Source organism: Triticum aestivum, chromosome 5D (genome assembly GCF_018294505.1).
Source record: "Triticum aestivum cultivar Chinese Spring chromosome 5D, IWGSC CS RefSeq v2.1, whole genome shotgun sequence".
NCBI lineage: Eukaryota > Viridiplantae > Streptophyta > Magnoliopsida > Poales > Poaceae > Triticum > Triticum aestivum.
Window position 1 is genome coordinate 427,714,043 of NC_057808.1, and position 144,179 is coordinate 427,858,221.

Consider the following 144,179-nt stretch of genomic DNA (forward strand, 5'->3'; position numbering starts at 1 on the left):
ACACAAGTATTTCTCAAATTCACAATTACTCAACTAGCACAACTTTAATATCACCACCTTCATATCACAAAACAATCATCAAGTAGCAAACTTCTCATAGTATTCAATGCACTCTATATGAAAGTTTTTATTATATCCATCTTGGATGCCTATCATATTAGGACTAATCTTATAGCCAAAGCAAATTACCATGCTGTTATAAAGGACTCTCAAAATAATATAAGTGAAGCATGAGAGATCAATAATTTCTATAAATTAAAACCACGACCCTTGTCGGGGATATACCCCGCAATGTAAACCGGCCGGAGGTATAACCCGGCCGGACTTGGCGGTTTACTTCAGACCCGGCTGAGACTTGATGATTCACTGGCGACCCATTTGGACCTAGCGGTTTACAATTCATTGGTCATCCGGCAGGCGGGTCAAAGGAGCGACAAAACCCGGTGGCCCAACGGGCGGTTCATGAAGACCGATTCATATTATGGTGGGTCGGTTTACAAGGAAAGGCGTGAGGAATATTTGTCTTACAAGGAGTTAAGACCTGGACTTGTATCCGGTTTGTATTAGAGATAGACTTGTCCTAATCCTAATAGAACTCCACATGTAACCCGCCCCTTCAACATATATAAGGAGGGCAGGGCTCCCCAAAGAGGGACATGCAACAATCAATAATCTCTAGGGCTAGACACAATTAGAGGAGAGCCGGTTTACGACGACTCCCTCATGAGCGTAATGAGATCTAGCCTCAAACAACATGTAGGGTTATTATCGGATGATGTTTCCCAGGGCCCGAAGCTGTCTAAATCCTCGTCTTGTGTTGCGTCTCTCAATTCCGCTCAACCCCTCTCAAGCTACTACATAGATGCACTGGCCTCGCGACTAAGTCCTCACCCTAGGACATCTGACGTGACAATTCCACGACAGTTGGCGCCCACCATGGGGCCTGCGCACGGTGGTGATGAGTTCTTGGAGGGATATCTCCCCAGGGATTGAGAAGTTTGCAATTTTCCAGATGAAGGGTTCACAATCCATGAGATTGAAGTCGAAGGAGAAATTTGGGGTTTCGCGATCAGTCCCCCGCACCCATTTTTGGTGATCCGTCGAATCCAACAGAGGGTCAGTTTTTGCTTTTGCATCGCCGCAAGTTGCCGAGCGATTTTCTTTGTTTGGGCGGTGAGCTGTACGCCGGTCCAAACGCAAGTTTTCGCCAAGAAACAAAATTTCTGCTGCGGCTGACGTGAGGATCGAGACAAACTGCTAGTACTATCAACACATCAAAGTCATGAGTTAATTCTGATGCGTATTACGTGCATCGGCGTCAACCACCACGTGAAGACATCAGAGGAAGATTCCAACGGGCCATGATTGAACAAGCCACCTCTGAGTCGCCCCGCCTCGTCGCGGTTGAAAAAAATTATGAAAAAGAAAAAAGGAAAAACACGGCAGGGGCGGATTATCCACGAGCCGAAAGAGCAAGTCAAACAGGTGCGTCTGGCTGGCTTCGACCTCGAGCCGGCCTCCGCCGTCTATACGGTCTCTGATCCGAGTTGCCGCCTATCCGAGGGCGCCTGGCCTCCTTTGCTGGTTCTGCCAAAGGAAAACCACCAGCGCGTGGCTCCACGGTCGAGCGTCGAGCCGCCCTCACGCTGCCCGTGAGCAACCTCAGCTGCCGCTGCGAGCCACCGGCCGGTGACCCGCTGCTCGAGCCGCCCGGGGCCCTTGCTTCTGCTTCAGTTATACCCGCCTAAACCCGCTTTGAGCTGGTCCTCATGCTTCGTCGCGCCAAGCTGAGCCGCTGCCACCTCGCCGCTTCACCTCCGCGGCGCTTCGTCACCAACACTACTAGGAAAAGGGCTATAGATAATATGGACATTAATGGCGCACCACACATGTGGTGCGCCACTACTATATACTAATGGCGCACCATGTGTTGGTGCGCCATTAGTGTCCAAATACTAATGGCGCACCACATCCACGGTGCGCCACTAGTAACAATTTTTTTTATTTTTTTCAAAACTTGTAATGGCGCACCAGTGGATAGTGCGCCATTACTAGTTAAACTAGTAATGGCGCACCACATCCACGGTGCGCCACTAGTAATTTTTTTTCAAATTTTTTTCAAATTTTTTTCAAAACTAGTAATGGCGCACCGTGTGTGTGGTGCGCCATTACTTTGAACTAGTAATGGCGCACCACTCCCATGGTGCGCCATTACTAACTTGGCCCAAAAATTCCACCAGATGCACCCCCCCTGTGGACCGCCTTTTCAGTTTTAAAAAAATAAAAGAAAATGATGGAAATGTCAAAAAAAAATAAAAGAAAATAAGTTTGCCATGTGATATGTGGTCTACTTGTTGGGAAAATTTACAAATATGAATTTCGACTTTATTTGCAAAATCTCTCTGGAATTTGTAAAATGGGCAATGCTTTTGCATACGAACTCGGATTAAAAAGTTTTTTATATGAAAAATCATTACTCGAAAAGTTACATCCGAATTTAACAGGGGGAAACCCGTTAAACATTTTCAAAATCCTCAAAAACCTAACAGAAAAAAAGTTACGGGGCTTTTAAGATCTAGAGGGGAAACAAATGGAAAAATTTCAAACTTACTAGTGGCGCACCATTTGCTAGGTGCGCCACTAGTAACAGAAAAAAATTGGTTTCGAATTTTTTTTTTGGAATTTTTTTTTAAAAATGATACGTAATATGACTGGGAAGTTTGAAATATTTTTCAAAATTTCATCATACTCATGAAGATGAACAAAGTCCTAGACATCAACAAGGTTTAATAGGATTGATATGATAGATATATCAACAAGTGCCTGTTAAGTGAGGTGGTGCTGGGGTTGGATAGAACTGCGAAGTTAAGCGTGCTCGGGCTGGAGTAGTGTGAGGATGGGTGACCTTCCCGGAAGTTTGGCCACTTAGTGCGATTTGACTTGAGATTAAGCATATTGACCCGAGATTAAGCCATAGTGACTCGAGATTAAGAAAAAAGAAAAAAATGAAAAACAAAATTGAAAAAAAATCTGAAAAAAATTTGTTAGTAATGGCGCACTTCTATGTGATGCCCCATTACCAAGTCAAATAGTAATGGTGCGCCGTGTGATATACTAATGGCGCACTCCCTGATGCGCCATTAGTATCTGGTATACTAATGGCGCACTAGGGGTGCACCATTAGTATTAAATTCTAATGACGTGATGCTAGTGGCGCACCTGTAGTGCGCCATTAGTAGCCAAAACAGGTGCGCCACTAGCAAGCCTTTTTCTAGTAGTGCAAGCTGCGCCTTTGCCGTGACCGGTCCCGGGCTGCCGAGTCACCAACCTCGCCTTGAACCGCGCCATCTCTGAGCCGCCGTGGCCGCCAGCGAGTCGCCGTTGCACCGTACCTGGCCAGCTTCACCTCCTCTACCGTGGCACGGCCTTGAGCCGCCTGCTAGCTTCTAGCACCACGGCGCACCGCTCCTGCAAGCATGTCCGGTCGTCGTTTATGGCAGGTGCACGGCTGGAAGGGTGTGTTAGTATTGCTATATACAAGGCAAGACAGCTCTTTGGTTGATACTGAGAAAAATCCATCTTTGAAGGAGGACAAAGCTCCGTCAGAATTGCCAAAAGTGCATCAGGGTTTTCTGAAGACAGATTTTAAGGCCTAGCTCCCGGTGGTGGAAGTTTTTAAAAAATAAAGAGAGAGAGAAATCGTGCCAGCATCATTTTGCGGTGGTATTCGTTCAGTAAAACGGGCCACCGAACAGGCACGCGGGCCAAAATTTCTACCATCCATGGTTTACATTGACCCGTCGAGTCACCCGACAGACGCTAAAAGGAAAATCAGTGGCAGCCTGCGTGGGATGCTAGGCACTACCATCTCCACTTTCTCACAAGAAGACGGAGGCAAAATCAACTAATACTTACAGTACAGCCGCTGATACGATCATCTGTCGTCCAAATGCATCAGGTGAAATCTATCCGGTCTATTTTTATTGATATATTTTCATTCCTGAGAACAATTACTCTGGTCTGTGGTGTTTTTTCGCAGGACCATTATTCATTATAACGGTGTTGCGAAAGGGGCGTGAGCAAATATTATTTTGCACTAGCGCTCATCCTGCGCAGGTTGCCACCCCCGCTACATCAACACACGTGATTGACTTATTGTCCGCCCCCGCGGCCGATTCTCCCACCCGCGCCGGTTTACAACGCCGCGGCCGACTCATCTGTCTGTGCCACCTCTGAAGCCGCGGTCGTCTTTGTCGTCCGTCTCTCACGGCCTGGTCTACATCAACACACCGGGCCGCACCTATCTGCATGAGCTGTTTATTGAATATAAAGCAAGTCACAGCTTGGGTAGCCCGGTTTTTCTTTCAACAAATTGGAGGCAAATTATCATATATTATCAACCGTCGTCTGCACTGGATGGCTCAATGGGAAGGTGCACAAGTCGCCGCCACTACAGTTTTGTTAACTTCAAATCGCCAGTTGGAAGGAGCCATTGGCCGAGCTGCTGGTACGGCTCATATAGGATCATTGATAACCCGCCGCAGTCACCTCAACCTTCTGTGGATTCACATCGTGCTATCAACACTACTGATATACAAGTTATGCTGGCTTATATCACGGTCAAATATGGAGAATCTCAAGCCAACTCTCGAGTCACCTTGAGACTTGGGGGCTATGATGACATGACTCAGCAAGTCTTGATAGTTTCAGCAAATTTAAAAACCCCAGGACGATGGAGGGAAAGGTAACCCGGTCCTAGAGGCTACTATTATATTGATGAAAATTTAAAAGCCGTCAAAAATTTCCGGTTTAGAAAGTATATGACAGTTACAAAATCCTGGCTCAATGAAGAAGTTCCGGATCAGCAGAAAGGACTCCGGTTTACAATCCGGTTCAAGAGAAGTTAGTCTCATAGAATATCTCAAACATCCGGTTTACAATCCGGTTCAAGGGAAAAATGTCTCCCACAAAGCTCCGAAGCTCTCAAATCCGGTTTAAAAATATCTGGTTCAAAAAGGAATTAACTTCTCGCAAGTTCGAGTTTAAAGGCCGTTAGAAAATTTCCGGCTGAAAATGAAGATTCCGGTTTAAAATTCGGTTCAAGAAAAAGATGTCTCCCACAAAGCTTTGCAGCTCTCGATATCCGGTTCAAGAAGAATTTATCTCTTGCAAAAAGTTAAAGGTTGCCGAAGAGGACCTGCTGCCATGATGCGCGGTTCAAACATGGGTATCCTACCATATTGGATTATCACATTATTGATCACTTGGGGGCTTGGTCGTATCCAAACCATAGCTACGCCTCTTGATCGGCGTAATGCCACAGCATCACTTGGGGGCTTGGTCGTATATGAACCATAGCTACACCTCTTGATCGGCGTAATGCCACAGCATCACTTGGGGGCTTGGTCGTATCCGAACCATAGCCACGCCTCTTGATCGGCGTAATGCCACAACATCACTTGGGAGCATGGTCGAACCCGAACCATGGCTACGCCTCTTGATCGGCGTAAAGCCACAACATCACTTGGGAGCATGGTCGAACCCGAACCATGGCTATGCCTCTTGATCGGCGTAAAGCCACGGCATCACTTGGGGGCTTGGTTGAACCCGAACCATAGCAATGCCTCTTGATCGGCGTAATACCACATCATCACTTGGGGGCTTGGTCGAACCTGAACCATAGCAACACCTCTTGATCAAATTTGGGGCCTGGCAGCCCATGAAAAGCCTTGACTACAACGGTTTTATTTGCCTTTTGCTAAGTTTCTCTTTCTTTTGATAAGATTTGTGATGTTTTTAAACCGGTGTTCATTAACCTGGCTTGACATTCAACTACAAGTTGTCAGTATATGATCAGTCATAATCCGGAGATTATCAACCCGGTCTGGTTTTGACTACAAGTCGCCAGTATTATATATGGTTAATCCGGTGTTTATCACAACCCGGCACGGTTTTATCATAAACCGGCACAATATGGAAGGAGTTATCAGTACTCAAGATTGGGGTTATCACCCTTACTACAAAAAGTTGGTAAACCAATGATGTGATTCAATGTCATAGGTATGATATATTTCATATTTGATTATTCTTAAGTGCAGCCTTGGTTATATACCCAGGTTATATGTTGGGCATTATGACCCGTCCGGCGATAAACCGCCAGGACACTTTAAATTTGTTGTATGCAGAAACAGGTTGAATAAAGCATGATTATAAATCACCGGCGTTTATTAACCGGCGTCACTTTCGACTATATGTCGCCAGTATGATGATAAATTATCCGGTGTTTATTAAACCAGCCTGGCTCTGGACTATAAGTCGCCAGTATATATTTGGATTGCGCCATTGGAATCATGCGCTTATAAATCATTGGGTTATATTATTCAAATAGCCAAACTTGGCTGAATTTTCATTATGATATTGAATGAATAAGGTTTTCATACCGGATTATATTATCTTGAATAGCCAACATGGCTGGATTTTATTATGGTTATTAATAACTGGTATTATTGAGGTTTTCAAAGTCGCTTTAGCACAATGGCTATTATTTTATCAAAGGATATGATTTATTCTACAATGGAAGGAATAGTCCCGAGTCGCTGCAGGCTTACGACCCGGCACTTGGGGGCTACATTATTCAAATTGAGATTACATGCAAGTCTCATGTCGCTGCAAGCATGCACCATGACACTTGGGGGCTAATGCAAAGTCATTTTTATTGGCCTTATTGAAGACCCGACTCATCATATTATAATGAGCCGGCCCTTGGGGGCTACCAATTGCTCCTGTCAACAATTCAAGGTACACAAGTCTTAAAACCATTATATTGAAAGGTCCATTGCTCAGTTGGTAAAGCACAAAGCTCTTAACCTTGTGGACGTGGGTTCAAGCCCCATGGTGGGGGTTACATTATATGATGTTCTTTTCAAAGAAGTATATATAAAGTACCAACTCAATATTATCTTACTGAGCCGGCCCTTGGGGCTACACGTTATTGTTCAAATCTACATGATCATATTTATAAAGTCCCTACTCATTATTGCATAATGACCCGGCATTTGGGGGCTACATATATGGAGTATTCAGTTTTAATAGTGGCTGAGATGAACAACATGGATTTCTTCAAAGTGGCAGTAATTATATGGAAACAAGTCTTAAGCCATCACTTTATTCTGCTCAAGACTTGGGGGCTACAGGTAATATGGATATAAGGGAGAAAAATCTTTAAATTCTCAGTTCTGAGCAAACCAGATTGACCCGGTGTCTGCAACAATTATGACCCAGCGTCGGTAACAATTATAACTCAGTGCCATCCATATTTACAAACCGGTAATTTTGGTAATATTAAACCGGCAAGTTTTACATCTTCAAACCGACTGAATATCAGATGAGTATTTCAAGACCCATATTTCTTAAACCGGCGCTTTGGAAGCCGACTCAAGTGGATTATTCTTCACAATATTTCTCTGTGAGAAACCAATGTCAGCAAATTGAGTATGAAGCTGGCTTATTGACCCGGATTTTCTAGAAGGATGAAATGACAAGGACTTAAGGATGATCAGATGCCGGTTTACAAGAATTCCTAACCCGGAGCATAATCTGTCAAATTTGTTCTTGTGTTTGTTTTACAGGATCAGTTTAACATGGATAAATCCAAATTAAACTGGGGGCTAATGTCGGGGATATACCCCGCAATGTAAACCGGCCGGAGGTATAACCCGGCCGGACTTGGCGGTTTACTTCAGACCCGGCTGAGACTTGACGATTCACTAGCGACTCGTTTGGACCTGGCGGTTTACGATTCATTGGTAATCCGGCAGGCGGGTCAAAGGAGCGACAAAACCCGGTGGCCCAACGGGTGGTTCATGATGGCCGATTCATATTATGGTGGGCCGGTTTACAAGGAAAGGCGAGAGGAATATTTGTCTTACAAGGAGTTAAGACCTGGACTTGTATCCGGTTTGTATTAGAGATAGACTGGTCCTAATCCTAATAGGACTCCACATGTAACCCGCCCCTTCAACATATATAAGGAGGGGCAGGGCTCCCCAAAGAGGGACATGCAACAATCAATAATCTCTAGGGCTAGACACAATTAGAGGAGAGCCGGTTTATGGCGACTCCCTCATGAGCGTAATGAGATCTAGCCTCAAACAACATGTAGGATTATTACCGGATGATGTTTCCCAGGGCCCGAAGCTGTCTAAATCCTCGTCTTGTGTTGCGTCTCTCGATTCCGCTCAACCCCTCTCAAGCTACTACATAGATGCGCTGGCCTCGCGACTAAGTCCTCACCCTAGGACATCTGACGTGACAATTCCACGAAAATCGTGCTCTAAAAAGATATAAGTGAAGCACTAGAGCAAAATTATCTATGTCACGACCGGTTTTTCGGGATATTAATTTCCCAGAAAATGGCCTTTGTGCTCACCAGCCCCAGGATTTACTGTTAGCTGATGAGGCACCAACTTGATACAAGAATTCCAAGCAAAGTACAAAATATGTAGTACAAGACCATTGTGGCCTATGAGTACAACACTTGGTTTCTAGTGGTTGATGGCGGAAGCGGTTTGTGGTACATCTGCGTCTATGGGACCCCATTTCCCACAAGAACAGCTGACCAGGATAACTCCTATCTTCGCGAGGCTGCTATCACCTTTACAAGGGTTCCGGGGGCTGTCGTCGTAATGCTCTTCTCCACGCAAGAAATCTGGCCAAGACAATAGCCAGGGACAAGCCAGTGAGTACGTTCGAATGTACTCGCAAACATCATGAACACGGGTATAATATAACAAGAGATAATCGTGCTCCGAAAAATTTCATGACCACAACGGCTGTCACGAAATAAACGAAAAACCATGATGCTCGCAAGCAGGTAAAATATGAATATACAATACGGGAATAGAAAATAGAATGCACTGATCGAGTGTCTGAAGCGACGCCTCGGAAGAAAAATAAAATAAATCATGCCTCAGTCGGGCGTCTGAGCGACACCACATAAAGGGCTTATGAATAAAAGAAAATAACAAGCATGCCACAGTCGGGCGTCTGAGCGACACCACATAAAGGGCTTATAAAGAATAATTAAACAACATGCATGCCGCAGTCGGGCGTCTGAGCGACACCACATAAAGGGCTTATAAAGAATAATTAAATAACAGGCATGCCGCAGTCGGGCGTCTGAGCGACGCCACATAAAGGGCTTATATAAGAATAATCACAATGAATATCCAGGAGGTAGAACCGTCCCAGGGATACTCAATAATACAAGTAATGTAAATGGTTAGTTCATAATAATAATAAACATGATCCTCATATGTCATAGGTCATAATCAAAGTTCTAGTCTAGCCGTTTCTCCATCTGAAGACCGTCACAAGATTCTAGTTTAGCCGTTTCTCCATCCGAATACCGTTAATATGATCCAGTCTAGCCGTGTCTCCATCCGAATACCGTCACTAGACTCATCTCAGACTGAAGTCCTTGCCCATGAACATGGCTATCCAGATGGATATATCCTCTGCAGAGGGTGTACTATTTACCCACGAGTAACGGATTTATTTAGCCCATCGGGACTAATTCCGCCTACGGCCTTTTAATTGAAAACACGCCTGACCTGCACACACCAGCTTAACTTACCGGTGCCTGGAATCACCCACGACACCCGTCAAGCAAAACTCTAAGTGGGGAGGCTACAACCTCGACGTAGCATGGGATCAAATTTATATCGCGCGCTCTAAGGGGTGCCCCCCTCTCGGTCCCAACCGGAAACACCCATGCCCCCGGACCAGGTGGCATGCCTACCGGAGGCCTCCGGTATCTTCCACCATGGCCTCTCTGTACGGTGTGTGCCTTGGTAAGGGGTTGACAACTTACTGAACCGCACCCTACCTGCGGCAGGGACAACTGGTAGTACAAAACAAGTAGGGGAAGTTGCTGAACAAGACTCGACCCACAACCGACTCAGGTGGTCCAAGCATTCTCCATAAGACAAAATATATTTCTACTAACAGATAAAGTCACCACCCATCAAACCTCACCATGCCATACCGGACACACTCGCCTCGACGAGAAACTAGGGACAACTCGTGTCTACCCAAGACAGCGACCTTCCCGGCTTCCTTCCGGTATGCATGAAAAGCTCACGAGGATGACTACTATCATCAGCATGACCATTACTACCAGCAAAGAATCTCCATTGTGCATTCACGCGAATGATTTTTATCGTCACATAAAAATAACGTATACTCCAAGTCAAGTGGTGTTGTAACCGTATCAAAACACCTCACAAAAATATTATGCCAGAGTTCAGAATGCTTGCCTTCAAGAGTATGCAAAGGGTGCACTTTTTGAAAGCTTTCTTCTCTCTCCCTTTCCTATTTTGAAAAATATTCAAATAACAAATATTTCAAACACAGTACAAAAAGTTGTCCCAAATATTTTTGAAATAAATCTTAAAATAAACTAGATGAAATTTGAGAGAGGTAGGAAAAAGAATCAACTCATTTGGAGGTTTATTTTAAAAGATATAGCCAGTCAAAGTTTGGTCAAATCTCTGTTTTTAAATAAAACCAGAAAAAGAAAACGTTTCGATACAGAATACGCTTTCGAAGCAGAGGAGACGTACTCGGGATTATGCGCTATCACTTAACCAGAGTGGATGGGCGCGCGGGTCACTGATAGTGGGTCCAGGGGGCCCACTGGTCAGGTTTGACTGGTCTTCCCTCCCTCCTCTCTCTCTGCCCGAACGGTGGCGGGATTCCGGCGATCGCCGCCGACGAACGGCAGCTCCCTACGGGGCCCCGAGGGCAGGGATGGATCCGCCAGACCGGGGCGGTCCTCCCGGTGGGGGCTAGGCAGGTGGGGACGGAGGAAGTCACCGGCGGCGAGCTCCGCGGCGGATGGTGGTTCGGGAGCAAAGTGGGCTTCGGGCTATGGTGGTCTTTGGTCGAGGCTGAGGCGCTAGGCAGCTCCGCAAGAACAAGGGGAAGCGATTGGTGGCGTTGGATGGGCGGGAGATAGCCTGGTTGCGACGAATGGCACCGGACGGCAGCGGCGGCCGAACCGGCCGGAGTTGGGGAAGATGGCCTCTTCCGGTCAATCCACTGCTTGGGGAGCTCTAGGGGGAAGGCTTGAGGTCGCCTCAGCGCTCGGAGGGGCTCGGGGTCTCCTTTTATAAGCGTTCGAGGCTGATCCCGCGGCGGCCGTGGATAAGAACGCCGGCGACAGCCGTGCTGTAGCTGCAGGGCGACGTGGCGGCGACGAGCGCGTGCCGACGGGCTCCAGGATAAGCTCGAGCTGTTCACAGGGGCAGCTGGCGCGCGCGGGTGGCTTGGGCGGCGCTGTCCATGGCAGGAGCTCGCTGCCGACGCCGGCGTGCCGCCAAAAGCTCTGACGGCGGCGCTGTAGGGCGCCAGAGGTGGCGTGGAGAGTGGGCGAGTGTAGTGCGCGGCTCTGTAGGCGAGACAGGGCCATGTGCGGGACGCGGCAGGGGCGGCAGTGCGATGCGGCGGCTCGGTGCGCGCGCGTGCAAAACGTGCGCTCTGGGCACGCCCAGAGCACGCACGGGACATGCTCGACGAAATGCCAGGGCAGCCTAGAGTGCGAGGGTGAGGCTGGCAATTAACAGGACTAGGATAGAGATAGCTAGGAGTTTAATGGACAAGGTTGTTGGGTCAGTGGAACAAGATCATAGTGCAAACTAGGAGACATGCCCAAAACTGACTGTGCACACCAAGTGTTCGACAGAATGCCAAGTGCATTTAGGCAACTCTTGGAGTGGCCAAAATCTCCAGATCAGGGTCTCTCTAGTTGTAGGAGATGATGGCAAGATCATTTGGGCAAAACCAGGAACTTGTTAGTGCAAGTTTTGCAAAACTACAGTTTTGGACAGAAAGAAAAAGGGCTCATTGCAAGCACTTAAAATCCTCCAATGGGTCCAATCTCCTGGACTTAAGGGTTTTGCAGGGAGGGCTAAAGGCAGGAAAAAGCTCAGGGGCACTAGAGCAAAATAAAATAGGGTTGCAGTACAAATCATCAAACTGGACCAGAATGAAAAACAGGTTGATTCACTTAAATGTTTCAAAGAACATCACTGGGTTTTTGCATGAAGTTGAATTGTATGCATCTACTGACATCTCCAAACACTTGGAAGAATTTTTAAAGGAATGTTTAAATAGGTTGTAGTGCAAAAATGCCTACTGGACCAGATTTGAAAAGTTGATGTAGAGCTTAAAATCTCCAATAACCAAAAGATATTTTTGCATAAAAATGATGTGGAAACATCACATGACATCCCCAAATTTTGGTGAAATTTTTAAAAGCATTTATCAAATGGTTGCAGTGCAACAGAGACTCCAACTTCATGAAAAATTATTTTAAAAGAATAAAGCTCAAGAAAAAGCAAACCTTGCAATTAAATCCACTGATAAAGAATTGTTTCATAGAGAGAGCATACAAGTCCAATAATACTTTTGGAGAGTTTCCACTTGAGGTAAAAATCCACAGTATCAAAAGGGGTAAATCTTGACAAATGGAAAAGTTTAATTTCCTAGCAAAAATTTTAATTAATAAAACAAGGTCAAAATTTTGGGGTGTCACAATCTAGCTCAAAAGATATAAGTGAAGCACATAGAGTATTCTAATAAATTCCGATTCATGTGTGTCTCTCCAAAAAGGTGTGTACAGCAAGGATGATTGTGGTAAACTAAAAAGCAAAGGCTCATAACACAGCAATCTGTTTATTTGATCCCATAAGAGTCTCCCTTTTTCAGACAAATGGTGACGCACAAAATGAGCATGCTCATCTAAAGATTTCCCATCAACTAGGGTAGTTGGGGTTTCAGCACAAGCACATAAGGATCGAAGATGATCCAAGTAGAACACTTTAAGTGGATCCATATCAATAGATTTTTCGCAAGGAAAGATGCAAGCAAATAGAAGGCACATGGTAACACAAGATCGAACAGAAGAAGGGCGAATAAAACGGCAAAGGTGAAGTGGGGGAGATGAAAACGAGAGGCAAATGGCAAATAATGTAATGCGAGGGATAAAAGTTTGTGATGGGTACTTGATATGTCTTGACTTGTGCGTAGATCTCCCCGGCAACGGCGCCAGAAATGGCTAGTTGCTGCGAGATCAAATCTTGACTTGACTTGGTGTAAGCCTCCCCGGCAACGGCGCTAGAAATCCTTCTTGCTACCTCTTGAGCATGCGTTGATTTTCCCTTGAAGAGGAAAGGGTGATGCAGCAAAGTAGCGTAAGTATTTCCCTTGGTTTTTGAGAACCAAGGTATCAATCCAGTAGGAGGATACACGCAAGTCGCCTTGTACGTACACAAACAAATAAGAACCTTGCAACCAACGCGATAAAGGGGTTGTCAATCCCTTCACAGCCACTTGCAAAAGTGAGATCTGATAGAGATAATAAGGTAAATATTTTTGGTATTTTTATGATATAGATTGGAAAGTAAAGATTGCAAAATAAAATAGATCGAAAACTTATAAGTGGAAAATAGACCCAGGGGCCATAGGTTTCACTAGTGACTTCTCTCTAGATAGCATAATCTACGGTGGGTGAACAAATTACTGTCGAGCAATTGATAGAAAAGCGCATAGATATGAGAATATCTAGGCATGATCATGTATATAGGCATCACGTCCGCGACAAGTAGACCGAAATGATTCTGCATCTACTACTATTACTCCACACATCGACCGCTATCCAGCAGGCATCTAGAGTATTAAGTTCATAAGAACAGAGTAACGCATTAGGCAAGATGACATGATGTAGAGGGATAAACTCAAGCAATATGATATAAACCCCATCTTTTTATCCTCGATTTCAACAATACAATACGTGCCTTGCTGCCCCTGCTGTCACTGGGAAAGGACACCGCAAGATTGAACCCAAAGCTAAGCACTTCTCCCATTGCAAGAATGATTAATCTAGTAGGCCAAACCAAACTGATAATTCGAAGAGACTTGTAAAGATAACAAATCATACATATAAGAATTCAGAAAAGAACCAAATATAGTTCCTAGATAATCTTGATCATAAACCCACAATTCATCGGATCTCGACAAACACACCACAAAAAGAATTACATCGAATAGATCTCCAAGAGAATTCAGGAGAACTTTGTATTGAGATCCAAAGAGAGAGAAGAAGCCATCTAGCTAATAACTATGGACCCGAAGGTCTCTGGTAAACTACTCACACATCATCGGAGAGGCTATGGTGTTGATGTAGAAGCCCTCTGTGATCGATTCCCCCTCCGGCGGAGCGCCGGAAAAGGCCCCAAGATGGGATCTCACGGGTACAGAAGGTTGAGGCGGTGGAAATAGGGTTTCGTGGTGCTCTCGGATGTTTTCGTGGTATATGAGTATATATAGGCAAAAGGAGTAGGTCGGTGGAGCCACGAGGGGACCACGAGGGTGGGGGCGCGCCTCCCTGCCTCGTGGCTGCCTCGTTGCTTCCTTGACGTCCACTCCAAGTCTCCTGGATTGCGTTTGTTCCAAAAATTACTCTCCTGAAGGTTTCATTCCATTTGGATTCCGTTTGATATTCCTTTTCTGCGCAACACTGAAATAGGCAAATAAACAGCAATTTGCACTCGGCCTTTGGTTAGTAGGTTAGTCCCAAAAATAATATAAAAGTGTATAATAAAGCCCATTAAACATCCAAGAACAGATAATATAATAGCTTGGAACAATCCAAAATTATAGATACGTTGGAGATGTATCACCCCTGAAGACATAAATCTCCCTCTCCACGGGCAGACTCTACCCGCCACCTTATTGCAGAGAGGTTCCCAATTTGAGATCAAGCACTTTTTCTCAGCGGTCGGGAGGCCGAGGTAAGTAAACGGTAGTTTCCCAAGCTTGCACTTGAGCAGGTTAGCTACACGTAAACTTTCGGCCGCGTCCATCCCTATGGACACCACTTCACACTTGTGGAAGTTTATTTTTAGCCCGGATATAAGCTCAAAACACAAGAGAATGGCCTTAACCATTGTGATACCGTGCAAGTCCGGCTCGAAAAGAAGGAGTGTGTCGTCCGCGTACTGCAGGTGCGACACACCGGGATCAAGTTACCGACCACTCCCCTGATGTGGCCAGCGGCACGGGCTTGATCTAACATGGCGCCCAGGGCATCAGCCACGAAATTAAAAAGTAGCGGGGAGGCCGGGTCCCCTTGACGAAGCCATGGCTTGTTGCGGAAGAAGTTCCCTACTTCTCCGTTCACCGCAATCGCCGTTTGGCCCCCCGAGACCAATTGCATCATGCGGTGAACCCACACTGACGAGAAACCCCTGTCCAGGAGGACTTGTCGGAGAAAATCCCAGTTCACTCGGTCATACACCTTCCCGAAATCCAGTTTCAGAAGAATGGCTGGCTGACGAGAGCGTTTAAGCGAGTGAACTATCTCTTGGGGGGCGAGCGGCCCATCCAGAATATAGCGACCGCGGATAAAAGCCGACTAACTCCTACTAATGATATGATGAGCTACCGGAGAGAGACGCGTGGAACAAGCCTTAGAGCAGATTTTGAACGGAACGTTAATGAGTGTTATGGGTCTAAATTGTCTAATACAGTCCGCACCCTGAATTTGGGGATCAGGGATAGAACCCGAAAGTTCAGGCGTGAGATATCTACGCAACCCCGCATGAACCCGTTACACACATCGAAAATTGGCCCCTTAAGCACAGGCCAAAAACGCTTAAACATCGCCACCGGCCAACCATCAGGGCCCGAGGCAGTGTCCGATTTCATCCCAAGGGCCGCCACATCAATCTCCTAAGGAAGGAAAGCCAGCCCCAGGCCCTCGTTTTCCTCGTCTGAGACCCGCAACGCGGGATCCCAGACATCTGCCCGTAGCCGAGCGCACGACTCCTCCCTGGAGCCCATCAGCTGGATGTAGAAATCGTAGATGTGGCGAACGATGTCCTGTTGTCGCAAAAGGAGCCCCTGCTCAGATTGCAACCTCAAGATGGCACACTTACGTCGCCGACCATTAGCATAGGCATGAAAGTACTTGGTATTCGCGTCACCCTTCAGCGTCCACTTGATGCCACCACGTCTACACCAATAGTCCTCTTCAGCCCTCAGGAGGGACTCGACTTGGGCTTCCAACGCGTAACGCTGAGCCCAATCCTGCTCCAAGAAGCCCTACGAACCAGCAATCACATCCATCCGAGCCAGTTCCGCGGTCATGCGTGCACAAAGCAGTTTATCCTCGCGGCCCTGGTTGGCCCCCCAATCTTTGAGAGCCGCGTGCATGCCCGCCCCTGTGGCAATCCAAAACTCCATAGGCCCTCGTGGTGACCCGAGCCAGGCCACGCATGTCACCCATTTTGAGAGGAAGATTTGCTCGAAACCCGGAGACTTGAGCCATGCGGTTTCAAAGAAAAACGAGGGCTGCGTTTCAGCCTGTCCTCCCCTGAGGAGAGGATTAGAGGGATATGATCCGATCCAATCCTGGTTTCGGCTTGTAGGGAGCACAGTGGGAATAGCACTTCCCACTCCGCAGACATGAAAACCCGGTCCAGCATCGACCAAACTGGCGTTACCTTCTTATTAGTCCTCGTATATCGAGCCCCTACGCGAGCCACTTCCCTAAGGGCCATTGCCGCAATCGCATTATTATACATGGACACCCTTGTCCAGTTAATGATCCCATTATTCTTGTCCGCTCCCGAGCGGATCAAGTTGAAATCGCCACCCACTAGCAGTGGCAAATTGCGCGCACCCAAGGCCGCAACCTTCACCTGGAGTTCCCCCAGGAACTCCTGTGAGCGAGAGTGGTCGGCCGGGCCATAAACCACAATGACCTCCCACTCACGCAGGGTCGCGCGGTGGCGAACGTGGGCGGAAATGAAAAACCTGCCAGCATCCCATGACAGCACCTCGCAACAAACTTGGTTGACACCAAGCAACAGACCCCCAGAGTGGCCCACCGCGGGCACCCAATGTCGCGCAAAATTCTCCAAAGGGTCGATAGCCAACAAATCCTGGTGGGGAAAATCCGCCTTGATGGTTTCCTGCAAACCCACTACATCGATCCCCTCTTCACGAATGTATTCCTTCAGCTGGGTCCGCCTCGCAGCGTGGCCGAAGCCACGGATGTTCCAAAAGATGAAACACATTAGATTATGCGATTGCGGAGACGGATACCCCTTGCAGTAACCGCTTTGGCCACACGCCGTGTCTTGGCAGGACAACGGTTTGAGGGGGACGGCGCAGCCCTTGCTGCAGTGTGCCCTTGGATGGGCCGCGCTACAATCTCCAGAGAATCCCCTGCTTCGTGTGTCGATGGCGCCACACGGGCAGCAGCTGCCTGTGCTAATGCTGCCTGCGCAATTTCCTTCGAGCGAAGGAGAAAAAGAAGCTCGCGTGCTTCGCCCTCATTCGACATGTCAACTCCACAGTCCTCTAAGATACCACCTAAACGCTCATCTGAATACTCGTCGAAAATCATAAAACGGGGTAGGGGATTACCTTCAATTTCCATGTTCTTCTGCACCAGAAGAAGCTGGGCGCGTTGCAGTGAGGGGAGGTTGCCCTTGGTGCCTTTTGAGCGCGAGCTGGCCCGCTCCAGAGAGATGGCGTCGTCACCACCGCCTTGGAACGCTTGGCAGTGGAGATGGGCGCCGTCTTGGACACCGCCGCCCGAAGCGCATCCGAGGAGGAGGGAGGGGCGGTCGCCGAAGTCCCAACTAGCCTGACCTTCAGGGGAAGCCAGCGCCATCACCACCGGCCGATGCGAGACAGGCGTGCCCGCACACACCGACGGGGGGCTTGCCGACGCCACCGGGGGAGTCTTGCGACCCGCCGTCTTCTTGGGGATCCGCTCCCCACAGCCGACGTTGCCCACCGTAGGCGGAGGTGGAGGAGAACGCGCCACAAGCACGCGCACCCCACCCGCGTCCGCAGCCACCGGGGAGATGAGCATCGAGCGTCCCCCCGAGTCGCATGAGGCCGAGACGCCCTTGTCGACGTCGAGGCCGAGCGACATGTTGGAGCCATACTGATTAAACACCGTCTCGTTGCTGCCCACTCCAACTTGTCGCTCCCCCTTGCCAGTCGCACCCCCCCTGTAGGAGCGACGGCCGCCGAATCCTTGTCCTTGAGACCCAGCTTGTCCCACAACACCGTATCAATCGAGTCATCACCCATGCTCATGTCATGATCCTTGTCCTTGCCATCCGGGCCCTTGTCCAAGCTAGCTGGGGGAGGGGGCGCAGCACCCTGCAGTCCGTCCAACTTGGCCTCCATCCTAATGGTGTATCCCTCACTGTTGAACCAGAGCTGGACGTAGCCACGCAGCTTGGCTGGAGAGCGCCATGCGAAACGCATCCGCACCGGCCCGAGCCCCGCCAGCGACGCCCTATCCACCTTCATGGGGCGGCCAATCATGACGGTCCCGGCCATGAGGCGACCCACACAGCGACGTTTGGGAGGGAAGCCCCACAGCTTGACCCACACGTCTGGCATAATCTCGGACTTGGGCTCCTCCGGGAGCGATTCCTTGATCTCAGCCATGATGTTGTTGAGGGAGAGGAAGAGCTTGCCGCTGCGAGTTGCCATCCGCGGCATGGCCTTGTTGGGGAAGACGACCGAGAACATGTTGTCGCCGATCGCCGTCACCTGCCAGTCCCACTCCCCTTCGAAGAGGTGGGGGAGTTCCGCCTCCAAGATGGGCATGATACGTCTCCAACGTATCTATATTTTTTGATTGTTCCATGCTATTATATTATCCACCCGGGATGTTTTATATGCATTTATATACTATTTTATATGATTTTTGGGACTAACCTATTAACCCAGAGCCCAGTGCCAGTTTCTGTTTTTTCCTTGTTTTTGAGTATCGCAGAAAAGGAAAACCAAACGGGGTCCAATTGACCTGAAATTTTACGAAGATTGTTTTTGAACCAGAAGAAGCCCACGGAGTATCGGAGATGGGACAGAAGAGTCCCGAGGCACCCACGAGGGTGGGGGCGCGCCCTACCCCCCTACCTCGTGGCCGCTTCGGAGACCCCCCTGACTTGTTCCCGACGCCAACACCTCTTATATATACCCAAACTTCCAGAACATAACCTAGATCGGGAGTTCCGCCGCCGCAAGCCTCTTTAGCCACCAAAAACCAATCGGGGCCCAGTTCCGGCACCCTGCCGGAGGGGGGATCCCTCACCGGTGGCCATCTTCATCATCCCGGCGCTCTCCATGACGAGGAGGGAGTAGTTCACCCTCGGGGCTGAGAGTATGTACCGGTAGCTATGTGTTTGATCTCTCTCTCGTGTTCTTGATTCGCCACGATCTTGATGTATCGCGAGCTTTGCTATTATAGTTGGATATTATGATGTTTCTCCCCCTCTACTCTCTGGTAACGGATTGAGTTTTCCTTTTGAAGTTATCTTATCGGATTGAGTCTTTAAGGATTCGATAACACTTGATGTATGTCTTGCATGTGCTTATCTGTGGTGACAATGGGATATTCACGTGATCTACTTGATGTATGTTTTGGTGATCAACTTGCGGGTTCAGTGACCTTGTGAACTTATGCATAGGGGTTGGCACACGTTTTCGTCTTGACTCTCCGGTAGAAACTTTGGGGCACTCTTTGAAGTTCATTGTGTTGGTTGAATAGATGAATCTGAGATTGTGTGATGCATATCGTATAATCATACCCACAGATACTTGAGGTGACATTGGAGTATCTAGGTGACATTAGGGTTTTGGTTGATTTGAATCTTAAGGTGTTATTCTAGTACGAACTCTATGATAGATCGAACGAAAAGAATAGCTTCATGTTATTTTACTACGGACTCTTGAATAGATCGATCAGAAAAGATAACTTTGAGGTGGCTTCGTACCCTACAATAATCTCTTTGTTTGTTCCCCGCTATTAGTGACTTTGAAGTGACTCTTTGTTGCATGTTGAGGGATAGTTATATGATCCAATTATGTTATTATTGTTGAGAGAACTTGCACTAGTGAAAGTATGAACCTTAGGCCTTGTTTCCTAGCATTACAATACCGTTTGTGCTCACTTTTATCAATAGTTACCTTGCTGTTTTTATATTTTCAGATTACAAAAACTATATCTACCATCAATATTGCACTTGTATCACTGTCTCTTCGTCGAACTAGTGCACCTATACAATTTACCATTGTATTGGGTGTGTTGGGGACACAAGAGACTCTTTGTTATTTGGTTGCATGGTTGTTAGAGAGAGACCATCTTCAACCTACGCCTCCCACGGATTGATAAACCTTAGGTCATCCACTTCAGGGAAATTTGCTACTGTCCTACAAACCTCTGCACTTGGAGGCCCAACAACGTCTACAAGAAGAAGGTTGTGTAGTAGACATCAAGCAATTTCTGGCGCCGTTTGCGGGGAGGTGAGTGCTTGAAGGTATATCTTTAGATCTTGAAATCGAATCTTTTACTTTATTTTTTTATCACTAGTTTAGTTTGTAAAAGATAACTAAAAAATGGAATTGAGGGTGCCTCATATGCTTCATCTTTTTAATATCTTCGATGAAAATAAGGATTCCGATAATGGTGCCAAAATGTTAGAAGAAGAATGCATTAAAATGTTTGTCACTAAATCTTTGAATGATGAGCATGATTGCAATGTTGTTAGTACAAACTCTTTGAATATCCATAGTACTAATGATGATTGCACTAGTCATGATGAAAAGGTCTCTTATAAGCATGTCAATTTTTTTGGAGTGCATAGAGTTTTCAAGTACACACCAAATAGGGAAGATAGATTTTGCAAGAGGCATACGTATTTAGAAACCAAATGGTTGCAAGAAAGGCTAGATGTTTGTGCTGAAAATTTAAATTTTCTTAATCATCCTTGTGAACTTTGCAATGAACGTGGTCATTTAAATTTCTATGCTTGTAGATCATGAAAAGAATGCTTTAGGTGCTGGTTATATTGTTGAATTCATTCATGATGCTACTGAAAATTATTATGAGGGAGGAATATATGCTTGTAGGAGTTGCAATGATATCAAGTTTCCTCTCTATGTGCTTAAAGTTTTAAAGTTATGCTTGTTTTGCCTTCCTATGCTAGTTGATTATTGTTCCCATAAGTTGTTTGCTCACAAAATCCCTATGCATAGGAAGTGGGTTAGACTTAAATGTTCTATTCATATTCTTCATGATGTTCTCTTTATGTTTCAATTCTTATCTTTTATGTGAGCATCATTGAAATCATCATGCCTAGCTAGGGGCGTTAAATGTTAGCGCTTGTTGAGAGGCAACCCAATTTTATTTTTGTTCTTTGCTTTTTGCTCCAGTTTAGTAAAAAATAATTCATCTAGCCTCTGTTTAGATATGGTTTTATGTTTTAGTTAGTGTTTGTGCCAAGTAGAACCTTTGGGAAGACTTGGGTGAAGTCTATGCGATCTTGCTGTAAAAAAACAGAAACTTTTGCGCTCACGAGATTAGCTGCCATTTTTTTTACTGGAGAGTGCTTTTAGGTTGATTCTTTTTGCATATGATTAATATACAAATTACTCAGGTACACCAATTTATTTCAGAATTTTTGGAGTTACATAAGTATTCGAATGATACAGATCACTACAGACTGTTCTGTTTTTGACAGATTCTGTTTTCATTGTGTTGTTCGCTTATTTTGATGAACCTATGAGTAGTATCAGAGGGTATGAACCATAGAGAAGTTGGAATAAAGTAGATATTACACCAATATGAATTTATAATTAGTTCACAACAGTACCTAAGTGGTGATTTATTTTCTTATACTAACGGAGCTTACGAGTTTTCTGTTAAGTTTTGTGTTGTGAAGCTTTCAATTTTTGGGTAAAGATTCGATGGACTATGGAATAAGGAGTGGAAAGAGCCTAAGCTTGGGGATGCCCAAGGCACCCCAAGGCAATATTTAAGGACAACCAAGAGCCTAAGCTTGGGGATGCCCCGGAAGGCATCCCCTCTTTCGTCTTCGTCTATCGGTAACTTTACTTGAGGCTATATTTTTATTCACCACATGATATGTGTTTTGTTTGGAGCGTCATTTTGTTTTATATTGTTTTGCTTGATGTTTGAATAAAATACCAAGATCTGAAATTCTTAAATGTTAGAGAGTCTTCACATAGTTGCATAATTATTCGACTACTCATTGATCTTCACTTATATCTTTCGGAGTAGTTTGTCATTTGCTCTAGTGCTTCACTTATATCTTTTTAGAGCACGACGGTGGTATTATTTTGAAGAAATAGATGAACTCTCATGCTTCACTTATATTATTTTGAGAGTCTTTAGAACAGCACGGTAATTTGCTTTGGTTATGAATTTAGTCCTAATATGATGGGCATCCAAGAGGGATATAATAAAAACAATCATATAAAGTGCATTGAATACTATGAGAAGTTTGATTCCTTATGATTGTTTTGAGATATGAAGATGGTGATATTAGAGTCATGCTAGTTGAGTAGTTGTGAATTTGATAAATACTTGTGTTAAAGTTTGTGATTCCCGTAGCATGCACGTATGGTGAACCGTTATGTGATGAAGTCGGAGCATGATTTATTTATTGATTGTCTTCCTTATGAGTGGCGGTCGGGGACGAGCGATGGTCTTTTCGTACCAATCTATCCCCCTAGGTGCATGCGTGTAGTACTTCGTTTCGATAACTAATAGATTTTTGCAATAAGTATGTGAATTCTTTATGACTAATGTTGAGTCCATGGATTATACGCACTCTCACCCTTCCACCATTGCTAGCCTCTCTAATATCGCGCACCTTTCGCCGGTATCATACACCCACCATATACCTTCCTCAAAACAGCCACCATACCTACCTATTATGACATTTCCATAGCCATTCCGAGATATATTGCCATGCAACTTTCCACCGTTCCGTTTATTATGACACGCTCCATCTTGTCATATTGCTTTGCATGATCATGTAGTTGACATCGTATTTGTGGCAAAGCCACTGTTCATGATTTTCATACATGTCACTCTTGATTCATAGCACATCCCGGTACTCCGCCGGAGGCATTCACATAGAGTCATATTTTGTTTCAAGTATTGAGTTGTAATTCTTGAGTTGTAAGTAAATAAAAGTGTGATGATCATCATTATTAGATCATTGTCCCAAGTGAGGAAAGGATGATGGAGACTATGATTCCCCCACAAGTCAGGATGAGACTCCGGACTAAATATAAAAAAAAGGAAAAAAAAGAGGCCATAAAAAAGAGAGAAAGGCCCTAACAAAAAAAAGAGGAGAGAGAAAAAGAGAGAAGGGACAATGTTACTATCCTTTTAGCACACTTGTGCTTCAAAGTAGCACCATGATCTTCATGATAGAGAGTCTCCTATGTTGTCACTTTCATATACTAGTGGGAATCTTTCATTATAGAACTTGGCTTGTATATTCCAATGATGGGCTTCCTCAAAATGCCCTAGGTCTTCATGAGCAAGCGAGTTGGATGCACACCCACTTAGTTACTTTTTGAGCTTTCATACACTTATAGCTCTAGTGCATCCGTTGCATGGCAATCCCTACTCACTCACATTGATATCTATTGATGGGCATCTCCATAGCCCGTCGATACGCCTAGTTGATGTGAGACTATCTTCTCCTTTTTGTCTTCTCCACAACCACCATTCTATTCCACCTATAGTGATATGTCCATGGCTCACGCTCATGTATTGTGTAAAGATTGAAAAAGTTTGAGAACATCAAAAGTATGAAACAATTGCTTGGCTTATCATCGGGGTTGTGCATGATTTAAATATTTTGTGTGATGAAGATAGATCATAGCCAGACTATATAATTTTGTAGGGATAACTTTCTTTGGCCATGTTATTTTGAGAAGACATGATTGCTTTGTTAGTATGCTTGAAGTATTACTATTTTATGTCAATATTAAACTTTTGTTTTGAATCTTATGGATCTGAATATTCTTGCCACAATAAAGAAGATTACATTGATAAATATGTTAGGTAGCATTCCACATCAAAAATTATGTTTTTATCATTTACCTACTCGAGGACGAGCAGGAATTAAGCTTGGGGTTGCTGATACGTCTCCAACGTATCTATAATTTTTGATTGTTCCATGCTATTATATTATCCATCTAGGATGTTTTATATGCATTTATAGCTATTTTATATGATTTTTGGGACTAACCTATTAACCCAGAGCCCAGTGCCAGTTTCTGTTTTTTCCTTGTTTTTGACTATCGCAGAAAAGGAAAACCAAACGGAGTCCAATTGACCTGACATTTCACGGAGATTGATTTTGAACCAGAAGAAGCCCACGGAGTATCGAAGATGGGCCAGAAGAGTCCCTAGGCACCCACGAGGGTGGGGGGCGCGCCCTGACTTGTTCCCGACGCCAACACCTCTTATATATACCAAAACTTCTAGAACATAACCTAGATCGTGAGTTCCGCCGCCGCAAGCCTCTGTAGCCACCAAAAACCAATCGAGACCCTGTTCCGGCACCCTGCCGGAGGGGGGATCCCTCACGGTGCCCATCTTCATCATCTCGGCGCTCTCCATGATGAGGAGGGAGTAGTTCACCCTCGGGGCTGAGAGTATGTACCATTAGCTATGTGTTTGATCTCTCTCTCTCTCTCTCTCGTGTTCTTGATTCGACACGATCTTGATGTATCGCGAGCTTTGCTATTATAGTTGGATCTTATGATGTTTCTCCCCCTCTACTCTCTTGTAACGGATTGAGTTTTCCCTTTGAAGTTATTTTATCGGATTGAGTCTTTAAGGATTTGAACACTTGATGCATGTCTTGCATGTGCTTATCTGTGGTGACAATGGGATATTCACGTGATCTACTTAATGTATGTTTTGGTGATCAACTTGCGGGTTCAGTGACCTTGTGAACTTATGAATAGGGGTTGGCACACATTTTCGTCTTGACTCTCCGGTAGAAACTTTGGGGCACTCTTTGAAGTTCTTTGTGTTGGTTGAATAGATGAATCTGAGATTGTGTGATGCATATCGTATAATCATACCCACGGATACTTGAGGTGACATTGGAGTATCTAGGTGACATTAGGGTTTTGGTTGATTTGAATCTTAAGGTGTTATTCTAGTACGAACTCTATGATAGATCGAACGGAAAGAATAGCTTCGTGTTATTTTACTACGGACTCTTGAATAGATCGATCAGAAAAGATAACTTTGAGGTGGTTTCGTACCCTACAATAATCTCTTTGTTTGTTCCCCGCTATTAGTGACTTTGAAGTGACTCTTTGTTGCATGTTGAGGGATATTTATATGATCCAATTATGTTATTATTGTTGAGAGAACTTGTACTAGTGAAAGTATGAACCTTAAGCCTTGTTTCCTAGCATTGCAATACCATTTGTGCTCACTTTTATCAATAGTTACCTTGATATTTTTAATATTTTCAGACTACAAAAACCTATATCCACCATCAATATTGCGCTTGTATCACCATCTCTTCGCCGAACTAGTGCACCTATACAATTTACCATTGTATTGGGTGTGTTGGGGACACAAGAGACTCTTTGTTATTTGGTTGCAGGGTTGTTAGAGAGAGACCATCTTCAACCTACGCCTCCCACGGATTGATAAACCTTAGGTCATCCACTTGAGGGAAATTTGCTACTGTTCTACAAACTTCTGCACTTGGAGGCCCAACAACGTCTACAAGAAGAAGGTTGTGTAGTAGACATCAGGGCACCGACAGCAGCCCGGGCGCCGAGGAGATGACAGCCGCATCCGCCACCAACTGAGCTCGCACCTCCTCGCCCCGCGTCTCCATGAAAGGAAGGCAGAAGAAGCCTTCGATGGGGATGGCGTTGCCCATGATCTGCAGCATCAGGGGCCGCCCCCGCGTAGGGCAGTGCGCCGAAGCATGGCCCTCCTCATGGCAAATGACACACAGCGGCTTGAAGAAACACATGTTCTGGTAGTGGCCCTCCCGGCCACATTTGAAGCATTCGGGCCCGTCCGTCTCCTCCACGGGGATGGGGGCCTCTGCCGAGCCCTTCGAAGCCAACGGCCCTGCCGTCAAACCCAGCGGCGCCCGCTTGGGCTCCGCCGAGCTCCCCCCTTCTGCTTCTGCTTCTTGGCCAAAGGATCCCCAATCCTTTCGCCGCAGAGAGGGTGTTGGGACTCCTTCCTCTTGAGCTCCTTCTTCTGCTCCAACCCCCGTCGCCTGTACTCCTCCTCCTTCTTCTTCTTGCGCTCGCGCTCCTCCTGCTTCTTCCGCTCTTGCTCGGCGAGCCACCAGGCAGGGGGCGGCCCCCAGCCCCCAGCCCCCATCCTCCGCCGGGCCCGCCAGCAACTTGGAAAGCGCCTGCGCCCGCAGATCTAGCTCGCGCCGACACTCGGCCGCCGGGGCCGGCGGCGACATGGGGGGCTTCTCCGCGCGACGGGATCCCACCCGCACCGCTGCCGCGAACGAGCACACGAGAGGGGGGAGGGGGCGGAGCGGACCAGGCGACGAGCAAGATGCCCGAAGCGCCGCACTTGCGAGGGGGATGCGGGAAACCCTAGAGTGAGATCTAGGGCACCCCTCGGCAGCCACATCCACTTATAAGGGGAAGGGGGCAGCCGCGCATCCGCCACCGCATTGGGCCTGGGCCTGGCCGCAGGAGCACTCAAGGCCTGCGGCCCAGGAAGGCACGGCCCAGCCTGAGGAGCGCACCCCTACACCCCAGCCAACAACGATTACTGATTAGTACAATCAAAGTATGCAGAATTACACTGTCAGAAAGCATGTTATAGTGATCTCTAGCTATTGTCACTCACACACTAATCTTGTACTGCTACTTAATTAACACCACTGGAATTGAACAAGTACGCCCGCATGAATTTGTTGCACCAACGGCAGTGGGCAGATGGGAAATTAAGAAACAGCACTCAAGAGCGTGCAACAACCGCAGCAAACAGCAGAAAACAAACACGGCAATAAGATGATGAAGTGATCGATGCTCAACTGCTGGGGTACGTTGTTGTTGGCTCCGAACTGCCCAACTACCCAAGAGGACATCTTTGCGTCACCATCCTCACACTTGCACGCAGGTAGGGCGCGGAATTATGGCCTTCATTCATCTGTGCAACCACCAAAGTGCAGTGCCCAAGGACGTGCATAATTAATGGACTCGTGAATCCGTCAAGAAACTAAGAAAAGAAAATTAAGAGTTTTTCATCTTGCCATGAAAGATGTCTTAACTTACTGTCATGGGTGGATCTAGAGCCCCTCCTGCCCAGGCAGCATTCCAGGTTCTCCAATGGCACGTGGTCTTATCTTGTGCGACGTTTTACATGGAAAATTTGTTTTTTTCGATAAAGGGCGATTTTATTAACTCAAAAATGTAGTATCAAGTGAATACAAAGCATTATGAGCAACACCCGGCCTCTGCATAACTAGGATGCACACAGCCGAACACCAAAAGTCTGACAATCAGAAGAAAACAAAAACCGACAAATCGGCAATAGTAGAGTCGTATAGACCGACACTGTGCCTATGTCGAAAGGTGAGATGGACCGATCCGGAGGTTATGCTGCCACCCATGTTGGGTAAAAACCTCCGTAGCCACCTGCTCCAACCGTGTACACACCGCCTTGAACAGCGGTTGGACCTCCGCTTGTTGTAGCATAGACCACATACGAAGCGAGTGCGTACAACGGAAAATAGCCTGCAAAGGAGAAGCATTTTTGTCATTAAAAACAAAATCATTTCTACATAGCCAAAGCGACCATAGTAAGGCATACACTCCCACCCTTAATAGCGTTTTGAACCTATTTGAAATACCGTCCAACCAATGACCAAAAATATTGGCAACACTTGTGGGCGGATATAAACTTGACGCTATTTGGATGACTGACCACGTAGAACGTGCAAAGTTGCATTGGAAAAAGAGGTGTCTGATGGTCTCATCATGAGTACAAAAACAACACTTCTTACTCCCTTGCCAATTGCGCCGTGCAAGGTTGTCTTTGGTTAGAACAACTCCCCTACGAAGATACCACATGAAGACTTTAACTTTTAGTGGTATCTTCGACCGCCAAATTTTCTTATTATTACTCACCGGTACCTCAGAATGCGTGAGCGCACAATACATAGAGTCTACGATGAAAGACCCTGATGTAGTAAGGTTCCAGCGAAACACATCCCGCCCTTCTGTCAGGCTAATCGCATCCAGACGGGACAAAAGATTATGTCATGACATAAGTCGGGGGCCAGTCAAATCCCGCCTGAACGAAATATTCGGGGGGGATGAACCGAGCACCTGCGCAATAGTATTATTCTTATCGCGAGCAATGTTGTACAAGGCTGGATATTGTTCTCGGAGAGTGGCACCGCCTAGCAAGATGTCTTCCCAAAAACGAATCTCCGACCCGTCCTTTATCGCGAAAGACCCAAAGCGAAAGAGATGTTTCTTTGCCGCCATTAGGCCAGCTCAAAAGTGCGAGTCGCCAGGTTTCCAATATGCCTGAGACACCGCCTTGTGGCCTAGATACTTGTTGCGCAATATTGTTTACCAAACACCATCCTCAGTAAGAAGTTTGAACAACCATTTACTAAGGAGAGCCTCATTCTTGACCTGCAGGTCATGAATTCCAAGGCTACCTTGGTCTTTCGGCCTACCAACCACACTCCACTTGGCTAGTCTGTATTTTTTCTTTTCCCCATCTCCTTGCCAAAAGAATCTGGATCTGAAATAGTCCAGTCTTTGCAGGACCCCTTTTGGGAGTTGGAAGAAAGAAAGCATATAGAGGATCATATTTGTGAGGACAGAGTTAATCAAAACCAGCCGTCCTCTAACAGAGATCAGCCTCATTCTTGACCTGCAGGTCATGAATTCCAAGGCTACCTTGGTCTTTCGGCCTACCAACCACACTCCACTTGGCTAGTCTGTATTTTTTCTTTTCCCCATCTCCTTGCCAAAAGAATCTGGATCTGAAATAGTCCAGTCTTTGCAGGACCCCTTTTGGGAGTTGGAAGAAAGAAAGCATATAGAGGATCATATTTGTGAGGACAGAGTTAATCAAAACCAGCCGTCCTCTAACAGAGAGCAGCTTGCCTTTCCAGCTGCTCAACCGTTTCTCTAAGACATGAAAAATTTGTTATCTGAAACACTTTTAATTGTTGTTCGTCAAGGCTTCAAATTTTTCTTTGGTCCGCCACTACTTATAGTTAGACACTTTGTTGTTCTTTAGTGAGACAAACGTTGAATTAATTATATTTACATAAAATAGTTGCATCTTCCACTCCCATTTTCATCGTGTTTGGTGAGCGTGAGACAGAGCACGTGACGAGGTGAAGGTAAGGCGCTTGTTGAGACAGAGTCGGTAATGTCACCAAGGTAATAATGTTGGGCAGAGGCAAGACTATACTAAGCTCATGGAGGGTTAGGATTATGTTAATGGTGCTCTGTCTCACTGAAGAGAGAGAGAGAGAGAGAGAGAGAGAGAGAGAGAGAGAGAGAGAGAGAGAGTTGGGAGATGGGTGCAATCCGTTGCCAAAATATAGCTCCGTGCGTCAAAGAAAGTTCTAAAAATAATAGTCATTCGAATGTTGATTTTTGTATATCAGTTATTGATCTAGTGTTTAAATATTCCATTGTGGAGTAGATTCAAAATACACCTAGCTACAATGTGAATGATTCAGGCCGCTGGATCACATATACTTTTTTTTGCGGGGGACATATACTTTTCTATAGCATAGTTAATTCCAGTTGATGACGATTGTGCGTCACTTATTTTTCTCCTGACGGCATGATACCACTCAACATGACTGCAAGTATCAGTATGAACATTTGATTAATCCAGAGGATCGTTGGTGACTCCGATGGCTAATTAAGTAGTACACTTGATTTAGCCATCGGAGTATATATGTGTATATCTGCACAAGCGACCATCTATACGCAAGTACGCAACATTTCCCTACAGATCAGCTTCAGGGGATACTGTGACGCGTATATACCGTATTTTAGCTCAATCAGCGGTCGCGGCACTGAAGATAACAAAGAAAATGTTGATTCGATCGAGATGGAATTGGCAAATTAAGGCAACAAGGGCTTAACTGGTTCATGATGCCACCTAACGAATACAGATATATTGGCAACGTGGAGTGAGTGATGTAACGGCAGGTCGGTAGGTCCGTAGGTAGCCACCAAAAAAGGACCCGAGCATACGTATGTCATGCATAGGTACATTTTATTTTTGTCCCGGTATATGATTCTGCCGCATATGTATACACATGTATAGGTATGTTCGTACAACACCTTGAGTTGCTAGGTAGTATATAAATTAGTGCAGTGTCAACGGCTGCCCAGACCGTTCTTTAGCAGCCGGTTCCTATTTACAATGTTGTGTCAACGCCTTCATGTTTTCTTTTTGTGTTATCTTGGAATGCATGTCTGCAATTATTTGCTGGTAGATAAGCTAGCAGTGTTCATGGAAGCAACGGCAGCCGCTAGCTAGGTACTATACAATGGCATGCCTTGGATAAAAGAAAGAAATGCTTTGCCAAAATAAAAGAAATTGCACTCGAAGAAATGGTACACATTTAAAAACATCTGAATTTATATGATATTGTAGGCCAAGATGGATATGCCAATAAGTGGTAGAGGCAGGAATGCCTAAAACTCTCATGTTGAGGGGGGCCGGTTGCGGGAACAGGATGAAAATGCCACTGTTTATATATAGTAGAAGAAAAATTAGGATGTTGAGGTGGGCCCGGGCCCCTGCTGACAGCCCCTGCCTCTGCCACTACCAATACTTAGAGTTTTTTAAGGGAAAAATCTAAACCTATAATCACAGGGCAAACGGTTCTTTTGTTGGTGACTTGATGCTTAGACTTGCAAAGCATCTCTGTATTTTCAGAATATAATGTTGCAGCTATGCAGTTACTTCTTTACATCTCTTCTCGCATCGTTCATATGGTACCTATGAACACATATGTATGACTTTGTCCTCAACTGTTCCGTGGTCATAGGATATATATAGATTGATGGAGGATAAATTTTCATCGCTGTTCCTCTTTCTTGCCTTTTTTTCTACCATATCTTTCCTTGACTAGAGATATACTCATCGCCCACAAAAAAAATAGATAATGAAAATATTATTCTTGATCTTCGTAAAAAAAATGGAGATGCATATTGCCATAATTTATTATGAAATCTTCAGAAAAAAATCGAGAAAGCTGGGAAATAAAAGACAAACCCAAAGATAAGATGGCAACTCATTTGTCATGCTATAACTATACAAACAGCCCACAAGCATAACATCCTGGCAGGCCTTCCGTGACTAGAAGGATGACGACACAGACAACGGCAGACGCAACGGTGCGGACATCGACAGAGGTGTCGGTTGTCTTAGAGGCCATTTCTATGAGGTCACCATCCGGTAACTCGTGATGTTTAGTTTAGTATTTTTTAGAAAAAATTAGTTTGAACTTGTTAAATTTCATCAGTTTGGTTGTTAATATATCAAAGTTTAACAATTTTCATCCGTTTAGCATGACTTCCTTCTGTGTTTGTGTTTGAATCATTTAAAATGGGCCAGACATCTGGTGCCGTTGGAGGGCTGGCGCTCTACCCGCTGTCTACGGACATTTGGTGGCGTCCATTTGGTGATCAGCATTGGAATTACCCTTAAAGCATCTACAACGGCACTTGCCTAACCTGGCACCTTATATGTCTGTGGACGCACCAGTGGACAGCATGGGCTTGCCCCTCATGTGTCCTTGTCTGCCATCGTCCCTCTCACTTCGCTCCCCTCAAATACATACAAATACATGCAACGCCGATCACATAGAATCAAATCTGCATAAAGCATTGATATAGTTTGGCATCCATTACCTCGGATAACCAAAAGTGACGACAGATCATCACATAGTTTTGTCGAACAAAAAAAGGGATGGCTAGTTCATCACCAAATTCTACTGCTAAAATACTATGAATTCAACTACAGAAGAGAGGACATGATTCACCGCTTAGTCTTGCCCTTCCCATTGTCATCTTCAAGGCGGAGGTAGTCAATGGAGAATACCGTGTAAGGGTCATCTTCTGGGGTGTCGGAGTCGAAGTAGCTACCGTTGGAGGAGGACAAGGAGCAGGTGAGCCCGTCAAGATGTCTAGTGGCGTAGGCCTGCTCCGCGGCAGGGTTTGGCAAGTACAGCCTCTCTCTCCTTCGTGGCCTACTCAGGCCAACTCCACTGCACGACCCCAAATGGTCCGTTCGCGTCCATTTAGGAATAAATGGACAAAGCAGGCCTTCCAATGCACGGCCGCAAATGGACCATCGTCCGTTTTCGGTTCGCTTTCAACCCATTCCCGACCCAACTTTGGGCTGAGTTTGCGGACGAACGAGAACACGCGGACGCGAGCGGCACATGCCCTTGTCCTGCCCTGGCCCGCCCATCGGGGAGATAAACCCTCCTTTTATCTTCGTCTACCTACCTCCGCGCCCCGACATTGCCGCCGCCACCACCCTTCCCGGCCGCGTCGTCTTCCACAAGGGCCGTCCCTCCCAACCAGCACCACGCCATGCGATAGCTGTCTCCGCACCGGCTTTCTAGAAAGCATTTGGCCGGCGTTCCCCTTGTTGCCGGTGGGAGAGAAACTATGGCCGCCGGCGTCGCCCGTCGTCCCCAACCTCTTTCGGTCGGTCGTTTGCCGCAAGGCGGCCTCCAGCACCACCGACCCCCAAAACCTTGCTTTGCTGCCTGCGAGGGGAGCAGGACGTGCACTATCCGGCGCGCCTCCAGCACGACCGCAAGGCGTTCGACGGATTGCTCACAACGTACAATGGATAGTGGTGATGAGTTTTTCTTTCACAACTTCATTTGCTCATCGGATGATGAAGAGCTTGTGGCTGCGTTGGTCGTACATGAACATATTAGTAGGAAGCGGCCTTGGTATAGGGGATCAATCCCCGGCCATGCTCCGGCCTTGAACTGCAATAGGGAGAAAGGCCACACCCTTCTCTATCTCGATTACTTTAAGGATGGTGCACTCTTCAGGCCACATCAATTTCGTCGCCGATTCTGAATGTTGAGCCTGAGCATGCACCTCCTCAACCTTTGAACAGTTTGTGGAGTTTCATCGGGAATTGCGTGATTTGCATACTCATGTCCATCTTCAGGATGACCTGGTTGAGCACATGTGGACTCACATTGGCAACCAGTAGATCTATCAGTTTAATTTCTTTTCATGCAAACAAATTTCGATTGGGTTGTAAGACTATTTGATATTGTTTTCTTTCAATTCAGTTGTAAGACTATTTTTGGACGTATGTTTGATTTGAACCATTTGATATGCATCATTTTAGTGTGCTCGTTGAACGAAAGAGATGCGGCCAAAATGCGACCGGGCGTTGGGCGGATACGGCCCCATTGCCACGCCCAAACAAACGAAAAGCGGACGAAACGGATGTCCGGTTGGGGGCGTGCATTGGAGCTTGCAATGCCTTTGCAATCTTGCGGAGACGGTGACGTGCGCTCGTCTCCATGGAGGTGAACGATCGGCGCAGAACCTCACGGAAAAGCTTGGTTGTTGTCGGAGTCAGGCAGGCACACGATTGGAGTGGCACCACATTAGCTAGATCCGGCCCTGTTCCAGGCCCACTGCCTGGCGTGCCATGCGGCTCACGCCTCGGACTCCGGGAGCCACCGCAGGCTCAAAGGATGTGGCATGAGCAGTTAGTGGTGTACAGAAGTGTGTGTGTGTGTGTGTGTGTGTGTGTGTCATCGGTGAAACTGGGATCTGTGTGAAGCTCGAAGAGCCACCCTTGTCCACCCGTGAGCGGTGGAGGGCGAGCTTCTCCCCCCTCGTCGGACAGTGCAGAGATCGAATCCTCCGCCGCAAGCGCATCCCAGTCAATTAGGTCAGGCTCGCTGTGAGAGCCATTGCCTCTGCCGGAGCCGGCCATGATGAAGTAGATGGGGCAAGACAGGAGGGGACGGGACTACAAAGGAAGCACATTGGTCGAGAGTGATGAGCGGTGTAGTGTGGTCCAGGCTGGGGACGGAGTGGGTATATGTGGGATGAGACTAGACCGGTCTCACTGACGTCCACCCCACATATGGTCTTAGTATGAGGGGTACCGGGCACCCGGACGTTTGGGGTGATTTTGAAGTGGCCGGTCTATGTTTTATCCAAGCGATGTCCAAGATGTCCGCTCGGATGTTTAAAGGGAAGTGGGAGGCTGATTGTAGATGATCATACTGAATTAGACGTACACAGCCCAGTCTCCAAAGTCCAGGCCGGGAGAACGTATGCAGGTAGGTTGCCCCGTTTTCTCACGGAGCAACAGTGTGAATGTCCTCCTGTCCATGAGGATGGATACCGGCGATGATTTGTGACCCAAACTTGTATGTGGCCCGCATCTGAGTCTACCTGCCTAGACATTTCCAGCGGATGGATGCATGGGCATGGCTAGCTCCCACCCAGCTGAATACTTCTTCCGTCCGAAAATACTTGTTGGAGAAATAGATGAATCTAGATGTATTTTAGTTATAGATACATTCAATTTTATCTATTTCTCCGACAAGTATTTCGGGACGGAGGGAGTATTTCTTTTTAGTATGTACGTGTGGTACCTTTCTTGTTTTTGGATCAGTTCATTTGTAGGAGTATGGTTGTTGTTGTTGCACTGTCATGACGCATCTGTACGTGCTAACTGCTGTCCACTTCGCGGGTACATCTTGATATTTATCAGTGCTGTGAGTGATGGATTTCACAGACTCTTCTGCAATAATTAAAATAATGCCCGTACATGCACTGTTTCGTGCCAAACATGATTCGTACCATGAAAATATATAGAATTAGTCTATCAGATAAATGTTAATTAGAATAGTAGTAATCTCTAGCAATTGTCACACCCTACTCTTGTACTTAATCAACATCAATGACATTTCTTGCACCAACGGCAGTGGGCAGATGGGAAATTAAGAAACGACAGCCAAGGGCGTGTAACAACCACAACAAACACCAGATAACAAACACGGCAATGCATGATGAAGCGATGCTCAACCGCTTGGAGGGTCGTTGGCACCTGCCTACCTACCCAAGAGAGCATCCTTGCGTCCCCATCATCACACTTGCACACAAGTAGGGCACGGAATCATATGACCTCCATTAATCCTTGCAGCCACCAAAATGCAGTGCACAAGGACGTCCATAATCCATAATTAATAGACTCATGATTCCGTAGGAACAAGTATAGCTTAACTAACAGAAGGAAATCAGGGATTAGCTAGACTTAGATATTCACTTCCATTCTTTTACCAACAATTTGTATATGATAATACATACATGTATCTTTTTTTTGGGGGGGGGGGGGGGGGGGGGGGTGAAAGATGTGTTAACTTACTTACAGTCATGGGCGGATCTATCGCCCCTCTTGTCCAGGCAGCTGTCCGAGATCGTCTACCGGATGAGGTCTAATAATGTTATGTGATATTTTATGCTGATTTACAAAGAATATTGTCATCTTAATCCCTTTTTGTTGCAGTTTGTTGAGGTTTAATAGTAAAAAAAACTACTGGGTCCACCACTACTTATAGTTAGATAGTTGTTCTTTAATGTGGCAATAGTTTGATTTTCTTCAAAAAAAAAATCTAATCTTCCACTCACATTTTCATCGGGTTTGGTGAGCGCTAGCCAGAGCCGCACGATGTGAAGGTGAGGCCCTTGGTGGGACAGAGCCTAAAATGTCACTGAGGTAACACTGTTGGGCAAAGGCAAGGCTAAGCTCGTTGAGGGTTATCCATTAGGAAAATGGTGCGGAAAGTGAGAGAGGAGAACAAGGATAGTGACTTGACAAATAGGATGGCAAAAAAGTTAAAGTTGGCAAAAAAGAAGCCCCACTTCAAAAAACATATACAAATGTTAGTCATTTTGATATTGAGTTTTATATTAGTTGGTTAACTAATCTATAAATATTTCACTATGGAGTAGATTTGGAAAATATAGCTTTTCTCGGAAAGGAGGAGTACACCCATCCTCTTCAGAAACTATAGCTACAATGTGAATGATTGAGGCCGCTGGATTACATATACATTTCGGTTAGAGCAAAGTTAAATCCAGCTGATGACGATTATACCTCACTTATCTTTCTCCTAATGGCATATCACTGTTGGAATTTGCTAGTAGGCCTTTGGCCCAAAGCCCAACTAAAATTCTGAAATTCTCTTGGCCCATTCATGCACACACGTGAGTGGAGTGAGTGAGGCTAAAGTTTAGTCCCACCTCATAAGTTGAGAGAGAGTTGCACCTCTTTATAAGGTGAGCTCTTCTACCACTTGTATGAGCATGAGAAGAGGAGACCTAGACGCGCGCTCCTCCTCCTCACCGCGCCGCGCCGCGGGTTGCGGGATTGAGCCGAGCCGAGGACAGAGCTATGCACGTTGTCTATATTTTTGCTGCTCGGGAAAAATTAATGAGTCATTAATAAAATCTGAGGTATCCGACATGCATGTTGGTACGATTATGGAGTCTAATGATGCAACTTTCTTTGAGGACATATTTCCTATGAAGGAGATGTCGAGTTCATCAAATCAGGAGATACCTACTCCATCTAGTGAGGAACTCACTGTAATTTCTGAACCCATCACTGCGATGGAACACGTTGAGAATCCTGTTGAGGGTGAAAATGAAACTCCTGTAAGGAGTAAGAGACAGAGGACTGCAAAGTCCTTTGGTGACGATTTCATTGTGTACCTTGTGGATGACACACCCAGGACTATTTCAGAAGCCTATGCATCTCCTAATGCTGACTACTGGAAGGAAGCTGTTCGTAGCGAGATGGATTCCATCTTAGCCAAGGGAACCTGGGAGATCACTGACCGTCCTTATGGGTGCAAGCCTGTAGGATGTAAGTGGGTGTTCAAGAAGAAGCTTAGACCTGATGGTACGATTGAAAAGTACAAGGCACGGCTTGTGGCTAAGGGTTATACCCAGAAAGAAGGTGAAGACTTCTTTGATGCTTACTCACCCGTGGCTAGACTGACCACAATTCGGGTTCTACTATCACTGGCTGCCTCACATGGTCTTCTCGTTCATCAAAAATGGATGTTAAGACCGCTTTCCTCAATGGAGAGTTGAAGGAGGAAATTTATATGGATCAGCCAGATGGTTTTGTAGTACCTGGTCAGGAAGGAAAGGTGTGCAAGTTATTAAAGTCTTTATATGGCCTTAAACAAGCCCCTAAGGAGTGGCATGAGAAGTTCAAAAGAACATTAACTGCTGCCGGCTTTGTAGTAAACGATGGTGACAAGTGTGTGTACTATCGCCATGGTGGGGGCGAAGGAGTTATTCTTTGTCTGTATGTCGACGACATACTGATCTTTGGAACCAAACTTGATTTAATCAAGGAGGTTAAGGATTTCTTATCTCGTTGCTTTGAGATGAAGGATATAGGAGTAGCTGATGTTATCTTAAACATCAAGCTGTTGAGAGATGAGAATGATGGGATCACACTGCTTCAGTCTCACTATGTGGAAAAGGTCTTGAGTCGTTTTGGGTATAGCGACTGCACGCCTTCTCCAACTCCATATGATGCTAGTGTGTTGCTTCGAAAGAATCGACGGATTGCTAGAGATCAACTGAGGTATTCTCAGATTATTGGCTCGCTTATGTATTTGGCGAGTGCCACGAGGCCTGACATCTCTTTTGCTGTGAGTAAGCTGAGTCGGTTTGTGTCAAAACCGGGAGATGATCATTGGCGTGCGCTTGAGAGTTATGCGCTATTTGAAAGGCACCTCGAGCTATGGGATTCACTACACCGGGTATCCAAGGGTACTGGAGGGTTATAGTGACTCAAACTGGATATCTGATGCTGATGAGATTAAGGCCACAAGTGGTTATGTTTTTACACTTGGTGGTGGCGCTGTTTCCTGGAAGTCTTGCAAGCAGACCATCTTAACGAGGTCAACTATGGAAGCAGAACTCACAGCATTAGACACTGCCACTGTTGAAGCAGAGTGGCTTCGTGAGCTATTGATGAACTTGCCTATGGTTGAAAAACCAATACCCCCTATCCTGATGAACTGTGATAATCAAACTGTGATCGTCAAGATAAACAGTTTTAAGGACAATATGAAGTCCTCAAGGCATGTGAAGAGGAGACTAAAATCTGTCAGAAAATTGAGGAACTCCGGAGTTATTACGTTGGATTATATCCAAACATCGAAAAACTTGGCAGGTCCCTTCACAAAGGGTCTATCACGTAATGTGATAGATAATGCATCGATGGAGATGGGTTTGAGACCCACCGCATGAGTTTTCCATAGTGGTAACCCACTCTATGTGATCGGAGATCCCGTGAAGTAGAAGTGGGAGACAAGTTGTTGGTCAGCTGAGAGGAGAGTATCCAAATTTTAACTATCCCACTCCGTGAAGATGCAATACTCTCCTGATCTGCATGGCAGGTTGATATTTATCTTAATGTGTTCCAAGTGGCTTATTTGAGTAAGCAGAGATGTTGTCCTGCAGAGCATCTCCTGAGTAACACACCTATATGAATTTGACTGTTAACGTCGCAGTCTGTGAGAAGTGGGTGCTCTCTAATAAATTCATGAAAGGCCCTGTAGTATGACGTATACGCTCCACCCGCGGGGAAGCCTTGCGGCAGCCCAGTATCGGTCAAGAATTTGTGTGAAACTAGTCTCGCAGAAAACTTGTAGTTCAAGTCATAGTCCACTATTCAAGTTGTGATCTAGTGTAGCATAAAACTCTAAGTGAAAGTTCAACTTCACAGTCTCCACTAAGCACCGGTATATAAACAATGTTTTGGAACTAAATGATGAGATGTGCCAATGAGACTTTGTGGGGGATTGTTGGAATTTGCTAGTAGGCCTTTGGCCCAAAGCCCAAATAAAATTCTGAAATTCTCTTGGCCCATTCATGCACACATGTGAGTGGAGTGAGTGAGGCTAAAGTTTAGTCCCACCTCATAAGTTGAGAGAGAGTTGCACCTCTTTATAAGGTGAGCTGTTCTACCACTTGTATGAGCATGAGAAGAGGAGACCTACACGCGCGCTCCTCCTCCTCGCTCGCCGCGCCGCGCCGCGGGATGCGGGATTGAGCCGAGCCGAGGACAGAGCTATGCACGTTGTCTATATTTTTGCTGCTCGGGAAAAATTAATGAGTCATTAATTAATAATTAACGGACGCGTTAATTACTGAACCGTTTCCGATTCTTTTGGATCGTGACGACTCGGACGTGGGGTTTACTCCCACGACCTACCCGGCCCGCACTATATAGTCAGGCAGACGTCTACCCTAGCTGCCGCCGCTTCGTATGGTTTCTCACCACCGTTCCAGATCATTGCGCCGCCAAGCAAGTCTTCTCCATCCCTCCTTTCGGCGTGCACCGGGAGAAGGGACAGCAGGCCTCCGGAACCCCGCCACTCATGATCCTGTACTTGAGAGGGGCGATCAGGTTTTTGGGTAGCCCACTCGCGCGACTGCTGGCAGCGACGACTTCGCGAACGACGACTTCTTCCCCGACCTCGGTAACCTCATCCTCGACGACATGGGTGACAACGTCAACGCCGGCGGTGCTGCTCCCGCTGCACCGTATGTGATTCTATCCTTCCTGTTCGAGATCGTGGTAGAATTCATGTTTCTAGTATGTGCCCTAGATGTGATCTGTTCATCTACTATGCTAGTTCGCATGATTAGTTCAATCTCTGCTACTGTAGTCATGATTTATCTTCTGTTTATTCGGATTAAATCTCGTAGTAATTTGCTCATATTTCCAACAGCCACCACTCGACATGACCGCAAATATAAGTATGAACACTTGATTATTCCCCAGGATCGGTGGTGACCCCGATGGCGAATTACATATTAGTACACTTGATTAAGATCTAGCCGTCGGAGTTTATATATGTATATCTACACGCACGACATGACTATCCGTTTGCAAATACGCAACACTTGCTTATGAATCAGCTCCAGGGGATACTGTGACGCAGATATATACCGTATTTTAGCTCAATCGGTCGCAGCGCCATAGATAACAAACCAAATGGAGATCGAGATGGAATTGGAAAAGGAAATGTGGTGTTTAACTGGTTCACGATGCCACCTACTGAATACGGATATAGTTGGCAATGTGGTATGTGTGATGTAATGGTAGGTTGGTTGGTAGGCACCAGAAAAGGACCCTTGCATATGTATATGTACATTATTTTACGCCGGGTATACGATTTTGCTACATACGTATGCATGTCTAGTATGTCGGTATAGCCACTTGAGTTGCTAGGTATAAATAAGTGATGTGCCAACAGTTTCACATGCCATTCTGTAGCAGGCTAGCAGCTGGGTAATTTGTTGTGTCAACGCCTTCATGATTTATTTTAGTGTTATATTTGGAGTGCACGTCTGCAACTACTTGCTAGTAGCTACCTAGCAGTGTTCCTGGAAGCAATGGTACACGCCAGCTAGGTACTATACAATGGCATGCTTTGGATAAATGAAAGAAACGTCTTGTCCAAAACAAAACAAATCTTGGCTGAAGAACAATTGCACCACAAGAACTCTTGTACAGGTTGCAAAAACTGCGCAGGAGGAGGAGGAGGAGGAGAGGGGGAGAGAGAGATGTACTGAACGTTTGGATCCCTCGCCTGATTGCCTCGCTAGGCGGGCCAGCCTTGCCGACGGAGGCGAGCCAAATCGGCTCGCTCGCTCAAACGCGAAAAAAGGTGGAAACCGCTGGTAACGAGGCGTGCTCGCCCAGAAACCAAATGCTTCGCTTCCTTGTTGGGCCAGGCTAGGCGAGCGCTTGCCTGAGATCCAAACGACGTACTGCATTAGTTGACTTATGACAAAACACGCATTCCAAAATACTTGAATTTATGTGATATTCTAGACCAAAATGGATATGTAATGAAGAGTTAATTAATAGATATCAAGGAAAAAATCCACAATGACAGGGCAAAGTGTATTTTTTTTGTTGGTGACTTGATACTTCGAATTGCGAATCATCTCCTTATTTCTAGAGCATAATGCTGAACCAATGCGATGACATGTTTACATGTCTCGTCGCTTATATGGTACCTATCTACACATACATATGACTATGTACGTCATCTATCTGGGGATCGTATGATATAGTTTGATGTAGGAGAAATTAACATCTCTCTTACGTTTCTTCCCTTCGTTTCTAGCATTTCTTTCCTTGACTAGAGATACACTCATCTCCTTTGTTTAGATAATCGAAACTTTATTCTTTTTCATCATACGAATTGACAATCAGACTGTCATAATATTATAAGAACTGTGAGAAGCATATATAACCACTAGTAGGAAAAGGGCCTTTTACCCCGGTTTGTAAGGGCCTTTTGTCCCGGTTAACATAGGAAAGCCGTAAATGGAAGGAGAAAACCAAGAAAAGATGGCAACCCATTTATCATGTTATAACCATATGTCCACTCAACTAACGACCATTGTGACAGATTGTCATGACGACAAATAGAGCATACCTACCACCAATGCTACTAAGAGGTCATCCGCGGGCAAATATCCAGTCATACTTTCTGAAGGTAATATGTCTGTTGGTAGGTATCACCTAAACGTTGGTACTATAAGGTACTTTCCCAATCATCCAAGAGGCCGGGGACATCATCTATGTAGCAAGGAGGTGTTTTTTTTTCTTTTCTTCACGGGGAACGGCAAAAGAGAGGTTGAGGGTTTGCCTCCATAACAAGCGTGAGTGCAAGAAGAGCATCATGCACACATAATACCTTATGATCATCTTTGTTTGAAGGGATAGTTGGGAGTTGGTGAGCATGCAGATCGGGACTTGGTGAGCCTGCATCAACTCAAGTGACAAAAACAACTCATGTAACTTTCTATACTGAAAAATGCCGGCTTGCACGTGCTCATGAAGTCTTGATCAAAACAACTATTGATAATAGTAGGAGTACTAGTTAGTGAAAGGACATGCGGTGCCCCCATGTGTGGTTTTGGTAATTGATGACATTCTCTATGGATTAATGGTTGCATTGAGTTATATTTGAAGGTTTTGTCGATAGGCATTTCTTGAAGTCCATGTGTTGGTTTCAAGGAGTTTATGTGTTGACCAAGGTGCTATTAAGGAATTATCCAAAGATTGTTCATGTGAGAGTTGAGCTTATTGCAAGCATGTCTTGAAGAAGAAGATTGTGTGATCATTCATGCTTACCTTCAAGGCATCATCCAAATGAAGAGAGTTGGAAAGATTCAAGGTTGATCAAGACTAAGTCAAGAGTGAATCAAGTTGATCAGCTCACAAAGCATAGAAGATGTACCGAGAGGGATCAAGTGATCCCATGTTATGGTAAGCATTGTCCATTGCACTTTGTGTACTAACGCATGGTCTATGTGAGAGTTCTATGTGGGGTTAGGTACGTGTCCATGGGCTTGCATCAAGAGGAAGATATCATACTGAAGGAAATATGCCCTAGAGGCAATAATAAAGTTATTATTTATTTCCTTATATCATGATAAATTTTTTTATTCATGCTAGAATTGTATTAACCGGAAACATAATACTTGTGTGAATACATAGACAAACAGAGTGTCACTAGTATGCCTCTACTTGACTAGCTCGTTGATCAAAGATGGTTATGTTTCCTAGCCATTGACATGAGTTGTCATTTGATTAACGGGATCACATCATTAGGAGAATGATGTGATTGACTTGACCCATTCCGTTAGCTTAGCACACGATCATTTAGTATTCTGCTATTGCTTTCTTCATGACTTATACATGTTCCTATGACTATGAGATTATGCAACTCCCGTTTACCGGAGGAACACTTTGTGTGCTACCAAACGTCACAACGTAACTGGGTGATTATAAGTGTGCTCTACAGGTGTCTCCAAAGGTACTTGTTGGGTTGGCGTATTTCGAGATTTGGATTTGTCACTCCGATTATCAGAGAGGTATCTCTGGGCCCACTCGGTAATGCACATCACTTAAGCCTTGCAAGTATTGCAACTAATGAGTTAGTTGCGGGATGATGTATTACGGAACGAGTAAAGAGACTTGCCGGTAACGAGATTGAACTAGGTATTGAGATACCGACGATCGAATCTCGGGCAAGTAACATACCGATGACAAAGGGAACAACGTATGTTGTTATGAGGTCTGACCGATAAAGATCTTCGTAGAATATGTGAGAGCCAATATGAGCATCCAGATTCCGCTATTGGTTATTGACCGGAGACGTGTCTCGGTCATGTCTACATAGTTCTCGAACCCGTAGGGTCCGCACACTTAAAGTTTGATGACGATTGTATTATGAGTTTATGTGATTTGATGTACCGAAGCTAGTTCGGAGTCCCGGATGAGATCGGGGACATGACGAGGAGTCTTGAAATGGTCAAGACGTAAAGATCGATATATTGGACGACTATATTCGGACATCGGAAAGGTTCCGAGTGATTCGGATATTTTCGGGGGTACCTGGGAGTTACGGGAATACGAGGAAGAAGCAATGGGCCTCATGGGCCAAGTGGTGGAAGAGAGGAGGCGGGGCGCGCGGCCCCCCTAGCCCAAACCGAATTGGACCAAGGGGCCGGCCCCCCTTTCCTCCATTTCGTCCCTCTCTTTCCTTCTCCTTCTCCTTCCCTTCCTTCCCCTCTCCTACTAGGAAAGAGGGGGGAATCCTACTTGGAGTAGGATTGCCCCCCTTGGGCGCGCTTCCTCCCCTTGGCCGGCCCTCTCCTCCTCCCCCCTTTATATACGAAGGAGGGGGGCACCCCATACACAACAACAATTGATCTCTTGATCTCTTAGCCGTGTGCGGTGCCCCCCTCCACCATAATCCACCTCGATAATATCGTAGCGGTGCTTAGGCGAAGCCCTGCGTCGGTAGAACATCATCATCGTCACCACGCCGTCGTGCTGACGGAACTCTCCCTCAAAGCTCGGCTGGATCGGAGTTCGAGGGACGTCATCGAGCTGAACGTGTGCTGAACTCGGAGGTGCCGTGCGTTCGGTACTTGATCGGTCGAATCGTGAAGACGTACGACTACATCAACCGCGTTGTGCTAACGCTTCCACTTTCGGTCTACGAGGGTACGTGGACAACACTCTCCCCTCTCGTTGCTATACATCACCATGATCTTGCGTGTGCGAAGGAATTTTTTTAAATTACTACGTTCCCCAACAGTGGCATCCGAGCCAGGTTTTATGCGTAGATGTCATATGCACGAGTAGAACACAAGTGTGTTGTGGGCGATATAAGTCATACTGCTTACCAGCATGTCATACTTTGGTTCGGCGGTATTGTTGGATGAAGCGGCCCGGACCGACATTACGCGTACGCTTACGCGAGACTGGTTCTACCGACGTGCTTTGCACACAGGTGGCTGGCGGGTGTCAGTTTCTCCAACTTTAGTTGAACCGAGTGTGGCTACGCCCGGTCCTTGCGAAGGTTAAAACAGCACCAACTTGACAAACTATTGTTGTGGTTTTGATGCGTAGGTAAGAACGGTTCTTGCTAAGCCCGTAGCAGCCACGTAAAATTTGCAACAACAAAGTAGAGGACGTCTAACTTGTTTTTGCAGGGCATGTTGTGATGTGATATGGTCAAGACATGATGCTATATTTTATTGTATGAGATGATCATGTTTTATAACCGAGTTATCGGCAACTGGCAGGAGCCATATGGTTGTCGCTTTATTGTATGCAATGCAATCGCCCTGTAATTGCTTTACTTTATCACTAAGCGGTTGCGATAGTCGTAGAAGTAATAGTTGGCGAGACGACAACGATGCTACGATGGAGATCAAGGTGTCGCGCCGGTGAGATGGTGATCATGACGGTGCTTCGGAGATGGAGATCACAAGCACAAGATGATGATGGCCATATCATATCACTTATATTGATTGCATGTGATGTTTATCTTTTATGCATCTTATCTTGCTTTGATTGACGGTAGCATTATAGGATGATCTCTCACTAAATTTCAAGATAAAAGTGTTCTCCCTGAGTATGCACCGTTGCCAAAGTTCGTCGTGCCCAGACACCACGTGATGATCGGGTGTGATAAGCTCTACGTCTATCTACAACGGGTGCAAGCCAGTTTTGCACACGCAGAATACTCAGGTTAAACTTGACGAGCCTAGCATATGCAGACATGGCCTCGGAACACTGAGACCGAAAGGTCGAGCGTGAATCATATAGTAGATATGATCAACATAGTGATGTTTACCATTGAAAGCTACTCCATTTCACGTGATGATCGGTTATGGTTTAGTTGATTTTGATCACGTGATCACTTAGAGGATTAGAGGGATGTCTATCTAAGTGGGAGTTCTTAGGTAATATGATTAATTGAACTTTAATTTATCCTGAACTTAGTCCTGGTAGTATTAGCATATCTATGTTGTAGATCAATAGCTCGCGTTTAGCTCCCCTGTTTTATTTTTGATATGTTCCTAGATAAAAATAAGTTGAAAGATGTTAGTAGCAATGATGCGGATTGGATCTGTGATATGAGGTTTATCCTCATTGCTGCACAAAAGAATTATGTCCTTGATGCACCGCTAGGTGACAGACCTATTGTAGGAGCAGATACAGACATTATGAACATTTTGCTAGCTCAATATGATGACTACTTGATAGTTTAGTGCACCATGCTTAACGGCTTAGAATCGGGACTTCAAAGACGTTTTGAACGTCATGGACCATATGAGATGTTCCAGGAGTTGAAGTTAATATTTCAAGCAAATACCCGAGTTGAGAGATATGAAGTCTCCAACAAGTTCTATAGCTAAAAGATGGAGGAGAATAGCTCAAGCAGTGAGCATGTGCTCAGATTGTCTGGGTACTACAATCGCTTGAATCAAGTGGGAGTTAATCTTCCAGATAAGATAGTGATTGACAGAATTCTCTAGTCACCATCACCAAGTTAGTAGAACTTCGTGATGAACTATAATATGCAAGGGATAACGGAAACGACTCCCAAGCTCTTCGTGATGCTGAAATCAACGAAGGTAGAAATCAAGAAAAACATCAAGTGTTGATGGTTGACAAGACCACTAGTTTCAAGAAAAGGGCAAAGGGAAGAAGGGGAACTTCAAGAAGAACGGCAAGCAAGTTGCTGCTCATGTGAAGAAGCCCAAGTCTAGACCTAAGCCTGAGACTAAGTGCTTCTACTGCAAAGGGACTGGTCACTGGAAGCGGAACTACCCCAAGTATTTGGCGGATAAGAAGGATGGCAAAGTGAACAAAGGTATATTTGATATACATGTTATTGATGTGTACTTTACTAGTGTTTATAGCAACCCCTCAGTATTTGATACTAGTTCAGTTGCTAAGATTAGTAACTCGAAACGGGAGTTGCAGAATGAACAGAGACTAGTTAAGGGTGAAGTGACGATGTGTGTTGGAAGTGGTTCCAAGATTGATATGATCATCATCACACACTCCCTATACTTTCGGGATTAGTGTTAAACCTAAATAAGTGTTATTTGGTGTTTGCGTTGAGCATGAATATGATTTGATCATGTTTATTGCAATACGGTTATTCATTTAAGTTAGAGAATAATTGTTGTTCTATTTACATGAATAAAACCTTCTATGGTCATACACCCAATGAAAATGGTTTGTTGGATCTCGATCATAGTGATACACATACTCATAATATTGAAGCCAAAAGATGCAAAGTTAATAATGATAGTGGAACTTATTTGTGGCACTGCCGTTTAGGTCATATTGGTGTAAAGCGCATGAAGAAACTCCATGCTGATGGACTTTTGGAATCACTTGATTATGAATCATTTGATGCTTGCGAACCATGCCTCATGGGCAAGATGACTAAGACTCCGTTCTCCGGAACAATGAAGCGAGCAACTGACTTATTGGAAATAATACATACTGATGTATGCAGTCCGATGAGTGTTAAGGCTCACGGCAAGTATCATTATTTTCTGACCTTCACAGATGATTTGAGGAGATATGGGAATATCTACTTGATAAAACACAAGTCTGAAACATTTGAAAAGTTCAAAGAATTTCAGAGTGAAGTAGAGAATCATCGTAACAAGAAAATAAAAGTTTCTACGATATGATCGCAGAGGTAAAATATTTGAGTTACGAGTTTGGCCTTCAGTTAAAACAATGTGAAATAGTTTCACTACCCACGCCACCTGGAACACCACAGTGTAATGGTGTGTCCGAACGTCGTGACCGTACTTTATTAGATATGGTGCGATCTAGATGTCTCTTACCGATCTACCACTATCGTTTTGGGGTTACACATTAGAGACAGCTACATTCACGTTAAATAGGGCACCATCTAAATCCGTTGAGACGACACAATATGAACTGTGGTTTGGCAGGAAACCAAAGTTGTCGTTTCTTAAAAGTTTAGGGTTGCGATGCTTATGTGAAAAAGTTTCATCCTGATAAGCTCAAACCCAAAATTGGAGAAATATGTCTTCATAGAATACCCAAAGGAGACAGTTGGGTACACCTTCTATCACAGATCCAAAGGCAAGACATTCATTGCTAAGAATGGATCCTTTCTAGAGAAGGAGTTTCTCTCGAAAGAAGTGAGTGGGAGGAAAGTAGAACTTGATGAGGTAACTGTACCTGCTCCCTTATTGGAAAGTAGTTCATCACATAAATCTATTCCTGTGACTCCTACACCAATTAGTGAGGAAGCTAATGATGATGATCATGTAACTTCAGATCAAGTTACTACCGAACCTCGTAGGTCAACCAGAGTGAGATCCACACCAGAGTGGTACGGTAATCCTATTCTGGAGGTCATGTTACTTGACCATGACGAACCTACGAACTATGAGGAAGCGATGATGAGCCCAGATTCCGCGAAATGGCTTGAGGCCATGAAATCTGAGATGAGATCCATGTATGAGAACAAAGTGTGGACTTTGGTTGACTTGCCCGATGATCGACAAGACATAGAAAATAAATGGATCTTCAAGAGGAAGACGGACGCTGATAGTAGTGTTACTATCTACAAAGCTAGACTTGTCAAAAAAGTTTCTTGACAAAGTTCAAGGTGTTGACTATGATGAGATTTTCTCATTCGTAGCGACTCTTAAGTCTGTCCGAATCATGTTAGCAAATTGCCACATTTTATGAAATTTGGCAAATGGATATCAAAACTACATTCCTTAATGGATTTCTTAAAGAAGAGTTGTATATGATGCAACCAGAAGGTTTTGTCAATCCTAAAGGTGCTAACAAAATATGCAAGCTCCAGCGATCCATCTATGGACTGGTGCAAGCATCTCGGAGTTGGAATATACGCTTTGATAAGTTGATCAAAGCATATAGTTTTATACAGACTTGCGGTGAAGCCTGTATTTACAAGAAAGTGAGTGGGAGCACTACAGCATTTCTGATAATTATATGTGAATGACATATTGTTGATCAGAAATAATGTAGAATTATTCTGCAAAGCATAAAGGAATGTTTGAAAGGAGTTTTTCAAAGAAAGACCTCTGTGAAGCTGCTTACATATTGAGCATCAAGATCTATAGAGATAGATCAAGACGCTTGATAAGTTTTTTCAATGAGTACATACCTTGACAAGATTTTGAAGTAGTTCAAAATGGAACAGTCAAAGAAAGAGTTCTTGCCTGTGTTACAAGGTGTGAAATTGAGTAAGACTCAAAGCCCGACCACGGCAGAAGATAGAAAGAGAATGGAAGTCATTCCCTATGCCTCAGCCATAGGTTCTATAAAGTATGCCATGCTGTGAACCAGATCTATTGTATACCCTACACTGATTTTGGCAAGGGAGTACAATAGTGATCTAGGAGTAGATCACTGGACAGCGGTCAAAATTATCCTTAGTGGAATAAGGATATGTTTCTCGATTATGGAGGTGAAAAAAAAGGTTCGTCGTAAAGGGTTACGTCGATGCAAGTTTTGACACTGATCTAGATGACTCTAAATCTCAATCTGGATGCATATTGAAAGTGGGAGCAATTAGCTAGAGTAGCTCCGTGCAGAGCATTGTTGACATAGAAATTTGCAAAATACATAACGGATCTGAATGTGAAAGACCCGTTGACTAAAGCTTCTCTCACAAGCAGAACATGATCACACCTTAGTACTCTTTGGGTGTTAATCACATAGCAATGTGAACTAGATTACTGAATCTAGTAAACCCTTTGGGTGTTGGTCACATGGCGATGTGAACTATGGGTGTTAATCACATGATGATGTGAACTATTGATGTTAATCACATGGTGATGTGATCTAGATTATTGACTCTAGTGCAGGTGGGAGACTGAAGGAAATATGCCCTAGAGCCAATAATAAAGTTATTATTTATTTCCTTATATCATGATAAATGTTTATTATTCATGCTAGAATTGTATTAACCGGAAACATAATACTTGTGTGAATACATAGACAAACAGAGTGTCACTAGTATGCCTCTACTTGACTAGCTCGTTGATCAAAGATGGTTATGTTTCCTAGCCATTGACATGAGTTGTCATTTGATTAACGGGATCACATCATTAGGAGAATGATGTGATTGACTTGACCCATTCCGTTAGTTTAGCACACGATCGTTTAGTATTCTGCTACTGCTTTCTTCATGACTTATACATGTTCCTATGACTATGAGATTATGCAACTCCCATTTACCGGAGGAACACTTTGTGTGCTACCAAACGTCACAACGTAACTGGGTGATTATAAAGGTGCTCTACAGGTGTCTCCAAAGGTACTTGTTGGGTTGGCGTATTTCAAGATTAGGATTTGTCACTCCGATTGTCGGAGAGGTATCTCTGGGCCCACTCGGTAATACACATCACTTAAGCCTTGCAAGCATTGCAACTAATGAGTTAGTTGCGGGATGATGTATTACGGAACGAGTAAAGAGACTTGCCGGTAACGAGATTGAACTAGGTATTGAGATACCGACGATCGAATCTCGGGCAAGTAACATACCGATGACAAAGGGAACAACGTATGTTGTTATGCGGTCTGACCGATAAAGATCTTCGTAGAATATGTGGGAGCCAATATGAGCATCCAGGTTCCGCTATTGGTTAATGACCGGAGACGTGTCAAGGTCATGTCTACATAGTTCTCGAACCCGTAGGGTCCGCACGCTTAATGTTTGATGACGATTGTATTATGAGTTTATGTGATTTGATGTACCGAAGGTAGTTCGGTGTCCCGGATGAGATCGGGGACATCACGAGGAGTCTCTAAATGATCGAGACGTAAAGATCGATATATTGGACGACTATATTCGGACATCGGAAAGGTTCCGAGTGATTCGGGTATTTTCGGGGGTACCGGGGAGTTACGAGAATACGAGGAAGAAGCAATGGGCCTCATGGGCCAAGTGGTGGAAGAGAGGAGGCAGGGCGCGCGGCCCCCCTAGCCCAAGCCGAATTGTACTAGGGGGCCGGTCCCCCTTTCCTCCTTTTCCCCCCTCTCTTTCCTTCTCCTTCTCCTTCCCTTCCTTCCCATCTCCTACTTGGACTAGGAAAGAGGGGGGAATCCTACTTGGAGTAGGATTGCCCCCCTTGGGCGCGCCTCCTCCCCTTGACCGGCCCTCTCCTCCTCCCCCCTTTATATACGGAGGAGGGGGGCACCCCATACACAACAACAATTGATCTCTTGATCTCTTAGCCGTGTGCGGTGGCCCCCTCCACCATAATCCACCTCGATAATATCGTAGCGGTGCTTAGGCGAAGCCCTGCATCGGTAGAACATCATCATCGTCACCACGTCGTCGTGCTGACGGAACTCTCCCTCAAAGCTCGGCTGGATCGGAGTTCGAGGGACGTCATCGAGCTGAACGTGTGCTGAACTCGGAGGTGCCGTGCGTTCGGTGCTTGATTGGTCGAATCGTGAAGACGTACGACTACATCAACCGCGTTGTGCTAACGCTTCCGCTTTCAGTCTACGAGGGTACGTGGACAACACTCTCCCCTCTCGTTGCTATGCATCACCATGATCTTGCGTGTGCGTAGGAATTTTTTTAAAATTACTACGTTCCCCAACACATACAACCCATGGAAAGGATGATATCAAGTAGTGATCGTCATCAAGATTATCGTGTGCAAGTTCAAGTGTAGCATCACGAAGAGATCAAGTGCTTGAAGCTTGCCATCCATTGTGGTGTCAATGGACTTGTGAAGATGTGCCGAAGAGTGGCTCACCCATAGTGGAGTATGGGGGAGCAATCATCTAGTCTTCATCGACCCAACGCAATCAAGAAAGGTGGTCCAACTTGAGGGAGTCAAGATCGTCATCATCTAGCTCAAGTGGACTTCATGCAAGGCAAAGGTTTGCCCTTGATAGGTTTATATGTTACCGGTCTCATGGTGATAGTTTGGAGACCGGGTTATAGGATCGATAGTCGTACTATCAAGGGGGGCTCTCAAGTGAGTAGCGTGATCGTATAGTTTGTCGAGAGCTCAAACCATTGCATCCTTGCATCATCTTTCTTGATTCTTATTGGTATTTTATTTTGAGGTTTTAGAGCTTGTGGTTATCTTCGTGACAAGCTCTAGTGCATCGAAAACGAATTTCATATGCTTCTTCTATCGCGTTTTCGGTGTTGGAGGTTTTACCGGTCTTTTTCGAGGAAGGGTTCTCACCATTTTCTCTTGGGCCATTTCTAATTTCCTTCTTATTTTTAGTTCTATCAAGATTGTGTTAGCCCTTGTCGCTAGTTTTCCAACAAACTTGGTTTCGTTGAATTCGGAGTCCGTTTGCATAAGTTGTGGCAGTTTTGGTGTTCTGAAAAGGCTGCAGCGGTACTACCGCGGACAGGAGCGGATGTAATTTTTTACTACCGCTCCAGAGCGGTACTACCGCGGCTACTACAGCGGTAGTACCGCTCCGGACCAAAAACTTGTCACAAGTCCAGCGGTGGTAGGCACGGATATATTTTTTTAGTACCGCTCGCAAGCAGTAGTACCGCTACCCTTTGAGGTAGTACCGCTACCCCTTGCGGTAGTACAGTGAGGTCGAGCGGTAGTACAGCTCTGTGCGGGCTGTGAGCATAACGGTTGGATTTTTTCCCACCTATAAAAGGGGTCTTCTTCCCCAATGAACTTTATCTTTTGAGCTCGTGTTCTTCCCCGTTGTTGACCTTCTTCGAGCTTGCTATCTCTCAATCCCTCCATGGATTCTTGCTAGTTTTGAGGGAAAAGAGAGAGGAGATCTCGATCCACATTTCCATAATCACTTTCTCCTCTATGTGACGGGAACCCCTTGGATCTACATCTTAGAGTTCTTGGTGTTCTCCTTCTTGTTCTTCCTCTCATTTTCCTCCCTAGCATTAGTTGCTTCGGTGGGATTTGAGAGAGAAGGACTTGGGCACTCCGTGTGCCCTTGCTATTGCATTTGGTGCATCGGTTTGAGTTCTCCACGGTGATACATGGAAGTTACAAGTTGAGAAGCTTATTACTCTTGGGTGCTTGGTACCCTTGAGCTTGTTCGTCTTGGGTGCTTGGGCGCCCTAGACGGTTGGTGGTGTTCGGAGCTCAATCATTATGGTGTAAAGCTCCGGGCAAGCGTCGGGGTCTCCAATTAGGTTGTGGAGATCGCCCCGAGCAATTTGACGGGTACCGGTGACCGCCCCCAAGGGTTGCCAAAGTGTACGGGTTCGGTGACCGCCCCCAATGGTTGCCATTTGTACGGGTTCGGTGACCGCCCTCAAGGGTCCCTTAGTGGAATCACGGCATCTTGCATTGTGCGAGGGCGTGAGGAGATTACGGTGGCCCTAGTGGCTTCTTGGGGAGCATTGTACCTCCACACCGCTCCAAACGGAGATTAGCATCCGCAAGGGTGTGAACTTCGGGATACATCGTCGTCTCTGCGTGCCTCGGTTATCTCTTACCCGAGCTCTTTACTTATGCACTTTACTTTGTGATAGCCATATTGTTTCTTGTCATATATCTTGCTATCACCTAGTAGTTTATCTTGCTTAGCATAAGTTGTTGGTGCACATACGTGAGCCTAGTTGTTGTAGGTTTTGTGCTTGACAAATTAACCGCTAGGTTTATTCTGCATTTGTTCAAGCCTAAACCGTAATTATTTTAAAGCGCCTATTCACCCCCCTCTAGGCGACATCCACGATCTTTTAGTTTGTATTATCTACAAGCTAAGGTGTGGGATCGGATTGCTGACTTGGAAGTTGGATCCCTCAATACTCCCAAGGAAAGGGCCCCAATACAAGTACTCATTGTTAATGGGAACCAATCTAACCTACTCTAATCTAATACAACTAAGGACGACCAACTGATACTAATTAAAATGGAGCAGTATGTGTCTCCTAGTCATGAATTAATAAATAGGGATTGGCTACCAACCCAACTCTGCGCCTATATATCCATCATAGCTTTCAGTTCTATCGTTGTCTTCCTCCCATACCAGCATTCAATCACAACTCTTATCCCCTGTGCCTCTGGTCCATGGCTCGTTATGCCCAAATCAGCTCAGCCACTGTCTGATTCCCATTATCATCGTGATGTAAACTTTGTTGCTTGCAATGACCCAAGCTATGCAGGCGGTATGTACATCTATGTAAGGAACATCTAATGCATTTCTTTAACTACACTTGCCCTTCTCAGTTGATAGTCTAAAAGGTTGTTTTCACCCACCGTCACTTTTTGCACCTAGGAGTCTGTTAGCAAATTGCAAATGGCATTTTCAAGAGTTTAGCTGCACTTATCTTGGTATGATGCTTGCCAAAACTAAAAGGAGAGGTTACTTTTAGCAATGGGTGCTACTCCCTCCTTCCATCTATATAGGGTCTAACGCGTTTTTCGATGCTAACTTTGACCAAATATTAGAGCAATAATATATGACATGCAAGTTACACAAAGTATACTGTCAAATTCGTATGTCAAAGGAGCTTCCAATGATATAATTTTCACATTATACATCGCATGTACTATCAATCTTATCAATAGTCAAAGGCGGTCTTGGAAAACGCATTAGGCCTTACATAAATGGAAGGAGGGAGTATATTTATAAGAACAATTGGAGCATATTTTTGTGGTTGACTGCCTTTGCATTATTAAGATTACTGGAGGAACTAACCCTGCTGATAATGCTAATATGCTCGGTAAGGCATTAGACTTTGTTTAAACTCCACATCTAGCATCATCACTACCTGCCTTCATTTTTCTTTGGATGACAAATGTGGGCGGCGGCACTTCAAGGAGCACCAACTTGACGTGTCAAAACACACAGATGTCTGATATGAACATCTAAATAAAAGAAATATTGAGACAAATACACATTGGCGTAAGTCAGGCGTGCACATAAGGTTCATGGCATCAGGTGTGTTACACGTAATTCCCAGATGCCACGTGCTCTAAGATTGACATCCACTCTCATCTAATAATGGACAACGAAATATAATGCACTAGTGCTCTTCGTCGTTGCCAATACATGTCGTTTCATTGACACGACCTCCAAGGAAACACTTTGATTATTAATTTATGCTTCCGCAACAAATCATCAATTTCTGGATTGGATGATGAAATTTAGTATCGAATATGTGCATAGGGTTAAGTTAGTCTTGAAGTATGCAAGGGTTAGGTATTTGAGTTGATCAACACGTGTAACCCAGATATATTTTGTAGAAGTACCGTGGGGTAGCCAAAATAGACTAGAAGAAGCTGGCCGGCTAGACACGTGATCGTGAAGTGGATTGTTCGGACGCCCGTGGCAAGCGTGGCTAGGACCAGTTGTGGCGTGATGATCGAGATGTGCCTGATGGCTTTGAGGGGCTTGTCATTGATTTGTGCTATGGGAGGAGAGCGTGTAGTCATGTCTGTAAAGTAGTTGATGTTTGATGGGCCTCGACTACTTTCTGTATTGTTCTAATCGTGTAAATTTTAGTATAGGAGTGAGATGGTCAGTGATGTTTGGTATGGATCAACTCGACCGAATGTGGCGATGTTTTTTATGCACGATTGCAATAACTTGATCCATTAATATATGAACTCACTGCTTGACTTAAACATTGTACAACAGGGCGACTAGGTTGGCATATCCACAATTAAGCGATATTATTCATCATGTTTTTTTAGTTGCTAGCTAGCGAGGTTAAAGGGGTTGCTACTAACTATCACTTCTGTTCCGGACTATAAGACGTTTTGAATTTTCAATATAGACTATATACGAAGTGTTACTATTCATCACCCATGGTGCAGAATAAGTTATTCTTCACCCGAGGTAATCTTACGACCGCTTCCTAAATAAATTACGTTTATAATATAAATAGTTACATGCATATTGATTCAATATGTAAAATTTCGTATATTTGTTTTTCAAAATATAGGTTATAAGACCAGAAAAATCACATTTTATGTACGTTTTACACTATATTTTTACATTCGTAATTTTACGTAACATAAAATGTTTTTTAGGGCGAGTACATATTTTCTTACGTTCTCTTTTCATGTATGAAATAAGACAAAATTTACAAAACGTAAAAATACGGTGCATAGATGTCAAAATAGAGAGGGGGTGAAGAATAACTATTCCTCACCCAGGGTGACGAATAGCGCGACCCCTGAAATGAGTGAACAAAGACACAAAAATACATCTATATTTGGTTTAGAAAAAGTTAGAACATCTCATAGTTCAGAACGGGATGTAGTGGCGACGAATGCACACGCGCTAGTCAAGAAGCGTCACACAATCATATTCATATCGACATGACCAGCACGATGTGAGTGCATCACCTTGGCCGACTCACACTCAGCATCACCATGCACGCTTTGCCTTTTCTTTTCTAGAAGAAGATGGGCAACATCAACAACAACAAAATCGGGTCCCACTGGCAATTTTTAAAAGCCATTAATTAAACCAACGGCCAGATTAGATCACATGTACTGCTCATCCTCATGGTTACTGGTAGTATAAGGTACCGTAAAAACTCCGGTGGTTTCAGCAGTATACCATTAGGCTAACTCAATTTTCACCGGATTTGCAAAATCAGGAAACCGGGTGAACCGGCTGAGAGGAGGGTGTCGTGGTTCAAGATAAAACTGGCCGGTGGGTGGGATCGGTGAATACGCCCATGCCACGTGGAGCCCACTCACTTACCAAGCCACCTGGTCGGCCGGGGTTGATCCAATGGCGTTTAGCTATCAAGTACTCCTATCAGGCTAGTCATAGTGAGAATAACTTAGCTAGTAAAATAGCGCACTTCGAGAAAATTCTGCTTATATGGCAAGTAATTAATGAGAGGTGGTAACATAATATGTTACTGTAACATAGCGCTTTCCAAGACAAGATAAGTCTACGAACTAATAAATGAAGCCATCTATGATACTACTATTATGTTACTTTGCATTATGAAGGTGGTAACTTAGACTAGTGTCATATGCATGACACTAGTCTAAGTTACTCCCCACTATGACCAGCCTGAGACTACCCACAGTAGGAGTAACATAGGTAATAACATCACACATATCTATGTTAAATAGATGATGTGGCAAGCAATAAATGAAGAAATGAAGGAAACTAGTAACATAGCTAGTTACTAGTAGTATGAGTAACAACATACATATCAAGGCAAAATGAGTCTATAGCCTAATACGTGAAGTGTTGCATGTTATCACACATATATTACTCCCCACTATAAAGGTAGTAACTAGTCTATGTTACTACCCATTGTGGCCAGTCACAGCCACGGGGTGCATGCATACATATACGTAACACCTTGACACTGACATCGGACAGTATTTGATTGTGTATGACGTGTGTCAACTCCGCCGGTGGTAAACTTGGTCGACCTGCCGTGCCTCATTTGGAGATTAATTAATTACCTGCCCAAGATTCCTAAGCGGTCGCTACCACCAGGGAGTCGAAGAGCAGCAACAGTTTTCACTGTGGGACAAGTAATTCACATGCGGAAAAAGGGCAGGGAATCATGGAAGAGAAAACGTTCCCTATATGTGAATCGATCACAGATGTCGACACACACCTCCATGTACGTACTGTTGGAACAACGCATGCAGTGACCGTCGCTTCGGTGGTTCATACGTACTTCCTCCGTCCCAAAATTCTTGTCTTAGATTTGTTTAAATACAGATGTATCACGTCACGTTTTAGTATTAGATACATCCGTATCTAGAAAAATTTAAGACAAGAATTTATGGACGGAGGGGGTATCAGTTAGAACTGAACTTCCTAGGAGGTGTTGAGGTCTGAAAGTTGCGGTAGCTCAGATCATTTATGTGAACTTCTGCGAGCTACAACACCTTCTAAATTATTCCCTCCAAACAGCCAGCAGTTTCTCTCTGTGAAGCCGCGTCGATCGATCGATTCGACAGACCAGCATGCAATTTTTAGCCTCGTGTCAATCGGCAGCCGCTTGTACCATATGGGTAGGAGGATAACCTGACCGACAGGTTTCAGCAGCAGCATGCAGACAGAGTTTCTGCGTTCGATCGAGAGGCTGGATTCAGTGGCAAATGCGTTATGTACTCATCACAGAGCTGGCAGCTAGTGTGCGTGAGTGGATGAGTGACTGATTGGGAGCCAACAACCAAATCGACCATTCATGATTTACATGGCTAGACCCCAGAAGTAGCCCGTCGGGGTGGTGTGACGGCGGGCCAGGAACACGGACGATGGCTTTGTATATCTTCATACCATTTCCGCCCCACCGAAAATTCCTCCTGCCACTTCCATGCTCCAGCTTCGTAATTTCCACCGCATAACCAGAGTTTATCCACCATGTCTTACGTAAGGGAATACGATCAAAATCCAAATCCTCTGGCAATCCTTTTTAGCTGCTATTTGAATACATGTTCAAATGCAAAAGAGCTCGACTTCAAGTATGGTCCCCTACGTCTTTCTAAACCTCCAGAAGCCTTCGAATGCTCGCAAACTAAACTGTACGCCTTCAACTTATTAGGAGCATGCACTTCATTTGCATGGTTGTTGTTGCTATATTGTCATGACAAAGACGATGGCCACACGCACATTACTACTACTACTTATCATGACAGCATCGGGAAGGTGCAATCTCAATCAATGGGTCCACTAATCTTTTAACAGACACCGATAAACCTGAACAAATACGTGCAAAAATTAAGAAACAACAGTCAAGAGTATGCAACAACCACAACAAACATACACCAGATAACAAACACTACAATGAGATGATGAAGTGATGCTCAACTGCTTGAAGCGTTGTTGGCACCTGCCTACCTATCCAAGAGGGAATCCTTGTGTCACCATCCTCACACTTGCACACAGGCAGGTTGGGCGCTGAATCATGGCCTCCATTAATCCTTGCAACAACCAAAATGCAGTTCACAAGTACGTGCATAACTAATGCACTCATGCATCCTTGGGAACTACAGACAAACTAAGAATAGAAAATCAGGCTACCTTTTTTTTTTCTGAAATGTTATCATCGCAGTGTTCCATTGATTTAGAGAACGTTTGGTACAGCCTTATCTATTACAACGTCAGGTATAAAGAATGTAGTCCCGAGCACACCAAGTACCTTCCCTGGTTGAGTCGTTAATCCAGTTCTCTAGGTCTACGAATTATCGATGAGATCTTCGTCTTGTCGGCAGATGTCCAGCCTCAAAGCACGCCCTCCTAATGCGAGCCAGTACTTGGCTAGCTAGTTTTAGATATTCACTTTCATTTTTGTTGTGATGAGAGACGTGTACACTTGTAGTCATGGGTGGACCTAACACGCCCTCCTGCCCAGACAGTTATCCAGACTTGCCAACCGCATGGGGTTTCTTCTCGTGTGACATTTTACGGTAATTGACACGAAAAATTGTCATCTTAAGCACTTTGAATAGTGGTTTGTGGAGGCTAGTTTCTAAGGCCACGACCATTAACTGTTAGATAGTTAGTTGTTATTTAATTCGCCAACTGTTGAATTTTATACACTAAAACAACTCATCTTCCAGTCCCATTTTCATGTTGCTTGGTCATCCTAGTGTTTAAGGTGAGCGCGCGCCAGGTGAGGCTCTTGTTGAGGCCGAAGAAGAGTATTAAGGTGAGCGCGCACCAGGTGAGGCTCTTGTTGAGGCCGAAGAAGAGTATTGGTAGCAACGAAAAAAATAACGCGCTACAAAATATAGCGAGGCCCTTCTCCAAATGCTACACAAGTTATAGCGTGCTATATTTCAAAATAGCGTTTGCAAATTTTTTTAAATATATCTAGAAATAAAGTATTTAAGCAACTAAATTTTTGCTAGGAGCAAGCAATATATGCATAAGGGCCAAATCTAGGACATAAAAATTGTAAGTCTCAAACAGTTTCAAGATAAAAAGAGTGAGAAAGGTAGTGGTCGTGAGTTGGTTTTGGCCTGCTGGGCCTGCTGGGCTGTGGTTGTTTAAATTTTGCATGGTCTGCACGTTAAAACGTGTAACGCTACAACGTTATAGCGTGTGTAGCGCGCTAATTACGCAATTAGCGCCGTAGCGGCCGATTTTGCCAAAACGTAACGTCTCCCTTCCGAATATGCTATAACCGCGCTATAACGGCGAAATAGCATGCTATTTTTTTCGTTGATTGGTAGAGGCAGTGAAGGTTAGGGATTAGGGTAATGGTATCAACCGGAGCCGGAGGGTAGAGTGGTGGTGCACACTCGCACGCACAAACAGAGTGAGTAGGGAGTATGTTTCAAAAAATTTCACTAGGGAGTAGATTCCAAAAGTACCTAAGCTACAATATGAATAATTCCGCCAATCCTTTTCAGTTAGACAAATGTTATTTCCACTTGACAACGATTGTATTGTACCTCACTTATTTTTCTCCTAACAACATGATACCACTCCGCACGTCTAAGTATGAACACTTGATTATTCCCCAGGATCGAGGGTGACTCCGACGGCTAATTAAGTACTTAGCACACTTGATTAAGTACTTGTCCTCGGAGTATATGTATATGTATATCTACACGCACGACTATCCGTATTTGAATACGCAACGCTTGCTTATGGATCAGCTCCAGGGGATACTGTGACGCATATATATACCGTATTTTAGCTCAATCAGTCGCAGCGCCGAAGATAACAAACAAAACGTGGATCGAGACGGAATTGGCAAAGGCAATCGTGGGGCTTAACTGGTTCATGATGCCATCGACCGAATACGGATATGTTAGCAACGTGGAGTAAGTGATGTAACGGTAGGTAGGCACCAGAAAAGGACCCGTGCATATATATGTATGGATATTCATGTATAGGTACATTATTTTTCTCTGGTATATGATTCTGCTGCATATGTATGCAAGTATAGGTATGTTTCATACAGCCCCTTGAGTTGCTTGGTAAAAAATAATGTTGTGTCAACGGCTTGACAGAGCATTTTGTAGCAGCCGGGCTCTGTACATATAATGTTGTGTCAACGCCTTCATATATTTCTGTGTTATGTTGGAGTGCACGTCTACAAGACTACAAGTAGTAGACTAGCATGCAAGCTGGCTGGCTAGCAATGTTCGTGGAAGCAACGGTAGTCGCCAGCTAGCTAAGATACTACACAATGGCATGCTTTGGGTAGAAGAAAGAAGTCACTTGTCAAAACAAAAGAAATTGCACTCGAACAAGTGTTGTACAAGTTACTCGAACGGTCCCAAAATGGCCCCTAGTACGCAGGAGAGCGCGCAAAAGAGAGATGTGCTAACTTTCCTTGTACTAGAATGCCCACAGGTTGCTATGAAACTATAAGATACAAGGAGTTGTGTCAGTATATGAAGTCATCATAATATGTTGGTGTCTTACGGCCTTTGTGCAAGATTCACGATTAAAAGGGCAAAAATATGATCCTAGTAAGTCATTTGTAAGACACATCGTTTTTTATGTTTTTTTAGACACAGTACAGGCGCAAGCGCTTATATACACGTGCATACACTCACCTCTATGAACACACACGCACACCCTATCCCTATGAACACCTCCGAAAGACTAAACCGGCATATCATCTTGAAACATATGAGAATAGACAATACTAAGTTGACTGCACAGAGTCATGGATCAGGTAGGTGGACATGATCCATCGTTGCTTTAGAATTACAACTTATTCACTCTCTTATCTTGTACTGTTTTGTGATACCGAACGGGAAGAACATGGTTGAAAAGAGAGACTGAAAGCAAGAGCATAATTTTGACTCGTCACATTTCTGCTTTTTTATTTATGTCTTCTATAAATATTTGGTGCCACATAAAAATATTGCTTATTTGTTTCAGGTCCCACGTGTGAGTAAAATTACATTTGTTTACTAAAATTTCTTAGAAGGTTGCTAGTCCCACATGTAGGTATGGATACATTTGTTTATTGGTGAATATTGTTGGTCCCACATGTGAACTCGCCATCAACTCCAATCTCTATAAGTAGCACATTAGTGAACTTCTTGGCAAAACATGCGTTCTGAAATATTTGAACATATGCAATATTCTAGGCCAAAATGGATATGCCATACGTAAAGTACTAAAGTTAATTGATAGAGACAACAAGAAGATACCCCCAATAACATGGTAAAAGGTTTTGTTGGTGACTTTTTTTTTGTTGGTGACTTGGTATACTTCAACTTCCAAATCATCTCTTTATTTCCATAGCATAATTTTGAACCTAAGGGATGACTTCTTTACATGTCTCATCGCGCATATGAGGCCTATTAACACATACATTAACATGAGATCGCAGATTACACTTTTTCATTGTTACCAGTTTCTAGGTTGGAGCGAGACGATCACCGATGTTTTGCATAGATCACTCTTGTCTGGGAAAGCTTGTTTTGCGTGGTTGCAATAAACTGTTCCATTAATATAGATGAAGGACTGAACCCTTGTTGAAAACTTTGTGCAGCGGCGCAGCTAGATCGGCACATCCACAATTAAGCAACATTTATCATGTTTTTTCGGTGGGTTGCTAGGCCAGCTGGGCGGCGAGGTTGAAGGGTCGCTACCAACCTAGCCAGGGGCGCACCCGCACTTAGTACGTCGAGCGTTGTTACACAATCATATCGACATGACCAGCACAATGCAGTGTCATCACCACGGCCTACTTACTCTCACTGTCACCATGCACGCCCTTCTCTTTTCTAGAAGGACATCAACAATAAAGAAATCAGCTCCCATTTAGATTGAGGCATCACCACGGCCTCCTAAAGAAAGTTAGGGTCGTGCCTCTCGCCGGCGCCGGCGCAGGTCCTCCTCGTTTCCGGTGGCCCTAGGGTCATGGAGGCGCGGTGGATCCTGGCAAGGGCCGGCGGGAGGGCTCTGTTTTTAGTTGTTTTTTCAATCTTGCTAGGGTTTGTGTCCTGCTCAGGAAGACGAGACGGCGGCGGCTCCCTGGAGATGGAATAAAGGTCTCCCCGCCTAGCCCCTGTTCCGGTGGTGCGTCTAGCATCGTTGGTGGGCGTGTGGAGTTCTGTCTCCAGCAGATCTATCTTTGGTGGATTTGCTCGGATCTCGTCGTTGTTCGTCTACGTTCGTGCGTCTTCGGTTTGGATCCTTCCAATCTACGTTATTTTTCATCGGCGGCGGTTGCTGTTCTGGTGTGCTGGTCCTGTGGGGCCTTAGCACGACGACTTCCCGACTATCTACTACAAAAAGTTTTGCCCAACTCCGGCGATGGAGGGGCGATAACGGCGGTGCACCTTCGGCTCGCTTCAGTGCTTGTAGTCGTCGCTAAGTAGTCTACGGATCTGGATGTAATTTTTATTTCTGGTGTTCATTATACTGCCATGATTGAAGATGAATAGATTGAAAGTTTTCTCGAAAAAAATAATAATAAAATCAGGTCCCATTTAGATTGAGGCAACTTGGAGGAGCCAGTTCACCTAATAACAGTGCTCTGAGCATGTTGGCCGGACACATCGAGAGTTGACCGGAGTTGGCCATATATGCGTGGAAAGGATTAAGGAAGGAGGTGTGGCCCATTTCGTTTCATTATCTTGCGTACGCCTTGAGTTGATCCAATTAAATTAGCTCCCTCCATCCACTCATACAGAGAGAAATCTATTTAAAATCTTGAGGTTGTAGGGCTCATTGCAAACGAACCATCACTTCTAAATTCCTGAAATTTGTACCATGTCCTTTGTAATCCCGATCGTTTTCAACTCTAATCCTGTCATAGACTGTTTGTAAGCACAATCCCTGTCGGGGTCACTCGTTCCTCTCTATGACAACCTAGCAGTGGCATAGCTAGGGGGTGGACCACCCTAGAATTTCCCTATAGCCTATATATATGGTAGAAAAAAGGTATTTTTTGAAAATACTTAGATTTACATGAAAATTTTCATTCTTGAACCACCCAGGCTCACCGAGCTGGCTACGCCACTGCAACCCAGACCTACATGTCATTTCCATCTTCTTCATCCATTTCTGTTCTTCTCTTTCTCTTTTGGTGTGAGCCCAATCCGTTTTCGACCCATTCCCGGCCCAAACTTGCGGCGAGTTTGGGATGAAACGGACATCGTGCGGACGGGCTAGACGCACGCCCTTGTCTTCCCCGTGGCCCGCCTGTCGGGGACACTAGCACTCCATTCACCTCCAACGCGTCCACCCGCTCTCCCCCGCCCCACCCCGCTGCCAGCGCCGCCACTATTCTCCGGCCGCCTACTCACTGCTCACCCCCCGGCCGTCCATACCAAACCACATCTCCACATGGCCGCCACCACGCCCGCGCTTTCGTAGGAGTTTTGGTCGTCGCTTGGAGGAGATTTGGCCATGGCCGTCGTAGCCGGTGCTAGAGGGGATACGACCGCCGGCGACGGATATGGACCACGGCAGCTTCCGTCGAGTGCTCCAAAGAGGCCAGTAGCCGGCCGCCAACCACCCCTGCTGCATCGAAGTGATCATCGCGACCTCTTTGCCACCACGACCGCAAGGTGTTTGACACTTTGCCCACAAAGGTATGTACAGTGGAGATGATTTTTTCTTCCACCACTTCATTTATTCATCGGACGACTTGTCCTCGGATGACGAAGATCTTCTGGTGGCTGCACTGGTCGTTCACGACCACATTAAACGGCAGCTTCCTCGGTACAGGGGGTCAGTCCCGGGCCGTGCTCCCAACCTGAACTGCAACAGAGAGAGAGGCCACGCCCTGCTCTATGCCGATTACTTTGTGAACACCCTGCTCTTCAAGCCGGATAAATTCTGTTGTCATTTTCATGTGGCAAGACATCTGTTCAATCATATCCGAGAGGGAGTGGTTGCTCATGACCCATACTTCGAGTGCAAGATGGATGCCCTTGGCAAGCTTGGATTCTCCTCTTACCAGAATGCACTGCGGCCATGCGCATGCTTGCATATGGAATTCCAGACGATCTGGTGGATGAGTATGTGCGTATGAGTGAGTCCACATGTTTGCTATCACTGTACAACTTCTACAAGGCCGTAGTGGCAGTGTTTGGCCCTGAGTACTTGAGGCAGCCAAATGTCGCTGATACAGAAAGGTTGTTGGCGACCAACACAGCTAGAGGCTTTCCAGGCATGCTTGGCAGCATAGATTGTATGCATTGGGAGTGGACGAACTGTCCATTTGCTTGGCAGGGCCAGTACAAGGGGCATGTTAAAGCGTGCACTATCATATTAGAAGCGGTCGCTTCACAGGATCTTTGGATATGACATTCTTTCTTCAGCATGGCAGGTTCTCACAATGATATCAACGTGCTGCAGCATTCTCCAGTCTTTGCAAGGCTTGCAGAAGGCCACTCCTCACCTGCCAACTTTGAGATCAACAACCACCAGTACAACAAGGGATACTACCTAGCTGATGGTATATATCCTCAGTGGTCAACTTTTGTGAAGACAACCGAACCCCCAAGGTGAGAAGAGAAAGAGATTTACCCAAATGCAAGAGAGTGCTAGAAAGGATGTGGAACATGCTTTTGGTGTGCTTTAATCCCGATGGGGGTATCGTTCGAAGCCCTGTACTCACACGGGATGAAGGGAAGCTTTGGGAGGTGATGACTGCTTGTGTGATCATGCACAACATGATCGTCGAGGACGAGCGTGATAACAACATCTTCGACCAAGGATTTGATTTTCAAGGTGAAAATGTTGAGCCCATGCACCAAGAACCGGCCACATTTTAACAGTTTACCCAATTTCTTCATGAACTGCGTGATTGGCACACTCATTTGGATCTTCAAAATGACTTGGTTGAGCATGTGTGGACTCACATTGGCAACCAATAGATGTATTGGTTCATTATGTTTATTCAAGACAATTTCGATTTGGTTGTAAAACTATTTTATTGGAGACAATTTAGATTGTGTTGTAAAACTACTTTTATTTTCAGACAATTAATATTTAGACGTGCAAACTAGTTTTGAACATTGAAATATGAATATATGGGCATTTTTTGGCCGTGGCGGACAGGATGGGGCCAAAGGATGCGTCTGTGCATTGGGCGCACGGCCACTGCATCCCAGGACAGGCCCAGACACGACCCCATTGTGTAGCACCTGCCGACCAAGCATGACACAGCGTAGCACCTGTCGGTCAGGCATGACTTGACATCTCCACCGATGCTCCATGCAAGACTTAGCCGCTCCACCTCCTACCTCTGTCTTCCAGCGCTGCTTCACAAACGATGCTCCCTATAGAGTAACGACACCGCAGTATCGCCATCGTCTGATCTGGATGACCAGATCTTAGGGTTTCCCCCGAAATAGCACGAGTGGGTCGACAGAAGTTACACAACGATGCCTTCATCAAGGTAACGACGCAAGACGCCGCCATCGCCCACCATCGGCTCGGTTTTCACCGGCAACTCTGTCTCCCCAACTCGCAGTCGGGACTAGATGACGGATCTGGAGATCCGACCACCCAGCCTCAGGCTGACCATCTCCGGCGAAGGAGCCGGCCACCGCTGCCACTCCCAGGGCCAAAGCCCCCGATGTCCTCGTGATGCGGTTTGATCCTAGGGGCAGCATAACGTTGGCATGATGGTATGCGACATCAACAAGTGCAGCCCGCCCGAAGCCCATATGGACCCAGGTCGGGTGCCCAAGCCGCCACCGCTGGACCCACGCCGAACGCCGCCGCCTGCCTGGCCGCCCCGCACCACTGCTGTAGATCCGGCCATCGTGGACCGCCGCCGTCCTAGTCGAATCACTGGCCGAGGAGAAAAGCCGCCGCCGTTGCACATAGGCTTTGCCTGCTACGCCCCTAGCGGCGGCGCGGGGGGGGGGAGGGTGTTCCGGGGGTCACCGGATAAATATCGGAGTGCCGGGGGGTTATCGGAACCCTGGGGGAACTAATGGGCCTCTATGGGCCTTAGTGGGAAGAGAGGAAGGGCCAGGAGGGGCTGGCTGATACGTCTCCGTCGTATCTATAATTTTTGATTGTTCCATGCCAATATTATACAACTTTCATATACTTTTTGGCAACTTTTTATACTATTTTTGGGACTAACATATTGATCCAGTGCCCAGTGCCAGTTCCTGTTTGTTGCATGTTTTATGTTTCGCAGAAACCCCATATCAAACGGAATCCAAACGGGATAAAAACGGACGGAGAATATTTTTGGAATATTTGGAGAATATGGGAGGAAGACTCAACGCGAGACGGTGCCCGAGGTGGCCACGAGGCAGGGGGGCGCGCCCCTGACCCTCGTGGGCCACCTGTAAGGCGGTTGCTGCTCTTCTTCGACCGAAAGAAAGCTAATTTTCAGAAGAAAAAAAATCTCGGCGAAGGTTTCAATCCAATCGGAGTTATAGATCTCCATATATATACGAAACGGTGAAAAGGCAGAAGAGGAGAGCGCAGAAACAGAGAGAGACAGAGAGACAGATCCAGTCTCGGAGGGGCTCTCGCCCCTCCCATGCCATGGAGACCATGGACCAGAGGGGAAACCCTTCTCCCATCTAGGGAGAAGGTCAAGGAAGAAGAAGGAGGGGAGCTCTCTCCCCCTCGCTTCCGGTGGCGCCGGAACGCCGCCGGGGGCCATCATCATCACCGCGATCTTCACCAACACCTCCGTCATCTTCACCAACATCTCCATCACCTTCCCCCCTCTATCTACAGCGGTCCACTCTCCCGCAACCCGCTGTACCCTTTACTTGAACATGGTGCTTTATGCTTCATATTATTATCCAATGATGTGTTGCCATCCTATGATGTCTGAGTAGATTTTCGTTGTCCTATCGGTGGTTGATGAATTGCTATGATTGATTTAATTTGCTTGTGGTTATGTTGCTGTCCTTTGGTGCCCATCATATGAGCGCGCGCGTGGATCACACCATAGGGTTAGTTGTATGTTGATAGGAATATGTATTGGAGGACAATAGTGACAGAAGCTTCAGCCTAGCATAGAAATTGATGCATACGGGATTGAAGGGGGACCAATATATCTTAATGCTATGGTTGGGTTTTACCTTAATGAACGTTAGTAGTTGCGGACGCTTGCTAATAGTTCCAATCATAAGTGCATAGAATTCCAAGTCAGGGATGACATGCTAGCAGTGGCCTCTCCCACATGATACTAGCTATTGGTCTAGTAAAGTAGTCAATTGCTTAGGGACAATTTCGCAACTCCTACCACCACTTTTCCACACTCGCTATATTTACTTTATTGTGTCTTTATCTAAACAGCCCCTACTTTTTATTTACGTGCTCTTTACTACCTTGCAAACCTATCTGAAAACACCTACAAAGAACTTATAGTTTCATACTTGTTCTAGGTAAAGCGAACGTCAAGCGTGCGTAGAGTTGTATCGGTGGTCGATAGAACTTTAGGGAATATTTGTTCTACCTTTAGCTCCTCGTTGGGCTCGACACTCTTACTTATCGAAAGAGGCTACAATTGATCCCCTATACTTGTGGGTTATCAAGACCTTTTTCTGGCGCCGTTGCCGGGGAGCAATAGCGTGGGGTGAATATTCTTGTGTGTGCTTGTTTGCTTTATTACCAAGTAATTTTTATTTTGTGTTCTTAGTTGTTTTCTATCTTTAGTTATGGGTAGGAAACGCAAAATACCAAAAAAAAATTAGTTGTGCCTACTGAACCAATGGTTGAAGAACCACTCAAAATCTATCACACTCCTGAAGCTTATTACTTGGATCATCTTCGATCCCTATGTGCTCGTGCCGAAACCCCAACTAACTTAGTTGAGGGCAAATCTTTAGACGAGCATGCTTGTTATGTGCCACACCGCATATCTGAAAAAGGGAAACTTTTACTGGGTCAAATTCATCGTTTGCAATGCTATGCTTGGAATTTATGTGAAATATATGATTTTACTTGTTGTTCTGAAAACCCTAAGAAACACCTTCCCTACCAATGTGAGTTTAGTGATAATGGAATCGTATCTTCATATGCTAAGGGTGTTTATAATTACTATGATGTTCAGCAAATTGAAGAATTTGTTGCTTTTAAGGGTGCTTTTGAAATATCTTCTTTGATTGAAAAGTATGGTGCTACTCTTTACAAATCTAAAAAATTTGCCATACTTAAATATTGCTATGATAATTATGCTTCTAATGCCTATGTTGAATCATATATTGAGGACTACTCCGCTGTCCAAGAAGAGACTATGGAAGAAGAAATTGATGAAACTGTGAGCTCATTGGATGAAAAAGATGAGGAAGAGAGCGAAGAACAAAAGGAGGAAGAGCGGATTAGCTACCCGTGCCCACCTTCTAATGAGAGTAACTCTTCAACTCATACATTGTTTAATTTCCCTTCGTGCTTACCGAAGGATGATTGCTATGATGATTGTTATGATCCCGTTGATTCTCTTGAAATATCCCTTTTTGATGATGCTTGTTATGCTTGTGGCCAAGATGCCAATATGAATGATGCTTATGGAGATGAACTTTCTATAGTTCCTTATGTTAAACATGAAATTGTTGCTATTGCACCCACGCATGATAGTCCTATTATCTTTTTGAATTCTCCAAACTACACTTTCTCGGTGAAGTTTACCCTTATTAAGGATTATATTGATGGGTTGCCTTTTACCTTTGCACATGATGATTTTGATGAATATAATATGCATGTGCTTGCTGCTCCTACTTGCAATTATTATGAGAGAGGAACTATATCTCCACCTCTCTATGTTTCCCACATGATAAAATTTCAAGAAACTGTTTATACTATGCATTGGCCTTTACTTTGTGTGCATGAATTGTTCTTTTATGACATGCCGATGCATAGGAAGAGGGTTAGACTTCGTCATTGCTTGATATATGTTGCTTTGTGCTCACTACTAAATGCCAAATCATTGGTAATTAAAATTGGCTTTGATATACCTTGGGATCCGGGTGGATCCATTACTTGAGCACTATATGCCTAGCTTAATGGCTTTAAAGAATGCGCTACCAGGGAGACAACCTGGAAGTTTTAGAGAGTCATTTATTTCTGTTGAGTGCTTTTATAAAGTTTAAAAACAAAAAATAAATAAAGAGGGGAACCCAAAAATTTTTCAAAAAGGAAAGTGAAAGTGAAAGAGACAAGCATGGTTGAAGTGGGGGAGCTCCTTGAACTTTGTTCATGCTCACGGAAACTTTGTGAATCTTGATTACAGAAACTTTTCAATAAAAATAATTATCCCCTTGTACAATTCCATTGTATTATAAAAATAATGTGCCAAGGTTTGCCTTTAGGATGTTTACAATGCTTGTTGGTTTGTATGGTGCAGGACAGAAACTTTGACTGTAGCGCGTGATTTTTAATTTTTTACTGGAACGTCAAACGGTTCTGATTCTTTTTGCACTGTCTTTCTATACAAATGTTTTAGTTTTCCTTATTTTGGCAGAATTTTTCAAGTATCAAAAGTATGGTGAATGTTCAGATTATTACAGACTGTTCTGTTTTAGACAGATTCTGTTTTTGATGCATAGTTTGCTTGTTTTGATGAAACTATCGATTCATATCAGTGGATTAAGCCATGGAAAAGTTATACTATAGTAGACACAATTCCAAAACAAAATATGAATTGGTTTGCAACAGTACTTAGAGTAGTGATTGGCTTTATTATACTAACGGATCTTACCGAGTTTTCTGTTGAAGTTTTGTGTGGATGAAGTGTTCGATAATCGAGGAGGTCTCGATGTGAGAAGAAGGAAGAGAGGCAAGAGCTCAAGCTTGGGGATGCTCACGGCACCCCAAGTAAATATTCAAGGAGACTCAAGCGTCTAAGCTTGGGGGTGCCCCGGAAGGCATCCCCTCTTTCTTCAACAAGTATCGGTATGTTTTCGGATTCGTTTCGTTCATGCGATATGTGCAAGTCTTGGAGCGTCTTTTGCATTTAGTTTTCATTTTTCTTTTATGCACCATGCTGGTATGAGATAGTCCTTGGTTTATTTATAGAATGCTCTTTGCACTTCACTTATATCTTTTGAGTATGGCTTTATAGAATGCTTCATGTGCTTGACTTATATCATTTGAAGTTTGGATTGTCTGTTTCTCTTCACATAGAAAACCTCCATCTGTAGAATGCTCTTTTGCTTCACTTATATTTGTTAGAGAGTGGGTATATCTTTTGTAGAAAGAATTAAACTCTATTGCTTCACTTATATCTATTTAGAGAGATGACAGGAATTGGTCATTCACATGGTTAGTCATAGAATCCTACATAAAACTTGTAGATCACTGAATATGATATGTTTGATTCCTTGCAATAGTTTTGTGATATAAAGGTGGTGATATTAGAGTCGTGCTAGTTGAGTAATTGTGAAATTGAGAAATACTTGTGTTGAGGTTTGCAAGTCCCGTAGCATGCACGTATGGTGAACTATTATGTAACGAAGTCGGAGCATGAGGTGTTCTTTCATTGCTTTCCTTATGAGTGGCGGTCGGGGACGAGCGATGGTCTTTTCCTACCAATCTATCCCCCTAGGGGCATGCGTAGTAGTACTTTGCTTCGAGGGCTAATAAACTTTTGCAATAAGTATACGAGTTCTTTATGACTAATGTGAGTCCATGGATTATACGCACTCTCACCCTTCCATCATTGCTAGCCTCTTCGGTACCGTGCATTACCCTTTCTCACCTCGAGAGTTGGTGCAAACTTCGCCGGTGCATCCAAACCCCGTGATACGATACGCTCTATCACACATAAGCCTCCTTATATCTTCCTCAAAACAGCCACCATACCTACCTATCATGGCATTTCCATAGCCATTCCGAGATATATTGCCATGCAACTTCCATCATCATCATATACATGACTTGAGCATTTATTGTCATATTGCTTTGCATGATCGTAAGATAGCTAGCATGATGTTTTCATGGCTTGTCCGTTTTTGATGTCATTGCTACGCTAGATCATTGCACATCCCGGTACACCGTCGGAGGCATTCATATAGAGTCATATCTTTGTTCTAGTATTGAGTTGTAATATTTAGTTGTAAATAAATAGAAGTGTGATGATCATCATTATTAGAGCATTGCCCCAGTGAGGAAAGGATGATGGAGACTATGATTCCCCCACAAGTCGGGATGAGACTCCGGACGAAAAAAAAGAGAGAAAGGCCAAAAACAAGAGAAGGTCCAAAAAAAGAAAAAAAATGAGAGAAAAAGAGAGAAGGGGCAATGTTACTATCCTTTTACCACACTTGTGCTTCAAAGTAGCACCATGTTCTTCATATAGAGAGTCTCTTGAGTTATCACTTTCATATACTAGTGGGAATTTGCATTATAGAACTTGGCTTGTATATTCCAACGATGGGCTTCCTCAAATGCCCTAGGTCTTCATGAGCAAGCAAGTTGGATGCAGACCCACTTAGTTTCAGTTTGAGCTTTCATATACTTATAGCTCTAGTGCATCCGTTGCATGGCAATCCCTACTCCTCATATTGACATCAATTGATGGGCATCTCCATAGCTCGTTGATTAGCCGCGTCGACATGAGACTTTCTCCTTTTTTGTCTTCTCCACACAACCTCCATCATCATATGCTATTCCACCTATAGTGCTATATCCATGGCTTGCGCTCATGTATTGCGTGAGGGTTGAAAAGGATGAAGCGCGTTAAAAAGTATGAACCAATTGCTCGGCTTGTCATCGGGGTTGTGCATGATTTGAATGCTTTGTGTGGTGAAGTTGGAGCATAGCCAGACTATATGATTTTGTAGGGATGAGCTTTCTTTGGCTATGTTATTTCGATAAGACATAATTGCTTGGTTGGTATGCTTGAAGTATTATTGTTTTTATGTCAAATGATAGACTATTTCTTTGAATCACTCGTGTCTTAATATTCATGCCATGATTAGATACATGATGAAGATTATGCTATGTAGCATTCCACATCAAAAATTATCTTTTTTATCATTTACCTACTCGAGGACGAGCAGGAATTAAGCTTGGGGATGCTGATACGTCTCCGTCGTATCTATAATTTTTCATTGTTCCATGCCAATATTATACAACTTTCATATACTTTTTGGCAACTTTTTATACTATTTTTAGGACTAACATATTGATCCAGTGACAAGTGTCAGTTCCTGTTTGTTGCATGTTTTATGTTTCGCAGAAACCCCATATCAAACGGAATCCAAACGGGATAAAAACGGACGGAGAATATTTTTGGAATATTTGGAGAATATGGGAGGAAGAATCAACGCGAGACGGTGCCCGAGGTGGCCACGAGGCAGGGGGCGCGCCCCTGACCCTCGTGGGCCATCCGTAAGGCGGTTGCTGCTCTTCTTCGGCCACAAGAAAGCTAATTTTCAGAAAAAAAATCTCGGCGAAGGTTTCAATCCAATCGGAGTTACGGATCTCCATATATATACGAAACGGTGAATGGGCAGAAGAGGAGAGCGCAGAAACAGAGAGAGACAGAGAGACAGATCCAATCTCGGAGGGGCTCTCGCCCCTCCCGCGCCATGGAGACCATGGACCAGAGGGGAAAACCTTCTCCCATCTAGGGAGAAGGTCAAGGAAGAAGAAGAAGGAGGGGGGCTCTCTCCCCCTCGCTTCCGGTGGCGCCGGAACGCCGCGGGGGGCCATCATCATCACCGCGATCTTCACCAACACCTCTGCCATCTTCACCAACATCTCCATCACCTTCCCCCCTCTATCTACAGTGGTCCACACTCCCGCAACCCGCTGTACCCTCTACTTCAACATGGTGCTTTATGCTTCATATTATTATCCAATGATGTGTTGCCATCCTATGATGTCTGAGTAGATTTTCCTTGTCCTATCGGTGGTTGATGAATTGCTATGATTGATTTAATTTGCTTGTGGTTATGTTGCTGTCCTTTGGTGCCCATCATATGAGCGCGCGCATGGATCACACCATAGGGTTAGTTGTATGTTGATAGGACTATGTATTGGAGGGCAAGAGTGACAGAAGCTTCAACCTAGCATAGAAATTGATGCATATGGGATTGAAGGGGGACCAATATATCTTAATGCTATGGTTGGGTTTTACCTTAATGAACGTTAGTAGTTGCGGACGCTTGCTAATAGTTCCAATCATTAGTGCATAGAATTCCATGTCAGGGATGACATGCTAGCAGTGGCCTCTCCCACATGATACTTGCTATCGGTCTAGTAAAGTATTCAATTGCTTAGGGACAATTTCGCAACTCCTACCACCACTTTTCCACACTCGCTATATTTACTTTATTGTGTCTTTATCTAAACAGCCCCTACTTTTTATTTACGTGCTCTTTACTACCTTGCAAACCTATCCGAAAACACCTACAAAGAACTTATAGTTTCATACTTGTTCTAGGTAAAGCGAACGTCAAGCGTGCGTAGAGTTGTATCGGTGGTCGATAGAACTTGAGGGAATATTTGTTCTACCTTTAGCTCCTCGTTGGGTTCGACACTCTTACTTATCGAAAGAGGCTACAATTGATCCCCTATACTTGTGGGTTATCAAGACCTTTTTCTGGCGCTGTTGCCGGGGAGCAATAGCGTGGGGTGAATATTCTCGTGTGTGCTTGTTTGCTTTATTACTAAGTAATTTTTATTTTCTGTTCTTAGTTGTTTTCTATCTTTAGTTAAGAACGGTTCTTGCTAAGCTCGTAGCAGCCACGTAAATTTTGCAATAACAAATAGAGGACGTCTAACTTGTTTTTGCAGGGTATGTTGTGATGTGATATGGTCAAGACGTGATGATATATAAATTGTTGTATGAGATGATCATGTTTTGTAACAGTTATCGGCAACTAGCAGGAGCCTTATGGTTGTCGCTTCATTGTATGAAATGCAATCGCCATGTAATTGCTTTACTTTATCACTAAGTGGTAGCGATAGTCGTGATAGCAATACTTGGCGATACGACAGCGATGCTTCGATGGATATCAAGGTGTCAAGACGGTGACGATGGTGATCATTACGGTGCTTTGGAGATGGAGATCAAAGGCACAAGATGATGATGACCATATCATATCACTTATATTGATTGCATGTGATGTTTATCCTTTATTTATCTTATTTTGATTAGTTCAACGGTAGCATTATAAAGATGATCTCTCACTAAATTTCAAGGTACAAGTGTTCTCCCTGAGTATGCACCGTTGCGAAAGTTCGTCGTGACGAGACACCACGTGATGATCAGGTGTGATAAGCTCTACGTTCGCATAAAATGGGTGCAAGCCAGTTTTGCACACGCAGAATACTCGGGTTAAACTTGACGAGCTTAGCATATGTAGAGATGGCCTTGAAACACGGAGACCGAAAGGTCGAGCGGGAATCATATAGTAGATATGATAAACATAGTGATGTTCACCATTGAAAACTACTCCATCTCACGTGATGATCGGACATGGTTTAGTTAATTTGGATCACGTGATCACTTAGATGATTAGAGAGATGTCTATCTAAGTGGGAGTTCTTAAGTAATATGATTAATTGAACTTTAATTTATCATGAACTTAGTACCTGATGGTATTTTGCATGTCTATGTTGTTGTAGATAAATGGCCCATGCAACTGTTCCGTTGAATTTTAATGCATTCCTAGAGAAAGCAAAGTTGAAAGATGATGGTAGCAACTACACGGACTAAGCTAAGATTGGCTAAGGACGAGGTGACGATGCGCGTGGGAAATGGTTCCAAAGTTGATGTGATCGCCGTCGGCACGCTACCTCTACATCTACCTTCAGGATTAGTTTTAGACCTAAATAATTGTTATTTGGTGCCAGCGTTGAGCATGAACATTATATCTAGATCTTGTTTGATGTGAGACGGTTATTCATTTAAATTAGAGAATAATGGTTGTTCTATATATATGAGTAATATCTTTTATGGTCATGCACCCTTGATGAGTGGTCTATATTTGTTGAATCTCGATAGTAGTGATACACATATTCATAGTATTGAAGCCAAAAGATATAAGTTTAATAATGATAGTGCAACTTATTTGTGGCACTACCGTTTAGTTCATATTGGTGTAAAGTGCATGAAGAAACTCCATGCTGATGGGCTTTTGTAATCACTTGATTATGAATCACTTGATACATGTGAACCATGCCTCATGGGCAAGATGACTAGAACTCCGTTCTCCGGAACAATTGGGCGAGCAACATACTTGTTGGAAATAATACATACTGATGTATGCAGTCCGATGAGTGTTGATGCTCGCGGCGGGTATCGTTATTTTCTGGCCTTCACAGATGATTTGAGCAGATATGGGTATATCTACTTGATGAAACATAAGTCTAAAATAGTTGAAAAGTTCAAAGAATTTCAGAGTGAAGTAGAAAATCATCGTAACTAGAAAATAAAGTTTCCACGATCTGATCGTGGAGGAGAATATTTGAGTTACGAGTTTGGTCTTCATTTGAAACAATGTGGAATAGTTTCGCAACTCACGCCACCCGGAACACCACAGCATAATGGTGTGTCCGAATGTCGTAACCGCACTTTATTAGATATGGTGCGATCTATGATGTCTCTTACTGATTTACCGCTATAATTTTGGGGTTATGTCTTAAGAGATGGCTGCATTCACGTTAAATAAGGCACCATCTAAATCCGTTGAGACGATGAACTGTGGTTTGGCAAGAAACCCAGGTTGTCGTTTCATAAAGTTTGGGGCTGCGATGCTTATGTGAAAAAGCTTCAACTTGATAAGCTCGAACCCAAATCAAAGAAATGCATCTTCATAGGATACCCAAAGGAGACTGTTGGTTACACCTTCTATCACAGATTCGAAGGCAAGATATTCGTTGCTAAGAATGGATCCTTTCTAGAGAAGGAGTTTCTCTCGAAATAAGTGAGCGGGAGGAAAGTAGAACTTGATGAGGTAATTGTACCTTCTCCTGAATTGGAAAGCAGTTCATCACAAAAATAAGTTCCAGTGATTCCTACACCAATTAGTGAGGAAGCTAATCATAGTGATCATGAAACTTCAGATCAAGTTACTACTGAACCTCGTAGGTCAACCAGAGTAAGATCCGCACCAGAGTGGTACGGTAATCCTGTTCTGGACGTCATGTTACTAGACCAGAACGAACCTACGAACTATGAGGAAGCGATGATGAGCCTAGATTCCGCAAAATGGTTCGAGGCCATGAAATCTGAGATGGGATCCATGTATGAGAACAAAGTGTGGACTTTGGTTGACTTGCCCGATGATCGGCAAGCCATCGACAATATATGGATCTTCAAGAAGAAGACTGACGCTGACGGTAATGTTACTGTCTACAAAGCTCGACTTGTTGCGAAAGGTTTTTGACAAGTTCAAGGAGTTGACTACGATGAAACTTTCTCACCCGTAGCGATGCTTAAGTCTGTCTGAATCATGGTAGCAATTGCCGCATTTTATGATTATGAAATTTGGCAAATGGATGTCAAAATTGCATTCCTGAATGGATTTCTGGAAGAAGAGTTGTATATGATGCAACCAGAAGGTTTTGTCGATCCAAAGGATGCTAACAAAGTGTGCAAGCTTCAGCGATCCATTTATGGACTGGTGCAAGCCTCTCGGAGTTGGAATAAACGTTTTGATAGTGTGATCAAAGCATATGGTTTTATACAAACTTTTGGAGAAGCCTGTATTTACAAGAAAGTGAGTGGGAGCTCTGTAGCATTTCTAATATTATATGTGGATGACATATTGCTGATTGGAAATGATACAGTATTTTTGGATAGCACAAAAGGATACTTGAATAAGAATTTTCCAATGAAAGACCTCGGTGAAGCTGCTTATACATTGGGCATCAAGATCTATAGAGATAGATCAAGACGCTTAATTGTACTTTCACAAAGCACATACCTTGATAAGATTTTGAAGAAGTTCAAAATGGATCAGTCAAAGAAAGGGTTCTTGCCTGTACCACAAGGTGTGAAGTTGAGTGAGACTCAATGCCCGACCACTGCAGAAGATAGAGAGAAAATGAAAGTCATTCCCTATGCTTCAGCCATAGGTTCTATCATGTATGCAATGCTGTGCACCAGACCTGATGTGTGCCTTGCTATAAGTATAGTATGGAGGTACCAAAGTAATCCAACAGTGGATCACTGGACAATGGTCAAGAACATCCTGAAATACCAGAAAAGGACTAAGGATATGTTTCTCGTTTATGGAGGTGATAAAGAGCTCATCGTAAAAGGTTACGTCGATGCAAGCTTTGACACTGATCCAGATGACTCTAAGTCGCAAACCGGATACGTGTTTATATTGAACGGTGGAGCTGTCAGTTGGTGAAGTTCTAAGCAGAACGTCGTGGCGGGATCTACGTGTGAAGCAGAATACATAGCTGCTTCGGAAGCAGCAAATGAAGGAGTCTGGATGAAGGAGTTCATATCCGATCTAGGTGTCATACCTAGTGCATCGAGTCCAATGAAAATCTTTTGTGACAATACTGGAGCAATTGCCTTGGCGAAGGAATCCAGATTTCACAAGAGCACCAAGCACATCAAGAGACGCTTTTCCATCAGTCATCAAGTGTCGGAAGGGGACATAGAGATTTGCAAGATACATACAGATCTGAATGTTGCGGACCCGTTGACTAAGCCTCTCTCACGAGCAAAACATGATCAGCACCAAGACTCCATGGGTGTTAGAATCATTACAATGTAATCTAGATTATTGACTCTAGTGCAAGTGGGAGACTGAAGGAAATATGCCCTAGAGGCAATAATAAAGTTGTTATTTATATTTCCTTATATCATGATAAATGTTTATTATTCATGCTAGAATTGTACTAACCGGAAACTTAGTACATGTGTGAATACATAGACAAACAGAGTGTCACTAGTATGCCTCTACTTGACTAGCTCGTTGATCAAAGATGGTTAAGTTTCCTAGCCATTGACATGTGTTGTCATTTGATTAACGGGATAACATGCATCATTAGAGAATGATGTGATTGACTTGACCCATCTGTTAGCTTAGCACTATGATCGTTTAGTTTATTGTTATTGCTTTCTTCATGACTTATACATGTTCCTATGATTGAGATTATGCAACTCCCGAATACTGGAGGAACACTTAGTGTGCTATCAAACGTCACAACGTAATTGGGTGATTATAAAGATGCTCTACAGGTGTCTCCGATGGTGTTTGTTGGGTTGGCATAGATCGAGATTAGGATTTGTCAGTCCGTGTTTCGAAGAGGTATCTCTGGCCCTCTCGGTAATGCACATCACTATAAGACTTGCAAGCAATGTGACTAATGAGTTAGTTGCGGGATGATGCATTACGGAACGAGTAAAGAGACTTGCCGGTAACGAGATTGAACAAGATATTGAGATACCGACGATGGAATCTCGGGCAAGTAACATACCGATGACAAAAGGAACAACGTATGTTGTTATGCGGTTTGACTGATAAAGATCTTCGTAGAATATGTGGGAGCCAATATGAGCATCCAGGTTCCACTATTGGATATTGACTGGAGATGAGTCTCGGTCATGTCTACATAGTTCTGGAACCCGTAGGGTCCGCACGCTTAACGTTCAATGACGATCGTTATTATGAGTTTATGTGTTTTGATGTACCGAAGGTTGTTCGGAGTCCCAGATGTGATCACGAACATGACGAGGAGTCTCAAAATGGTCGAGACATAAAGATTGACATATTGCACGATGTTATTCGGACACCGGATGAGTTCCAGGGGTCACCGGATAAATATCAGAGTGTCGGGGGGTTATCGGAACCCCCGGGGGAACTAATGGGCCTCTATGGGCCTTAGTGGGAAGAGAGGAAGGGCCAGGAGGTGCTGCCCCCCTTGGGTCTGAATTGGACTAGGGAAAGGGGGCGGCGGCTGACGGTGTCTTGGATAGGGGGTACTCAACATGTCGTCTCCCGAACAGGTGTATCGGGCCGAGGACCCCCATGGCGGTTTACTCATGGGCCACTTCGGACAGCCCATGCCGCGTACAAGGAGGATTCCAGAAGACTTGGCGCCCAAGACAAGGTCTCCTCTAAACCCTAGGCCTCCGGTGTCTTATATAAACCGAGGCCAGGCTAGTCAATAAAACATCTTATATTCATTAGATTAATCTCGTGGTAGATACAAGTACTCTGTAATACACCCCATATGAATACAATTAAAAGCAGGACGTAGGGGTTTACCTCCATCAAGAGGGCCCGAACTTGGGTAAAATCTCGTGTCCATTTTACCATTGCTCCAGGACGCCTAGCTTAGGACCCCTACTACGAGATACGCCGGATATAGAACCGACATTGGTGCTACAATTGAGAGCGTGCTGGCGGTCGCCATGGTGCGATGTGAATTCGGATCGTCTCCGGCACGATCTGCGCATCGGAGCCGAGCTTTATGGTCGATGTCGGCATCTTTTGTCCCCGGCTCGACTGGTCACCTTGGCTTAACCGAGGACTATGCCCTACCTCCAATCATCATGTTCGGACGAGGGCTTTCATCAACATCAACTTCAATCTCTATCAAGATCATGGAGGAATCATCCATGGAGCTCAGGGGCTCGACGTCAAGATAGCCCTTAGGCGACCCTGCAGTTTTTCCGAACAGCGAACTTGTATCCGCTACCACCACCTCCTCGAGCATCGCTTTGACGATTCCTTCGGTGAAATTGTGCGGAATTGAGTCTACAACAACACTGTGAAATTTCGTCGCGTTCCGATGGAGCAATCTCCGCTGGTCTTCGATGTACTGGAGCCCTGTCAAATCTGGACGAGTTTGGAGCGTGGTGTCCAGCATCTAGCTCGGACGTCATTTGGAAGATCCAACCGTTGATCAGCTGCGGAATTCCTATATCTACCACCCCTCAAAATTTAAGATTGATCCGACCGTCCAAACTCTGGGAACCTTCCGATTAGTGCATCACTTTTCAGATCTGTTTTCGGCGCAAGAACAAATCCGACCCGAGTTCATCTTTTTATGAACGGGATTTCGGACATCCTTTTTGAAGGAAGTTTTGTATGGGGTATTGTGTTTTGTTCCCAAACACATCCCACTAATTTTAAAGTCTTTTCCAATATGATCTTCACAATCGCGCCGGTGTCAAACCAGCCCGACAACGTTGCTCTACAGCTGCCGACCTGCGCTAGACACGTCGTTGCTTTGTTGAGCCGAGCTCAACTTCTTCGGATCATCATCTCGCAAGCTGAACAAGAGTTCGGCATCGCAAAGGATAAATCATCACCAACATCGCTGCCCCACGGATTACACGGAGCGGGCACACCGGCATCGCCGCATGGTCCATTCATCAAGCCAGCATTGACCACGTCACGAGTTACGACCTGCATCGGCATGGCCGCACCGTTGCTTCATCGAGCCGAGGCCCATCACACCGAACTACTTCAACACCTCGGCTGACATGGCAGGTGCAACGTCTCCTTACCGACCTGCTCCGTCTCCTTGTCTGGACCGGGGGCTTCGCCATCAACCTACTCCGGAGACTTCGGCATCGTCAACCGACCAGCTTCGCCATGTTAGCTGGACCAGGGGCTTTGCCTCAGCGAGCCAACCTTTACCAGCATCGCCATGCCGTCGCTTCACCGCCCATCAGGCAATGGGTATGCGAATCGAGTCCCAATTTTGGGAGTCACTTTTCTTCGGACTGCTACAACAAATAAACCAGGTGCTATTGATGCTAGCAATTTTTGTTTGTTTGGGTTTATTTTTTCCAAGGAATTATTACTCTGGTTTGTTCCATCATCTGTACATAAGTCTATCAAATGATGGCCGCACTAACGATGGTTGCGCGATGGTTCGGTCCGTTACCCGTCCGCAGTTCGGCGAACGCCGCATCTAGAGCTCGGACCGCCCTGCAAATTCAGGCTTTGCCACGCCTTCACTGCGTCACGCCGACGCCCTGCATCTACATTGGCTTCGGCGCCAGGCCACATCTCTTTAAATAAATTATTTTTGCGTAAATCAATTATGCAAGGATTTCATATATATATATATATATATATATATATATATATATATAATTTTTTGGACTGCACTGTTTTATGTGTGCAGGTAATCGATTTTGACTGCGTTACACGGTCACTTCGGCATCACCAGCCGACCTGCATTAGACTTTGGCATCCGCCGATCACAACTTCACCATGTTAACTGGACCGAGAACTTCATCTCTCCACATCGGGCGCGTGGCGTCGTCGCTTCGTCAAACTGACGTCCACAATGCCGAACAGGTCGACTAGCGTGGGGGCTTCATTGTCACCTTGCCGACCAACTCCGCCAGCTCGGCTAGACTGGGGGCTTCGCCTCACCACATCGGCCGAGCGGTGTCCCTACTCCGGAGTGCCGAACTCCTTGCTCGGACACCTCGGGCTTGTGGGCTGGGACCTCGGCCATGCTGAGGACTGCGAACCTTGTCGGATCTGTCACAGATCAATGGGCGTCTTCGTCCCGCCACAAGCCCGAATCGCGTCATCAACACCGAGCACATTAACCAGCTAAGTCGCTTCCATACTCAAAGACTTTCAGTTTTAAAATTTGTTCGGTTCGACCAAGCATTATACTTTTTTGGCAAAAAATTGTTTGTGAAAAACTTCCTTGTCAAAACTTTATTTGTGACACACAAATTCAAATACCCCGTTTACTTGGGGGCTTCCTTTATGAATCCTTTCCTCTTGCATATGAGTATACTTGTATGGCTTCGTTCCTTGTTCGTGTATTACGCCACAATATACACTATGTTGACTTAAGTGTTCCGCAAGCTGGGTTGCCTTGCTCCTGTGTTTACCCCTACGTTCCCGATTGTTCGGCTAGGAAGTAAAGGGAGCACCTCTGCGATTGTCACGATCGGGTCATCCGAGCTCGGACCTCAGACTGGGTGAAGCCGAAAGCTAGAGCTCTTATTGTTTTCAATCATGGTCGGCACACAACAGAACTCATGAGTACAAAAATCTATTGCACAAGTCTTATAGTAACAATGAGCAACCGAAGAAAGGTATCGGTGGGGGTACTATTTTCTTCAAAGATGCTTCTACACTTCGTCAGTAATATAGCATAAGTTCCCTAAGCGCGCTTTGTCTGTTACAGCATTATGGCCTGATTGCCTGGTTATCGGAAACACCGTCGATATTCTCGATAGGTGGAGTACATAACACTTTTCGGCCCTTGACCTAAGAGGGAGAAGCCGACGGTCGGTTAAGACGCGTTTAAAGTTCGGGTGAACACAGATATGATATAAGTACTTTGGTACATACAATCATAAAATTCTTTTACCCAAGTCACTTGGGGGCTCTTAAATTTATGTGAGCTGTTTTATAATAAGTGTTCTTCTTCTTAGTCATTGCAAAATCTTTTTCCATCACTCCTTTTTTCGACGTGAGTGTGTGGTCAATAGCCGGGGAGCCTAATTTCTCTCTCAAAGCCGCTAGAGTTTAGTTTGCTAAACTGGCCTAACGAGAAGTACTCCGCCTTCGGGATAGGAGGTTCAAGCCGTAGGCTAACCCGCTTTAAGTCTTGAGATAGGATGTGTCATGTTAAATCACGACAGAAGCACATTTTTTTTATCTAAGACCAATTATCGGATTGGCACCGAAAACTTGATCTAGTTCGGACGTCAAGTTTTTACTGAAGTTTTTTGGTTTTCCAAGCCTATGGCACTTTTAAACTATTTGTGTGTTTCCAGCATAAGTCTCGCAGTGCAACGCCGGACACCTTTAGAGGTTCGGCAAAAACATTCTCGGATATTGCTATATATGCATCGGTTTTGAATTGTGTCTTCGGTCAATAGTTGGGTTGCCCGGCTCTTGTGCTTGCCTCCTACGTTCTGCTTTGTTTGGCTAGGTGTGCAAAGGGAGAACCACTGCGATTGTGCTTCCAGCTAGCATGGTTCAAGCACCTCAGTGGAGAAAGCCGAAAACTGACTGTCACAATAAGCGCAAATTGGTCAGCGATCCGATGACTGTATTAAACTATAAGATCGATAGAGGTCACCCCGTGTTAAATGACGATCCGTTCATAACATTGGCCGAAGTGTTTACGGCTTGACCTCGACTGTCGCTGAACACTAACCGGGGGCTAGTAACTGGCCCTCCAACTTTAAACTCCTATGACTAAGTGAAAGTTATAAAGCCCGCATATCTGATTGCCTCGTTTCCGCTAACACAACCGCCTTCGGGCACCAAGATGTTGGCTAAGGGTTGTCTTGTTATTGCGGAAACACCCTGTGTAGCATCTATAAAGGGGCGGAAGGCGACGATGGGCCACTTTCAACTGATAAACAGTCGCAACGTGGTCAAAATAAACATATCATCAGCGTTTGTATTTAATATACGAAGGCTGCCTTCCGCAATCATCGTTATAAAGCCATAAATATGTATCAATTTGACTTAAGATTTCGGCCAAGCTGGGTTGCCTGGCTCCTGTGCTTACCCCTACGTTCCCTATTGTTCGGCTAGGCGGTAAAGGGAGCACCTCTATGATTGTTACTACCGGGTCGTCTGAGTTAGTACCTCGGACTAGGTGAAGCTGAAAGCTAGCGATCTTAAAGGATATAATAGGTCGGCAACGACGGAAGTAAAAATTTTGGTTCATTAATACCGTAGAGTTCGGGAACTTTCCCCGAACTAAATCCTCAATATTTTCCTCCCACATTGATCGGAGGTGAGGTTTCATGATCATGATCAGCATGACAACCCAAAGAAAGGAACCGATAGCGGGACTATTTTCTTTGGAAGATGTTTTTTACATTTAATAGCAATATAGCATATCTCTTCGTGTACCTTTGTTTGTAAAATCGTATGGCCGGATTGCCTTGTTTGCCGTAAATCTTTTCCCTCATAAAGGCTTTATAAAGTAGGACAAACACTCCCCAGCTACTGGCCGAGGAGGTTGAAGCCGATGGTCGGTCAACAAAGTTTTGTACAATGCGGATTCGAGCATTAATGATGTAAAATACTTGGATACATAGAATCGTTACACATAAAATTGTGAGTAAAATCCATTTACTGCAACCCATCTTTTAAACCCCTTGGGGCCTACCTTGGCGAGCTCGGATTTCGACCAACTCTAAGCTCCTTTAAGAGATCTTTATTCTCTTTCCGAGAAGTTTGTGTTAAACACAACAAAAATTTCTGTCAAACGGATAACGATCCATAACTCGGCCACCCGTGCCCACATTAAGGCTCGGGAGCTACTAGGCTTCGTGCTCATTATTTATAAATATTAAAGGGGCACATCGATCCCCTGATCTGGTGTTGCCACCCGACCAGTGTCTCGGGGGCTACTGCATTGCCTATTCAATGCAGAAAATTCAAAGGGCTCAGTGTTCGTCTTGGCCGAACTACGGGAAAACGCGTCTTCGGACAACAATAGGCACCATCTGGGACCTATCCGGCATCAAGCTAATATATTACGGTGACTTCTCAAAACCCTCTCTCAAGGGCTCGTCCGCCGATCACTATCTCCTCTAATGTGCATCTCGGATTTTTGGCCGACACACGCCTTGAGGGTACTGGATATACATATACTGGCTATATATCTCGACAGAGAATAAATTGCACCAATCAAGAATATTCACAAAAATCAGCTCGCGGTCGGGGTGGTGCACCACCTCGGAAGCGGTCCGGCATAAAGCTCGGGCGCCAGTGGCTGGCTCCATGGAGGGCATTTCCGGTATTAAGCTCGGCTGAATTCGTTCAATCTTTTAAAAGACCGAGGTAGTTTATGACACCTCGGATGCTGACCATCGTTGGAGCTCTGAAATGGTCTGGCATAAAGCCCGGATTCGAATGGCTCATTCCATAGAGAACTTTTCAGCGTTAAACTCGGATAACCTCCTTCAAACTTTTTAAAGCCAAGGTGATCTATGACACCACGGATATAGTGTGGCGTTGGAGCTTGGATATAGTCTGGCGTTGAAGCTCGGATATAGTCCAGCGTTGGTGCTCGGCTGCAAAACATATCCCGAATGCAGTCCGGCGTTGGAGCTCGGATACAAGAGGACACCGCTGCACGGGAACAACTTCAAACCCGAGGTGTGGCGTAAAAAATAATAAGGCATTGATAAATACCGAGAACTTAATGGGGCTCCTCGAATACCCGACGTATAAACTCTTCGGATTCACTTCGGCGATCCTCAAGTCGAAGATGAGGAGATTTGTTGACCAGTTTTCAAGACCGATGACCGAAGATGAAGAACAGTTCGGAAGAATGGAGGAGCGTCCCCAACTTGAAGACCGGTTCAGGGGGCTACTGACGCTGTCCTGGACTAGGGGGTACTCAACACGTCGTCCCCCAAACAGGTGTATCGGGCCGAGGACCCCCATGGCGGTTTACTCATGGGCCACTTCGGACAACCCATGCCGCGTACAAGGAGGATTCCACAAGACTTGGCGCCCAAGACAAGGACTCCTCTAAACCCTAGGCCTCCGGTGTGTTATATAAACCGAGGCCAGGCTAGTCAATAAAACATCTTATATTCATTAGATCAATCTCGTGGTACATACATGTACTCTGTACTACACCCCATATGAATACAATCAAAAGCAGGACGTAGAGTTTTACCTCCATCAAGAGGGCCCGAACCTGGGTAAAATCTCGTGTCCATGTTACCATTGCTCCTAGACGCCTAGCTTAGGACCCCTACTACGAGATACGCCGGATATAGAACCGACAACGCCCCCTTTCCTTCCCTCCCCCCCCCCCTTCCTTCCTTCCCCCTCTCTCACTCTTGGTGGATTCCTACTAGGACTTGGAGTCCTAGTAGGATTCCCCTCTTGGGGGCGCGCCCTAGGGGCCGGCCGGCCTCCCCCTTGCTCCTTTATATACGGGGGTAAGGGGGCACCCTAGAACACACAAGTTGACAGTTGTCTTAGCCGTGTGCGGTGCCCCCCTCCACAGGCGAAGCCCTGCGTCGGTAACTTCATCAACACCGTCATCACGCCGTCGTGCTGACGAAACTCTCCCTCGACCTCAGCTGGATCTAGAGTTCGTGGGACGTCACCGAGCTAAACGTGTGCAGATCGTGAAGGTGTCGTACGTTCGGTGTTACGATCGGTCGGATCGTGAAGACGTACGACTACATCAACCGCTTTGTCATAACGCTTCCGTTTTCGGTCTACGAGGGTACATAGACAACACTCTCCCCTCTCGTTGCTATGCATCACCTAGATAGATCTTGCGTGTTCGTAGGATTTTTTTTTGAAATTACTGCGTTCCCCAACAGCTGGCGGGGGCGCTCCGGTGCATTAGGCAAACTTAATATTCTCCGGTTACACAAGTTACACGGGTTCAGCGGAACGGCGTGGGTACGGCCATATTCGGTGGCGAAACTACTTTACACACGATAGTTTGCTAGCCGATCCTTGCACGACAACTGATCCAAGGATGCTAATCCATGCATCAAACATAATGAAAGGCCCAACTAACTCGTCGTGCATAAGTCGTGCAAGTAATGTCGTCTGTGTAGCATCGCTCATTCGGTAACGACCCATTCTTCCCTGCGCCCTGGGCGGACAAGCCGTTCATCATGACTCTCCTCTCCGCCAATGTGCCGCTCCGCCAACCCTTCCCCAGGAACCCCGGCAACGTCCTGACCGGCAGCAAGGACATCACCGTCGATGGGACACGCATGGCCATCTCCGGCTCCAGCGCGCTCGTGGTCGGCCTCGCCACCACGATTGTCAATAGAAGCAGGTGTTCCACCATGCACGCGCTACCACCGTTCGTGTATGGCGAGTTGTCAGGCTTGAGCGTGAAGGGAGACTGCATAGATCATTAGTTGTATGAGTGGATGGCAGCCATGGATTGAAGATGGGGATGACATGTGGGCCAGTGTAGCAAGTGAGAGCAAAGATTGATCCCGACCGGGCTCATCTTTTTCCTTATGGGCCAAACTGGGTCAGGGTCGAGATAGAATGGGATCAGTGAGTACATGGTACATATTTTAGGGATTTGAAGGTGAGGGTTTATTTGCGACGAGCTCTACGACCTCAAGATTTAAAACAGACTTCACTCCATCCATACATCCCCAATTCACCGGCTGTCCCAAATCAGGAAACGAGATCGACCAGCTGAGAAGAGGGTGTCGTAGTCCCGGATAAGACTGACCTGTGGGACCACACCGTGCGTCCACGTCAGCGGTGTGGCCAGCTGTGCTGGACGGACATACTGGGAAGGAAAGCACCGGGCATACCAAACCGCGCGCCTGGTCGACCAGGGTTCCGCCAATGACGTTTAGCTATCACAAGTATTGGGTGCATACACATAAACGTAGCACCATGACACTGACATCGGCTAGTAGTTTTTTTAGAGGAAACGGCTAGTTGTTTTTATGCGAACCAACCTGTGGTTGTGATGATTAGGTGGATAGTGGTATCTCCAATCCATCGGGGTTCAAGTTTTGGTGTTCGCATTTATCCTGGATTTATTTTAGGAATTCCGACGATATGCGTTCAGTGGGAGGAGACGTTCCCGTCGACTATGAGGCGCCTACGGTGACTTCGTAAAATCTCAACATGATATGCCAGCTCACTCATTTGAAGGTGCTCATTGGGGTAGGGTGTGCGTGTGTGCGGTCATAGGTGTGAGTGTATGTGTGTATATATGAGCGACGCACGCATCTAGCCGCCTCCTCCTCCTCCTCTACAAAAAAACTAGGGTTTCTGCCTCCCGCCGAGGCCGCGGCAGGGCCGCCTCCTCTCCTATGGCCCTAGGGCCATGGGGGCGCAGTGGATCTCGGCAAGGGCCGGCGGGAGGGCTCCGGTTTTAGTCGTTTCTTTCAGTTTTGGTAGCATTTGTGTCCTGCTCAGGAAGACGAGACGGCGGCGGCTCCCTGAAGATGGAATAAAGGTCTCCCCGTCTAGCCCCCATTCCGGCGATGCGTTTAGCACCGTTGGTGGGCGTGTGGAGGTGTGTCTCTGGCGGATCTATCTTTGGTGAATTTGCTCGGATCTCGTCGTTGTTCGTCTACGTTTGTGTGTCTTTGGATTGGGTCTTTTTGATCTACGTTATTCTTCATCTACGGTGGTTGCTGCTCTAGTGCGCTGGTCCTACAGGGCCTTCGCACGACGACTTCCCGACTGTATACTACAACAAGTTATGCCTGACTCCGGCGATGGAGGGGCGATGACGATGGCGCGCCTTTAGCTCGCTCCAGTGATGGTAGTCGTCGCTAGGTGGTCTATGAATCTTGACGTAATTTCTATTATTTCTGGTATTCGTTGTACTGCCATGATTAAAGATGAATAGATCGGAAATTTTCTCGCAAAAAAAGTGTTTTTTATTGACGAGGCAAGTAGTATTTGATAGTGTCAAATCGAACTGCTACCTCCACCGGTAGATTGGTTTTCTGTCCAAGCTAGATCTTACGGGCAAGATGGCAGGGAAACTACCTACGGTCTACTCTCCACCAATCTCTTTCTCTCCTTGATTTCTAGTGCGGGTCCCGCCCCATCCTGATTTCCAATCAAGCTTTCACAGCTCAGTCTGTAACTTCGATCAGTAAGAATCCGTTCGTAAGTGTAGCATATCCTGTCCAAGCTAGATTCCTAACCGGTCACTACCACCGGAGTCCAGGAGCAGCATCAGTTTGCAGCTCCAGGAGTCCAGGGCAGGGTGGAATGCAACCATGGAAGAAAGAGAAAATGGTACTGATTGTCGGTCTGGTGAACGTATATACATCTATACTTAACTTTCCTGTGTCATGTAGGTATGGGCGACTACTTGACTTTCCTACCGTTATAGGCCTGTCCGGAAATATCAAGGTCTGAAAGTTGCTGTTGCTGTGTGGCACGCATGCATGCATGCAGAGGCACGCATCTCTAGTGAACAACGGCGAAGGCGAGGTACACCTCTGATTCCCACCAGCTGTTTCTCTCTCTCTCTGTGAAGCGGAGGTTCAGGCATACCCCGACCCTTCAACCTCCCGCATCTGTTCGAACCATTCTGTCCAGACCGTGGTAGTCATTCAACGTCAATTTGTATCGGTCCGTGGGTGATCCAGATCAGACGCGATTTCTTCCGCAAACCGAAGACAAAAGTGGGAGGTTTGTGGAATTCCGGATCAATCCCAAGCCCGCTTCTGATCGCTCTGGCCCACCGAAAAACTCCCCCTCCCGTGCACGCATCTCGCCCCGGCGCCAGCTGCCCGCATTCATGCCTCTATAGAGCGTGCCGCTCCGCACTGAAGGCGGCTCAGGGCGATTACGACCTCTCACTGCCTCCGCCATTGAAGCAGCGCGCCAACCGAGAGCGCCGCCCGCTGCATGCCCGGGTGAACACGCCTCATCGCCGCATTCCTACGCCTCTATTAAAACCAATTGGAAGCCGAGAAACCTACTACATCCACACGTCCGTTCCTGAGCGGGCTGGCATTAAACGCAATGCCAGCCAAGCTCCTCCTGTCCGTCCTCTATTTAAACGAGGTTAGATGTCAGGTAAGAATCGCACCCCTCGTTGCTCCCCATCTCCTCCTTCACCACTCTTCTGATGGCTTCTGAAGAGCAGTTCTTCGGCATAGAAGCCGGTTAGGTGGCCTGCCGAGCTGGCCGGATATGAGCGAGGCAGATCGCTGCTCCACCCCCCCCCCCCCGCGCCTGGCCTGACGGAGCAAGTTGCCGCCCCAAGCCGGCGCATGGTTCAGCAACTCGCCGCTCTAGGACCACTCGATGAGGAGTAGCGAGTTGCTCCACGTTGGCACGGCGGGGAGCACGGCGGCACAAGCGGCATCGCTGCCGTCGACGTCGCCGCGTCGTGCCGCGCATCCCGTCCCTGCTATCACGCCATGCAGGCAGAGAGAGAACCCGGGTGCGCGGAGAGCGACAAGTCGGTGGCCAGCGCCTCCACATCTCCGCCATCATCGAGGAGAAGTAGAACACGACAGGTGGCCACCGGTTGGGCCCCATGAAGGCTACCATCGAGGCGACGCCAGTGTACATAGCCGGTGTCTTGCCCGGTTCTTCTCTTGCGAGGACCTCCGTCGATCCCACATTGGCTCCACTGAAGCGAAGGCGCCACCTTTCCCTCCCGCTGAAGCATCAGCCAGGGGTTCCACTTCGATGAGCGTTGCGGAAGCGACCCGTCCTTGGCGCTGGAGTATATATACCTCCGGGGCTACCGGCAGTCCGGTGATCGGGCTACTGGACATGAGGAAGACAAATAGATCCGCGGGCGGCCATTTAGATTAGGTATTATTATACCTCCAGAGATGGACTAGCATCACTTAGTTGATGTAAATGTACTAAAATCCGTCATGTTTATATGAAAATCTAGCATTTTTATATGAAATTTGTTATGTTTATATAAAATCCGATCGTGTTTGCACGAATTTCATCCGGTTGGTTTGACTTGATCTGAAAATGTATGCGACTACGGTCGGATGGCGTCCTCCTGCATCCGTGTCCGTGGACTGGTCTCCTGTCCACGGACGAATGTGGGAGGATTTTTGCGGGTTGCCGTTGGAGATGCCCTTAAGAGCATCTACATCCGGGCGCCTCAAACCCGCCTCATACGCTCGGGCGGGCCGCACAGTCACTGTCCGGTCACGATTTTTTGATCAAGATGGGCCCCTCAAGCAGCCCTCAAACGCCTGGGCTCACCAGCACCTCCCATATCGAGCCCAAATATGGGGCGGATATGGGGGCGCTTGGGCACGCCCGCCACGTCGGACCCGGCCCACGCTGTCCCACCCGAACCCACATAAATTCCTTCCCATCCGTTTGCCGGACCAAACCCTAGCCACTTCACTACCCTTCCCTCCACTCCCCTCCACCACCCAAACTTGTCTCCGGCTCCTTCGAGTCGTCTCCGGCATGGCGGGCAGTGGATCCGAGTCCTTCACATCCAGATCCGTTGACCCTGAGCTCATCCCACGCGGCCCCGAGGAGGACATAGTCGTCCGGCTTGCGCTCCTCCGCGCCCGGGAGGAGGCCCATGCACGGCTGTGCTCGGACTCCCTCCGTTGGGAATCCATTGCGTCCGCCCAAATGAGGCATGGATCCGGCGCTAGGCCAGCCGTAGCTGCCTCGCCGGACGCCGTGCGGTCCGTCTAGCGTCCGAACGCGCTGGCAGACGTGCAACCCCTCATTGGCACGCCTATATTCGAGACGCACCATCGTCCCACGAGGCCATGGCAAGGCGTGCCGCCGTGCAAGGCACTGAGCGCGGGAGACGGCGGTAGCCCTCGCGGAGGCAGACGTCAGCGAGGCGGAGTCGCATTCTCCGGCGCCTCGTATGGGGCATCAGTCTGGGCGACGCAACCGCATCATGGTGGACGTCAGCGGCTCGTCCCTGGATGGATCCGTCATTGATCTGACATCCACCGGCACCATGCGGGTTGGGCTCCGACGAGGAGGAGTAGGGCATGGGAGACGGCGGAGCCGTGAGTCCCGTGAGCCGGCTCGTGTCCCATGCCCTGCTCTACCTTTTCGGCGACCGGACCAACACTGAAGAGCGCAGCCGGCCCCCGAACATGGCCAGGGCGGAGTGATAACCCACAAATATAGGGGATCGTTTGTAGCCTTTTTCTATAAATAAGAGTGTCGAACCCAACGAGGAGTTAAAGGTAGAACAAATATTCCCTCAAGTTCTATCAACCAACGAGACAACTCTACGCACACTTTAATGTTTGCTTTACCCAGAACAAGTATGAAACTATTTTGTAGGAGTGATGCTAGAACTATTTTGCAAGAATAAAACTAGAAGTACTTTGCAAGATAATAAAAGTTAGGTGTTTAGTAAAAGGGTTAGTGCCAACAAGAAAGTTATTTGGCCCTAGGCAATCGATAACAAGTATTGGTAATCATTCTTGCAATTTTATATGAGGGAGAGGCATGAGATAACATACTTTCTCTACTTAGACCATATGCACTTATGATTGGACCCCTAGCAAGCATCCGCAACAACTAAAGATTATTAAGGTCGTGAAACCCAACCATAGCATTAAGTATCAAGTCCTCTTTACTCCCATACGTCATACCCCACTTACTCGGGTTTAAGATTCTGTCCCTCTCGCAACCCACCATAAGCGAACCATGAACATATTGCAACACACTACAGCGGGGGCCCCTCACGTTTGCGTGAGAACGGAGGGCACTGTAGGACAGCACCATAAATAAAATATACAAACATACCAACCAAGATCACGATTAACCCACAGGACAAAACGGATCTACTCAAACATCATAGGATAACCATAGATCATTGAGAAATAATATATGGAGTTAAGCGCCATGTTTAAGTAGAGATTATAGCGGGAAGAAGGGGTGTTACACCGCTGCGTAGAGGGGGAGAGAGTTGGTGTTGACGGTAGCAAGATTGTTGATGTAGATCGCCATCTCGATCGTTGCCCCGGCGGCACTCCGGCGCCACCGGAAGCGAGGGGAAGAGAGTCCCCCTACTTCTTCTTCTTCCTTGCCCCCCGTAGATGGGGAGGAGAGTTCCCCCTCTGGTCCATGGTCTCCTATGGCGGTGGAGGGGCGGGAGCCCCTCCGAGATTGGATCTCCCTCTCTGTTCTCTTCTGTTTCTCGTTCCCCAGATCTGGCCGAAAATTGTTTCTTATATTCGGGGAGATCCGTAACTCCGATTGCGCTGAGATTTTAAAAAGATTTTTTTCCGGATATAAGCTTCCTTGCGCCCGAAGTAGAGCCCCAACCGACGTTCGAGGAGGGCACAACCCACCGCCACGCGCCAGGGGCCTCTGGCGCGCCCTGGTGTCTTGTGGGCTGTGTGGGCCTCCATTTGCGGTGATTCCAACTCCCAAAAATCACATATATTCCAAAATAATTCTCCGTAAAATTTTATTTCATTTGGACTTCGTTTGATATGGATTTTCTGCGATACAAAAAACATGCAAAAAAACAGGAACTGGCACTGGATCAATAGGTTAGTCCAATAAATCATATAAAAAGTTGCCAAAAAGTATGTGAAAGTTATATAATATTGGCACGAAACAATCAAAAATTATAGATATGACGGAGACGTATCAGCATCCCCAAGCTTAATTCCTGCTCGTCCTCGAGCAGGTGAATGATAAAAAAGATAATTTTTTGATGTGGAATGCTACCTAGCATAAACTTGATCATATATCTAATCATGGCATGAATATTAAGACATAAGTGATTCAAAGCATTAGTCTATAATTTGACATAAAGACATCAATACTCAGGTATCCCAACAAACAATCATGTCTTTCAAAATATCAATGCTAAAGAAAGTTGTCCCTATAAAATCATATAGTCTTGTCATGCTCTGTTTTCTTAACACAAAGTATTTATCATGCACAACCCCGATGAAAAGCCGTGCAATTGGTTTATACTTTTTAACGCGCTTCAGCTTTTTCAACTCCCACGCAATACATGAGCGCAAGCCATGGATATAACACTACGGGTGGAATAGAGTATGGTGATAGGGGTGAATATAGGAAAGGCAAAAAAGTAAGAAAGTCTCACATCGATGCGGCAACACTGGTATGTGTCAGTCCTAAACAAATGGTTTTTAACCCCTTTCCGCGACAACATTTGGAACCGTCGCCAAGTGAGTGTGGGCGATAGGTGGGTCCTTCCCACATGACCCAGAACCGTCGGGGATATGCCCTCCTGGCACACACGCTCAGCAAAATGAGGTCGTGTGCGACCGGCGAGCGCTCAAATATGGAAACACATACAATGGAGCTAAAAAAATTACAATTCTATGGCGAAATTGTTTCCAGTCGCAAGTACATCCCACACAGTCAGTCTCCGCTAAACGTTTCCGTTCGTATGTACATCCCACACACTCTCTCCAAGGAAAATGTTTCCGTTCACAGGTACATCAAACACAATTTTTCCCGTTAAATCGTTTGTGTTATTGAATGTATCACACACGGTCCGTAGAAGAAACTGTGTGGCAAAGGCTGTCCATCACACACAGTTTTTATGTGGTAAACGTTTGCGTAGGGTGGCCTAACGCAAAAAGTTTTCAAGAGAAAGTCGTGTGTGATTGTTCATTGATCCAACACGGTTTATTCCTAGAAAGTGTGTGCGTTGCCTGAGGTCATCGCCCACGGTATTTTTTCAACAACCGTTTGCAATAGCAAAACCCAATTAGCAGGCTAATTCGCCATTAGCAGGATAATTATCCGATTATTCATAATTCATTTATTAATCTAATTGACATTTCATATTAAGCACACTATATATTTCATTTCCATATTAAGGAAGCAGAATTTCATAATTGAAATACATCAGAGTACAACAAGATATAGCTTCAGCACTCAGCTACCCCATTACACAACTGCACCAACTGCACCATCATAGACGGTATATAGACAGATACGTCTCATCTGGAAAACTGCTGAAGTGGAAGGCGAATATTGAGCCTTCATTCATGTTGAAGGTCTTTGCAACTTTACGCCAGTGCCTGTGGATGATTGACCGTACGTCCTTCGTCCTCTTCAGGAACACTTCAATATTGAACCATGGGTGTTGTATGAAAACCTTCCTCGCCTCCTGACCATAGAGGTGGTTTGAGAGGTAATCATTAGTGAATTGCTTTGGAAAGTCCTGAAAACAAGGATGTGCATAAATATCTTCTCTATATTGAAAATGGGGCAAAGGAATAAAAAAGGCAAGGTATAATAGTTACTATCATCTTGTAGTGAACTGCTGTTCTTCTTCATTGTGCAGACAAAGATCTTTTTGTTTTTTGTCGCTAATTTCTTTATCCTAACAATCTTTCCGAGTTTCTTGATTTGATTGATATTCATGGACAACTCATTTTCCCATATGCAAAAAGGGTCGAACAGTGGGTCAAAACCTCTGACAGCAGGACATACATGTGTAAGACCAAATTGTTAAAAACCAAAATATTAGAATGGTTCCTGCAATTGCACAATAATGTGCTATTAGAGAACGGACCATGCACGTGCTAATCTCGATTGTAAACCTAAGTGCTTCCCATTGTTTCCCTGCAACACATATAAGGTAGTTAGTCATCAGGTTAAGTAAGGGTTCACATGCTATTAGTAAAATATGTTGATGAAAAATAAGCACATTGCAGATTCATCAGATTAATTCAAGCGACATGGAAAACCCATTTACCCAAACCAAGCATGAGTAAAAACTAGGAAATATAGCACTTGTATATGTTTCTCATGTATTAAGTGCAGCCAAATTCGATTTATTCCTCACATGCACAACAATACAAAATTCTACCCACAACAATTGGACATCGCATTGCAGAATTGAACCAAGCAGTTAACTAAACACCACAACAAATGAACCAAACATTAACTGAGCATCACATTGCACAATATAACATACTCCTAATAGAAGATTAGACAGTTAACCAAACAGTTAACTACAACCAATTGTAGCGATTGTATTTGTTTCTAATGTATTTACTACAGCCAAATTCAATTTATTCCTCACATGGTATACAATAACAGAATGCACCCACAACTATTGAACATCGCATTGCAGAATTGAACCAAACAGTTAACTAAACACCACAACACAAATGAACCAAACGTTAACTGAGCACCACATTGCACAATGTATAACCAAACCAAGCATGCTTGACAACTTGGAAATATAGCAATTGTATTCGTTTCTCATGTATTTTGTAAAGATAAATTCGATTTATTTCTCACATGAAAGACAATACAAAATTGCAGCTTGAAGAATTGAACATCACATTTGCAGAATTGAACCAAACAGTTAACTAAAGACGACAACTAATTAACAAAACAGTTAATAAGTCAGCACCACACTGCATGACATATAGAACATATACACTAGAGCAACAGATTGCATGGTAAAATTAGATAGCACAATTCACTAGAATTTGTGAAGGAAAGGAAGGGAGAAGCACACGCAACAGGTAAACCGAGCATGCTTAACCGGCATAGCTAGCAAATGGCAAGGTGCTCCTCCAAGATCTGGGGGTCGGCACGAATGGCAGCCATCGCGACCTGATCTGCGCGTGCGGCCGCGATTTGCTTCTCCGCTGCCAAATTCTCCTTGAGATGCTGGCTATACTGCGTGCACCATGGCTTAGGGCGGCGCTTATTTGGTGGAGGGGTCGGTGATTTGGGTGGAAGGTGTCGCGGTCGCGCCGGCGGTCGGGGCATGTGGGATATGGAAGGAGGAGGAGGATGGTGGTCGGGTGTGGATTACCTGCCTGGATAGACGAGGCCGAGCAGTGTGAAGGAGGGTCACCGATGAGGAGGCGGCACTGCAAAGAAGGAGTGAAGGTTTCAACATGGAAAGGAAGGCGGAAGGAGGGGAAATGTGGCTTTTGGTAAGGGGGAGGTGGCGGGAAGGTAGATATTTCTGCGGGAGCCGAAAATTTGGAATCGCTTCAGCTAAAAAGCTGGCGCGCAAAGTGTCATCAGACACGGTCCCTTATTCAGAACTGTGTATGATATGTGGACATCATAAACGATTCAGATAGCTTAACCCGTGTGTGATGAGTTTGAACATCAAAAGTTTTGGTTTGAATTTCCGTGGTTACAGTGGTCATCCACGTCATTGCATAATTTGGGTACACAAAGGAGACTACAGCACACCCACACGTCTTAATAGAGCAAGTTCGGCAATTAAACAGAGCTAGCTGACCTAAACATTACTCTAATAAATTAAAGACCGGCGCTCTTAATTAAACAAAAAAAAGAGTACTACTACGGCTGCTGCTCGTCGATCTATGCCGCCGCCTCCATGTCCAGCTCGCGCCTGACGGTCTCCTCGGGAAGGGGCTCCATGGCATCCATCGCACCATACTCGGCAAGCATCTCTCCATCCGCGTCCGCCATCTCTTTGGAAAAGGCCACCACGAGCTGGGCGTGGGCAGGCACGATCTGGGCTTGGACGGGCTCCGTTGTCGCAAGGTATGCGGCGGAGGAACGGATGGCTGCTCGAATGCTCTTGGCGATCGCCAGCTCTTCAGCCGTGGGTTGCCATCCGCTGTCGGAGAAGGTTCATTCGATTTGTGCGGTGACCGCCAGGAGCTAGGCGTGGGCGGCCTCGACATGGTCGTGGGTGGCCTCCATCAGGGCTAAGGCCGCCGCTGCGGAATGGACAGCTGCTGTGCCGCTCTCGCCAGTTGCTATCCCTGGGGCAGATGTTGCTGCCGCCACCTGAGAAGCAACAGCAACCATTTGGGCTGCCTTTGCTGCCCGGTCGCAGATTGCGGCCGCGCTCATTTACCTTGTTAGCACGTGCATGGCAGCTGCGGCCGCGCTCTCGTCGGAGTGGGCCACAGAAGTTGCCCTCATGGCACGGGTCCACGTGCACATATTTCACCGGTGACGATTGAACAGTGAAATAATATTTGGGGAGCGAGCTAGTGTGCTTGAGACGCCGGCTGTGGACTGTAAACGACGCACCTTCTCGCGTAAGCCATAGGCGTACTATACACCAACGGTGCTCTAGGATATTTTGTGCAGCATCTCACACGGTTGCTGATAATAAACCGTGTGTGATCTACTTGATTTTTCATCTTGATTTGAATTACATAATGGGGTCACAGTGGCAATGGACGATGTTTGAATTGCTAGACCTTTTATCTGGAGTGAACATGCAACTATATGTGTGTCGTAAAAGAATTGGAATTATTCAGGGTTCGTTTGAACATTTTATACATTAAATTGGTTTTCTAGCCATTTCAGGTGCACAATTCAAAATTAAACTACATGCACATGCTCCAGTGCATATAAATTGGTTGAAAAATCAAATCTATGTCCTTGGGTGCATGCATAGGTCCCATGGAAGAAATGGGAATGAATTTCAAACACCAGGGCACCGTTGATTGCCGACAAAACATTGAGATGCCTGGTTTTTAAATTCTAGTGAATCCAAAACTCATCTGAAATTCATGAAACTTGGCATGCTATCATGGAGCGGCATCAACATGCCGTGGTAAAATTTTTGTCCCATTTGGGGCAGGTTTGGGTATATGCTTCTCACAAACCGGAGCTTCTCACAACAAGCATGATGGTTTTCGGTAGGGAACGTCCCACCTTTGGGGACGAAATGATATCCATTGCCTCTTATTGCTTTCAATTTTTTTCTCGTGTCAACATAGAACAACAGGAGTGTCGTGTGAATTTTTGTGATTTTCGGGGTTCGTTTGGACATTTTTATGCATTAATTGGGTTTTTAATTCATTTATGTGCATAATTCAAATTTGAACTACATGCACATGCTCCAGTGCATATAAATTGGTTGAAAAATCAAATCTATGTCTTTGGGTGCAGGCTTAGGTCCCATGCAAGAAATGAGAATGAATTTCAAACACCAGGGCACCGTTGATTGCTGGCAAAACATTGAAATGTCTGGTTTTTAAATTCTAGTAAATCCAAAACTCGTCTGAAATTCATGAAACTTGGCATGCTATCATGGAGCGGCATCAACATGCCGTGGTAAATTTTTTGTCCCATTTGGGGTAGGTTTGGGTATATGCTTCTCACAAACCAGAGCTTCTCAGAACAAGCATGATGGTTTTCAGTAGGGAACATCCCACCTTTGGGGATGAAACAATATCCATTGCCTCTTATTGCTTTCAAATTTTTTTCTCGTGTCAACATAGAACAACAGGAGTGTTTTGTGAATTTTTGTGATTTTTCGGGGTTCGTTTGGACATTTTTATGCATTAACTGATATTTCAATGCATTTATGTGCACAATTCAAATTTGAACTGCATGCACATGCTCCAGTGCATATAAATTGGTTGAAAAATCATATCTGTGTCCTTGGGTGCATGCTTAGGTCCCATGCAAGAAATGGGAATGAATTTCAAACACCATGACACCGTTGATTGCTGGCAAGACATTGAGATGCATGGTTTTTAAATTCTAATAAATCCAAAACTCGTCTGAAATTCATGAAACATGGCATGCTATCATGGAGCGGCTTCAACATGCCGTAGTAAAAAATGTGTACCATTTGGGGCAGGTTTGGGTATATGCTTCTCACAAACCAGAGCTTCTCACAACAAGCATGATGGTTTTCGGTAGGGAACATCCCAACACTAGGGACGAAACGATATCCATTGCCTCTTATTGCTTTCAATTTTTTTTTCTCGTGTCAACATAGAACAGCAGGAGTGTTGTGTGAATTTCTGTGATTTTTTGGAGTCCGTTTGGACATTTTTATGCATTAACTGAGTTTTCAATGCATTTATGTGCAGAATTCAAATTTGAACTACATGCACATGCTCCAGTGCATATAAATTGGTTGAAAAATCAAATCTGTGTCCTTGGGTGCATGCTCAGGTCCCATGCAAGAAATGGGAATGAATTTCAAACACCAGGGCGTCGTTGATTGCCGGCAAACCATTGAGATGCCTGGTTTTTAAATTCTCGTAAATCCAAAACTCGTCTGAAATTCATGAAACTTGGCATGCTATCATGAAGCGGCATCAAAATGCCGTGGTAATCTTTTTTGTCCCATTTGAGGCAGGTTTGGGTATATGCTTCTCACAAACCAGAGTTTCTCACAACAAGCATGATGGTTTCGGTACGGAACGTCCCACCTTTGGGGACGAAACGATATCCATTGCCTCTTATTGCTTGCAGATTTTTTCTCGTGTCAACATAGAACAACAGGAGTGTTGTGTCAATTTTTTTGATTTTTTGGGGTTCATTTGGACACTTTTATGCATTAAACTGAGTTTTTAATGCATTTATGTGCATAATTCAAATTTGAACTACATGCACATGCTCCAGTGCATATAAATTGGTTGAAAATCAAATCTGTGTCCTTGGGTGCATGCTTGGGTCACATGCAAGAAATGGGAATGAATGTCAAACACCAGGGCGCCGTTGATTGCCGGCAAAACGTTGAGTACTTTATTTTTAAATTCTAGTAAATTCAAAAGTCGTCTGAAATTCATGAAACTTGGGATTCTATCATGGAATGGCACCCGACATGCTGTGGTATTTTTCGTGTCCATTTTGAGAGAAGGCGCACTCGAATAATGACAGCCAACAAAGGCATTTTGAAAAAATAGCTGCCACTTTAATATCTCAAATGTTTGTATAATTCAAACCGTGTGCGTTCTGTTAACCATTCACGTGACGCCATGTGTCTTGGTTTTAATGGATGTAGGAGGTGCCGTGCCGACAGCTGCTTGACCTTGACTAAACGGGAGGCGTGCGAGCGCCGTCCGGTGCGCAGGCTCACCGAGAGGCGTGCAAGCTGTCCTCGAATGCACAGGCTCACCGGGAAGTGTGCGAGCTGTACGCTGCGCAGGCTCACTGGGAAGCGAGCCCTTTGACTTCCATGGCCGCCCGCCTTGCACACATCCTCTCCATTAATGGCGCCCAAGCCGTAGTTTAATTCGCTTTTTAAATATAAAATACTCATCGCAAACGTTTTAGTTAGAACACCCGTATGCAAACCGACAGCTTCCCCAGGAGGCCAAGAGAAAATTTGCCAAGCAGGATTTCTGCAGCTCTTGATCGCAAACGTTTTAGATAGAACACCCGTATGCAAAGTGAGAGCATCGTAGGATTTGTGCATCCCTTCAACGCAAACGATTGTTTTGGATGACCCGTGTGCAACCACGTACAAACAATTTGGTAAGATTTGTCAATCCTTGTAACACTGCGATTTGTCGAAATATGAAGCTAAAAATCACTAGCAGTATCTAATTTTTGCAACTAAAATTCAATAATTAAGCATAGATTTCATTCATAGATTAAGCACTTGTTCTTAATTTATACAAACAGTTCAACTCGATAGCTGAACCGACCAAACTTTTCCCCAATTGTTGCCAACCACGTACTGAAATAGCTAGTTCAACTATATATACTAGCTAATTTTAAGTACGTTGTACAGTTCCACCACATCTATAGTCAGATGAACTGAACAAAATAGCCCCTAAATACTACTAATACTACTAATACTACTACTACTACTACTACTACTACTACTACTACTACTACTACTACTACTACTACTACTACTACTACTGCGGAGGAGCTTTGTACTACTTCCGGCTGCCTCTCTTCTACCGAGCGCGCTCAGTAAGAGGCAGAGGAGGAGGAGCCTACCGACGAGCTGGGCAACCGCAATACGGTGCCTGCCGCTGTTGCAGCTTCAGCGACGCTCACCTCGAACGTCCTCTGCCACTCCAGACGAGCCCTCTCGAAGCGGTGGTTCTCCTTGTAGATCTCCTGATTCCTCACCTCTGAGGCGGCGCGTGCCGCGGCCATGGCGGCGGTAAGGCTCTTTGCGTGCTCGACGAGGCGCTCCTCCTCCTCCCGCAGGAACTCGGTGTAGCGCGCAAGGTCGCTGACGCACGTGCGGGCATCCACCTCCGCCTCCTGCCTTCGGGCGGCGGCGGTGGAGCGGGTGATGACCCCGGCGGTCGACTGTGGGCTGGCGGCCACGACGGCCGACGACGGGGTGGCGGCCACGACGGCCGATGATGAGGTGGCGGCCACGACGGCCAACGATGGGGTGGCGGCCACGACCACCACCTCCCGTGTTCGGGCCGTGGTGGCGGAGCGGGTGATGGCCACAGTGGCCGGCAGTGGGGTGGCGGCCACGACGGCCACCTCCCGTCTTCGGGTCATGGCGGCGGAGCAGGCGATGGCCATGGCTTTTGACGGTGGTGTGGCGGTAACGGCGGCCGGCAACAGCTGCCGACGGGCACCGGTGGCAAAGCGTGTGGTGGGTGTTCCGTGCACACCCAACAGGGACGCCACGTGCACTATACTACGCCGGGGACTGCGCCGCCGCCGCGGTGTAGCCTCCCAGCTGGAGTTGTCCTCTGATGACGGCGGAGTGGCTAAGCGACGATGACGGACCGGTGCCATTGGCGATTGTGGGAGAAGTAGACGAGATAAGCTACGGGAAGGGAGGGGAAAATGCGACGCGGGACTCGCCGGCCGTGAGGGTTTTTATAGCAAGCCAGTAAGCATTGGGATTTTGGGGGATTTCACCGAGTCGGGCAGGAAGCTTGTGCGGGAACCTACGAGGTTGCGCGGGAACGGGCTCACCGACGATTCATTGGCGCCACCGTTTGGCCAAAAGAACGCCCCCGCGCGCTGCGCAGGCTTGCGCTGTAAGCCGTCTGCGGCAGCGGGGTGACAAGACATGCGAGAGGAGGACAAAAGGCCACATACACATACGGTTAATAAAAAAACATTTGCGATTTAATTACCTACTATACCACCGTCCTGGTTTATAAGTATGATTTAACTAATAAAATACGAATGCATGTTGCCAAAGTTTATATAGTTGGATTTGTATTTGAACATAGTTTCCAATTATATAATTTTTAAAACATGCATTAACATTTTGTTGGTTAAATTTGAGGGCAAAGTATGGCACAGAATATAAAGGAGACTATAGACTAGACGGAGGTGGTAGCACATGGCCGCTCTCTACGCAGTGACGCAACTGTCGGCCGGCTTGTAGGCGACCATTTCCTGCGTGTAGAACTGCTCTATGCGTGTGGTTGGTTGCGGTTCAGGAGGCCGCGGCACGCTCTGCTCACGTCCCGCCGCGCGCGCTCTCCTCTCGCGTCCCTCCGGGTGCTCTGCCCTCGTCCCTCCACACGCGCTGCCAGTGTTTGGAGCCGGCGCATGATCACGCACGTTCGTTTGCAAGCGGTTGCACCGGGCGCGGCGCGACGATGCAGTTACCCGCTGCAAAAACTGCCATGCGGACGTGCCGAGAATCCACGCCGCTCGGCCCCCTTTTATTCCTGCGGCCATTTACCTTCATCTCTCGTCTCACACGACACAATAAGCACACCCACGAGGACACGTACAGAGAGGACATCCAGCGGTTCCAATGGCGCTCCCCGTGGCTTCAATGGCGCTCCCAGCGGCCGACGATGACAACGGCGGGCAGTTCACCACGCATCACGTAGTGGACACCCACATGAGGGGGAAGGCCCTCTCGGTGGTGTACACGAACGATCCGGTCTCGATGGAGAACTTAATCCAAACTATGGAGCAATTCCTTGTCGAGGACAAGTACCGAGTGGTCGGCTTCGACCTCGAGTACACCATCGGTCGTGCCGGGCACGATCAGAAGGTTGTCGTCGCCCAGTTGTGCGTGTGACATGACGTCCTCGTCTACCACTACCACCTTGCCACAAGGCCTTGCGAGCGTTTCTCCAGGTTTATCAACAACTCCGACTACAGTTTCGCTATGGTGGACACCACCAACGATCTAAAAGCGCTCAAGGTTTCGGCCGTGAAATGCCTGAATCTTGTCAACATCCAGCACCACTACAAGGTCTGGGGCAGCGACAAAAACAAACTGAACTCCCTGGTTGACCTCGCCTCGGCCATCACCGACCCCTACTACGCGAAGATGAAGGAAGAGAGCAATAAGGACAAGAACGCCTGGCACAGTGTGTGACATGAGAGACTGGATGAACAACATGTCAAGTATGCGGCCATGGACGCGTACACAAGCTACGAGATGTACAGGCGGATCGTTGACATGAGGAACTGTCTTCTTCCTGACCCAGATGAGGGATCGAGCCACATAGCAGTGGCGGGAGCGTCACACGAAGTAGATGACTAGACGGTCGTTTCTCCTACTTTAGAATGCATGCAATTGTTTATTGTGGTGTGTGCGAATGATCTGTATAGTCACTTATGTAATTGGATGTTTATTTCAGTTATATATATATACATGTTATTCTACTATAGACAGAGCAATTCACACGGCTTATTAGCAGCAATCGTCTGTGTTATTATTGGTCTTCGCACACATTACTGATTACGGACCTGTTTGCCGCGTATCACACACATCTTGTTCAGTTGAAAAAATTTCCATTGTGTTGCCTAATCACACACAGTTCATCCCAGTGAACCGTGTGCTGTATATCGCACACAGCTTCATCTGGCTGCCCGGTTTCATTTGTTCCTCCTCATCCCAAACAGTTAATTGAGCTGAACTATATGCCCTGCATCGCACACGCAACTAAATTCTGAACTGTGTTTGATGCATCTGTCATCGCAAACGTTTTGCTCCTTTTTGACGGTTTTTTTACACCACCGTTTGCGATTATGGCATCGCACACAGTTTCGTCGAAGGGTCTCTGATCGTAGTGTCGCGTTTGGACCATCCTGCAGTAGTGCTAACCAACGCGCTATGGAGATGCCCATCAACTGATATCAACGTGAGGAGTAGGGATTGCCATGCAACGAATGCACTAAGAGCTATAAGTGTATGAAAGCTCAATATGAAAACTAAGTGGGTGTGCACCAAATCCTATGAGGAAAAATTCCCACTAGTATATGAAAGTGACAACACAGGACACTCTCCATATGAAAAACATGGTGCTACTTTGAAGCACAAGTGTGGTAAAGGATACTAACAATGCCCCTTCTCTCTTTGTTTATTTATTTTTCCTTTTTCTTTTTCTTTTTTCTTTCTTTCTTTTTTTTCTTTTTTTCTTTTACCTTTTCTATTTCTTTTTTCCCTTTTCTTTTTTTTCTTCTCTCATTGTCCGGAGTCTCATCCCGACTTGTGGGGGAATCATAGTCTCCATCATCCTTTCCTCAGTGGGGCACTGCTCTAAAAATGAATACTGATGATCATCACACTTCTATTTACTTATAACTCAAAAGAAATAAAAATTACAACTCGATATCTATGACAAAGTATGACTCTATATGAATGCCTCTAGCAATGTACGAGGATGTGCAATGATTTAGCGTAACATGTATGAAAAATGATGTACGGTGGCTGAGCCACAACTACTATGTCAGCTATATGATCATGCAAAGCAATATGACAATGAATGCTCAAGTCATCAAACGGAAGCGGTGGAGGTTGCATGGCAATATATCTTCAAATGGCCATGGAAAAGCCATAATAGGTAGGTATGGTGGCTGTTTTGAGGAAGATATAATAAGGCTTATGTGTGATAGAGCGTATCATATCACGGGGTTTGGATGCACCTGCGAAGTTTGCACCGACTCTCGAGGTGAGAAAGGGCAATGCACGGTACCGTAGAGGCTAGCAAATTGCGGAAAGGTAAGAGTGAGTATAATCCATGGACTCACATTAGTCATAAAGAACTCATATACTTATTGCAAAAGTTTATTAGCCCTCGAAGCAATGTACTACTACGCATGCCCCTAGGGGGACAGATTGGTAGGAAAACACCATCTCTCGTCCCCGACCGCTACTCATAAGGAAGACAATCAATAATAAATCATGCTCCAACTTCATAGCATAACGAGAGACTATACGTGCATGCTTCGGGAATCACAAACCTTAACATCAATATTCTTACTAACCACAACCGTTTACTGGTACCTCCCACATATTATCATCTCTATATCGCAAAACTATTGCAAGGAATCAAACATATCATATTCAGTGATCCATAAGTTTTATGTAGGATTTTATGGCTAACAATGCAATTGACCAATTCCTGTTGACTCTCTAAATAGATATAAGTGAAGCATGAGAGTTTAATTGTTTCGACAAAAGACCATGCTCCAACAAATATAAGTGAAGCAAAAGAGCATTCTTCAAATAACAGTTTTCCATGTGAAGAGAAACAGGCAATCCAAACTTCAAATGATATAAGTGAAGCACATGAAGCATTCTACAAGGCCATACTCAAAAGATATAAGTGAAGTGCAATGAGCATTCTACAAATAAACCATGGAATATCTAATACCAGCATGGTGTATAAAAGAAAAATGAAAACTAAAAGCAAAAGACACTCCAAGTTTTGCACATATCACGCGAACGAAACGAGAACGAAAACATACAGATACTTGTTGAAGAAAGATGGGATGCCTTCCGAGGCATCCCCAAGCTTAGACGCTTGAGTCTCCTTGAATATTTAATTGGGGTGCCTTGGGCATCCCCAAGCTTTATCTCTTTCCTCTCCTCCTTCTCCTCATATCGAGACCTCCTCGATCTTCGAACACTTCATCCACACAAAACTTAACCGAACTTTTAGTGGCGGGGTTAGTGAATATGGCAATGAAATCCCATCATGTGCTGCTGTAACATTATTGTATAATTATAAACAAACATTACCCACTGTATGCTATCACAATTCTATTGCCCCAAGTCAAGGAGGCTTCAACAAGAATTCAAACATACGCAAATAATGAAGCTATAACAGCAATATGTGAAAACAGGACAGTCTGTAAAGATTTGAACATCCACCATACTTCTGTAACCATAACAATTCTGAAAAAAATAGGAAAAATAAAAAATATGTATAGAAATACAGTACAAAAAGTTTCAGGACCGTTTGACGTTCCAGTAAAAAATGTAAAATCGAGCACTACAGCCAAAGTTTATGTTTTGCACCGCACAAACCAACAAGCAATTTAATCATCCCAAAGGCAAATCTTGGCACATTATTTTATAATACAATGGAATTGTACAAGGGTATAATTATTTTTGTTGAAATTTTTTTGTAATTAAGATTCACAAAGTTTCTTTAAGCATGAACAAAGTTCAAGGAGCTCCCCCACTTCAACAATGCGTGTCTCTCTCACTTTCACTTTCCTTTTTGAAAAGTTTTGGGTTCCCCTCTATATATTTTTTGTTTTTAAACTTTATAAAAGCACTCAACAGAAATAAATGACTCTCTAAATCTTCCGGGATGTCTCCTAGCAGCGCTTTCTTTAAAGCCATTAAGCTAGGCGTAAAGTGCTCAAGTAATGGATCCACCCGGATCCCAAGGTATATCAAAGCCAATTTTAATTAGCAATGATTTGGCATTTAGTAGTGAGCACAAAGCAACATATAGCATGCAATGACGAAGTCTAACTCTCTTCCTATGCATCGGCATGTCATACAAGAACAATTCATGCACATCAAGTAAAGGCCAATACATAGCATAAGTAGTTTCTTGCAATTTTATCGTGTTGGAAACATAGAAAGGCGGAGACGTAGTTCCTCTCTCATAATAATTGCAAGTAGGAGCAGCAAGCACATGCATATTATATTCATCAAAATCATCATGTGCAACGGTAAAAGGCAACCCATCAATATAGTCCTTAATAAGTGCAAACTTCTCCGATATAGTATAGTTTGGAGAATTCAAAAAGATAATAGGACTATCATGTGTGGGTGCAATAGCAACAATTTCATGTTTAACAAAAGGAACAATATCAAGTTCATCTCCATAAGCATAATTCATATTGGCATCTTGGCCACAAGCATAACAAGCATCAAGTTCATCAAAAAGGGATATTTCAAATGAATCAACGGGATCATAGCAATTATCATAGCATTCATCCTTCTGTAAGAACGAAGGGGCATTAAATAATTATGAGTTGAAGAGTTACTCTCATTAGAAGGTGGGCACGGGTAGCTAATCCGCTCTTCCTCAGTAAGAACGAAGGGGCATTAAATAATCTATGAGTTGAAGAGTTACTCTCATTAGAAGGTGAGCACAGGTAGCTAATCCGCTCTTCCTCCGTTTGTTCTTCGCTCTCCTCATCATCTTTTTCATCCAATGAGCTCGCAGTTTCATGAATTTCTTCTTCCATAGACTCCTGCAAAATATTAGTCTCTTCTTGGACAGCGGAGTTATTCTCAATAAATACATCAATATCATAATTTTATTTATAATTATCATAGCAATATTTAAGGATAGCAAGATTTTCAGGTCTATAAACTGAATCATCAAAATCTTCGAACTTTTCAAACAAAGATTCAATTTCATGTGCACCCTTAAAAGCAACAAATTCTTCTATTCGTTCCACATCATGGTAATCATATATACCATTACCATAAGAAGCTAAGGTTTCATTATCATTAAATTTGCATGAAAAGGGAAGATGTGGAGCATTCATTCTAGAGCAACAAGTATAATCATGTCTCAAGCATAAATCCCGAGCATACCAACGCAACATATAAATTTGATGCCATAAAAGTTTCCCTTTTCCTGTCAACTGACAATCCCTAAGTATTCACGTTGATCCAACCTTACTCCCATTATCATGTTGAATGGGTTTTTCTCAGGATTATCAAAGTAGTGCATAATATTTTTCACATAACGAGCATCGAGGGTTTTAGGAGGTTCCCCATCTCCATGAGTAGCAAGTACAACTAATTTTTTTGTGTTTCATGTTCCATATCCATAACTAAAGATAGAGAACAACTTAGAACAGGAAATAAAAACTACTTAGTGATAGAGCAAACAAGCACACACGAGAATATCCACCCCACGCTATAACTCCCCGGCAACGGCGCCAGAAAAAGGTCTTGATAACCCACAAGTATATTGGATCGTTTGTAGCCTTTTTCGATAAATAAGAGTGTCGAACCCAACGTGGAGCTAAAGGTAGAACAAATATTCCCTCAAGTTCTATCGACCACCGATACAACTCTACGCACACTTTAACGTTTGCTTTACCCAGAACAAGTATGAAACTATTTTGTAGGAGTGATGCTAGAACTATTTGCAAGAATAAAACAAGAAGTACTTTGCAAGATAATAAAAGTTAGGTGTTTAGTAAAAGGGTTTGTGTCAACAAGAAAGTTATTTGGCCCTAGGCAATCGATAACAGGTACCGGTAATCATTCTTGCAATTTTATATGAGGAAGAGGCATGAGCTAACATACTTTCTCTACTTGGATCATATGCACTTGTGATTGGACCCCTAGCAAGCATCCGCAACTTCTAAAGATCATTAAGGTCGTGAAACCCAACCATAGCATTAAGTATCAAGTCCTCTTTACTCCCATACGTCATACCCCACTTACTCGGGTTTAAGCTTTTGTCACTCTCGCAACCCACCATAAGCGAACCATGAACATATTGCAACACCCTACAGCGGGGTCCCCTCATGTTTGCGCGAGAACGGAGGACACTGTAGGACAACACCATAAATAAAATATACAATCATACCACCCAAGATCACGATTAACCCACATGACAAAACAGATCTACTCAAACATCATAGGATAACCATAGATCATTGGGAAATAATATATGGAGTTGAGAGCCATGTTTAAGTAGAGACTATAGCGGGAAGAAGGGGTGTTACACCGCTGCATAAAGGGGGAGAGAGTTGGTGTTGACGGTAGCAAGATTGTTGATGTAGATCGCCGTCTTGATCGCTGCCCCGACGGCACTCCGGCGCCACCGGAAGCGAGGGGGAGAGAGCCCCCTACTTCTTCTTCTTACTTGGCCTTCCCCCTAGATGGGGAGGAGAGTTCCCCCTCTGGTCCATGGTCTCCTATGGTGGCGGAGGGGCGGGAGCCCCTCCAAGATAGGATCTCCCTCTCTGTTCTCTTATGTTTCTCGTTCCCCAGATCTGGCCGAAAACCGTTTCTTATATTCCGGGAGATCCGTAACTCCGATTGCGCTGACATTTTAACACGATTTTTTCCGGATATAAGCTTCCTTGCGCCCAAAGTAGAGCCCCAACCGACGTTCGAGGAGGGCACAACCCACCACCATGCGCCAGGGGCCTCTAGCGCCCTGGTGTCTTGTGGGCTGTGTGGGCCTCCGTTTATGGTGATTCCAACTCCCAAAAATCACATATATTCCAAAATAATTCTCCATCAAATTTTATTGCATTTGGACTTCGTTTGATATGGATTTTCTGCGATACAAAAAACATGCAAAAAAAACAGGATCTGGCACTGGGCAGTGGATCAATAGGTTAGTCCAATAAATTATATAAAAAGTTGCCAAAAGTATGTGAAAGTTATATAATATTGGCATGAAACAATAAAAAATTATAGATACGACGGAGACATATCACGGAGCCGGGCGAGCGGGGAGCAGAACTGAACGAGCTCCGCTTAGATTAGGTTTCATGTTGCGTGTAATAATATGGTTTTGAGATTTCTAACTTGAGGTATCTGGATGTGGAATGCATTTTTTGATGCATGACCGGTCATTGTCCACGGACGCGTCCATGCGCGTCCGCGGATGTTTGAGGGGTCAGATTTGCCAAGTCCGGATGTAGATGCTCTAAACGGCTGCAGGCAGACATGTAGAATTTATGCGTGGGATCGAGGGGCCGGGCTAGCCCAGTAGAGCACACACTGATGTCTACTACGCAACTTTGTTCTTGTAGACTCGTGTTGGGCCTCCAAGCGCAGAGTTTTGTGGGACAGTAGCAATTTTCCCTCAAGTGGATGAGCTAAGGTTTATCAATCCGTGGGAGGCGTAGGATGAAGATGGTCTCTCTCAAACAACCCTGCAACCGAATACAAGAAATCTCTTGTGTCCCCAACATGCCTAATACAATGGCAAATTGTATAGCTGCACTAGTTCGGCGAAGATATCGTGATAAAAGTGTAATATGGATGGTAGAAATATATTTTTATAATCTGAATAAATAAAAACAACAATGTAGCAAATAGTAAATGGGAACAAAAATGGTATTGCAATGCTTAAAAATGAGGCCTAGGGTCCGTACTTTCGCTAGTGCAATCTCTCAACAGTGCTAATATAATTGGATCATATAACCATCCCTCAAAGTGCGATGAAGAATCACTCCAAAGTTTCTATCTAGTGGAGAACATAAGAATAAATTGATTGTAGGGTACAAAACCACCTCAAAGCTATTCTTTCCTTTGATCTATTCAAGAGTCCGTATTAAAATAACACAAAGCTATTCTTTCCGTTCGATCTATCCTAGAGTTTGTACTAAAATAACACCAAAGAAAATTCATATTCATAATACTCACTCCAACACAAAGAACTTCAAAGAGTGCCCCAAGATTTGTACCGGAGAAACAAAGACAAGAACGTGCATCAACCCCTATGCATAGATTACCCCAATGTCACCTTGGGAATCCGTGGGTTGAGTGCCAAAACATATATCAAGTGAATCAATATGATACCCCATTGTCACCACGAGGATTCAATTCCAAGACATATATTAAGTTTTCCCAAATCCATAAAAGTATTCAATCCGAACAATGAAATCTCAAAGGGAAAAACTCAATTCATCACAACAAGATAGAGAGGGGAAAATACCATATGATCCGACTATATTAACAAAGCCCGCGATACATCAAGATCGTGACATCTCAAGAACACGAGAGAGAGAGATATTAAACACACAACTACTGGTACAAACCCTCAGCCCCGAGGGTGGACTACTCCCTCCTCATCATGGTGGGCGCCGGGATGATGAAGATGGCCACCGGAGATGATTCCCCCTCTGGCAGGGTGCCGGGAAGGGTCTAGATTGTTTTTCGGTGGCTATAGAGCCTTGCGGTAGCGGACTTCTGATTTAGGGCTATTTCTGATGGTTTCTCTATTTATTGGATTTTTTGGTGTCGGTTCCACGCGATGGGCCTCGAGGTGAGCACAACCCACCGGGGCACGGACAAGGGCCCAGGCATGCCCCGGTGTCTTGTGCCCTACTCCTTCACCTTCTGGCCCTTCCACGAAGCTTCGGGGGTCTCTTTTGTTCCAAAAAACCCGTCAAGAAGTTTCAGCTCATTTGGAGAACTTTCATTTCTGCACAAAAAACAACACCACGGTAGTTCTACTGAAAACAGCGTCAGTCCGGGTTAGTTCCATGCAAATCATACCAAAACCATATAAAATTGTTGTAAACATGGCATGAATACTTCATAAATTATAGATATGTTGCAGACGTATCAGCATCCCCAAGCTTAATTCCTACTCGTCCTCATAACAGCAACTCTTTCTCATAAAACTTATAATGACAAAGTAGCAATTGAAAATGGAATTTTTGTTGTGGAATGCTACCTATCATATTCATCATAAACTCTTTTCTTTTGTGGCATGGACATTTGGACTTGAATGATTCACAGCAATAGTCTATAGTTTGACATGAGGACATCAATACTCAAGCATATCAACAAGCAACCATGTCTTTCAAAATATCAATACTAAAGAAAGCTATCCCTATCCCATCATGCTCAATCATTGATCCATTCATGAACACACTCGCATATTAGCTACACCCAATGCTCAAGTACGGTCATAGTGCCTCCTAGTTGGTGCTTTATAAGAGAAGATGGAGACTCAAATAAAAAATAAAAATTGCATAAAGTAAAAGAAAGGCCCTTCGCAAAGGGAAGTAGGGATTTGTAGAGGTGCCAGAGCTCAAAGCGAAAATCGAGAGATAAAAACATTTTGATAGCTAGGAATACTTTTCCCACCAACAAAAACGACTTAGAGCTCCCAACACTTTCCATGCTAAATATATCATAGGCGGTTCCCAAACAGAAAATAAAGTTTATTCCTTTTTCCACCATACTTTCACTTTCCATGGCTAACCGTATCCGCGGGTGCCCTCCATACCAACACTTTCCAAGGAATTTATTATTTGACAACATAAAGTAAATTCATTTTTCATTTCGGGACCGGGCATCCCTAATACCTTTGCCTTACTCTCGTGCAATGACAAGTGAATAAACACTCATCGTGAGAATAACACATCTAGCATGGAAAATATTGGCCACCCCTCACTGTCTCGCGAGCGGTACGAGCACACAAAAGAGAAATTTATTTTGAAAATTAGAGATGGCACATACAAATTTGCTTAGAACGGCAAAAGAATACCGCATATAGGTAGGTATAGTGGACTCATGTGGCAAAACTGGTTTAAAGTATTTTGGATGCACAAGTAGGGATCATACTTAGTGCAAAATGAAGGCTAGCAAAAGATTGAGAAGCAACCAACCAAGAAACAAATAATCTCATAAGAGAGCATTGGGCATAATTAACATCGAATAATGCACCACAAGTAGGATGTAATTTCATTGCATAACTATTGACTTTCATGCTTGCATAGGGAATCACAAACCTTAACACCAATATTCTTGCTAAAGCACAAGTACTCATCAACATGACTAACATATCACATCATCATATCTCAAAACTATTACAAGGAATCAAGTTTATTTTGTCCAATGATCTTCATGAAAGTTTTTATTATACCCTTCTTGGATATCTATCACTTTGGGACTAATTTTCATGTGTTGCTTTTGATAAGCTCAAATAAATATAAGTGAAGATCATGAGAATAATATTTATTTCTCTCAAATTAATTTAAGTGAAGCAAGAGATAATTTCTTCAAAAATACTAAAGCACACCATGCTCAAAAAGATATAAGTAAAGCACTAGAGCAATCCCATAGAAAAGAGCTTCGTTGACGGGATGTGAGTACCGCTTACCTAGCCTCCCTGGCAACTATTTGAGGACTCTATTTTATTTAAGAACTTTCAGATCTAAGTGTTTTATTAAAACAGCAAGCAAAACAAAACAAAATGACATTTCAACAATAGCACACATCATGTGAAGAAGCAAAAAACTTAGGCTCAACCGATACTAACCCATAATTGTTGAAGAAGAAAGGTGGGATGCCTACCGGGGCATCCCCAAGCTTAGATGCTTGAGGCTTCTTGAAATATAAATTTGGGATGCCTTGGGCATCCCAAAGCTTGAGCTTTTGTGTCTCCTTAATTCCTTCCCTAAATCTTAAAAACTTAATCCACACAAAACTCAACAAGAACTCGTGAGATAAGTTAGTATAAACCAATGCAAAAACCTTATCATTCTCTACTATAGAAAATCACTAAAATTATTATTCAACATTGCATACTAAATGCCTTTGCATATTTAATACTCCTATCCTCAAATATAATCATTAAACAAGCACACATATGCAAACAATGCAATCATAACAGCAATCTGCCAAAACAGTACAGTCTGTAAAGAATTAAAGATTCATCATACTTCCCTAACTCCAAAAATTCTGAAACAATACCAAACTGTATAAAATTTACCAGAGCTTATTATGCAAAAAGTTTCAACATTTTATCACATTCTTAATTTTCTAGGGAATTTTTGCAACATCGATAAACTTTCTATTTTGAAACAGCAACTCATATACTTGCAAGATAAGCAAGGTGAAGGCCATCCTTGACACTTTTATTGAAAAGAAAGATGCAAAAAATTATTCTAAATAACATCAAGAAAATTCTAACAAGATAAATTGACGCTCCAAGCAAAACATATATCATGTGACGAATAAAAATGTAGCTCCAAGTGAGGTTACCGATAATGTTGGAGACGAAAGAGGGGATGCCTTCCGGGGCATCCTCAAGCTTATTTGCTTGGATATTTATTGGATATTAACTTGGAGTGCCTTGGGCATCCCCAAGCTTAGGGTCTTGTGACTCCTTATTCTCCTCATATCGACATCTCACCCAAAACTTGAAAACTTCAATCACACAAAACTTAACGGAACTTCGTGAGATAGGTTAGTATGATAAAGAGCAAAACCATTTCACTTTGGTACTGTCAAAGACAAGATTCATAGTTGTTTCCACACAATGACTACTGTAGCATATCATTTCCTCAATTTATATTGAGCAATATAAGCCATAGAAACTAGGAAACAAGCAAACTATGCATTGAAAACAGAATCTGTCAAAAACAGAACAGTCTGTAGTAATCTGTACTCAAACCATACTTCTGCTACTCCATAAATTCAGAAAAAATTAGGACCACGTGAGAAATTTGTATATTAATCTTATGCAAAAATAATCAACTCAAAATCACTCTTCTATTAAAAATGAGAATTATTTTCGTGAGCGTATAAGTTTCTGTTTTTCAGCAAGATCAAATCAACTATCACCCAACGTGATCCTAAAGGCTTTACTTGGCACTTTATTGAAACAAAAACAATAAAACATGATTAATACATTAGCATAATCATGTGAACACACAAAAACAGAAGGTAAAATTGTTGGGTTGTCTCCCAACAACCGCTTTTCTTTAATGCCTTTTAGCTAGGCATGATGATTTCAATCATGCTCGCATAAAAGATAAGAATTGAAACATAAAGAGAGCATCATGAAGCATATGACTAGCACATTTAAGTCTAACCCACTTACTATGCATAGGTATTTTGTGAGAAAACAACTTAAGGGAACAAGAATCAACTAGCATGGGAAGGCAAAACAAGCATACCTTCAAAACTTTCAACACATAGAGAGAAAACTTGATATTATTGCAATTCCTACAAGCATAAGTTCCTCCCTCATAATAATTTTCAGTAGCATCATGAATAAATTCAACAATATAACCATCACATAAAGCATTATTTTCATGACACAAAAGCATAGAAAACTTATTACTCTCCACGTAAGCCAATTTCTTCTCACCAATAGTAGTGGGAGCAAACTCAACAAAATAACTATCATGAGAGTGAAAATTAAAATCATGATGACAAGTTTCATGGTTATCATTATTCTTTATAGCATACATGTCATCACCATAATCATCATAGATAGCAACTTTGTTATCATAGTCAATTGAAGCCTCATCCAAAATGGTGGATTCATCATTAAATAAAGTCATGACCTCTCCGAATCCACTTTCATCATTATAATCATCATAAATAGGAGGCATGCTATCATTATAAAATATTTGCACATCAAATCTTGGGGGACTAAAAATATCATCTTCATCAAACATAGCTTCCCCAAGCTTATGGCTCTGCATATCGTTAGCATCATCGATATTCAAAGAGTTCATACTAACAACATTCCAATCAAGCTCATCATTTAAATATTTTGTGCCAAACATTTTATCGACTTCTTCTTCTAACAATTGAGCACAATTTTCTGATCCATCATTTTCAAGAAAGATATTATAAAGATGATCAATAATATGATGCAACCTCAATTCCATTTTTTGTAGTTTTCTATTATAAAACCAAACTAGTGATAAAACAAGAAACTAAAAGATTCAATTGCAAGATGTAATGATATACCTTCATGCACTCACCTCCCAGGCAACGGTGCTAGAAAAGAGCTTGATGTCTACTACGCAACTTTATTCTTGTAGACTCGTGTTGGGCCTCCAAGCACAGAGTTTTGTAGGACAGTAGCAATTTTCCCTCAAGTGGATGACCTAAGGTTTATCAATCTGTGGGAAGCGTAGGATGAAGATGGTCTCTCTCAAAAAACCCTGCAACCAAATACAAGAAATCTCTTGTGTCCCCAACACACTTAATACAATGGCAAATTGCATAGGTGCACTAGTTCGGTGAAGAGATGGTGATAAAAGTGTAATATGGATGGTAGAAATATATTTTTATAATCTGAATAAATAAAAACAGCAAGGTAGCAAATAGTAAACGGGCACAAAAACGTTATTGCAATGCTTAAAAATGAGGCCTAGGGTCCGTACTTTCGCTAGTGCAATCTCTCAACAGTGCTAATGTAATTGGATCATATAACCGTCCCTCAAAGTGCAATGAAGAATCACTTCAAAGTTGCTATCTAGCGGAGAACATAAGAATAAATTGTTTTTTTAATAGTTTGAATTGCTTACCACATGTGTCACATGGTATAAGAATAAATTGTTTGTGGGGTACGAAACCACCTCAAAGCTATTCCTTTTATTCGATATATTCAAGAGTCCGTACTAAAATAACACAAAGCTATTCTTTCCGTTTGATCTATCCTAGAGTTCGTACTAAAATAACACCAAAGCAAATTCATATTCGTAATACTCAATCGAACACAAAGAACTTCAAAGAGTGCCCCAAGATTTCTACCGGAGAAACAAAGACAAGAACGTGCATCAACCCCTATGCATAGATTACCCCAATGTCACCTCGGGAATCCACGAGTTGAGTGCCAAAACATATATCAAGTGAATCAATACGATACCCCATTGTCACCACGAGTATTCAATTGCAAGACACATATCAAGTGTTCTCAAATCCATAAAAGTATTCAATCCGATAACAACGAAATCTCAAGGGAAAAACTCAATTCATCACAACAAGATAGAGAGTGGAAAACACCATATTATCCGACTATATTAACAAAGCCCGCGATACATCGATCGTGACATCTCAAGAACACGAGAGAGAGAGAGAGAGAGAGAGAGAGAGAGAGAGAGAGAGATTAAACACATAGCTACTGGTACAAACCCTCAGCCCCGAGGGTGAACTACTCCCTCCTCATCGTGATGGCCGCCGGGATGATGAAGATGGCCACCGAAGATCATTCCCCCCTCCGACAGGGTGCCGGGAAGGGTCTAGATTGGTTTTTGGTGGCTATAGAGCCTTGTGGCAGCGGAACTTCTGATCTAGGGCTATTTTATGATGGTTTCTCTATTTATAGGATTTTTTGGCGTCGGTTTCACGCGAAGATGGGCCTCGAGGTGAGCACAACCCACCGGGGCACGGACAAGGGCCTAGGCGCGCCCCGGTGTCTGGTGCCCTACTCCTTCACCTTCTGGCCCTTCCACGAAGCTTCGGGGGTCACTTTTGTTCCAAAAAAAATATCAAAAAGTTTCAGCTCATTTGGAGAACTTTCATTTCTGCACAAAAAACAACACCACGGTAGTTCTGCTGAAAACAGTGTCAGTCCGGGTTAGTTCCATGCAAATCATACCAAAACCATATAAAATTGTTGTACACATGGCATGAATACTACATAAATTATAGATACGTTGGAGACGTATCACACACTCTTACTCCTCACGGAGCACGCAGCGTGAGTGAGGGAATGATTGGAATCGAGCCAACAACCAAGTCGATCACGGCTCCTCCAGTTAGGGTTTCTCTTCTTTTGGGTGGCGATGTCACTCGCAGCCTCGTAGAGATCCAATCCCCTCCGTCGAGCCCGTCGTCGTTGGCCGGAGCCTTGTGCTCCGGGCCCACTGAGGTCTGATCCAGACGGTAGGGAACCCCCGGCCGCGGAAAGTTCTTCACGGGCAAGAGATCTAATGGAGTCTGGCTCGGGATCTGCGACCGAGTTGGAGACCATGATGGAAGAGCTGGGGCTGAACAAGGACAACATACAAGATGTGGTGGTCGAAGACGATGATCTGCCAAAAGAAGCTGTGAGGTGGATGGCGATCGCCCGCGTCCACATGAATAAAACCTATAGCCAATATTGGTTCTATAGGAACATGAGGGTTGCTTGGGATCTAGCATGGGAAGTCAAGATCCTCCCCATTGAGGATAACATGTACAGCATGCAGTTCATGTGTCTCGGCGATTGGGAGAGATTCTTGGAGGAAGGGCCATGGCAGTACAAAGGGAAAGCGGTGGTTTTGCGCCCTATGATGGCTTCACCAAGCCATCCGCGGTTGCTCTGGACAAGATGGAGATCTAGGCCCAAATTCATGACTTCCCTGATGGTTATTTTCCACTGATCAAAGCCCTGGCGGCAACCATTGGCGAGTACATCTACCATGAACCGAGGTCCCAAGTCTTCGAAGGCAATTTCGATCGTTTCCGTGTTATTATCAATGTCACTGAGCCGCTTAAGAATGCAGTCTCGATAGTCAAGAAGAGAGAAATTTTCAGAGTCAAGTATGAGAAATTGCCAGATTGGTGCGCTGTATGTGGTCATCTTGGTCATGTGCACAAAGTGTGTGGTGTTGGGGAACGTAGTAATAATTAAAAAAATCCTATGTGTCACCAAGATCAATCTAGGAGAAGCTAGCAACGAGATAGAGTGAGTGCATCTTCATACCCTTGAAGATCGCTAAGCGGAAGCGTTAGAAGAACGCGGTTGATGGAGTCGTACTCGCGGCGATTCAAATCGCGGAAGATCCGATCCAAGCGCCGAACGGACGGCGCCTTCACGTTCAACACACGTACAGCCCAGGGACGTCTTCTCCTTCTTGATCCAGCAAGGGGAGAGGAGAAGTTGAGGGAGAACTCTGGCAGCACGAGGCGTGGTGGTGGAGGTCGTGGTCTCCGGCAGAGCTTCCCTACGCTCAACGAAGGAGGGGGAGGGCTGCGCCAGGGGCAAGGGGTGAAGCTCCCATGCACCTTCCCACTATATATAGTAGTGGAGGGGGCTGGTTTCTTGCCCTCCAAGTCCATTGGGGCGTTGGCAAAGGTGGGAGGAAAGAAATCCCTTCCTTTCCCTTCCCCACCGATTGTTATCCCCCCTTTTTAGGGATCTTGATCTTATCCCTTCGGGATAGGATCTTATTCCTTCTAACGGGGGATCTTGGTGCGCCTTGACGAGGGGTGTGGGGCCTTGCCCCCACTACCAACGTTCATGTGGGTCCCCCATGCAGGTGGGGCCCACTCCAGAACCTTCTAGAACCTTCCCGGTACAATACCGAAAAATCCCGAACATTTTCCGGTGGCCAAAATAGGACTTCCCATATATAAATCTTTACCTCTAGACCATTCCAGAACTCCTCGTGACGTCCGGGATCTCATCCGAGACTCCGAACAACTTTTGGTAACCACATACAATTCCCATTACAACTCTAGTGTCACCGAACCTTAAGTGTGTAGACCCTACGGGTTCGGGAACCATGCAGACATGACCGAGATGCCTCTCCGCCCAATAACCAATAGCAGGATCTGGATACCCATATTGGCTCCCACATGTTCCATGATGATCTCATCGGATGAACCACGATGTCGGGGACTCAATCAATCCCGTATACAATTCCCTTTGTCCATCGGTATGTTACTTGCCCGAGATTCGATTGTCGGTATCCCTATACCTTGTTCAATCTCTTTACCGGAAAGTCTCTTTACTCGTTCCGTAACGCATGATCCAGTGGCTAACTCCTTAGTCACATTGAGCTCATTATGATGATGCATTACTGAGTGGGCCCAGAGATACCTCTCTGTCATACGGAGTGACAAATCCCAGTCTCGATTCGTGCCAACCCAACAGACACTTTCGGAGATACCTGTAGTGCACCTTTATAGCCACCTAGTTACGTTGTGATGTTTGATACACCCAAAGCATTCCTACGGTATCCGGGAGTTGCACAATCCATGGTCTAAGGAAATGATACTTGACATTGGAAAAGCTCTAGCAAACGAACTACGCGATCTTGTACTATGCTTAGGATTGGGTTGTGTCCATCACATCATTCTCCTAATGATGTGATCCCTTTATCAACGACATCCAATGTCCATGGTCAGGAAACCACAACCACCTATTGATCAATGAGCTAGTCAACTAGAGGCTCACTAGGGACATGTTGTGGTATATGTATTCACACATGTATTACGGTTTCCGGTTAATACAACTATAGCATGAACAATAGACAATTATCATGAACAAGGAAATATAATAATAAACATTTTATTATTGCCTCTAGGGCATATTTCCAACATGTGGAGACGGTGTCCATCCTCCCAAAGCCCTTGTTTTCAAAGAAATGCGAGCCTCGTGGTTCCGTGGACCGGGGCAGGGTCTAGGAGAGGGCAATGGCGGCCGAGGAGGCAGAGGTGCACATGGTAGAGGCAATTCCAGAGGATGCTGCGGCAGACGAGGTCAGGGTCAGTGTAGTCGAAGCAATGAAGAGGAGATGCAGGTTGATTCAAAAACAATGACGGAAACTGAGATGCTAGACGTGAACCTGAATAGATATTCCCGCGAGTCCCTCTTCTAAACAAGACCCAAAGAGAACTAGGACATCCTCCAATCCTATGGACTAGAACAGTGGCAAGATCGAAGCTCCAGGTACATAGAATGATGCGCGTTTCGCGGGCCCCAATGGTAGGCCGTGCCTAGCGCAATGAGTTGCCTAGTTTGGAACTGTCGTGGGGCTGGCAAACCCGTGATAGTTCGCGAGCTTCGAGATCTCTCAAAGCAACATGCCCCCTCTATTGTTTGTATCCTTGAAACCCAGATAGATGGCTCGCGAGTCGAGAATTTGGTAGGCACTTTAGGCTTTGATAAAAGTTTCGCTGTAAGCAGCTCCGAGAGGAGCGGTGGACTTGGAATATTTTTGAAGGAAGAAATAAAATTAGAAATTATTGGCTACTCAAAATACCATATTGATGTTATTTTTGATGAGATGGCAGGAACACAGAAGAGAATCACCTTCGTCTATGGCGAACCTCAGACTCAAGAGAGGTATAATACATGGAACATGCTACGTGGCATAGCTGGTACAAGCAGTCAACCATGGGTGGTGATAGGATATTTCAACGAGGTTCTCCCTGCGCATGAACACGACAGAGTTCGTACAAGGAGCCAAGCTCATATGGATGCGTTTCGTGATGCTTTGGACACGTGCAGGCTCTCTAATATAGGCTATGATGGTCTCGGATGGACTTTTGAGAAGAAGGTGGTGGGAGGATCCTATACCAGAGTAAGGCTAGACCGGGGAGCAGCTAACCCGGAGTGGATCCTACCGTTCCCTTCGGCATCTTTGCAGCACTTAACAGCGATGAGCTTAGACCATGTACCTTGCTCCTACGTCTGCATGGAGAGCGACCATGCACAAGGGGCCCAAAACCTTTTAAATACGAAGTTGCATGGGAACGGGATTCCACCCTCCCGTCGGTAGTGAGTAATGGTTGGGCACATGAAGCCGCTGATACGGTGAAACAAATACATACAAAACTTGGTATGCTTTATAGTGACTTGGCTACCTGGGATCGAGTGCAATTTGGAAACGTCTGATAGGAGATCAGGGCATTGAAGAGCAAGCTCGAGGTTCTCCGTGCAGCCCCTGGCCGTTCTGGACCGTCGCGGCAGGAGATTAAAATCAACGACCGATTAGTCGAGCTATACCACCGACAGGATATCTTGTGGCGGCAACGAGCAAGAGTAGAATGGTTAATCCATGGGGATAAAACACCCACTTTTCAATTTGTGTGCCAGCTGCAGGAGACAAACCACAGATAACATAGCTGAGATGGTATCCCTGACAACGGCGTTCTACAAGGAACTCTACACTTCGGAGGGGGTGACAGAGATGAATCAAGTGCTTGATATCCTCCCATGCAAAGTCATGCAATATATGAATATAGCTTTAAATGCACCCTACAACAGAGATGAGGTCAAAGTGGCCTTATTCCAAATGTTTCCAATGGAGGCTCCTGGACCTGACGGTTACCCAGCCCATTTTTTTCAGCGTCATTGGGACATATGCGGGAGGATGTCACAAATGTGGTGCTGAAGATAGTAGAGAGCACTGAGTCGGCTGCATGCATTAACGAAACAGTTTTGGTCTTGATCCCAAAGGTAAAAAAATCCCACTTTGTTGTCACAATTCCGACCCATCAGTCTGTGTAATGTTCTTTACAAGATCACATCAAAGGTAATATCAAACCGATTGAAGCTGATACTCTCTGACATAATCTCTGAAGAGCAATCTACTTTTGTACCAGGCAGACTGATTACAGATAACATCATTACAACTTATGAGTGCCTTCATTTATGAGGAGGAACAAGGCAAAGAAGCACCAGTCGTATGCTCTGAAGCTGGATATGATGAAAGCCTATGACATGATCGAATGGCCTCATCTCCGGGCCATCATGATTAAAGTGGGGTTCAACGAAAGATGGCTGAATATAGTAATGTCAATGGTTACCACAGTGAAATTTTGAGTTATGTTTAATGGCAAGAAATTGGAAGAGTTCCTGCGGAATCAGACAAGGGGACCCCACATCTCCGTACTTGTTCTTACTAGCAGCAGAGGGCATGTCGTGCCTGTTAAAATCAAAAAGTGAGTCATCCAACCTAAGTGGTCTACAAGTGGCACCGTCGGGGCCAGCGGTGACCCATCTTCTATTTGCTGATTACAACCCGTTGTTATGTAAGGCAAACAGTATTGGAGCTAACAAGGTGAACCTGGTCCTCAACTGTTATTGCCAAGCTTCAGGTCTACATGTCAACTTTGCAAAATCTTCAATATATTTTAGCAAATGGGCTCCCGAAAATGTTGGAACTGAGATCAACAATATTTTGCACGTGCCTAATGAAACACTGAATGAGAAGTATTTAGGTATGCCTTCAGATGTTGGAAATTCAAAAAATGGTGCTTTCAAATACTTGAAGGACCGTCTTGGAGTAAGGTACAATGCTGGGTAGAGAACACAATGTCATCTGCAGGTAAGGAAGTCTTGGTGAAGGCGGTTGCTTAGGTTGTCCTGGTATTTTTGATGTCCTGTTTCTAGCTTCGTAGGGGCCTATGTGAACACCTCAATATGCTTATACAGAAGTTTTTGGTGGAGATGCAAAGATGGCAAGAGAAAGCCTCATTGGGTTTCGTGGAAAGCAATGACACAACCAAAAGGGATGGGAGGTCTAGGGTTTAAGGATTTCAAACTTTTTAACCTTGCCATGCTAGCTCGACAGGCATGGCGCATACTCCAAAATGTGGAGACACTCAGTGTTCGCATTCTTAAAAGTGTCTATTTCCCGACTACCACTATCTTGCAGGCGACACTCGGTGGGCACCCCAGCCAAGTCTGGAGAGCAATTATCAAAGGGTGAGACACACTAAGGCAGGGGCTCATTCAGCGGATAGTCAATGGATAATCTACACAGATCTGGGAGGATACATGGTTACCCATAGATGAGATGATGCGGCCCTATGGATGTTTAGTACCTAATCCACCAACCCTTGTTGTCGAGCTTATTGATCACACCAATGCTTCCTGGGATGAGCAGCGGATTAGGCAATTATTTTTGGCCATGGATGTTCGGACCATAATGGGCATTCCTCTCTGTACACACAATTCTGACGATTTCTGGAGTTGGAATTTTGAAGGTAATGTCATTTTCACTGTTAAGTTGGCCTATCGCATGCTTGTGGCCACTCGACAGCGACGCGAGGCGTGGCTGGAAGGGGAGGCTGGACCATCTTCGCCGGCTGTCGAGGAAGCACATTGGAAAAATCTGTGGAAGATCAATGTTCCTAGGAAGGTGAGAATGTTCCTCTAGAGACTCTCAAAGCAATCATTACCAATTGAAGATGTGCGAGCACATGGACACATGGCAAACAACCCCCTTTGCGGCGCTCTAGATTCTTGGAGGCATTCCCTAATAAACTGCACAACTTCAAGATGTACATGGGCACTAATTGATGAAGCTCTTACTCAGAAATTGGTAAACACAACCGAACCCAAGGCCAAGCAATGGATGTTCACACTCATTGAGTCTTTATCTCATGAGAAATTTGTGCTACTAGCTGTCACACTTTGGGCCATATGGACAGCTAGACGCAGAGCTATTCACGAGCAGATCTTCCAAACCCCGCAAGCCACACATTTATTTATAAGAAACTTCATACAGGAGCTCACTGTATTGATTGATAGCCGAGACACAAGCATGCCAGGACGAGCTGCAGGTGTCCAGGGCACTCGGCAGTTCACCCGCCAGCAGGCTATGCGAAGATTCATGTTGATGCTGGGGTTAGAGCAGGAAGAGGCGGCTCTGCAGCGGCGGTTTGCCGTGATCAAAATGGTAACTATCTTTGGAAGTTCAGCCTTGGTTATTGCCGGACTGGAGGATCCATTGATTTTGAAGACTATTGCATGTAGAGAGGCACTTGCTCTAGTAGAGGATCTCAACTTACACAATGTGGCGATTGCCTCTGACTCTAAACAGGCAATATCAGACATCAACAAAATCAGTATGGGAAAGAATTGTTCAGTAGTGAAGGAGATTGTATCTCGATCAGCTCAGTTTCTTTGTAGGTTTTCTTTTGAAGGATGTGCGGCCAATATGAAAGCACATAGATTAGCTAAGTTCTCGCTCAGTAGAGGGCCGGGGCGCCACATCTGGCTAGGCCAACCCCATGATTCTAGATGTATCCCACTGTGAATTTTGATAAATAAAGTTGCTTTGCCCCCTCAAAAAATAAAAAGCCAAGTCGATCATGGTTCGTGTTCTAGCTAGACCCCAGTGCCCCAAGGCGATCGATCGATGTGACGGCCGGCCGCGCGCTCACTACTCACCACTCCGTCGGGGAGGATGTCCTCCTATCATCCTGGTCTGGTGGTCCCGGTGAATGCCTCTCCTCCATGTGACACGGGACGTACTCTAGACTCAATCTTGGCGTTTCAAGACAATCATAATCTCCAATTCAAACAGTTTTGCTGCACCCCGAGATCAAGATGATGAGTTATCATCATCCCAGAAAATGGAAGAAGATGATGAGGAGTCTGTCCGTTCCCGGCTTAATATTTTATTCCGATATATATACATATTTGTGGCTCCCCTCCTACGAGGTCTTGTTTTGGAGCATGCGCCTCATTTGCATGGCTATACGTTATTGCTCTACTGTCATGACAAAGACGCTCACATCAACTAGTATGACTTATCCTGACAGTATCGATCAGGATGGTCTAATCTCAATTAACGCCCTCCTGATCTTTTAACCGACACCCATTAATGAAACAGAACAAGTCGGTGAGGATTTTTAAGAAACAACAGTAAAGGGCATGCAACAACCACAACAAACACCAGAAAACAAACACGACAATGAGACGATGAAGTGATGCTCAACTGCTTGGAGCGTTGTTGGCACCTGCCTACCTACCCAAGAGGGAATCCTTGTGTCCCTATCCTCACACTTGCACACAGCTTGGGAGCTGAATCATAGCCTCCATTAATCCTGGCAACCACCAGAATACAATGCACAGAGACATGTACATACGATTTGCTCAGCTCATACATGAATCATGAATGGGTGGAGTGCAAATTATTTGATGATCAAGCCTACAAATACCCAGCCACCGTACATACCCGAAGTATAATTCCTGTCTGAGAAAAGTTAATTCAAGCTGATGACGTACGGCACGAGTATATATTATAGCACGCGACACGACAGCAAGTATGAACGCTTGATTATTCCACACAATCCCCGTCGATTTCCGATGGCTAAGTATGTATATGACCTCAATACCTGCACGTATAAATTATCTCCACTTTCTCAACAACGGCAAAAGAATCATATCCGCGCATGCATGGAAATACGCAACCGCTAGGGCCAGATACCGTGACGACGCATCTACGCTGTATTTTAGTCCAATCAGTTGTATATACTAACAAACTGTGGATCGATCGACATGAAATGGGGCTTTGGTTGCTTCCGTACCTACCGAACCGCCCAAAACTGGTGATCTGGCCAGTGTGGTCATCGTTGCAATGAACGGTGGGTAGGTAGGCACCAGAAAATGACCCCGTGTATAAAAAATAATTCTACGGGTATCTGTCGCATATGCATATGCTGATACAGGTAGTATACGCGTATATTAATGCTCGACTTGCTAGGAAAAAATAATATGTGTCAACGTCTCCCACATAGCATCCTGTAGCAGCCGTGTTTTCTTTTTAATACTTCATATTGTTTTTATGTTATATTTGAGTGCACGTCTGCAAGTAGTAGTAGACTAGCTCACCCGCAAAAAAAAAGTAGTAGTAGACTAGCTTATGGACGCGAATTTTTGGGACATGGTGCCACATGAGGATGTAATCTGGACAGTTCATGCATGCTATGCGATTAGCACTTTATATAGCATTAAATGAATACGCCAACGCTATGCTAGGTTAATTCAGCAAATACATGTATATGGGCTGGTGGTTGGGCATCTTAAATGAAGCCGACGCATACTTGAGAGATCAATGTGAGGTGTTGCGCCAGTGGTTTCCCTGTACACCTTGAATGTTGGTAATTAAACCGCGTGGGGTTAACGACTCATTTTTTCTTCTTTGGTCAACCTTTGTTCATAGTACGTGTTTTTTTAAGTTCTTCATAGTACTTGTTGGGATTGTAATAATGCCTCCCCTAGTGGAGATGGTAGGGTTCGGCATATATATGATGTTTTCATTTTTCAAACGTCATATACATTATTTTAGGGGCCTAAGACAATTTAGTTACTAGTCTTATTGAGGAGGAGAGATAACATTACTTGAAATAAAAAATGTTAACACAAACATCTATATATGCCAAGCTTTAAAAACTGGATTGCAAGAAACTATTATTACATTTAGGAGCAGCTGGGTTGTGGTCTCCATTACTATACTAAAGGTACTTGATAAGGATGCAAATAATACTAGCAAATTAACATGACCGTGAGTAAATCTGCTAGGGTGGGTTGTGATAATGAGCCATTATCAACATCATTATGGTGGGATCAATGGCAAACTAGATGTAGGCCATTGCTGCCGAAAGGCCAGCATAAGTCTAGTCACTGACATATTAACTTGGATTATTATCACAACTGCCACTCCATCTCCTATGCTCCCACACATTAGGTGCTCCCATGATACAATTTTTCAAAAAACATATTTAGCTGTTTCAAAAAATTCTGAAAATAATTATGAGTGTTCATAAGACATATGTTGACAACCTGTAAAAAGTTCAACTAAAAATTCAAAATACACATGGAGAAACAAAAAGGACAAATCTGAACGTAAATAGTGTCATTCTGGCTTTTGTCTTTTTGTGGCACTATTCATACTGAATCTGTCTTTTTTGTTTCTCGATGTGTGTTTCGAATTTTGATTTGAACTTTTTACAGATTGTAGACACATGCCTTTTGAACGCTCACAAATTTTGTTGGAATTTTGTGAAACATTTAAATACGTTTTCGAAAAATGGTAGCATGGTAGTATGTAATGTGTGGTAGCATCTAATATTTTCCACTCTTGCCTGAAGCTGGTAGCACATAAATGGACAGTAACTCAATGCGTACTGATCTGCACAAAGTGGCAGGGAGTGTGTTGCAGCTACCCATTTGGCCTAACAAAAACTTAATGCGCTCAGAGCGAGTAGGAAAACTATACTACTGGATACGGTGACGAGATATTAGTATACGCACTTTGGGTATTAAAACTGCACGAATCACGAGGAAGCTGGCCGGCAGGATTACATCCTCGCATGGCATCATGTTCACTCGTGATTTATCGCTAGCTTATATACTAGTGTTCCTGGAAGCAAGCAGTCGGCAGCTGCTAGCTAGGAATACACCGGCATGCTTTGGATAAATGAAACAATTAAAATGGCTATGGAGCCATAAAAAGGGAGAACTAAACAAGAAGAGGTACAAGATGCATAAATGGTCCTATATCCTGCTTGATACATGCATCCTGGAGAAGAGAGATTTTCTTCTTGTTCACGGCCTAGTAGTGCACTAGTTCAACCTTTGTTTTTTTATTTGAGTGCACTAGTTCAACTTGGTACATCATGGAGATGGTGACTTGATGTACTTGTCCATCATCTCTGATTTTCGGAGCATAATATTGTGCGTTCACTTCTTTATATGGTGTCCATTGTTCATGCTAGTATGTTTCAACATATACATACGACTTCGTGCGTCAACTGTCTCGGGATCATCATATAATATACAGTTGGAGGGAACAGATATTGGCATCCCTTCCTTTCCTTTTCGTTTTCTCTACAGATTACCGCACAATTCCCACAAAAAGAGAGAGAAATTATCACACCTTTGTAAGATAATGAAAGTATATTCCATTGACGAAGAATAATTTTACTTGCAAACTCAAAAAATTGTGATGCACATGGCCACAAGTTTCTTACAACTGTTGTCAAAACAGCACAAAATTTAGAACAATTAGTCCACAGAAGATAAATCAAGACAAGATGACACACACATTTGTCACTTAAGAATAACGCAATAACAAGGTGAACATATTTTTGTTGGTGACTGGATGCACATGCCAATCATTTTTTTTTCAGAGCATAATGTTGTGCAATGCCCTCTTTGCACGCCTTTCAATGTTCATGGTACCTATGAATATACATCTGACTTTATGTGTCAACTGTTTTGGGGTCATAGGATACATATATAGTTGGCTGGGTTATAAATTGACACCCCTACCTCCCTTTTATTTTTCTTGAAACCATTCCCCTTTATTTTTCAAATAGCAATTATTCTGTGACTGAACATTATCACACACTCTCATGAAAAAAGTGAAATTATCACATCCTTTTCAGATAATGGAGTCTCAGTTCATTATAGAATAAAAACTTGCATTGCCACCTCGCGAAATGATGAGATACTTCGTCATAAGTTTATTATAGAAGTTTCCAAAAAACAACATAAAAGATGAAAAAAAAACGGTCGAGGAAAAATAAACCAAGACAAGATGACAGACATTTGACATGTTATCCACATGCCTCTACAGAATGATACTATAACAAGGTGAAAAGATGGCCGACTTGAATCCACATTACTCCCAAGCTAAACTAAGGGCCCCAACTCATGTACTCATTGTTATTGGGAATCAATCTAGCTAGTCTAATCTAGTAATTAATAAAGACTGTCCCAGCCTTGCAACTAGGGACAATCAACTAATTATCAATTAAAAGGGAGCGGTGTACCTCTCCTAGTCAGGAATTGATAAATGGGGATTGGCTACCAACCCAAACCCTCTGCTCCTATCCTATCCATGCTAAGCTTTCAGCTCAGATCACCGTCGTGCTCTTCCGTGGCATTCAGTCCCACCTCCGGTCCATCGTGCCAATCCATACTCCCTCCGTTCTAAAATAAATGACTTAACTTTATACTAACTTTAAAAGTTAGTACAAAGTTGAATCATCTATTTTGAAACGGAGGGAGTACATGATAGAGAACAAGAGCATTGGCTTTTCTGTTGTTTCCTAAAAACACACATTTCTACCAATTCTTTTTGCAAAAACGGAAGTAACTAACGAAGGGAGTTATCCACGTGATGGCCGGCATAGCTTGGCAGTTTCCTTTCGGTGGAAAGTCTAAGATTCTACGTCGGCAGATAAGGCAGCCAGCAGAGATAGAAATCTGAATTTGAGTTTCACAGAGGTTAATCTACTCAATTAAGTAATGTGAGTTATTATGTTCTTACCCGTTTGAACAGTGATGTGCTAGTGGGAACTAGCTTCGCGCCTGCCAAACCAATTGATGTCCTTTTCCGTCACACGTTTGGTTCCTTGGTATATTTCCTTCTTGTGAGGAACATTGCTCCTAAAAACCCAATACAAATGTTTCCAGTGATGAAACAGTATATTAACGTAATATCATAGTAGTATCTTGCAATACCGCCGGTGGATTTGGGTTCACGGTTTCTTATTCTCCCACCAGGTAAATTGGGTATGTTTACTATGTACGCAGAGCGACAAGGACTTACGAGTACTCTTATTCTTGATCGACCTGTTATGTGCATTGTTTAGCCCGATCGACTTAGCAGATTTGCCAAATCAGGAAAAGGGACCAACCCGCTAGGGACGGTGTCATGGTTCTAGATAAGACTGACCTGTGGGACCGTTGCGTACGTCCATGTCACATGGGGCCACGGTGCTCGGACGGACGGATGGGGAAGGAAAGCGCAGGACATACTATCACCGCCTGACAGTGGCGGATCCAGTGGGGTGCCGTGGGTGCCCTGACACCCCCTAAAAATTCTTTTTTTTTTATCTAGTACTACTAGTTTTCTAATTCTACGTGTATTATAGTACTAAAAAAATGCTAAACTAACATTTTTTTATGGTTATACATAGACAACCCCATGAGTAAAGGTCTAGGTTCGCCACTGCGGCCTGATCACCCCGGGCTTCTTCAATGATGTTTAGCTATCAGTGTAGGGTGCATACATGCGTAACAACAATACAACATGACACTGACATGATAGTACTATCAAATCGATTAGTAGCCCCATCGGTAGTAAACAGAATTCGCAAAAAAAAAAAAAAGATTTCTAACAGGTCGCTACCACCAGGAGCCCAGGAGCAGCAAGTATCACACAAAAAGAGTTCAGAAACTTTTGAATTTTGTCGATTTTATTTGATTTTATGTGAGCTCGGGATCAGAACAACCTGACTGACTGAGTTGCTGCACTGGGTGTGAAAGTGAGACAGGTTTCAGCGGCAGCATGCAGACATGCAAAGTTTCTGCATGCGACTGAGAGGCCCCGGTAGGCTGTACTCATCACAGAGCTGGCAGAGCGGTCGAGTGAATTACTCTATGATTGGGAATTTGGGATGGAGCCAACAACCAAATCGATCACGGTGTGCGTTCTAGCTAGCTACACCCCAGAGCTCCGGGGCGATGTGACGGCCGGCGTGGAACAGAACACGTGCCTACCTACGGTGTGCCGCGCGCTATCTAACGGAGTAGTATGAACACTTGATTATTCCACACGACCCCGATCGATTCACGACGGCTAAGTATATATGTATATCTCAATATCTGCAATATAAACTATGTATCCATACGAATACACAACTGCCGGAGCCGGATACGTACCGTGACGCATGCTTATAACGCTGTATTTTAGTCCAGTCAAAGATATAACAAACTAACAAAATGTGGATCGATCGATATGGAATGGACATGGAGACGAAGGCAACGTGGGGGTTTGATTGCTTTCGGGTACCTACCGAACGGCCCAAAAATGGTGACCTGGCTAGTGATCCATGACCATGTAATGAACGGTGGGTAGGTAGCTAGGCATCAGAAAAACACCCCGCGTATATATATTCTCTCCTCTCCGGCTGTGTAGAGTGTAGACCGCTGCATACGCATGTACTGGTACAGGTATACAGTATACTCGTATAGTATAGCCCCTGAGTTGCTAGGAAAATTTAGTTAATGTGTGTCAACGCCTTCACAGAGCAGCCGAGCATATTTTGATTTTCTTTTTCATGTTATGCTGGAGTGCACGTCTGCAAGTAGCTAGTATAAACTAGCTTATACAGTAGTGTTCGTGGAAGCAACGGCAGTCGCCAGCTACTAGCTAGGAATACAACGCCATGCTTTGGATAAAAGAAACGAAATAGCTATGCAGTCATACAAAAGGTTAACTGCACAGGATGCATAAACAGTCCTAAAGCCGGCTTGATACATGCGTGCATCATGGAGGAAGAGAGACGATATCTTCTTCTCCACGGCACTAGCTCAACTTGGTACATCATGGAGAAGGTGACTTGATGTAACCTGCCAATCGTCTCTGATTTTTGGAGCATAATGATATGTGGTGCCCTCTTTACATGTCTTTCATTCGTGCTATACATCAACATACACATATGCGTCAACTGTTTCGAGGTCATAGGATATATATAGATGGATGGATAGAGCCGAAATTGGCATCTGTTCCTTTTCTTTTCTTTTTCTCAACAGAAACCTTCCCATTTTTTGAAATAGCATTCCTCCTTTGACTAGAGATCTTATGGAACTCTCACGGAAAAAGGTAGAAATTATCACACCTTTATTACATAGTGAAAGTATACCACTAGTAGAAAAAGGGCCATTTGTCCCGGTTCGTAAGGCCCATTTGTCCTGGTTGGGGAACCGGCACTAAAGGGTCGGTACTAAAGCCCTATACCTTTAGTCCCGGTTCTTACACCAACCGGGACAAATGGGCCTCCACGTGGCCGCTGCGGCGAGCCCAGGCAGGAGGGCCTTTGGTCCCGGTTGGTAGAACCAACCGGGACCAAAAGGCATCCACGCGACAGCAGCTGAGGTTTTTTTTAAGGGGTGGGTTTTGTAGGGTTAATTTAGGTGTTTCATATATTATGTTGGGGAACGTAGCAGAAATTCAAAATTTTCTACGCATCACCAAGATCAATCTATGGAGTAATCTAGCAACGAGGGGAAGAGGAGTGCATCTACATACCCTTGTAGATCGCGACGCGGAAGCGTTGCAAGAACGCGGATGAAGGAGTCGTACTCGTAGCGATTCATATCGCGGTTGGTTCCGATCTATGCGCCGAACCACGGCGCCTCCGCGTTCAACACACGTGCAGCCCGGTGACGTCTCCCACGCCTTGATCCAGCAAGGAGAGAGGGAGAGGTTGGGGAAGACTCCATCCAGCAGCAGCACGACGGCGTGGTGGTGGTGCAGGAGTGTGGCAATCCCGCAGGGCTTCGCCAAGCACCGCGGGAGAGGAGGAGGAGGGAGAGGGGTAGGGCAGCACCAAAAGGAGACTTTCTCGTGTGTCTTGGGCAGCCCAAACCTCAACTATATATAGGGGGGGAAGGGGCTGCGCCCCCCTTAGGGTTTCCACCCCCAAGAGGAGGCGGCCAGCCCTAGATCCCATCAAGGGGGGGCGGCCAAGGGGGGAGGAGTGCCTCCCAAGTCAAGTGGAGGCCCTCCCCCTTAGGGTTTCCCCTCTCCCATGCGCATGGGCCTTGGGGGGGCTGGTGCCCCTGGCCCATTAAGGCTAGGGCGCCCCCCTTACAGCCCATGCTGCTGTATTGGACGTGGTGGAACATTTTCCGGACCTCCGGACCCCTCCGGAATCCTCCGGAACCTTCTGGAAGCTTCCCGGTACAATACCGAAAAAACCCGAACTTTTCCCGGAACCCGAACAACAACTTTCCATATATAAATCTTTACCTCCGGACCATTCCGGAACTCCTCGTGACGTCCGGGATCTCATCCGGGACTCCGAACAACATTCGGTAACCACATATATACTTTCCCTATAACCCTAGCGTCATCGAACCTTAAGCGTGTAGACCCTACGGGTTCGGGAACCATGCAGACATGACCGAGACGTTCTCCGGTCAATAACCAACAGCGGGATCTGGATACCCATGTTGGCTCCCACATGTTCCACGATGATCTCATCGGATGAACCACGATGTCGGGGATTCAATCAATCCCGTATGCAATTCCCTTTGTCCATCGGTATGTTACTTGCCCGAGATTCGATCGTCGGTATCCCTATACCTTGTTCAATCTCGTTACCGGCAAGTCTCTTTACTCGTTCCGTAACTCACATCATCCCGTGATCAACTCCTTGGTCACACTGTGCACATTATGATGATGTCCTACCGAGTGGGCCCAGAGATACCTCTCCGTTTACACGGAGTGACAAATCCCAGTCTCGATTCGTGCCAACCCAACGGACACTTTCGGAGATACCCGTAGTGCACCTTTATAGCCACCCAGTTACGTTGTGACGTTTGGCACACCCAAAGCATTCCTACGGTATCCGGGAGTTGCACAATCTCATGGTCTAAGGAAATGATACTTGACATTAGAAAAGCTCTGAGCAAACGAACTACACGATCTTGTGCTAGGCTTAGGATTGGGTCTTGTCCATCACATCATTCTCCTAATGATGTGATCCCGTTATCAACGACATCCAATGTCCATGGTCAGGAAACCGTAACCATCTATTGATCAACGAGCTAGTCAACTAGAGGCTTACTAGGGACATGGTGTTGTCTATGTATCCACACATGTATCTGAGTTTCCTATCAATACAATTCTAGCATGGATAATAAACGATTATCATGAACAAGGAAATATAATAATAACCTATTTATTATTGCCTCTAGGGCATATTTCCAACAGTCTCCCACTTGCACTAGAGTCAATAATCTAGTTCACATCACCATGTGATTAACACTGACAGGTCACATCACCATGTGACCAACACCCAAGAGTTTACTAGAGTCAACAATCTAGTTCACATCTCTATGTGATTAACACTCAATGAGTTCTGGTTTGATCATGTTATGCTTGTGAGAGAGGTTATTAGTCAACGGGTCTGAACCTTTCAGATCCGTGTGTGCTTTACGAATATCTATGTCATCTTTGTGGATGCTACCATGCGCTACTTGGAGCCATTTCAAGTCATTGCTCTACTATACGAATCCGGTTTACTACTCAGAGTCATCCGGATTAGTGTCAAAGTTCGCATCGACGTAACCCTTTACGACGAACTCCTTTTCACCTCCATAATCAAGAAAATTCCCTAGTCCACTAGGTACTAAGGATAAGTTCGACCGCTGTCATGTGATCCATTCCCGGATCACTATTGTACCCCTTGACCAACTCATGGCAAGGCACACTTCATGTGCGGTACACAGCATAGCATACTGTAGAGCCTACGTCTAAAGCATAGGGGACGACCTTCGTCCTTTCTCTCTCTTCTGCTGTGGTCAGGTCTTGAGTCTTACTCAATACTCACACCTTGTAACACAGCCAAGAACTCCTTCTTTGTTGATCTATTTTGAATTCTTTCAAAATCATGTCAAGGTGTGCGTTCTTTTGAAAGTATCATCGGGCGTCTTGATCTATCTCTATAGATCTTGATGCCCAATATGTAAGCAGCTTTATCCAGGTCTTCCTTTGAAAAACTCCTTTCAAACAACCCTTTATGCTTTCCAGAAATTTTACATTATTTCGGATCAACAATATGTCATTCACATATACTTATCAGAAATGTTGTAGCGCTCCCACTCACTTTATTGTAAATACAAGTTTCTAACAAACTTTGTATAAACCCAAAAACTTTGATCACCCCATCAAAGCGTATATTCTGACTCCGAGATGCTTGCTCTAATCCATGGAAGGATCGCTGGAGCTAGCATACCTTTTAGCATCCTTAGGATCGACAAAACCTTTCTGATTGTATCACATACAACCTTTCCTTACGAAAACTGGTAAGGAAACTTGTTTTGACATCCATCTGCCAGATTTCATAAATGTAGCTAATGCTAACATGATTCCGACGGACCTAAGCATCGCTACGGATGAGAAAAACTCATCGTAGTCAACTCCTTGAACTTGTGAAAATACTCTTTGCCACAAGTCGAGCTTCATAGACGGTAACATTACCGTCCACGTCCGTCTTCTTCTCAAAGATCCATTTATCTTGGATTTCATGGTTTCTAACCATTTGTCGGAATATGGGCCCACCATCGCTTCTCCATAGCTCGTAGGTTCAGTATTGTCCAACAACATGATATCTCAGACAGGATCACGTACCACTCTAAAGTAGCACGCATCCTCGTCGTCCTACGAGGTTTGGTGGTGACTTGATCCGAAGTTTCATGATCACTATCATAAGCTTCTACTTCAATTGGTATAGGTGCCACAGGAACAACTTCCTGTGCCCTGCTACACACTAGTTGAAGTGACGGTTCAATAACCTTATCAAGTCTCCACCATCCTCCCACTCAATTCTTTCGAGAGAAACTTTTCCTCGAGAAAGGACTTATTGCTAGAAGCAATTACTTTTGCTTCCAGATCTGAAATAGGAGGTATACCCAACTGTTTCGGGTTTTCTATGAAGATGCATTTATCCGCTTTGGGTTCGAGCTTATCAGCCTGAAACATTTTTCACATAAGCGTCGCAGCCCCAAACTTTTAAGAAACGACAACTTAGGTTTCTATAAACGGTGTCGTCTCAACGGAATTGCGTGGTGCCCCTTTTTAAAGTGAATGCGGTTGTCTCTAATGCCTAACCCATAAACGATAGTGGTAATTTGATAAGAAACATCATGGTATGCACCATATCCAATAGGGTGTAGTTATGATGTTCGGACACACCATCACACTATGGTGTTCCAGGCGGTATTAATTGTGAAACACTTTCCACAATGTCTTAATTGTGTGCCAAACTCGTAACTCAGATATCTCTATGATCATATCATAGACATTTTATCCTCTTGTCACGACAATCTTCAACTTCACTCTGAAATTACTTGAACCTTTCAATAATTCAGACTAGTGTTTCATCAAGTAAATACACTCAGCATCTACTCAAATTATCTGTGAAGTAAGAACATAACGATATCCACTGCATGCCTCAGTACTCATTGGACTGCGTACATCAAAATGTATTACTTCCAATAAGTTGCTCTCTTGTTCCATCTTACTGAAAACGAGGACTTTCAGTCATCTTGCCCATGTGGTATGATTTGCATGTCTCAAGTGATTCATAATCAAGTGAGTCTAAACGATCCATCTGCATGGAGTTTCTTCATGCATATATACCAATAGACATGGTTCGCATGTCTCAATCTTTTCAAAATGAGTGAGTCCAAAGATCCATCCACATGGAGCTTCCTCATGCGTTCTATACCAATATGACTCAAGTGGCAGTGCCACAAGTATGTGGTACTATCATTACTATCTTATATCTTTTTGGCATGAACATGTGTATCACTACGATCGAGATTCATTTTAGGTGCAAGACCATTGAAGGTATTATTCAAATAAACAGAGTAACCATTATTCTCCTTAAATGAATAACCGTTTTGCGGTAAACATAATCCAATCATGTTCAACGCAACCACCAAATCTCGATGGTAGAGGGAGCATGCGATGCTTGATCACATCAACCTTGGAAACACTTCCAACACATATCGTCATCTCACCTTTAGCTAGTCTCCATTTATTCCACAGCTTTTATTTCGAGTTACTAACACTTAGCAACCGAACCAGTATCTAATACCCTGGTGCTGCTAGGAGTACTAGTAAAGTACACATTCATATAACGTATATCCAATATACTTCTGTCGACCTTGCCTGCCTTCTCATCTACCAAGTATCTAGGGTAGTACTGCTTCAGTGACCGTTCCTCTTATTACAGAAGCACTTAGTCTCGGGTTTGGGTTCAACCTTGGGATTCTTCACTAGAGCAGCAAACGACTTGCTGTTTCATGAAGTATCCCTTTTGCCCTTGCCCTTCTTAAACTAGTGGTTCTACTAACCATCAAAATTGATGCTCCTTCTTGATTTCTACTCTCGCGGTGTCAAACATCGCGAATAGCTCAAGGATCATCATAACTATCCTTGATATGTTATAGTTCATCACGAAGCTCTACTAGCTTGGTGGCAGTGACTATGGAGAACTATCACTATCTCATCTGGGAGATTAACTCCCACTCGATTCAAGCGATTGTGGCACTCAGACAATCTGAGCACACGCTCAACGATTGAGCTTTTCTCCCTTAGTTTGCAGGCTTAAGAAACTTGTCAGAGGTCTCATACCTCTTGACGTGGGCACTAGTCTGAAATCCCAATTTCAGTCTTCGGAACATCTCACATGTTCTGCGACGTTTCAAAAACGTCTTGGGTGCCACAATTCTAAACCGCACTGAACTATCACGTAGTTATCAAAACGTGTATGTCAGATGTTTCGTAACATCTACAGACGACGCTGAGGTTCAGCACACCGAGCGGTGCATTAAGGACATAAGCCTTCTGTGTAGTAATGAGGACAATCCTCAGTTTACGGACCCAGTCCGCATAATTGCTACTACCAACTTTCAACTAAATTTTTCTCTAGGAACATATCTTAAACAGTAGAACTAAAGCGTATGACATAATTTGCAAAGACCTTTAGACTATGTTCATGATAATGAAGTTCATCTGATTATTGAACTCCCACTCAGATAGACATCCCTCTAGTCATCTAAGTGATACATGATCCGAGTCAAACTAGGCCGTGTCCGATCATCACGTGAGACGGACTAGTCATCATCGGTGAACATCTCCATGTTGATCGTATCTGCTATATGACTCATGTTCGACCTTTCGGTCTCTTGTGTTCCGAGGCCATGTCTGTACATGCTAGGCTCGTCAAGTCAACCTAAGTGTATTGCGTGTGTGCCGAGGCCATGTCTGTACATGCTAGGCTCGTCATCACCCGTTGTATTCGAACGTAAGAATCTATCACACCCGATCATCACGTGGTGCTTCGAAACGACGAACCTTCGCAACGGTGCACAGTTAGGGGGAACACTTCTCTTGAAATTTTAGTGAGGGATCATCTTACTTACTACCGTCGTTCTAAGCAAATAAGATGCATAACATGATAAACATCACATGCAATCAAATGGTGACATGATATGGCCAATATCATCTTGCTCCTTTGATCTCCATCTTCGGGGCACCATGATCATCTTTGTCACCGGCATGACACCATGATCTCCATCATCATGATCTCCATCATTGTGTCTTCATGAAGTTGTCACGCCAACGATTACTTCTACTTCTATGGCTAACGCGCTTAGCAATAAAGTAAAGTAATTTACATGGCGTTATTCAATGACACACAGGTCATACAAAAAATAAAGACAACTCCTATGGCTCCTGCCGGTTGTCATACTCATCGACATGCAAGTCGTGATTCCTATTACAAGAATATGATCAATCTCATACATCACATATATCATTCATCACATCTTCTGGCCATATCACATCACATAGCACTTGCTGCAAAAACAAGTTAGACGTCCTCTAATTGTTGTTGCAAGTTTTTTACGTGGTTTGTAGGTTTCTAGCAAGAACGTTTCTTACCTACGTATGACCACAACGTGATTTGCCAATTTCTATTTACCCTTCATAAGGACCCTTTTCATCGAATCCGTTCCGACTAAAGTAGGAGAGACAGACACCCGCTAGCCACCTTATGCATCTAGTGCATGTCAGTCGGTGGAACCTGTCTCACGTAAGCGTACGTGTAAGGTCGGTCCGGGCCGCTTCATCCCACAATGCCGCCGAAACAAGATAAGACTAGTAGCGGCAAGAAGAATTGGCAACATCAATGCCCACAACTACTTTGTGTTCTACTCGTGCATAGAAACTACGCATAGACCTAGCTCATGATGCCACTGTTGGGGAACGTAGCAGAAATTCAAAATTTTCTACGCATCACCAAGATCAATCTATGGAGTAATCTAGCAACGAGGGGAAGAGGAGTGCATCTACATACCCTTGTAGATCGCGATGCGGAAGCGTTGCAAGAACGCGGATGAAGGAGTCGTACTCGTAGCGATTCATATCGCGGTTGGTTCCGATCTATGCGCCGAACCACGGCGCCTCCGCGTTCAACACACGTGCAGCCCGGTGACGTCTCCCATGCCTTGATCCAGCAAGGAGAGAGGGAGAGGTTGGGGAAGACTCCATCCAGCAGCAGCACGACGGCGTGGTGGTGGTGCAGGAGTGTGGCAATCCCGCAGGGCTTCGCCAAGCACCGCGGGAGAGGAGGAGGAGGGAGAGGGGTAGGGCAGCACCAAAAGGAGACTTTCTCGTGTGTCTTGGGCAGCCCAAACCTCAACTATATATAGGGGGGGAAGGGGCTGCGCCCCCCTTAGGGTTTCCACCCCCAAGAGGAGGCGGCCAGCCCTAGATCCCATCAAGGGGGGCGGCCAAGGGGGGAGGAGTGCCTCCCAAGTCAAGTGGAGGCCCTCCCCCTTAGGGTTTCCCCTCTCCCATGCGCATGGGCCTTGGGGGGGCTGGTGCCCCTGGCCCATTAAGGCTAGGGCGCCCCCCTTACAGCCCATGCTGCTGTATTGGACGTGGTGGAACATTTTCCGGACCTCCGGACCCCTCCGGAATCCTCCGGAACCTTCTGGAAGCTTCCCGGTACAATACCGAAAAAAACCCGAACTTTTCCCGGAACCCGAACAACAACTTTCCATATATAAATCTTTACCTCCGGACCATTCCGGAACTCCTCGTGACGTCCGGGATCTCATCCGGGACTCCGAACAACATTCGGTAACCACATATATACTTTCCCTATAACCCTAGCGTCATCGAACCTTAAGCGTGTAGACCCTACGGGTTCGGGAACCATGCAGACATGACCGAGACGTTCTCCGGTCAATAACCAACAGCGGGATCTGGATACCCATGTTGGCTCCCACATGTTCCACGATGATCTCATCGGATGAACCACGATGTCGGGGATTCAATCAATCCCGTATGCAATTCCCTTTGTCCATCGGTATGTTACTTGCCCGAGATTCGATCGTCGGTATCCCTATACCTTGTTCAATCTCGTTACCGGCAAGTCTCTTTACTCGTTCCGTAACTCACATCATCCCGTGATCAACTCCTTGGTCACACTGTGCACATTATGATGATGTCCTACCGAGTGGGCCCAGAGATACCTCTCCGTTTACACGGAGTGACAAATCCCAGTCTCGATTCGTGCCAACCCAACGGACACTTTCGGAGATACCCGTAGTGCACCTTTATAGCCACCCAGTTACGTTGTGACGTTTGGCACACCCAAAGCATTCCTACGGTATCCGGGAGTTGCACAATCTCATGGTCTAAGGAAATGATACTTGACATTAGAAAAGCTCTGAGCAAACGAACTACACGATCTTGTGCTAGGCTTAGGATTGGGTCTTGTCCATCACATCATTCTCCTAATGATGTGATCCCGTTATCAACGACATCCAATGTCCATGGTCAGGAAACCGTAACCATCTATTGATCAACGAGCTAGTCAACTAGAGGCTTACTAGGGACATGGTGTTGTCTATGTATCCACACATGTATCTGAGTTTCCTATCAATACAATTCTAGCATGGATAATAAACGATTATCATGAACAAGGAAATATAATAATAACCTATTTATTATTGCCTCTAGGGCATATTTCCAACAGTATTCTCCGTCTTTATTGATCATGTGGTCAAGAAAGAATGCCGCCAATTCCTCTTGAATTGCTCGCATGCGATCTGGTGCTAGGAGTTCATCCCGCATCTGAAACATCTAATTTGAAGAAGGGGGTCAATACATATATATGAATGAATGAAATTCCACACAAATGATGGTAATAAAATAAAATTGTGAATATTATTGCTTACGCACTTTATATTTTTTTAGAGTAGCCCCGCTCATAGGTCGTGTGGCGGATGGACTCGCAAACGTAGTATCCACAGTAATTATTCCCGGCTTCCTGCCACAACCACTTTACAAGAAATAGAGGTCAATCAAACTGATAAGCAAGCATGCTAAATGGTATTGATGAAACTAGCGCTTGAATCACTAGGAGATGCGCGGAACTAGCTAGTAGTACTTACTTTCGGGTGTGTAAATCGAAGCTTCCCCGGCAGTCCCGGAGCTTTTGCGGTGAATTTTTTCCAAACCCTGTCAGACAAAAAAAACGATTATTTGATATCAGGAAGTGAACAAAGTTGCCGATATGGTGCGATAATGATCGATTTAACTTACTTCTCGAGCATTTCAGTCATGTCCGCATACTCCTGGGGATCTTTTCGTCTCGAGTCTAAGACGGTTACTAGTCCTAGCTCAAGCTTAATCTCTAGGAGAATATAGTGGAACCTGCGTACGCATGCGTAACTCATCAATTACATTACTATATCCTTGACTAATAAGGGAAACCGAATATGCACAAGACAGTAACACTCACTTGAAGTTGTAAGGATAGAGTATTATATCTTTGTTTTGATTTATTACCAACGATCGTAGCAAGTTGGCCTCGTTATTTTTGGCATGAAATTCAACCGTAAATGCATCTATGAGATTTGTGTTAATGAACACAATATCACCGATTTGTCTTTTCTCAATTCGGCGATCTTCAATCTGCATAATATAGTGAGGATAATTATATATACATGCAATGAAAGAGCTGAGCTATATATAGAGACTTAATGACAGAAGTAGTACTTACATACAGTAGCAAGTGACCGTTAATTTGTCGAGGGCCTTTTGATGGTAAAACTGGAAGAACTCCTCAAATAGAACAAACAACAGATCAATTCCAACGAGGTCATGCTCCTCTTTAAGTCTCAGCGTCAAAGTATCCTTCCCCCCAGATTCTCTGCAGGTTTTCATGTACCAATCATGGAATCTTCGCATCATCGTTGTTAGAGATCTTTCATCTTTGACGAGAGGCTTCCCGTAATGGTATTTGTGTTCGTCCACCTCCAGTGCATCATAATGTACATCCTCGGGCAGGTAATCTCCAAGATTCGTACCGGGCAAAATCTCCAGATGATTAGCGACGATATCGCTAGACACCTTGAACGGGGGGCACGATTGGTTCGCTTGTTCGCCGAGCTGGGCAATTTTTTTCCCAGCTCGTCGTTCTGCTAACCTTTGATCGTTGATAGTACTTCCCGACCACTCTGCTTCGATATATGACCTTTGAATAATGCGATCATAGTGGGATTGCGGCGGAGAAGGTGGTGGTCGCTTCAGGGCATCGATAGTGCGCTTCGCTTTCACTGGATCTATCTTCTCCTCCGGAGGTGGATGTTTCTTTGCTTTCACCGCACCAAAGAAGCCCCTCACTACGGCTTCCACGATCTACTTGTTTTCCTCCACAGTCCTCTCGTATGGTAACTTCTCTAGAGGCTTGAGAGATGGACTGAATCTGTATTGCCTCCCGCCTCTGGCTATACTGCTAGGACGCCGCAGCAGGCGGAGAGGCTGCGGCTGTCTTCTTTCCTTGCTTACGAGACGGAGGAGAAGGACTACGACGCGCCGGAGCAGCCGGAGCGGCGGCGGATCTCTTCCGCCCTTGCTGACGAGGCGGAGAAGGAGGAGGCTGGCTGCTCAGGCACGCCGGCGCAGGAGGAGAAGGAGGCGGAGTGCCGCCACGCGCCGGAGAAGGAGGCGGAGTGCCCTGATCACTCACTGGAGGAGGAGGCGGAGTGCCCTGACTCGCCGGAGGAGGAGGAGGAGGCGGAGGCGTCCAGTTCGGAAGGTTGATGAGCTCCTTCCGCCATAGGCATGGAGTCTTCAGAGCAGAACCCAGCCGAGTCTCCCCTTCACCAGTAGGGTGGTTAAGCTCGAGGTCCTCAAATCGCTCCGTTATTTCGTCCACCGTCACCCTAGCATATCCTTCTGGAATCGGACGGCAGTGAAAAGTTGCGCCGGGTTCAGGAGGTCGAATAGAGCCGACAGCCGCCTTGACTTTGAATTGCTGCCATTGCGTCATAAGGTGGCAATGTTGAGACTCCTTGATAGCATCCACGGGGTAGCTAGCAGGAGCCGTCAAGATAGGCTCCTGAAGCAGCTCGGTGGAAGCCACGCTGCTTCTCTGCTGAGATGGCAGGGTAGCTTCGGGGGTAGCTTCGGCAGGTCGCTTGCTGCGAACTGCTTCTCGTTCCTCTAGCGCTTGTACCCTTGCGTGCAGTTTCTGCGGTTGGGTCTGCTCCACTTTCTTGCTCCTCTCCTGGCATTTGTAACCGCCTGCGTCCGGAAACCCAGCCTTCCACGGAATGGAGCCTGGCGTGCCTCGTGTCCGTCCAGGGTGCTCAGGATTCCCGAGGGCCATTGTAAGCTCGTCGTTCTCTCTGTCGGGAACGAACGTCCCTTCCTGCGTTGCGACGATATAGTCCTGAAGCTTCGTGACGGGTATTCGCAGTTGCTCGTTCGTCCAAATGCACTTCCCTGTTACAGGGTCCCAGGTTCAGCCAACCCCGAAGAACCAAGTCCAGCAACGGTCTGGCCAGTTCAATGTCTCTGGTTCGACCCCTATATCAAGCAGGTCATTCTCAGCCTTGGCCCACAACGGCCGGGCTTTGAGGTAGCCACCTGACCCTGTGCGATGGTGATGCTCCTTCTTCGCAACATTTATCTTGTTTCTCGCTGACATCTTCTTACTCTTGTCCGATGTCTTGTGGGCCACAAATGCGTCCCAGTGATCTCTGATCTTCTCAAACCGGCCGGTGAATTCTGGAGTCTTGTCTTTGTCGACAAACGTTATTTTCAGCTCATTCTTCCACCTCCTGAATAGATCCGCCATCTTC